General features: G+C 37.4%; 1 protein-coding gene and 1 long non-coding RNA gene across 2 annotated transcripts; one reads left to right on the forward strand and one right to left on the reverse strand.

Moving 5' to 3' along the window:
• Nucleotides 1–4,564: 4,564 nt before the first annotated feature.
• Nucleotides 4,565–108,911, reverse strand: MIA2 (MIA SH3 domain ER export factor 2). Its single transcript, XM_045187890.3, is given in 31 exon segments — nt 4,565–4,862; nt 4,864–5,015; nt 6,088–6,307; nt 6,966–7,024; nt 12,527–12,649; nt 30,568–30,726; nt 34,692–34,820; nt 36,465–36,547; nt 37,825–37,892; nt 40,601–40,636; nt 41,521–41,581; nt 42,752–42,853; nt 45,645–45,783; nt 47,891–47,981; nt 48,947–48,993; nt 50,239–50,356; nt 51,449–51,571; nt 51,755–51,859; nt 52,401–52,472; nt 53,594–53,704; nt 54,275–54,301; nt 56,399–56,464; nt 62,865–62,953; nt 64,074–64,095; nt 66,753–66,884; nt 85,172–85,272; nt 85,377–85,595; nt 92,934–94,149; nt 98,892–98,978; nt 100,997–101,130; nt 108,576–108,911. Coding segments are annotated over 31 exon segments (4,233 nt in total). The 5' UTR covers nt 108,691–108,911; the 3' UTR covers nt 4,565–4,835.
• Nucleotides 69,266–73,649, forward strand: LOC123478710 (uncharacterized). The gene is made up of 3 exons (XR_006654014.2): nt 69,266–69,630; nt 72,588–72,724; nt 73,020–73,649. It is a non-coding gene; the product is annotated as an uncharacterized lncRNA (long non-coding RNA).
• Nucleotides 108,912–111,615: the final 2,704 nt, after the last annotated feature.

The raw sequence follows: 111,615 nt of genomic DNA on the forward strand, positions 1-111,615 counted from the left end.
ATATGGCTGTGTGGAATATCTGAGGTTTTCCTGCCTGTTTTCCTCTAGGACTTTTATCATCTTATGGCTTATATTTAAGTCTTTTATCTACCTTGAATTTATTTTTGTGTATGGTGTAAGTTGGTGATAGAGTTTCATTTTTTTGCATGTAGCTGTCCAGGTTTCAGGACACCATTTGTTGAAGAGGCTACTTTTGCTCTGTTTTATGCTTCTGCTTCTTTTGTCAAATATTAATTGAATAGAGACTTGGGTTTATTTCTGGGCTCTCTATTCTGTTCCTTTGGTCTATGTGTCTGTTCTTATGCCAGTACCAGGCTGTTTTGATTACAGTGACCTTGTAATACAGTTTGATATCAGGTATTGTGATCTTCATACTTTGTTCCTCTTTCTCAAAATTGCTGCAGCTATTCAGGGTCATTTATGGTTCAATATAAATTTTTGCAATGTTTGTTCTATATCTGTGAAATATGTCACTGGTATTTTAATAGGGATTGTGTTGAATCTATAAATTGCTTTGGGTAGTATGGACATTTTGATGAGGTTATTCCTTCTAATCCACGAACACAGTACATGCTTCCATTTGTGTCTTCCTTAATTTCTTTCTTCAGTGTTCTATAATTTTCTGAATACAGGTCGTTTACCTCCTAGGTTAGGTTTATTCCTAGGTACTTCTTGTTTCTACATCAAATGGATGTTTTTTTCCTGATTTCTGTTTCTGATATTTCATTGTTGGTGTACAAAAATGCCTTTGATTTCTGAGTATTGACTTTGTATCCCTCTGTTTTGCCAAATTCACTTATTAGGTCAAGTAGTTTTGTGGTGGAATTATAGGATTTTCTATGTACACTATCATATCATCTGCAAACAATGATAGTTTTGCTTCCTACTTTACAATTTGAATGCCTTTTTTTCTTGTCTGATTGCTGTGGCTACGACTTCCAATACTATGTTGAATAGGAGTAGTGAAAGCAGACATCCTTTCCTTGTTTCTGATCTAAGTGGGAAAGCTTTTGGGTTTTGCCCATTGAATATGATGTTGACTATAGATCTATCATATATGGCCTTCATTATGTCGAGGAATGCTCTCTCTATTCCCACTTTGCTGAGTGTTTGTATCATAAATGGGTACTATACCTTACCAAATGTTTTTTCCAAATCTATTGATATGATCATGTGATTATTGTCTTTCCTTTTGTTTATGTGATGTATTATGTTTATTGACATGTGAATATTGTACCATCCTTGAATCCCTGGGATGAATCACACTTGATCATGGTGAATGATCTTTTTAATGTATTGCTGGATGTGATTTGCCAATATTCTGTAGAGGATTTTAGCATCTATGTTCATCAGCAATATTCACCTGAAGTTTCCTTTCTTTGTTATGTTTTTATCTAGGTATAAATTTAACCAAGGATGAAAAAGATCTGTACTCAGAAAACTGTAGAACACTAAAGAAAGAAACTGAGGAAGATACAAATAAATGGAAGCATAACTGTGTTCATGCATTAGAAGAATTAAGATCATTAAAATGTTCATACTACCCAAAGCAATCTAAAGATTCAATGCAATTTCTATTAAAATATCAAGGGCATTATCACAGATCTAGAACAAATATTCCAGACATTTATTTGGAACCAAAGAAGATCCCGAATAGCATCAGCAATCTTGAGAAAGAAGAACAAAGTTGGAGGAATTACAATGCCTAACATTAAACTATATTACAAAGCCACTGTATTCAAAACACCCTGGTACTGTCACAAGGACACTTAGATTAATGGAACAGAACAGAGAGCTCAGAAATAAACCTATGTCTCTATGGTCAAGTAATATTTGACAAAGGGGGCATGAGCATACAATGGAGTAAAATAGCCTCTTCAGTAAATGGTGTTGAGAGATCTGGACTGGTACATGAAAAGAATGAAACTCGACCACCAACTTACATCATACACCAGAATAAACTCAAAATGGATAAAGGACTTATTATAAGTTGTGATGCCATAAAAAGCCTAATGGAGAACATAGGCAGTAGAATTTCGGACATCCCACATAGTAATATTTTTGCTGATATATCTCCTAGGGAAGGGATATAAAGAAAAAAATAAACAAAAGGGACTGCATCAAATTAAAAAGTTTTTGCATCGCTAAAGAAACCATCATCCAAATGAAACAGGAACCGACTTCCAGCCAAGATGAAAGCATAGGTAGATATACTTTGCCTCCTCACACAACCAAATGAAGGGCAGCAACAAATTTAAAAACAAAAAATAACCAGAACTGCCAGAAAATTGAACTGTATGGACGTCCAATAACCAAGGAGTTAAAGAAGAAACATTCATTCAGACCAGTACGAGAGGTGAAGATAGGCAGATGGGGCAGAGAGGACCTGCAGCAAGGTGTCAGTTGGCCAACTGGGAGGTCCCACGTTTGCGTGTGGGTAACTGGGAAGAACAACTGGGAAGCAAGACAGACCGTGCAACCCAGGGTTCCTGCGTGGGGAAATAAAGCCCCAAAACCTCTGACTGAAAAATCCTTTGAGGGTTGAGGAGACAGGAGAAACTTCCAGCCTCACAGGACAGTTCATTGGAGAGACCAACAGGGTCTTAGAACGTACACACACCCACCCACCTGGGAACCAGCACCAGAAGGGCCCAATTTGCTTGTGGGTAGTAGTGGAAGTGACTGTAAGCTGGCAGAGAGCTGAGTGAGTTTGTTCTCAGACCCCTCCCCCACATACAGCACCACAACAAAGACGTGGGTTGCCCTACCCTGGTGAACACCTAAGGCTCTGTCCCTTACTAGGTAACAGGCATACGGAGACAAAAAAAAAAAAAATGGCCCAAATGAAAGAACAGATCAAAGCTGCAGAAAAAAATACAACGAAGTGATGAAGAGATAGCCAACCTATCAGATGCACAGTTCAAAACACTGGTAATCAGGATGCTCACAGAAATGGTTGAGTATGGTCACAAAATTGGGGAAAAAGTGAAGGCTACATAAAGTGAAATAAAGGAAAATGTATAGGGAACCAACAGTGAAGGGAAGGAAACCGGGATTCAAATCAACAGTTTGGAGCAGAAGGAATAAATAAACATTCAACCAGAACAGAATGAAGAAAAAAGAATTCAAAAAAATGAGGAGAGGCTTAGGAACCTCTTGGACAACTTTAAATATTCCGACATCCAAATCATAGGGGTGCCAGAAGGAAAAGAGAAGAGCAAGAAACTGAAAACTTATTTGAACAAATAATGAAGAACTTCCCCAAGCTGGCCAAGGCATAGACTTTCAGGAAGTCCGGGAAGCTCAGAGAGTCCCAAAGAAGCCGGACCCAAGGAGGAACACACCAAGGCACATCACAATTATATTACCCAAGATTAAAGATGAGAGAATCTTAAAAGCAGCAAGAGAAAAGGAGATAGTTACCTACAAAAGAGTTCCCATAAGGCTACCAGCTGACTTCTCAAAAGAAACTTTATAGGCAAGAAGGGGTTTGAAAGTATCTGAAGTCATGAAAGGCGAGGACCTACATCTAAGATTATTCTATCCAGCAAAGCTTTCATTTAGAATGGAAGGGCAGATAAAGTGCTTTCCAGATAGGATCAAGTTAAAGGAGTTCATCATCACCAAACCCTTATTATATGAAATGTTAAAGGAACTTATCTAAGAAATAGAAGATAAAAAACTATGAATAGTAAAGTGACAACAAACAATTATCAACAACTGAAACTAAAATACAAAAACTAAGCAAACAACTGGAACAGAATCACAGAAGTGGAGATCACATGGAATGTTATTACTGGGGAGAGGGAGGGAAAGAATGGGGGAAAAGGCACATGGAATAAGAAGCATAATAGGTGGGCATAAAATAGACAGGGGTAGGTTAAGAAGAGTTAGGAAATGTAGAAGCCAAAGAACTTATATGTACAACCCATCGACACAAACTAAGTGAGGAGAATGCTGGAAGGTGAGGGAGGCAGTGTAGGGCAGAGGGGTGATAAAGGGGAGAGAAAAATTGGGACAACTGTAATAGCATAATCAATAAAATATACTTAAAAATACACACGTAATGAATGACTCATGGACATGGACAACGGAGAGGGGTGGGCTGGGTGGATGGGGGCAAAAGGGAAAAACAACTGGGACAACTGTAATAGAATAAACAATAAAAAAAGAAATAGGGCACATTTTTGGTAAGAACATTGAAAGGGAAAGGCCCACATAAAGCATTAGTTGTAAGCCTCAAAGCTATTGGGAGAAATAAACTAACTCTTGCAACCACAGTTATGAAAAAACGTCCTGATTTCATTATCATCAATGTCGAACAAGACTTTAAATCAGTTAAAATTTATTTAATTAAGCATAAAGTTACTTTCACATTTGTCTACAACCATAGTAAATACAGTTTTGGCATAAAGACACAGTCTTTGGAGTTTAAAACATCCCCAACTGCAAGATTACATACAGGAAACCCCCATTATTGTTATATAATAGTGGATTTATTAATCAAATTAAAATAATTACACTATGTAGGATAAAATAAAATGGAAATAATTTACTCATAAAATTCATATTTAAATCATCTTTATTTACAAAATAGTATCCTGAGAATGTAATTCCATTAAGCTCTAATTTGAGCATAAGTATAAGCACTTAAGTAACAGCTGTTACTTAAACAGAACATGAGAGAAGGCAAAATTACTTTTGATATATATATATAGATCATGTATCATAGAAATGTACACTTGTAAACTATAATCTTAATGTCACCCCAATTATTTTAATTAAAAGGAAAGAAAAGAAGAATAATTACTTTTGAAGAGAGGCCAAAAATATTGTCAAGTTTCTTGTGGTTCTGGATGCTCACTCAGTAGCCGGCTCATTTGAAGGTGGAATCAACCCTGATGGGACCTCACTTCTACTTTCAGGATGTGAGGGTGGGGCTGGGGGTGGGGGGAAAAATCCAGCTCTTGGGGGAAGATAATGAGGAAAAGCTCTCGGTGGGTAGACATTTCTCACTGTTCAAAAAGATTAATAAAAGACATTTTTTTAACTTCAAACACCTATACTGCAACCCCAATAAATCATGAGCTTATAACGTCTAGTACCTATCTTTACATTCAAAAATTGACACCAGAATAATTACTTGATCTAACAAATGGAATTTTTACAACATTGAGAAAAACATACTTTCTTCAACTACACAAGATTAAAGGGAATATCATAAATTTTAGACCCAATTTTTTACTTATGAAGATCTAACACATTAACGCTTTTTAAAAAGAATTATTTCAAACTATACAAACTTACTTTTAAAAAGTTTCATGTAATATATTTTCACCAGACTTAAAATTCAGACCAATAATCCCCAATTCCAATTTGATATTATCCTAAAACACCTGCAGTTATATCAAACACTGTCCTAAAATTCCCGCAAAAAACTTCATTTTAATTCACACCTTAAAATAAAAGAGGAATGAGGGAAGGAACGACCACATCAAGAAAACAACAGGCTTCTGTCTAGTGTTTGCTAATCATGCATTTACTCTGTAGAAAGCTACAGTTCTAAATGGCGATGTATAAACATAAAAGCAATAAAGTATTTCATTTTTCTGATGTGAGGCTACAAAAGAATTTCAATAAATTCAACAATTAGTCCAAACACATTTTAGATTTAAATAAGTAGGACTACATGAGAACTACTAAAGGAAAAGGACTTTAAAAATACTTTAGCCAGTGATTTTAATGCTAAAATGTAATTGTAATTATTTTTACTAATTGCCATAGTAACCAGTTTCTATCAAATAAGGTACAAATAATTTCAGTCCTAACATAAGACTGCTGCAACAATTCAATGATCTTCTTGACAAACAAAATACAGAAATAACTCCACATTATTGAGATGACTCAAGCTGAATCCTCAGTGAAGTCTGCTGATGGTCGGCTGCCTCCCCTAAGGCAGTGCCCCAACGTAACAGTGCACTCACAGAGTGTGAGACGTCTTCCACCACCGTACTGAATAGGAAGTAGACTTAACTTGTCTGATTTACTCTATAAAACATATATTAAATTTTTTAAAAAAAAGCATACTTGCAAATGGAGGAGGTGGTGGACCAGGAAAGTCCCTCGGAGGAAAATAATCGAGGGGAGCTCCGTACATGCTGCCTGGAGGCGGGGGGAAAGGAGGACCTCTTCTCATGTACGGGCCCCTTACATCCATTGGGAGCAATGGGCCTCTGATCGGAGGAACAAAGCCAGGGCCAGTTGCTTCACTTTTGGTGGGAAGAGATGCATCAGGCACATTTAAATTCTATAACAAATTGACATATGACAGTCACTAAAAATAACAGCAAAATGTGTAACCATTTCCTAGGCAGCCAGGCAGAAAGCAGTCCATGATAGTCTTCAATGGCTCCAGGGAAAGATTCAAACAGTTTTCTACATCAGATGGATTTTGCCATCACAAATATTCTTATTAACTCAAACAGAAAACAGCTTTAACCAACAAAGTAATATTCTGACTCAAGATATAACACACAAATAGTCCAAGAGTACAAAATTATATATATTTTTATCAAGCATATACTGAAAAGAAAATGCTTATGTTTATATTTTCAACACAAAATAAGGCAACCAAAACCAAAACTGTAAACATAGTAACAGAAATATACTTCAAAACATTCAAATAAAAATCCAAGGGGAGAAAATCCAGATTCCTGTTTAACTATAATAAAATAACTCAAGCCTCTAGCTTACAGACACATTACAGTCTGTAAGCAGTATTTTATTACCATCAGGCACAGTCCAGGAAAGAAATAGCTATAATGCTAAGTAGGAAGTGTATTTGTCAAAATAAAAGAAAACAGCTTTATATCAAAAACTAGATTCCCGGCCAAATTTCTGTTCCAGTTAACCAAGAGATTAGAAGGCTCCCAAATAATGGATAAAATTCCACTTTCCATACTTACACCAAGATCGTCTTTGCTGTCATTTCTACTGGATTCCATTTCTGAGGACTTTGGCCCATCTAGACATAAAAGTTAAACGATGAATACATGATTTACCACCCCATTCCCAGAATAGCTCCACATCACAAAGAACACTGATACTTCCCTTGTGAGCACATAAACCAGCTGGACACCAGCAACCTTTATTAGGGCCACAGGGAAGCTTGAGGTCCCAGGGAACCTTGGCAGACTCAAATCAAAGTTCTGCAAAGGCATGTGGCAGCCTGTTCCTAGGCAAGCCTGCTCCAAGCAGCATCGTGAGGAGACTTCTAAGGAGGAGCATTCCTCCCCCTTTCTTTCTTCTCTCCTCCTTCTTTCATTTTCCTACCACCTCACTTTTCTTTTCTCTCTCCTTCCCTCCTTTGTTCCTTCTTTCCTCCCTCTCACCTTTCTTTCTTTATTCCTCCATCAGACAGTACAGACTAGCCTTTGAATTTAGCCAGTTTCTAAGCAATGTTCCTGAACTTTGTTATCAAGAACTACTCCGTCTCTGAGAACATTCCAGCTCTAAATTAGTGCAACTCTGCTTGCACTCTTCTTATACCTGAGCCACGTAGCCCATCTGGGGTAAAATAAACCACGGAGCCACGTAGACTGGCACCACTCCAGGCTGACAGATCCCCCAGCATATTTGCAGCTGCCTACTGCCTAGCTTTCCATCTGTGTCTTCTAAACCAGTTTTCTCCTCAGCAATTTCCAACCCCCATTCTCCTCAAACCTATTCTTCCACTCACTGAGAAACTCCCTTAACTTTTTCTAATCAAACATATAAATATAACAGCATTTATATATTTCTCTGATATTTCCTCCTATTATCATGGAAAAGGATCTTTCTAGACAATCTGTAACTCTGATTCTGTGCTCAGAATCCCTCCCTCCCCTCCAGCTTCCTCAGGGATCTTCCTGTCTGTCGCCTCCCTCTTCTCTTTCTGCAAGTCTCTCCCAACTACTAAGTAAAAATGAGACAGAGAAAGAGAATCCCCCCTACAGCTAGCTACTTCTCTCCTTAAGAGTCTAGAATTGTTCAACACACATTGTTCGGAATTCCTCCCATTTTATTTTCATTTTACTGTAATTTACTTACATCAACTGTTCCACTGAAATAGTTTTCCCCAAGGTCAAAAGCAGTCTCTTTTTTTTTTGCTAAATTAAAACAGACACTTACAGTCCTTATGTTATTTCTCACCATGCTGACCACTCCCTCCCTCTTTAAATCCTCTCACCTTTAATTTCTGCGATGGTACCCTTCCTTCTCTCCATCTCTTCTTTCTAGCTGCTGCTTTCTTCAGTCTCTTTGGGGGTACCACTACCTCTAACCAGCCTTACATGGTGGTCTCTTCAGCGTTCCACCATTGGCCCAATTTTTGTCTCATTCTCTCCTTGAGAAATCCCCTCTACTCTTACAGCTCTAATTTGATGTATACGTACTATTAATGATTCCCAGATGTTTATTCTCATCTAGGTATCTCCCCTAGGACTTGAAAGCTTGAACTGCCGATCTGAATATTCATGCAGGTGTATCAGAGGCACTGCTAATTTTCTACATTGAAAATGTAACTTATAATATTTCTTGTCAAATTTCCTGCAGCTCCTTGTTCCTTGTCTCAGAACAATGAATGGCCCAGATGCCACAGCCAGGCACCTGGGCATCAGCCAAGATTCCTTCTTCTTCCTCACTCCCACATGCCTTCAATTCTAAATCCTCCCAATTCTATTTTCTCTATGTCTGTTCCCATTCATCTATCCCCTCTGCTAAATTACTACTATTAGTCGTGTAGATTCCAATCATAAGTCTCCTAGTACCCTGCCTCCAATCTTAACCACTCCCTCCAATCTATTCACCGTAACGCAATCACAGCAATTCCTCTAAAATGCAGATCTGATTATATATTTCCCTGTTTAAAATATCTTTTAATGCGCTTACCCTGTGAATAAGGTCCAAATTTCTAAACAGGTGTGCAAGGTCTGAAAACTTTTTTTTGTACATTTTATTGATTATGCTATTAGTTTTCCCAATTTTCCCCCTTTACCCCCCCTCCACCCTGCACCCCCCAACCATCCAGCATTCCCCTCCCTTAGTTCATGTCTATGGGTTACACATGTAAGTTCTTCAAGTTCTGTTTTCTATACCATTTTTGACCTCTCCCTGTCTATTTAAAGCCTACCAATTATGGTTCTTCTTCCCTGTACCTTCCCCCGCATTCCTCCCTTTCCCCTCCCCACTGAAAACCCTCCATGTGATATCCATTTCTCTAATTCTCTTCCTGTTCTAGTTGTTTGCTTAATTTTTGTTTTCGTTGTTTTTCTTTTATTTTTTTAGGTTCCTTTGTTGATAGTTGTAAGTTTGTTGTCATTTTACTGTTCACAGTTGTGATCTTCCTTTTCTTAGACAAGTGTCTTTAGCATTTCATATAATAACAGCTTCATGATGATGAACTCCTTTAACTTGACCTTATCTGGAAGCACTTTATCTGCCCTTCCATTTTAAATTATAGCTTTGTTGGATACAGTAATCTTGGATGTAGGTCCTTGCCTTTCATGACTTGCAATACTTCTTTCAAGCTCCTTCTTGCCTGTAAGGTTTCGTTTGAGAAGTCAGCTGATAGTCATGGGAACTCCTTTGTAGGTTAACTCTTTCCTCTTGCTGCTTTTAAGATTCTCTCTTTATATTTAATCTTAGGTAACTTAATGATGATGTGCCTTGGTGTGTTCCTATTTGCGTCCAACTTCTTTGGGACTCTCTGGGCTTCCTGGACGTCCTAGAAGTCTATTTCCTTCACCAGATTGGGGAAGTTCTCCTTCATTAATTGTTCAAATAAGTTTTCAGTTTCTTGCTCTTCCTCTTCTCCTTCTGGCACCCCTATAACTTGGATATTGGAATGTTTCACATTGTCCCAGAGGTTTGTAAGCCTCTCTTCATTTTTTGAATTCTTGTTTCTTCATTCTTTTCTGGTTGGATTTTTATTTCTTCCTTTTGTTCCAAATCACTGATTTGAGTCCTAGTTTCCTTCCTGTCACTGTTGGTTCCCTGAATATTTTGCTTTGTTTCATTTCGGGTATCTTTCATTTGTTCTTTCATTTTTTGACCAAGTTCAATCAGTTCAGGCATTTTGATTACCAGGGCATTAAATTCTCCGTCAGATAGGTTGTGATCTCCTCATCGCTTAGCTCTCTTTCTGAGGTTTTGCTCTGTTCTTTCATTTTGGCCATATTTCTTTGTTCCAGGCCCCTGTTAAGTGTAAGGGGGTGGGGCCTTAGGTATTCCCCCTGGCAGGGCAACCCTCCTTGCTGTGCTGCAGCGCCACCTGTGGTGGAGGGGCCAGAGAGGGAACAGTTTGTTTTCAGCAAACTCCCTCCAGTGAGACTGGGAGTTTCTGTCACCAAGGCAACTGCTGTAGTCCACAGCAAGCTCTGAGTCTCAGTTTACCCTTAAGTCAGCCCCTCCCTCGCAGCCTGCTGCCTCACTGCAGCCAGCCCCGGCAAGGCCCTGAAAATTCTATGCACTACTTACCTCTTCATTATTTGTTTCAATATACCCAGTCTCACACTCCACATTGCAGCCAAAACTTACTGGGCACTCTTAATTCTAAATCTTCTTCTAAAATATTATCACCCTCATTTTGGTCCACCTTATTCCTCCGAGAAGACTTTCTTGACTAGCCCACACACAAATACTAACACCTCATCTGGGTGAGTGCCCCAAATGCTCCCAAAACATTTGTGCTCATTACTCCTGTCATTTTGCTGTGCAACCTCAAGGTATAAGGACTGCTGAGCTCCTGTTCACCACTGAAACGGAGCAATTTCCATAATGCCGTCATACAATGAGCATTCTACAAATATTCAGTGCCTCAGTGACTGGGTCCAACAGGTCCACTACCCTCTTATTTCAAAAAAGAGCAGGGATCAAGGCCATGGCTTCAGTTAGGCAGACATGGGTTCAAATCCTGCCTCAGATACTTTCTATTCTGAGATCATGAACACTTTTTTTGAGTCTCTGTTTCTTTATCTCAAAAATGAAAATACAAGTGTCTACCTTTATAGGTTCATTGTGAAGGTTAAATGAGAAAATTCACTTTCATTCAACAGAATGCTTATTGAGCACTAGTGCTAAGTCAATGTATTTCAACCATCTCTCTCTGCATTCTCTTTCATGTAAATACCAAATAGTAACAAAGCAATAATAATGTATTATATTTATATGAAACTTTTCAATTCACAAAACACTTCCACACACATTAACTCACTTAATCCTCTAAGGCCTTGTCAAGTGGTCAATATCCCAGTTTTACAGTGATTATCCACATGACTCGTGTTATTGCTTTTCTCGTTTTTTGCTTACGCTGTTATTGGCACAGAACCCACCTCCCAACTAATTTTTCAAATTCTCTCAAAAACAACTCATGTGGCACTTCCCTCATGGAGCTTTCCCCAATCCTCCCAATAGACGAGCATTCTCCCTTCCTGTGAACACAGCACACTCTCTAATGAGACTTACTATTCTCGCCAGCATTAAAGATACATGCCTTTCTCCCCCGTTTAATTATTAATATAATTATAATAAACTGTACCTTATTATAATTGTTTGTCTGTAATATTGTGCAGGGCACCTTCTAAACAGTAAACACTTAAACATTATCTGTTTAATTGGATGTTGTTCAATTACCAAAAATAAATAAATAAACATGTAAAAAAATTAAATAGCAGTAGTTTAATTCTACATATATTTTCATTCCATTATGCATGAATGGGGGAAAACAATTTCAAAAGCATAACAAAAAGAATTAATTTAATTATAATTAATAATAGAAATCCAGGCCATAAATCTTTTATTAAATTTTTTAATTAAAAAATTTTTCTAACATAATTAGTTCAATCAAATAATGCCCTCCCTGCAACTATATACCCTTTCCTGAGGAAACTTTTACCAATAAATTTATATTAATTTTCTACTTATGTTTTAATATTTTTATATTCTTAATTTCTTTGTATACTTCTGATTTACATTAGATACATATACTTCCCAACTTGAGTGGGTTGCTTTGTGGTGATTTCAGGAAAAGAGTGCCTGACAAACACTAGGTTCCTCAGTACATGTTACACAAAATGTTTAAATAAGATAACTGATTAAACCAGCAACAGAGCATGCACCCAAATTATTTTTCTGGTGAATTTTCACATATCCATTCACATCAGCCTAATTTCCCTCATGACTAAACAGGATATATGTACGTTTACTGGAAGAATTAGAAAATTAATCATGGAACAGAGTAAAATTTTCCAGCACAGGTTAACAGAGTAAACTCATTACCATGGCGCCCACACCAATCACCAGCATCTACACAGATGCCGTGGGCGTGTGCAACACAACAGGAAACACAAAACCAGGGAAATTTCAGAAAAGAAATTGTGGCCTTCAGAGCTACCACATGTGGCAATTATATGGTCCTTTATTCAGCTTCTAGTTCTTTAGTTTGTCACCATTATTAAAAAAACACAAACATACACAAAGCATGCATTACCTGCTTTATCCTGTGATGGCATATTAAAACTTCTGAGTTCCGCTGGCCCAGACAGTCTACCAGTATGAGGATAAAATCTGTCTTGCCTTTGCAGAGGAAGAGCTGGGTCAGGATAAGGCTGGCCTGAAAAAACAATGTTCAAGTATTTTCATTAGCATAAACATAAATCGAGTTGACTGAAGTTTAATATGTTGAATATAGACATTTCTCTTGTTTTCTAAAAGATTCTAACCATATTCTTGGCAGACCATAGTAAAGAATTTTGGAAAAATTACATATTGCATTAAAGGCAACAACTTTATTTGCTTTTGTAGTAAACACAAGTATAATACGCTACCCTAAATTTTTAAAGTTTGACTGTAATGTATAAGTTAAAATATATGAATATAACTTAGTTATATATATTCACTTAACTTTCAATTTTAGCAACAGTAGAAGGAAGCAGATGACATCAATATGTCAAAAAAAGACTATGAAAAGATAGCTACTAGCAAAGAAAGAAAAAACGGAATATGTTGTCAGCATAGCAAAAAATTTAGCAGAACAGACAATAATAAAACAAATGGTCACCAAAGCAGAAAGAGAATTATTCACAGGTCATTCACTGGTGATCAGATTTTCAGTAACTCCAGTATTTTGGAATTTAGCATCCCTCCAAAACTGAAGAGGAAGATTCTGGCACAATATATGAATGGAAGGTTCACAATGCTCAGATTAAGGACATCTGGACAGATGCGCAATTGGGCACAGGCTCTGACCCAGGTGCTTCTATAGCCACCCTCCTTCGTTCCCAGGGGTTAAGACGACAAATGGTCACTCCTGGGTCCCTATAGAACTCATCATTCTTGAAAAAACATATAGGTAGTCTATCTCACCTCTGACAGATAGGTGATGGCAAACTTTTGATAGATTAGGTTTGCATATGCCCAAGTCCAAAAATATGGGGAAAGCCAAAGGGCATGAATTGTGTGACTCTCTCCTATCCTTATACATATGGACAGATGGCCCCAAACTACCTTCTATAACTGTTCCAGGCAGTGATTCATAATATGAACTCCATACAGTGTTGGGTATGTCGGTCCTCACCCGACTCAGTCACATGGGACCTTACTGATACACCGCTCCCACACAAGCCCAAGAAATCATCTGGCATCAACCAGAGTAGACAGAGTGAATCATCTTTAATGAGCTCCCAAGGGTCAAGGGATGTAACTTAGGAGAGCCAGATCCACAGGGGCTTAAAGGCTCATTTCCTCTCCCTTTCAGAATCTTAGCAGATCTGTCTCAAAGGGTCTGAATTAGCCCAAGGGAAGAAAAGACCAATACCAAGCACCAAGAACTAAACTGAGTTTTCCCTTTCTAATCCAAACATAGGATTAATTAAACGACAGACTTGAACAAGGGGAGAAAATGGGGAAACGGGAAAACCTCACGACTCTTTACTAATCAGGTCTCAGATACCATATCATTATGTTGCATCTAAAATCATCCCCACTCTATCAGCAACTTCAGAAAGATAAAATTTTGCTACAAGCTTACTATTTTATAAATCATATACCCACATTGCCTTCTACTAGCAAAAGTAATCCATTCCTTAAATCTACCCAGGCCTACTATGTGCCAGACACTATGACACATTGATTTTTGACACAGTCCATGCTCTTAGTCTAATGACAGGAACAAACACACAGAATGGAATCAATGCCTTAACATAGGGGCATACAAATAGTATGAGAGGCGGTCTATGGAATTCCATCGAAAGAATCAGAGTGCTGTCAAGGAGAAGATAAAGCTCGCCCTGAAAGTCAGCAAGTAGGAACAAGTAAACAAGGATATTCTGGTCAAACTCAAATATACATATAAATATACACAATGTAACAAGATGAATTATGTGGAAGGCATATCACCAGTGAAAGGTTTAAATACAGAAAATAGGAAATAAATTCCTTTCTTTTTTGCTTTCTTACCTGTCTTCTACCACCCTTGTAAGAAAAGAGTTGATCAGAAAGACTGGGAGAAGGAAAAGGATCAGGTTAAAAAATGGAAAAGGGGTGGGAATAAGTGTACAGTGCATTCTGCAGCAGTTTCATAAACTAAGAATAAGAATAAAATTCAGTATGTCTAGTTTAAACAAAAACACTGTTCATCTCTTTTCATTCCATAACAAGTCTTGGGCTGCTATCGTTCCCTGAGCACCTACTTTAATAATCTGGAGTCCTATCATGTAACAGGAACATCAACACAGTTGAAAAGAGAATTATAAAGACAGATTAAAGGTTAGAATTTCTCTTTAAATTCAATACCACTCATTCACCAAGTAAAATAAGCATCTTCACTTAAAAGAGAAAATGAAAAAATCTAATAATTAAGGAATTTAAATGAAATGAAAAGAAAATTTCCAGAAGTAGTTGCTAAAAGCAATGACATAGATAGGTTATGACTCAGGAAAAAGAGACCAATGGTATAGAAAAAGTGTCTAATAGACTTCCGGCCAAGATGGGGGCCTAGGTAGATACACTGTGCCTCCTCACACATCCAAAGGATGGACAACAAAAAACAAACAAAAAAAACCCCAGAACTGAGAGAAAATTGAACTGTATGGAAGTCTGGAAACCAAGGAGTTGAAGAAGAAACATTCAACCAGCCCTGTAGGAGGGGCGGAGAGGGGCAGTTGGGCAGAGTAGACTCACAGCAAGGCAGAGGCTGGTAGAGTGGCTGGTCCCACACCTGCATGCGGATAAACCTGGGAGGAACAATTGGGGAGCAAGACAGACCATGCCGCCCAGTGTTCCACTGTGGGAAAATAAAGCCTCAAAACCTCTGAATGAAAAAGCCTACAGGGGTTGAGGCCTCAGGACAAACTCCCAGCCTCACAAGAGAGTTCATTGGAGAGACGCACCAGGTCCTAGAAGGTTCACAAAACCACCCCCCTGGAAGGGCCCAACTTGCTTGTGAGTAGCAGAGAAAGTGACTGAAAGCCAGCCAAGAGCTGAGCAAGTGGTACAGTTCCCCCTCAGACTCCAACACACACACAGCACTGCAACGCAGCAATGTGGGTTGTTCAGCCCTGGCAAATACCTGAGGCTCCACCCCTTACTAGGTAATAGAAGTGCCAGTACAAAAAAATATGGCCCAAATGAAAGAACAGATCGAAGTTCCAGAAAAAAATACAACTAATCAATGAAGAGACAGCCAACCTATCAGATGCACAGTTCAAAATACTGGTAATGAGGATGCTCACAGAAATGGTTGAGTATGTTAGCAAAAGAGAGGAAGAAGTGAGGACTATGCAAAGTGAAATAAAGGAAAATGTACAGGGAACCAACACTGAAGGGAAGGAAACTGGGACTCAAATCAACGATTTGGAACAAAAGGAAGAAATAAACAGAACCAGAATAGAATGAAGAAACAAGAATTCAAAAAAATGAGGAGAGGCTTAGGAACCTCCAGGAGAATTTTAAACATTCCAACATCCGAATCATAGGGTTGCCAGAAGGAGAAGAGGAAGAGCAAGAAACTGAAAACTTATTTGAACAAATAATGAAGGAAAACTTTCCCAAGCTGGCAAATGAAATAGACTTCCAGGAAGTCCAGGAAGCTCGGAGAGTCCCAAGAAGCTGGACCCAAGGAAGCACACAGCAGGGCACATCATAATTACATTCCCCAAGATTAAAGATGAGGAGAGAATCTTAAAAGCAGCAAGAAAAAGGAGACAGTTACCCACAAAAGAGTTCCAATAAGACTATCAGTTGATTTCTCAAAAGAAACCTTGCAGGCAAGAAGGGGCTGGAAAGAAGTATTCCAAGTCATGAAAGGCAAGGACCTACATCCAAGATTACTGTATCCAGCAAAGCTATCATTTAGAATGGACGGGCGGATAAAGTGCTTCCCAGATCAGGTCAAGTTAAAGGAGTTCATCATCACCAAGCCCTCATTATACGAAATGTTAAAGGGACTTATTTAAGAAAAGGAAGAAGATCAAAAATATGAACAGTAAAATGACAACAAACTCATAGCTATCAACAACCAAACCTAAAAAAAACCAAAAGCCAAAAAACAAACTAAGCAAACAACTAGAACAGGAAGAGAATGGAGAAATGGAGATCACATGGAGGGTTATCAGCTGGGAGTGGGAGGGGGAGAGAGGGGGGAAAGGTACAGAGAATAAGTAGCATAAATGGTAGGAAGAAAACAGACAGGGGGAGGTTAAGAATAGTATAGGAAATGTAGAAGCCAAAGAACTTATATGTCCGACCCATGGACATGAACTAAGGGGGTAGAATGTGGGTGGGAGGAGGTATGCAGGGTGGAGGGGAATAAAGAGGGGAAATGGGACCACTGTAATAGCATAATAAATAAAATCTATTTTTAAAAGGTGTCTAAGAATCAGACCTATGCAAATATGAAGATTTAATTTAAGGTAAAAAGTGATGTGAAATTGACAAACTAATATATACTATTAAAATAACATCTACTGGGGAAAAAATACCTCCTCACAATAAACATTAAAACAAAAATAAAATCCTGGTTAAAGGCTTACAAATCAAAACAATCTTTTAGATTTTTAGATGAAAACAAAGACTCTCTCTTTGATCTAGGAAGAGGTCTCAAACAAAACATAAACTGTATAAAAATAAAGATCGGTTAGCTTATCTATAACAACATTTGAAACTTACATATAATAATCATATCCATTAATAATGAATTGAAAAATATTTGCAGAATACAAAAGATTAGTATGCAAAATATACTAAAAATCCCTATTAAGAGATAAAATGGATCAGGCAATTTAAAGAAACACATATGATTTATAAAATTAAAACACTCTCAAGCTCACTAATAATCAAAGAACTACAAAGAAAAATGAGATAAAAGTTTTAACTCATATAACTGGAAATATTGAAAGAAGTTTACATCACATTTTGGAGAACCAGCTACTCTCAAATACTTCATTTGTAGCTATTCTTGAGGACAATGACACAACATGTATTAAAACTGAAAATATGTATATCCTGTTACCCAATAATTTCATTTCTCAGAATCATCTATAAAGAACTCATGTGCAGCCCTGGCCAGTGTGGCTCAGTTGAAGCCTTGTCCTGTAAACTGAAAGGTCGTGGGTTCAATTCTCAGTCACAGCACATGCCAGGTTCAGGGATCTTCCCCAACTGGCACATGTGCAGGAGGCAACTGATTGATGTTTCTCCTCACATTAATGTTTCTCTCCCTCTCTCTCTTGCTCCCTCTCCCTCCCTCTAAAATCAACGGGCATGACTTGGGGTGAGGATAAATAAATAAAAATAAAAGAATATTCATGCAAAAAAGTGTTAACTGCATCATTGTTAGTATCAGTAAACATCGGTAACTCTTTCCTACTCACCAAAGGAGCCTAGATGAATATATTGTGGTATATTTATATACTGAAATACTATACAGTGATTAAAGTTTATATATATTGAAATAGGAAGAATTCAGGACCACATTGCTGATAAAGAAACTTGAAAAACAGAAATATACACTTTTTTAAATATCGTATGTAAATTGTAAGTTTACACACATGAAGCTCAGGATTAGCTGCCTCCGTGAAAGCAGGTCAGTAATGGCCCCCAAGATGGAACTAGAAGAGATTTTAGCTTATTTCTACAGATAGTGTGGTATTTTTATGTTTTATTTACACAATCACAAACAGGCTTGTGCAAAACACACGTGCACACACACATCTGAAGCAAATACTAACATGTAAATCCGGGAGGTAATATACAGAACTTTGTTACATTTTCTGTTGTTTTCTTAATCGGTAAAATGTGAATAACACTCTCAAGTGTGTTGGAATGATTAATAAAAAGCACTGAACACAGTATGTGGCACAATGGAAGGACCCCAAAGTAAAAGTAATGATAAAATGTTTTAGTATAAACTATATTAAAAGTACAGTACCGACTGGTCTCATTCAAATTTATGACAATAAGTTTCAAGTGGATACTCAACATTACTCCGATCACACACCTCACTAATGTTTGAGTTCCTTCACTCCCCCAAATGGCTATTGTCTACCTTTTTCTCTCTCTTCAAATCCCTGACAATCCCCCTCCTGTCCCATCTCAAGTTAATGAACTTGCCGTATCAATACCCTCAGTCACCCTCACCCATCTTTAGATCTGTAACCACTTGCTTCTTTCTACAAAGCATAAAAAAGATTCAGCTCTAATTCTCAATTATACTCTGGATCCCATGTGTTTTGTCTACTACTCAGGGTTTCACTGTTATAATAACCTCTCCAATACATCATCAATTTCCCCTATCTTGAATTATTCTCATCAGCAAATAAACATGGTGTAATATTTCCCATCTTTAAAAAACAAAAACACCTCTCCCTTCAGTTACCGTCTCTAGCTTTTATTGAAAACAACATTTTTCAAAACTTTGATTACATTTGTCCCCACACCCTAATCTCTGCTCAATCTACTCTCATCAGAAAGACTGAAAACTTCTACACAGATTTTTCAAGTTTCTGTGAATATACATATAGCACTAAGTTAACCAAATATTAATAATTAGAATTTATACAAAAAGATACAAGTGATACAAAAGCTATACACTATACAAGAGCCCCAAATTGTTGAATCAACATTAAAATAAACAGCATCCTTTAAGAAGATAAAAGCAATGCTGAAGTTTTTAGGACACTATTAAGTTTACAAAGAATCCAAATCTCAACAAGGTGATTGAAAATGAGCCTAACTTAAAACACACTGTAATTCTACCAGATGAATCTAGTCTAGAAAGAATGTTCAAATGGCAGGACAATGCTCTGTATAAATGTGTACAACGCACAGCCAGCGCAGTCAAATCTATGCCTGTGCTGCCAAAGCTGTCTGAATTGCTCTCATCTGCTTTGCCTCCTTTTGTTTCTCAAAGTAAAAACTGTCCTTATCAACTGATGTTTGAAACACCGATGTTTGCCTCCCTCTCTTTCTCCCCCCACCCTTCCCCTCTGTCTATAAATAAATAAATAAAATCTTTTCAAACAAAAAGATCCTTTATTCTTCTCTATTAACTACTTCTCCCTGTTGGAAAAGGAGGTTATAAGGCTAGGAAAAGGAACAGAATGATACCGAAGCTGGATCAGCTGGAGCGCTGAGAGATCAAGAATAGCCCTGACAGATTAAGAACACAAAACAGTGAAAAAAATAATAAAATCTGAAACTTTGTTTCATTAAAGCATCTGTGGTTTTCTTGCTCTTTTTTTAGGTTACAATTCTACTAAAATAAAATATTTACTTGAAGAGAAACATCAGTTAGCCTCCCATACACACCCAGATCAGGGATCCAATCCACAATCTCAGGAGGTGCCTTGACTGGGGATCGAACCTGCAAACTCTCATTGTGCGGAATGAAAGCATAAGATATTTTAATACCCATGTCTCTTAAAATGTATTAGTAACACCAAACATGGGAGTTAAGAGGTCTATTTTAAATTTTTCTAAAAACTTGCTTAAATTATTACTCTTCAAGATTGCTTAATATGCACAGCTTTGTAAAAAAAAAGCAAGTGCAAAGAAAGGCAATTAGCTATTTATTAGAAAAGTTAAACAAAAATATTATATATACCTTTCTTCCAAAGAGTAGCTCTAAAAATCTAAGAAATTATAGTCATAATATACTTTGTTTTATGTTAAAGGGATTTATTTAAGGAAACGATCAAAATTTTGAAGACCAAAATAGCAATAAATACATATCAGCAATTGAATCTAAAAAACAAGCTAAGAAAACAGAGACAGAATCATGGATACAGAGAGTGTTTTGATGGTTGCCAGATGGGACAGGGGTGCAGGGGAAGGAGTAAGGCGTTGAGGGGATTAAGAAGTACAGGTAGGTAGTTACAGAATAGCCATGGGGATGTAAAGCACAGCACAGGAAATGGAGTAGCCAAAAAACTTATACGCGTGACCCGTGGACATGAACAATGGTGTGGGGATTGCCTGAGGAAGTGGGGGTTGCTAAGTGGAGGGGGGCAAAGGGGAAAAAATTGGTACAACTGTAATAGCATAATTAATGAAATATAACCATAGTTATAGAATAAGTAAAAACATATGATAAAAGGAAAATCCGTCGGGTAGACTGCATTCATGACCTCAGTTCTTTACCCCTCCTTGTTTTCTTGTCTTCAAGAGGTGGAATATATTTCCTGCCCACTGATTCTAAATTCAGTCACGGGACTTGCTTTGGTCAATCAGATGGTAGCTGTTGTGATTCAAAGGGAGGCTTTTCTACTGAACCAACAGCAACAAGGATGAGAGACCTGCAGAATAAAGTTCCATTTCTGATGGAATGAGCCTTAAGCAAGGTAAGTCACTTTGGTTAAATTTTTGTTGCAGTTTTTATTAAGAATTTATAATGAGCTAGTTATTTCTAGAACATATTCCTGTTAAAATTCCAACTCTGATTACTGTATGACATGTGATTAACAATTTATTCATCAATAACATTTTTCTGCTAAAATTGTGAAGATTTCTTACTAAACTCATTAGAGGAAACCTGTTTCTTGATCTGAATGGTAGTTATTCGGGAGTACTCAAACTATGAAAAATATCACCAAGGCTCTTAAGAGTACTTGCACTTTCCTACGTGCATTGTACCAAGTAAGGATTTTTTTTTTTACTTTTGATTTTAAAATAAAGATTCTCAGAACAGCAAAAATACTACAGAGAGATCCTGTGAAACCTTTCCACAGTTTTCCCCAATGTTTACATTTTCCATTAACTACAGCGCAATATAATAACCAGGAAAGTAATGCTGGTACAATGCATGCGTAGTTCCAGGCATTTATAAATGTAGATTTGTGTAACCACCCCCACACTCAAGACACACGTGCATTCCATTTCCACTGAGGTCTCCTTCATGCCATCTTTGCTAGTCACGTCTACTCTCTTCTCCCTGCTAAACCTAACCCATGGCAACCAGTAATATTTTCCATTTCTATCATTTTGTCACTTTGAGAGTGTTATATACAGGGATCATACAGTACGACCTTTCAAGATTCTTTTTCCACTCAGCATAATGCCTTTGAGATCTATTCAAATTGTTGCTTGGATCAGTAGTTCCCTAATTCCACTTCGATTCCACTGTGGTCAGAGAACATGCTATGTGATTTCAATTCTAAATTTGTTAAGGTTTGTTTTGGGCCCAGTCTATGACCTTTGGAAACGTTCAGACAGAGCTTGAAAAGCACGTGTATTCTGCTGCTACTGGGTGACATATTCTGTAAGAGTAGATTAGGTGGCACTGGCTGATGGTATCATTCAGTCTTATTTATATTCTTGATGAATGGTCTGTCTAGCTATTCTGCTGAATGCTGAGAAGGGTGCTGAGGTCTCCAACTGTAATCGTACCAACTGTCTATTTCTCCTTTCAGCTGGATCACATTTTGCTTCACGTACTTTGTAGCTCTACTGTTTGGCATATACACATTCAGGATTTGCTTTATCTTCTTGATTCTTTTTATCATTATGTAATGTCTTTCTCTGTTCCTGGTAATTCATTCTGAAATTTACTTTATCTGATATTAATAACAGCCACCACAGCTTTTGTTGGATTAATGTATGCACAGTATACCTTTTTCTATCATTCCACTTCCAACATACCTACCTATACTATTATATTAAAATGAGTTTTGTACAGACAGCAAATAGTTGAGTCATGGTTTGTTTGTATATTTATTTTTATTATTAAATGTATGGGGATGAAAGTGGTTAATAAAATTACATAAATTTCAGGTGTACGATTCTCTAATACATCATCTGTGTATTATATGTTCCCCACCCCAGGTCTAGTCTCCTTCCATAACCATTTATCCCCTCTCTACCCTCTTCTAGCTCCCCTGCCCCCTTCCCTCTGGTAATCACCATACTGTTGTCTGTGTCTAAGAGTTTGTTGTTGTTGTTATTTGCTAACTCCCTTTACCCACTTCACCCAGCCTCCCAAGCCCCTTACCTTCTGACAGCTTTCAGTCTGTTCTCTGTATCTATGAGTCTGTTTCTGTTTTATTTTGTTCATTAGATTCCACATATAAGGGTAATCATGCAGTACTTGTTTTTCTCTGACTGCCTCATTTCACTTAGCATACTGCTCTCCAGGTTCATCCACGCTGTAGTAAAAGGTAAGATTTCCTTCTTTTTTGTATAGCCAAGTAGTATATCGTTGTGAAGGTGTACCACCGCTTTTAAATCTGCTCACCAACTGATGAAAACTCTAAGATTGCTTTCAAAATTTGGCTATTATAAATAATGCTGCAATGAACATAGGAGTTCATATATTCTTTCTAATTACTGTTTCAGATTTCTCTGGATATATTCCCAGCTGTGGAATTGCTGGGTCAAAGGCAGTTCCATTTTTAATTTTTTGAGGTATCTCCATACTGCTTTCCACAGTGGCTGCACCAATTTGCATTCCCACCAACAGTGCACCAGGGTTCCCTTTTCTCTGCATCCTCGCCAACACTTGTTGTTTGTTGATTTATTGATGATAGGCAATTGGACTTGTGGTTTTAATTTGCATTTCTCTGATGGTTAGTGACATTGAGCATCTTCTCATATACCTATTGGCCATCAGTATGTCCTCTTTAAAAAAGTGTCTATTCAGGCCTTTGCTCATTTCTTAATTTGGTACTGAGTTTTATAAGTTCTCTATAAATTCTGAATATTAAGCCCTTATCAATCAGACGTATCACTGGAAAATATGTTCTCACATTCAGTGAGTTGTTTTTTCATTTTTAGTGATAGTCTCCTTTGTTCTACAAAAACCTTATCAGTTTGATGTAGTCTCATGTATTTGTTCTTTTGTTTCCCTTGCCCAAGATGATGTATCAGAAAAAAATACTCCTACAAGAAATGTCCAAGATTTTACTGCCTGTTTTCTTCTAGAATTTTTATGGTTTCGGGTCTAAATTTAAATCTTTAATCCATTTTGAGGTTAATCTTCTTAATGGTGTAAGAAGGTAGTCTAGTTTCGTTTTTTTGCATGTATTGTCCAATTTTACCAACACCATTTATTGAACAGACCGTCTTTACCCCATTGTATGTTCTTGCCTCCTTTGTCAAATATTAATTGACGATAAAGGTGTAGGTTTCTGTCAGGCCTCTCTATTCTGTTCCATTGATCTATGTGTCTGTTTTTATGCCAGTACCATGCTGTTTGGATAACTATGGCCTTGTAGGATAGTCTGATATCAAGTAGTATGATTCCTCCAACTTTGCTCTTCTTTCTCAAGACTGTTGTTGCTCTTTGGGGTCTTTTGTGGCTTCACATAAATTTTCAGAATATTTGTTCTAGTTCTGTAAAATATGCCACTGGTATCTTGATAGGAAATGTGTTGAATCTATAGATTACTTGGGGTAGTATGGGCATTTTAATGATGTTAATCATTATTACCTACACATGACCACAGAATATGCTTCCACTTATTTTATCTCCCTCAATTTCTTTCTTCAGTGTCTTATAATTTTCTGGAAACAGGTATTTTACTTCCTTAGTTAAATTTATTCCTAGGTATTTTTTTTTGTGCAATTGTAAATGGGATTGTTTTCTTAGTTTCTCTTTCTGATAGTTCACTATTGGTGTATAAAAACACAACTGATTTCTGGATATTTATTTTTTATCCTGCTACTTTACTGGACTCATTTATCAGTTCCAGTAAGTTTTTGGTGGAGTCATTAGGGTTTTGTATATGCAGTATCATATTTTCTGCAAATAATGACAGCTTTACTTCTTCCTTCCCAATTTGGACACCTTCTTGTCTGATTGCTATAGCTAGAAATCCAGTGTTATGTCAGATAAGAGTAGCGAAAGCAGCTCTGATGATGTGGCTCAGTGGGTTGGGCATCATCCTGGGAACCAAAATGTTGCCTGTTAGATTCCTGATCAGGGCACATTCCTGGGTTATGGGCCAGGTCCCCATTTGGGGGCATGATAGATGCAACTTACTCTCTCTCACATCGATGTCTCTCCCTCTCCTCCCTCCTTTCTCCTGTAAATATAAATAAAAACTTTTAAAAAAGAGTGGTGAAGCAGACATCCCTGTCTTGTTCCTGATCATAAGGAAAACACTTGTAGATTTTGCCCATTGAGTATGATGTTGGCTGTGGGTTTGTCACAAATGGCCTTTATTTTGTTGAGGTATGATCCTCCCTGTCTCACTTTGTGGAGAGTTATCACAAGTAGGTGCTGGATTTTATCAAATGCTTTTTCTGCATTATAGATATGATTATGTGCTTTTTATCCTTCACTTTGTTTACATGGTGAATCATATTTATTGACTTGCAAATATTGACTAACCTTGCATCTCTGGAATAAATCCCACTTGATAATCATCTTCTTAATGCAGTGCTGGATCTGGTTTGCTAATATTTTGTTGAGAATTTCAGCATCTATTTTCATCAGGGATATTCGCTTATAATTTTCTTTGTAGTTTCTTCACTTGGTTTTGACATTAGAATAATGCTGGCCTTGTAAAATGAGCTTGGGATTCTTCCATCCTCTTAAACATTTTGGAATAGTTTGAGAAGGATAGGTGTTAGTTCTTTGCATGTTTGGTAAAATTCACCCATGAAGCCATCTGGCCCAGGACTTTTGTTTTATGGGAGTTTTAAATTACTGCTTCAATTTTATTAGTTATAATCTGCCTATTTAGAGTCTCTGATTCTTCGTGATTTAGTTTTAGAAGATTGTTATGTGCCCAGGAATTTATCCATTTTGTACAGATTGTCCAATTTGTTGGTGTATAGTTTGGGGGATTATTTTCTACAATCCTTTATTTCTCTGGTGTCAGTGGTCACTTCTCTTTCATTTCTGATTTCACTTATTTGAGCCCTTTCTCATCTTTTCTTCACAAGTCTGTTTAAAGGTTTGTCAATCTTGATTATCGTTTCAAAGAATGAGCTCTTGGTTTCACTGATCTTTTGTATTGCCTTTTTTAGACTCTATTTTGTTTATTTCTTCTCTGTTCTTATTTCCTTTCTTAAACTACATTAAGGGTTTTTGGTGTTCTTTTTATAGTTCCTTTAGGTGTAAAGTTAGATTGTTTATTTGAGATTTTTCTTGTTTCTTGAGGTAGGCCTGTAATGCTATAAATTTCATCTTAGGACTGCTTTCTTTGTGTCCCAAGATTTTGAGTTGTTGTGTTATCATTTTCACTTGTGTCAAGGTATCCTTCCTCTCACTGTGTAGCCCATTCATTGTCTAGTATGTTATTTAGCTTCCACGCCTTCGTATTTTTCAGTTTTCCTCTTGTGATTGATTTCTAGTTTCATGCCATTATGGCCAGAGAAGATGCCTGATATGATTTCAATCTTCTTAAATACACTGAGACTTGTTTTCTGTCCTAACATGTCCTATCCTAGAGATTATTCCATTTGCACTTAAAGAATGTATATTCCACTGCTTTGGGGTGAAATGCTCTCAAGATATCAATTAAATTCATCTGATCTAGTGTGTCACTTAAAGGCCACCATTTTCTTGTTAATTTTCTGTCTGGACGACCTGTCCATTGATGTCAACGGGGTGTTAAAATCCCCTGCTATGGCCCTGGCTGGTGTGGCTCAGTGGATTGAGTGCAGACTGTGAACCAAACTGTCACCAGTTCGATTCCCAGTCAGGGCACATGCCAGGGTTGCAGGCCAGGTCCCCAGTAGGGGGCACACGAGAGGCAATCACACACTGATATTTCTCTCCCTCTCTTTCTCCTTCCCTACTCTCCAAATATAAATAAAATCTTTTTTAAAAATCTCCTACTATGACTGTATAGCTGTCAATCTCTCCCTTTATGTCCTTCATGATTTGCTTACATGTTTAGGTGCTCCTATGTTGGACACATAAATGTTTACAGGGCTGTAACCTCTTGGGTTGTTCCCTTTATCATTAAGTAGTGTCCTTTGTTACAATAGCCTTGTTTTATAGTCTATTTTGTTAGATATAAGTATTGTCACCCTAGCTTTTTTTTCCAATTGGCATGGAATATCTTTTTCCATACCTTTACTTTTAGTTTGTGTGTGTCTTTCTTTCTGAGGTGGGTCTCTTGTGGACAGTATATGTGTGTGTGTGTGTGTGTGTGTGTATATATATATATGTATTGTTTTCTTATCCATTCAACTACCCTCTCTTTTGATTGGAGCATTTAAGCCATTTACATTTAAAATTATTATTGATAGGCATGTATTCATTGCCATTTTTTTTTTTTACTATGTTCCTCTGTTTCTGGTTTCTTTTTCCTTCTTCTTCAAGAAGATCCTTTAACTTTTCTTGCAGTACTCATTTGGTCATAACAAACTGCTTTAGCTTTTTCTTATCTGGGAAGCTCTGTATTTCTCCAATTTTAAATGATTGCCTTCCCGGGTGAATCAGTCTTGGCTGTAGGTCCTTGATTTTCATCGCTTTGAATATTTCGTGCCAATCCCTTTTGACATCTGCCATTTTTTGTTTGTTTTTTCTATTTGTTCCCTCTGTTTATTTTTCTGTTTCTTTCTCCTGTCTTCTTATGAGTTACTTGGACATCTTTTAGAATTCCATTTTAATTTATATGATCTACTGTTTTGAATGTATTTCTTTAAGCAAGTGTTTTACTAGTTGTTCTAGTTTTTACATAGCTAATCACAGCCTACTCATGTCAACATTTTCCAATTTGAGTACATTACTACTTGACCTGGACCAGGAAGCCTCCCAATAAGAAGCTTTTAAAAATTGAAAAAGGTGTATTCCTTAGCTGGGTTTAGAGAAGAGTGACTCACACGCTTTAAGTGCATCAAACAAACCAAAAATCAAATGTCAGTATGGGTCATAGCCTGGAAATGTAGAAGTATGAATATTAGGAAATAAGTTAGTACACTATTGCTAGCAAAAGGAAAAAATAAAACATTGAAATGATAAAGCATTTGACTATTTTCAACCCTTTTGACATGTGTGTGCTTTTTCTGGATCCCAATTACTCCTTGTATTTGTGCACAGCCATAAAAAATATTTTTATTAACTTCTACAGAATTACCATGGCATGTAAGTGCTAAATTATGTCCATTTCCTAGAACGAAACAGTTTTTGCATCTACACATGGAGTCGTATCTGAGAAATCACTGAATCCTAAAGCAAACTTAAAAAAAAGCCAGGACCTATGCAAAACAAAACTCAAATATTTTTCTAAGAAATTCATGCTTACAAAAGCAACTTCTAACAGCACTGTTACATATACCAGGAAGGGGACAGGGAAGACACCACAGTTCAACTGTGGTATTTGCTCCTTTAATATCGCTGCTAACTTTCCTATTTTTGAAGTTCCTATGTAGCTGTAAACTGTAAGGTAATTTTGAATATGCAATTTGTAAATGTATAAAATGCTATTTTGAAAGTAGAAAAGGGCGTGACAGGGTTACTTTAGATTATCATCCCTCCTCTATTTCACAGATGTCCATATTTTAGAGGTGAGAAAACAGTGACAGGCACAATGAAATGCTCAAGGTTACACAAGAAATTTACAGCAATAATAAAATAAATACCTATGTCTTCTTGTTCCCTGTTTCATGCTCTAATTTACCAATTAGCAATTTGTAATACATGACAAAAGAACCAACCCAGAAACCTGCTCACTGACTATTTAGGTGGGACAGAGATGAACCAAGGACAAACAGATGATGCTTTAGGAAGATCGGCAAAACACACGCAGAGACTCTTAGGGCCAATAACTTGTGAATTCTCTGAAGGAAGGTCTACACAGATGTAAAGATATGACATCTGCCACAATCTTATGACCAAGTCCCTTGGGACAGAGGCTGTAATTTATTGATCTTTATTTTTATCACAGCCTAACACTTTTAAATGAGTATTAAATTAAACATCTACAAGGAATCTTTCAAAGATGTTCCATGCCACCCCTTTCTAAATTTGTTAAGTTTGTAAGTAACAGCATATATATTTCTAAATATAAAAACAGTAGGGAAAAATACTCAGCTTTCTCAGATTCAGGTATTCGTTCATTCAACAATATTTCTTAAACAAATACAACATATGTAGCATTGTTCTAGGTGTTGTGAACAAAAGTAACACAAGTCTCCACCTTTATGAATCTAGTATTTTTAGTGATATCAAACAAAGCAGGAGCCACAGAATAAGGACTATCACTTCAGAGAACATACACATACTACCATAACAAAGGTTAATTCCTGAAATTAAAGATTTTTAACCACAATATTCTTCCTTCTCCAGCTTCTCAGGGAGAAATACGAAATAGTATATTGTTTTAAATGTAACTAATTTATACAATGCAGACATAGCTAACTTTCAATAACAATGACTGAAATACTGGGCATAAGTAAAAGTTCAGTAAACTAAGTAATTTGAAATACATTCAAATTAGGGGTTACTGGAACAACAGTAATTACCTTTTTTCAGGATATTCTGCTATAAGTCTTCTGCTGAATATATATATTTTAGCAAGACATCTGAGATACATTATTCAGTTAAAAAAAAGACAAGTAGCTCTGTCTCATATGGCTCAATTGGTTAAGAGTGTCCTCCCACAGACCAGAAGGTCATGGGTTCAATGTCAGGGCACATACCCAGGATGTGGCTTTGAACCCCAGTTCAGGGTGCCAACAAAAACGCAACCAATTGATGTTTCTCATTTCAATGTTCCTCTCTCTTTCTCTTTTCCTCTCTCTCTAAAAGCAATGAAAAACTGCTCTTTGATGGAGGGAGGGAAGGAGGGAGGAAAGGAAAGGAAGGAAGGAAGGAAGAAACAGACAATTATGCCCTGGCCAGGTAGCTCCCTTGGTTAGAGTATCTCCCAATATGCTAGGGTTATGAATTTGATCTCTGCTCAGGGCAAATACAAGAAGCAACCAATGAAGGCATAAATAAGTTAAAAAATCAATGTCTCTCTCTCCATTCCTCTAAAAATCAATCAATCAATCAAGACAATTACAAGAGTGTGGTTACTGTAAGTGCAACTTAAGTAATGCAGAAATTTGTATACCTATGTTCATGAATGCATACCCTCCCCCCAAAAATCCCTAAAAGATGTATGAAGTCTGTCTAGAAAAAGTCCAACCACTGTTAATATAACGAGAACAGTTTGTTCAACATCAGCGTAACCTGCCAACCAAGGAGACTGGACTGGAATGTGCGTGTGTGAACAATGTTGACTTCACTGTACTGGTCAGTGGGGGCAGTAAACGCCATTGAGTGAACATGTGTACTATGTGGCCTTCACATTCAAAATGACTGAGCTAGTAGAGAAATGAATCTGCATCAAATTTTGCGTTAAGCTTGAAATTCCTGCATGGAAAATATGCAGATGACTCAGAAGGCCACAGCTACTGGCAACTGGTGATTGGCAGCTTCATCACGACACTGCACAGCTCATGCATCAAGTCTGGTCAGAGATTTTTGGCGAGATGTCAAATCACCCAGGTGACTCAGCCCCCCCTACAGCCCAGATTTGGCATCCTGTGGCTTCTGGCTTTTCTGAAAACTAAAATCACCTTTGAAAGGGAAGAGATTTCAGATGATTGATGAGATTCAGGAAAATACCAGTGGGCAGTTGATGGTGACAGGGAGAACTGTGTGAGGTCCCAAGGTGGCTACTTTGAAGGGGACTGAGCAATCATTGTCCAAACACAATGCTTCTTGTATCTTGTATCTTCTGCAATAAATGCCTCTATTTTTCATATTATATGACTAGATACTTTCTGGACAGACCCTGTCATATAACTAAGTTCTGGGACAGGCATGCTAAGATAAATAGCAGTATTTTTCAACTTTCCTAATTTCACATTTCTGCATTGTTCAGGTTTTCTAAAACAAACATGTATTACTCCCACAAGCAACAAAAACAATAAAGATGTTCCACGGGGTCAGGGGTATAAAATAGCTTTCAGTAATGTCAATAATTATACCCAATTATTTTGTGAGGAACTTTCTGTTACTGTTGTGTTCTAATACATATCATGGCTTTTCTTAAGACAGGGCACGTTCCTGTACATTACATACTCTTTCCATACCTGATGGAGGAATCATCATCCTACGATCCTGATCCCACGGAGGTGAAAGGGACCCGGTGTCAGAAGGTTCCCTGTGGGGATCAGTTAACTTATCACAGCTCGATTTTCTTCTTTCGTTAGTAATTGGATGGTCCTGAGGATTCCCTGGGCCTTCTGAGCCTAATTAAAGAAAAAAAATACAATTCTGTTTTATCTAAAAAAGTATTTTAAAACCTCTGATCAAATAAATTCCAGACACTTTTTTAAAATGGAAAACAATCAGATTCTAATAATTATGACACATTAGACTACAAACTCCCTCCTACCAAAGCCATTTCTAGGACAATTTTGCCATGTGCATAAACAAGAACTTGCTTATAAAATTTGTTTTTAAATGTTATCATCACAGTATTTTAACATATAAAATGGGTGGTTAAATTTTAAATTATATTGAATATTGAATAACAATAAAATTAGAAGAGAAAAATTTTAAATTATAAATAATGTCTGAAAAATAAAAGTAGAAAGTAAATTTCAAAATAAAGATTCCTATAGGAGACAATAAAATAATTATGAAGTTTTTATTGCTTAACTAATCTACCAATAGTCAAAGAACATGATTTCTTAGCTCCAATATACATACGTATTTCAATAATTCTGCAACTACTCAAAGTATTTCTTAGAAAAGCGTTTTTGGAAATATAATCGTATTAACTTTAGAGCCACTCAAGAAATCGCATCACAGTGCTGGAACAATGACTCTGTGCTTCTCCCCAAAATGACTTTAACCCGTCTGATTACAAACTTTAAACCAGCAGATGAATTTGGATGTAAAATGGCTTGTAGCAATATCTACAATAAGTGTCACATTTACCTTCAAAAAGAGCTCATAGCCCTGAAGGCAAGTCTAAAAGAAGAGTTTCAGAAACAGCAGCACTTGTTGGGACAAACACTTCAAGCGAAATAATATTCATTTGGATTAAAAAAATCTGTCATGCCTACATTAATAAAAGAGGGGTACCTTGACTAATAACCCATATTCAATTAAAATAGAAAAACAAATGTAAAAATTATTTTAAACACTAAATAATAAAATATATCAATACCTCATTTGTCCATCCCTGAGGGGTGAATGAGGTCTTCTCAAAATTATATTGCCCAGAAAATAGAAACTTATTCCCTTTCAAGGAACAGTTTTAAAAAGTAAAAACATTTTGAAATAGAAGTCTTTCTAAAATGTTTCCCACATTTCAGAACCTCCTTTAAGAGGAAACAAAAATTAATTTGACCTTCTCTTGATAACTTGCACAAATCAGTATAAGCTTTCTCTTTTTTTAAATATATAGTAATCTTGTAAAAAAATTTTTATCTACTCTCTTTTGTAGAGTTAAGAGGTAAACTGCCATTCATGTAAGAAGATTAACTATCTCTTTTCCTTATAGGTGTACATTTTATTAAATTCCCCAAATCTTTCCTTCTAGCTTGTACATCCTTCTAAGCATCAATCAGTTCATTAGAAGAAAAATGCTAGGAAAGAAGAAAGCTATCTCGTAAGAAATGTGCAAGAGTCAATTAGGCTAAATTCATCTAGAGCGAAGCACAGATCTGTGAGGCAGTCAAAGGCTTTCTTCTGATTGTTTACTGCCAGAGGGCCAAGTACAGGCCCACTGACTTACTAACGGGAGAAAATCACAAACTTAAACTTCTCAAGGGTAAAATTTTTCACTCAGACCCAATGTTATATACAAATTACTCTAAAAACAAATTATTTTCCTTACACTCAATCTTATTCAAACATATATCTCATCCAAACTTTCAAATTTTAAAAGGTAATAAAAGGAAAAAGGAAGGGCACTGGTCATCCTTCTTTGGTGGGTCATAGAAACTTAGTCCAAAGCAACTCTTTCAAGACCTGTTGATTACTTACCTAAAACCTCTATAGCTTGCTTGCTTGTTTGTTTTTTTTAATTTATTTTAAATTGTTGTTTGTTTATGCGGGTAACCAGGATATATGCTGTAACACTGCACTTTCTTTTCAATTCTTCTGTGGCTTTTCTAACAAATAGTAAAACACCCTTGCAAATAATGCAAATACATCACATCTTGAAAGTAATTAAAAAAGAGAGGAAAGTAATTTAAATAGGAGAGGAGAAATCAAAGGTAGTTTTTTTACTCTTATTCCAAATATTCAATTGACTACAAGCAATCCTTGACTTATATCATCCAACTTAAAGTGATGCACGTTTGCATCTAGCCAATTACACCCTTATTTCTAGGGCACTGCTTTTGAGACTGCTGGCTGCAACCCGTTTTGGTGCATGAAATTAACTTAGTCTTAACCACTATTCTTTTTTAATGAAATGGAATAGAACTGAATAGAAAGTATCAGAAAGCATGGAAAATAGCAATAAGTACTATTTCATGGAACTGGTTTCAATTACATTTATATTGGTGAATAATGTAACATGATATAAAATGTATTTCTTACTCTAGGTCAAGGCAAAAAATTGGGGGAAAATAGATTCAGGGCCCTTACAGCACACACATGAATTTCAAAATTAGTCCCTGCCTCAGAGTGCTTAAAGCAAAGCTCTCTTCGGGCTCCAAGTGTCAAACTGCAGCTCAATCTCTTTCCACAGGAGCTCTCAGTTCAATACCAATACAAGTAAAGGCTATGGGCCCAATCTGCGGTGGGACTAGGAAGCAGGAAGGACCAATGCTAAGTGTAGCAAACTGAGGATGGGGAAAGAGGATGTAAATAATAAATGGGCCAAGAGAGAATATCCCATGAACATAAAGAAATAATCTTTTCATATTCTTGAAGGCAATTCCAAAACAGCAATCCAAATATACTTACAAGCTTCAGCAGGGAAGTACATAGACTCTCTGAGATGCTACTCTCTTTTGATGACTAGTATCCATGTGAATATTAGAGCTTTCCTATGGTGGGTTTAGTCTGTTTTTATTTGGTCTCAGTATTTTCTGGGCCCACCTCACATTCAGTATGCTAAAGTCACTGATAAAAAGTGGGGAACGGGGACACGACACTGGTGAAGGATGCTATTAGCTCCAATAAAACAGAGACTTGGGGCTAAAAACCTAAGAGTTTTGATTTTGGAAGAGAGAGGGGTCTAATCTTTCAAATTTTCCAAAATTCGAGGGAAATTTTTAAAGCAACTTGACAAAGAGAACAAACTATGATGAGAGATCAAAAGAGAGATCGAAAGATCACTCCACCCCTGACTGGCGTGGCTCAGTTGGTTGGGTATTGCCCCACAAAGCAAAAGGTCAGCAGTTCGATTCCCAGTCAGGGCACATGTCTGAGTTGTAGGTTCAGTCCCAGGACAGGGCAGTTTGAGAGGCACATACCCGTGTTTCTAATATTGATGTTTCTCTCCCTCTCTTTCTCCCTCCCATTCCTTCTTCTAAAAATAATAAATAAAATCTGTAAAAATTAAAAGAGGAATATTCCAGGTACATCGGTAACACCTGAGTGAGTGTTGATGATGTAAATGCAGAAAGACCAAAAACTAATACTTAGGGGCTTGAAGTAGCTCCAGAAATTCTCAAAAATACATAAAAGAGTAATAAGGCAGAGAATCTTAGGTTGGTTTTTCAAAGTATTAACAAATGATTTAGGTCTCTTTTAAGGTTCCCATTAAAACTCTGAGTACAAAAGAGCAATTTTAAATCCCTCAACACTAAAATAAAGGTTCTTTCACTTTGATTTTCTACAATAAAAAGATCATGATAATGAAGTAAAAAAAATTTTTTTAATTCTACATTCTAATGTTTCATTAAAATACAATTTTATGCTAGGTTATATTGTTATTTATGTATCCTTTTGAAGTTTTATATTATGTAATATAAAATATAGTTTTTAAGATGTTAAAAATGATTTTAAAAGATATGCATCAATTGCTTGACCAAAATGTATTGTATTATAACACAGTTTCTAAGAGAAAAATATATTAAATTTAGATGTCATAGAGCTCCTTTTCCAAACAAAAGTAACCCACAAATAAGTGCAAGGAATGCCTGCATTTTCCAAAGAATTATTTTAAAGATTGTTTTTAAAGAAAAGTTGAGATGAAAATATAAAGTAAGGAAGAATCTAGAGTAATAAAGATGTTTAAACAATATACCTCTTCCTCCTCCCCCTGGAAGCAAAGGTGAGAATCTGAGTGGACCCTCCAACAAAGGTGGAGGGGAGAGAAAAGCTCTCGTTTCAGATGAAGGTCGACCCAATGGTGAGGGGCCATATGGGGAATGCTCTGGAATAATTAAAACAGCATGTTTAAATTCATAGTTTCAGTTAGCTACCCTACAGATTAGAATCCCATCAATAATTATCATCAGGTCAAACTCTTGCCAATTTAAGTTTAATCCATGTCCTGAACACTGACTATGCCTTGGGTTTTGTTAACATGGGTTAGAATTAAATAATGGAACTCTGTATTTCATAAGATCTGTTTACCAAATATACACTGTAGTCAACAAAAACATTATCCTCCTGATAATTAATACACATAAATAAAATAACCGTACAATATTAAGCAAAGAATAGCGGTGATGTTTTGGAGTCACAAAAGACTTGGGGAGCGTGAAGTTTGTTTTGTTGTCGTTTTTAATGGCGGTATGCTCCTCACTGTTTCAGCTGGTAAGGCTTGTAACGTGGAAGGGCTCAATTTAAATCAGGCCAGGAAGCCTGGGTTGGGCCATGAATTATTTGAGTAAAGTTTCAAATTTTGAAAAGTAGGAGAAATAAGCACAAAATATTCTAAAGCATCAGAAATTACTTGGTTCATTACCAGTGAAAAGCCAATTTACATATACTAATTCATTAAAAAATTGTCACTTTACCTATAAACCATATAACCAAGAGCCCTATCATTTTACAAACTTTACCATTTTCAAATAATGGGTATGTTTCAAGAGATCAAAAATCAATAGCAACAAACAAACTTAAATACCACCAAATAATACTTTTTAAACATGTTAAATTTTATTACATGGTTTACATAATATACAAATGTATACATCAAAGTTAGAGTTACAACAAAAGATCAAAGAATTATTTACTCTCCCGTGAAACTGTTGCACTAATTTCAGACAAAAATTCTTTCTGTGTAATTCCTCCTACTCCTGACTTTGTTACTATTTGAAATTCATAATAATCTGCTACCTTCAAAATGTAGAAATAGACTTTCATTTTAATGAAACTGGACTCTCAAAATGATTTTATAACTTTTCAAAGATTGTAACAGGATTCTATCTAAAGATGGTTTATTTTTATTGCCTCAGAAACTTAATTCCATGTCAACCAAAAGTATTTTGAAAATTTTAAGCTATTTGGAATAGTATGAGATCATTAAAGATGCTAACTCATTACTGAATGGACAGAAATAATAAATACATCTTCCAAAAAACTGGTCCTCTCTTAAGGGTATTAATGCAATCAAAATTCAGATTACACAGATTTTCCCACCTTTTAATTAATATTTTAAGTAATTAAAAACTGTTTTAATTCCATTTTTATAACTCACACACATAACAAAAAAATAGTTAATATGTGAACAGTCGCAACGCTATTCTACTTAAGCAATCCTTACCCATTCATTCTCCCCCAAAATAATTAATGAATACCGCACTTTGCCTTTCAAAGAGCTCAAGGTACTAAATATACATCATTGTATAAAATCCCACTGAGAAGGAGAGGCAGCAAGTATTTATATTATTGCTAGGAAAACAAAATTCAGAAACTTAGAAAATTTTGAGAAAAACTAGATTAGAACCCTAGCTCCAAAATCTCAAATACTTACAAATAATAGTATTAAATTTACACTAACATAAATTGTATGTACTATATATATATATAAATATATATGTATTTTTAAATAAGGGGTTAAAAAAACTACCTCTGCCAAATGCTGTATTTGGAACATCAAGTGCATAAGGATCTTTTTCTAAAAGTTCATATTTAAGCTCTGTTTCAGTTAATCTGCAAATAAAAGAACAAACATCTCTAAGTTACTCATCCAAGAGAAGCACCCACATTTCAAGAAAAATGCCAGTATCAAATATAAGCTACTATTCACTTTATCAATATATGCATAAAAGAAACAGATCCTTCAAAATCATTTTGACCAAAATACCTTTCTATATCCCTCACTACTATTTTGGGGTAACAGGGCTTTTTTGTCAAGTGATAACGATGTTTTGCTGAGGTTTGAAATTGTTTTGCTTTTTCTTCAAAATCAGACTATAGAAGAGTACAGTATCACAAAATCCAAATTTTAGAAATAGAAGGGTCCTCCGAGGTCAACCAGTTCAAGACTATTGTTTTTCCAATGGTAAGGGAAAAAGTACAATAAAAAATGAACTACTTAAATTTTTTAAAACATTTTCTTAAAAGACTACCATTTTTCAACTAAAGAAACTAAGGCTAGGAGTTCGAATGATTTATTCAAAATTAAATTGCCAGAATTCACACAAAGGGCTCCTGGCTTTGGGTCGTGAATGCTTTCCATTGTAATGTCACCCATAGGATTCCAACCGCAACATAAAATTGGAATCCAATTAACTCATCCTATTCTTTTACTCCTAAATTCTTTATCTTATAAATGTGACATTTTAAAGAATCCTATTTCTACTTCTTGACAATCAGATCTGAAATAAAACATTTATTCATTTGGTTTTAATTTCTGAGTATAAAAGGCAAGCAAGAAGACTAAAACTAATATTGGAAAATGTTAACAGTACATTCTGGCAAGAAATTATAACACTCTGGGAAGACTGCTATAATCCTCACAGAAAAACTCTTACCTTTGACTGTACAATGTACACTTTTATTCTCCTTTCCATTTTTGTATTGTAACGTAATGCTACCCGATACATTAAAACCAAAGGATAAGAGAAATAATAAACATTTATTCCATCCATGTATCCATTAAAAGATCCTGATACTCTGAGAAATACTATTTCACAGACAGTCATCCTTTCTCTTTCCATCCCACGTAATCTCCCTCTACCTACCCCATTTAAGTTTTGTTACATGTTCTTAGTAAAAGAATCTATGAACAGTTTCTTTCTGTTAGTGACCTAAGACAAAAGTTTCAAACAAAAATCTAGTAACTCCTAGTAAAACTAATAAATTTCACCATTAGATATGATGAATTCACTGCAAGTTTTCTTGTTTATCCTTATCAAAGTATTAACTAATTCATAAAATAACAATTAAGAATAAAGTTTTTAAAGTACTCTCACTAAGATACTTACTTCTGTCTGAGGTAAGAATTTTCTTTCCTTAAATCATTGAGGTTTCTTTCAGCGGTCCGAGCTGCCAACTTAAAGAAAACAATACATGTTAAACATATGTTTATACAAACTTAACATGAAAGATACATTATATGAATATCTCAGTAATGGCATACAAACATCATACAAATACCACAATCACTTAAGTATCTATTTCAGTAAATTCAATGTGAAAAGTTTTAATTTCAGGAATAATTTTAAGAGGGAATGAGGTTCATGTGACCAGAAGGCCTGAGGCTAAGGCTGCGGTTCAATCATGCACTTGCCAATAGATGCTGTTATCTAGAACAGAGTCAAGGACTAGCACTATCTGGTGCTAAAATATCCAAAGACGTGACAAGAGCAAGGCAGGAGGCTCCAAGCTTAGGGTGATGGGAATGGAGATTCAGGATGATTACGCAGGGCAGCACTGGCCATGGAACAAGGTGAGCATCTCTGGAAAATCACTGTAATTGTGTGAAACCATAAAGGTCTGAAATAATTTCAGAGCATACAGGCACAGGCCATTTTGTTAAACTTACAAAACGATCGTAGCATACTGCATATCTATTAAGTACACAGCACTGTACACATAATATTCTCAGAGTCTCTTACATTTGTTTAGTGATGCTTTTACTTAACAAAAGGTTAGAAAATCAGAATTTATATTGTAAAAAACAAAGCTACACTGATAACAAATAGAAGAACATGTACTATTCCCGAAAGCGTGGTCAGAGGTTAAACTGGAATGGGCTGCGGCATGTTTCCCAGTCCCCCGTGGGCTCTGCAGACGGGAGGCAGCAGTGTAAGGAACACCACGGCTGCCGAACCAGTCCAATCCCAGGGTAAATACGTCTATCATACAAAGGTGGGCAAGTTAACTCAGTCTACAACCGTAATTTTGTACAAGTAAAAGAACATAATTATCAATGTCTTCACTTAAAATTGTGACGTACATGTGAGAATTGACTTTCACTGGTCAAAGAATAAACTATGTAAATATTCACAGAAAACATAGCTTAATCATATTTACCACTATCAAAAAGATTCCATGGGTAAATCTTTTTCTAATATATAACTATACAATCAATTTATACTAACAAAAAAGAATATTATACCATAACAATTTTAGTTAATAAAATACCAATTCATTTAACTTTTAACAATGCAGAACCAAAATTACTTCTAAGTATTTTCTACAATGGAACATATTTACCCTTAAGATTCCATTTTTTAAAACACATTGGTGTTTTTATGTGTAGATGCATTCAAAACAGTATGGAATAAATGAAAGTAATACTGCGGATTACTTCTTTTTACGTTTCTATGTAGTCTTCACTTTTGAGTATGTATTTTTATAAAACCTGAAATATATCTTCATTTTCAGACAATTATTTTCTGAATATTTTAGCTTAAGTCAATGTGGTTATTTACTAAGAAATTCAATGTAAAGTAACAGAAAAGGCACAAGATTTAGAATCTAAAAGGTCAAATTTTCAATCTCCCATTTGACTCCTGACTCTCCAATCAATGTGACATTATGCTGTTTCCTTATTTGTAAAACTTGAATTATAATACCCAGTTACAGAGTTATTTTACGGATTAACTGAGGAAACAGCATTTTATATGTATTTGCATGTAAAATGTCTTTATGTACAGTGCCTAAATGTGACAGCATTAATGAACATCAATTCCTATCTGTCTTTAAAAAATAATTAGCATCTGAATATTTAGAATTTGTTGAGGAATGGTGAAAACCAAAGTCCAGCTTAACTTAGTAACAAATTTTCACTTAAACTCTCAATACAGAGCATACAAAATCTTAGGGCTGAGAAGGACATTAACATTCAACATAACTAATTTCCTACCAATTAAGCTGGAATCTCCACTCGAAGACACATCCATGCCTAAGAAGTATCTCGGCCAGCTTCAGTGTAACACCAGTGGTAACAGCAGTTAACATATACCAAGTGCTTGCTTACTATGCGTCAGGCACGTGGCTAACAGCCTTGCATGAATTATCTTATCTAATCATTACGATGACTCTGAAATAAGTACTAATGATATCTCTATCTTACAGGTAAAGAAAGTGGCAGTAGGTGAGGGAACCAGGATGCCCACCGAAACAGATGAGTCCAAACCCCGTGTGTTCACCCACTGTGCAAACTGCCTCCCCTTGAAGACTCCTAGGGACAAGTCCTCCAAAGGCTGCCTCTTACAACAATTCTCCATGTTACGCAGATTGCTCTTATTACTAGTCAAAATCTGCATCCTTACGATTTCCTCACACAGTTCCTCTGGAGGACTGACATGACATTTCTCATGATGGTTTTTTCTTAATGTGCACCCTGTAATTCAACGCTGAGAATCAGATACCAGAATTTTCCGATTCTTAGAACTAGAAAAGGCTTTAGATATCATTCAGTCCAATCCCATTGTTGTACAGATGAGTAAACAGGCCCAGAGAATGTTAATTAATGGCAATCTAGTGTCCTGAAACAACACAGCCATGAAGATTACATCACCTCCCCCCGAGAGAGTAGAAACTCCTTGCAAAGAAGCAGTGAGTTCCAAGTACAGAAGGAAAAATCAGATTTTGTGAGTAACTGTGCCATAACAAAGTACTTAGTTCATACGGAACTTAGTAAAAGAAAATGATTTTTTTAAATGCTACCTTTATTTTCCGTACCTTTTACACTTCTCTTTTAAATTAGGAAAAAGAACAATTGGATAAAGAACCTAAGAGGATTTAACTTACCCAATTATCATGTGCTTTCTTCTCATGAGAAATAATCTGAAAAAGAAAATCATTACAGTATTATTTATAACTACTTTTCTTATGTAAAAAACATTCACATCTACCACTATGATTCAGTATATAACTCATAAACCCAAAATAACTCAAGCATCTCTGAAAGTAACATTTTAAAGCAAATTTTCATATACATATGATCTACTCTATTATACTTTTAAACAAAACTGAATGTAAAGACAACTAAACTTCATGTCTAGTAAATTTCTATTTTATACAATAATCAGTTATAATATGAGTTGCTAATTAAGAGACACTAGCCGGACTGAATGTAAGACCCCAAAGCTGACATGCAAGGTGAAGCAGAAGCAGCAGTTGTGAGTACGCAAAACACAGAGTTAAGCCCCAGCCGATGTGGCTCAGTTGGTTAGACATCATCCTGCAAACCTGAAAGGTCACCAGTTCAATTTCTGGTGGGGGCACATGCCTGGGTTGCAGGTTTGCCCACCCCCGACCCCCGTCAGGGTGCATACAGAAGGTAGCCAATTGATGTTTCTCTAGCACATCAATGTTTCTCTCCCTCATCTTCTCCCTCCCTTCCTCTCTAAAAAAAATAAAAAATACAAAACAAAAATAAAATTTAAAAGAAAATACAGTTAATGAAGGTGTTGTAATAATCACAATCTGCATGTCTTTTCCCATAACAACTGTAAACCTACTTTCGTCCCACCCTGTATGTGGAAGACATGGCAACTTTAAGATCTCTTACCCCAGAATTTCTGGTTCCCTAGAAAGGTCCCACACCCATATGCAAAACCTCAATAAAGGTGCACAAGTAGTCAGGTAACTACATTCCTGCATCAAAACAGATGCCAGTTCAAACAAATCAAAATTACTTTAAGTTATAAATACATACACACACATACCTGCCCTTGGTAAGAATGAATGGTTCTCTCCAGTTCTTCTTCAAGATCTTTGGCTCGTTTTCTACAGGGAAGAAATAATCATTCTACTATTAATATATACTAAGAAATGATAGAAAGCACTCTCTTTACTGAAAATATGAAACCATCTAGAATGCTTTGTTTCATGTAAAAAAAAAAAGTTCAGAACTCCTTATGTTAATCACCTTTAAGAGATTCTAAAGTATAATTTTTCCTAATACTATTTTAAAACAAAGCTTTAAATTACTGCTACTTGGGTTTACCCAAACCAAAGGTCATGCAAAGATTTATATGGTACATTGGTTCATTTTTATTTTTAAGAAGCATGATCTTAGAAGACTTACTCAGATGTCTATAATCTTAACAGAATTCTAGGAAATTATGACCTGGGCAAAATAAAATGTTACTTGTTACCTTATAAGACTAACAAGGTAATTCCTTCTTTCCAATAAACTCAAGTTTACACTTCCTAATATAAAATGAAGTATCACAACTATCTGGTATACTGCTGGTAGACTTACTGTCTTATAAACATTTCTTCCGGACTTTAACTGTGGCTCACTCTTCTTTCTGTGCCATAATTCTTGAATTCATTAATACTGTATACATTCTTCCCCATTTGTACCAGAGAGAAAATACTTTGAAATTAATGGCTACTCATAATTTTCTTGACATTAAAATAAAGTAGGATTGCCCACATTCAAATACAACTAATTTGACAGATTTAAAATCTCACATACTGCCCTGGCTGGGTGGCTCAGTTGGTTAGGGCATCGTACCATACACCACAAAGGTTGCAGGTTCAATTCTCAGTCAGGGCACATACCAGGTTTGGGTTCAATCCCAGGTCAGAGAGGGTACAGGAGGCAACCCAATCGATGCCTTGATGTCCGTCTATCTCTCTCTGTCTCTCTATCTCAGTTTCTGTCTCTCTCTCTTTTCCTCTCTCTAAAACCAATAAACATCCTCAGCTGAGGATTAAAAAAACTTAAAAAAATGAAATAAAATCTCATATACTGAAAGAAAAAGACATTTTCCCTTTTTATAAATTCTGTATAGTTGCATAACAGCAAGACATTTAAATGAAAATAAGGAAACAAAACTATATTGTTTTCTTTTTTATTGTTACTGCTATATTATTTTTTCTGGTATTGGGCTTTTGGATACTTTCCCCACCTCAAAAAGAAAGGGGTAAAATACATTTAATACCTACTTATAGGTCTCCAGCTCTTCAGCTGCATGGCTGATCTTTTCATCTGCTTTAGAAAGTTTTTCCTCTTTCTCTAACCGGTAGTTTTCTTCTACTGTTAATTTCCTTAAAACAAAAATGTTTTATTTCTTTCACTCTATGTCATAAAATAATCAATTATATCTCTTTAATTATATTACAACTGGTGCTTTCCATAAAGCAATTTGCATAATCCCACTAAAAACATCGCATACAAGAAAAACGAAGTACTTGTGTAAATATTCCTAGCAAGAAATTTATTACACATTCAAATTATAAAGCATCTTGACTAATAACAGTACTACTAACAAAAAGTTTCAAGAGTTTTCCATAAGAATTCATCATAAAAATAAGAGTATCATGGTAAATATTAATAAAAATTATTATGACTATTATTTACCAAGACTTCTCACATAAAGAAGCATTACATTTAGTCACCAACTAATGAATTGTTTCAGTAATTTTTAAGTTAATTGTTAACTTGTAAAATAGTGATTAGTCTTCTAGGCCAGCTCACAAAAAAAAGAACCCAAAGTAAATGAAAGCAGTAGTAGTTCTGCTTACTACTTTTAGTTTTTTTAATAGTAATACCTAACTTACTAAGCTATTAGTATGTGCCAGAAACTGTTCTTGGACCTTTTACATGTATTATTTTATTTAATTATAACAACAACTCTATTTGGTTACCATTAAAAAAAGTGAAGCACGGAGAAACTAAGTAACTGAACCAAGGCACAGAGCTAACAAGCCATGACTCCAGTATACTATGTTCTCAAGTTGCTTCACATAGTATCACTAATAACACTGGTCCCTCAGGAAATACTGACCATCACAGGAGCTCACATTTGGAGTCCTACCTATGGGTGTCTCCTCTTCAAGGACTTTGGGAATAAACATGATAAACAAGTGAAATTCCACAAGGAAACTGGAAATGTTTTATATGCTACACAGTACATGACCTATTGCTTATTAAGCAGCAACCCCCACGTCAACTGTTTCATAGGTGTTGTAAGAGAAGTCACTGTCTTAGGAAAAGCATAAAAAGTTAACTGGTTTAAAGATGAAAGAAAAGTGTTTTTATAGACTGCAAATTAAAAATGGCCAGAAATTCTTTGACACCCCTCTTTGGACATTCAGTAAGGATGGTGGTGTAGGTAAACACAGCTCACCTCCTCGTAAATCATACTATGCAGGCAAATATTTTAATTTAACATTTTATTAGTATCATCAACTCGGTATTGACTCTGAAGAACAACCCGTGTCATAATTCATTGAATTTGAGTAGTGAATATTTTAATTTAAATGTAAGAATGGACTATAAAATATTTTGGAAATTCAAAGGCCCTGGTCTCTGTGGCTCAGTTGGTTGGAGCACTGTCCCATAAACCAGAGAGTCATGGGCTCGATTCCCAGTCAGGGCCCATGCCTGGGTTACAGGTTCAATCCCTGGTCAGGGTGCATATGAGAGGCAACCAACCTATGCTTCTCTCTTGCATCAGTGTTTCTCAATCTCGGTCTCTCTCCCCACCCCTTCCCCTCTCTCTAAATTCAGTAAGCATGTTCTCAGGTGAGGATAACAACACACTTATAGCTAGGACTTTATTCAGCTGCTCATCCTTGCTTTGAGTATCACAGAAATTTTTCTTTGAAATGTTAAAACATTACTCCTTAAAATTCTACAACATAATCAATCACATTTTTGCCTAAAAGATGCACTCAAAAGTATTTCTTCCACCTGAAACAATCCCTTTTATGTTCAAAAGGCCCTGAGGTACAAATGTGCTTAGCATGCTAAAGATCATCAAGAAGGCCAGTGTGGCTATAATACAGTGAGAGAAAAAGAAAACAAATAAGCTGAAATTAAAGAGGCAACCAGGGGCCAGAGCTTGTAGGTCATGATAAAGCTTTGGATTAAATTCTGAGTGTGATATGAAGGCCCCTGGAGGTTCTAAGGGAGAGAGTAACAATACTCATTACTTGTTTTGGAATGGTCATGCTGCGGCAATCAGAGCAGAAATTTAGAGTATGAAAGAGATACCACTCACGATGCCACTGCACCAAACCAGATCCGAGTGTGTGATGGTCTGGACCAGAGCAGTACGGGAGTGGTAAGAGTAGTCAGAGTCAGGCTACAGAAAAGCTGATAGAATCTGAAGAGTGTGTGAATATGGGATATAAAAAAGAGAAGTCAAGGACAGCTTGATCAGCTGCCATGAGCAACTCAGCAAATAACACTACCACTCACTGCGACAAGGAAGAGTTTGCCAGGAGAAACTTACACAGGAAAAAGGGATCAGTTTTACATATATCAGAGATGGAGTTAACAGGTACAGTGTAATTATGATGATGTCCACCAAGATTCCCCGACCTAGCTTGCAATATTAGGAAGTTTAATGAGAGATAATTTGCTGATTACCTATAAGAAGTTAAAAAGGATTTTGTGAACTAGTTTGCAAGGTCCAATATCATTTATGACATTTCATCCTTGAAGAAAAAGTGTTTCAAGATCAAATAACTTTTTAAAAAATAAATTGATGAACCCCAGCTGAGGTGGCTCAGTTGGTTGGGCATCATCCAGCAAATCAAAAAGTTGCAGTTTTGATTCCCAGTGAGGACAACACGCCTGGGCTGAAGGTTCTGTCCCCTGCGGTGCATACAGAATGCAACCAACCAAGGTTTCTCTCTCACGCGGCTGTTTCTCATCCTCTCTTCTCCCTCCCTTCCCCTCTCTCTAAATAAAAACTTTTTTTTAAATGAATTGATGAAATGTAACTCAATCATAAACTAAGAACTTTGGATAATCACATAAACTTTATATGCAACATTTTAAGTTATTTCACTTGCTATTCAGTAGCGGTATCAACATAAATTTCATTACCTATGAAGTATCATTTCATTTTCTTGATACAGTTCAGTCATGACTTTAAGTTTGTGCTGAAGCTTTTGATTATCATTTTCAAGATGATCATTTTCTGGCTGCAAAGATGCTTGTTCAGTCTGGAGATTTTTAATACACTCTACAGAAAAATTTTAAAAGTCACAATTAAAGGAGTAAATATTTCAATTTACATATTAACATTTCATAGAGAGAAAAATTACTAAAAATAATAAATTATTGAACAGTGGTATGGGGATTTCCTGAAGGAGTGAGGGATGCTGGGTGGAGGAGAGTAAAGGGGGAAAAACTGGGACAACTGTAATAGCATAATCAATAAAATATTGATTTTATTTTAATAAAATAATAAATTATTGTAATAAACAATAATGAATTATTAATAAACTAAATTCTTTCTGACAGAAAACCTGTAAGTTACTTTAAAATTTACACCTGTTAACTTAAACGTTAGCCACTGCCAAGAACATCCCTTTACAGACATTAACATTGGATATTACCTTTATTAAAACCGGATCATCCCTATTTAAAAAAACACAATAAACTAACACTTAAATCTTCATTATATCTTGGTAATTCTATTGTTAACGATTTTGTTTCAAATCCTCTGTATCTTAAAATAGCACTGTAAGTGATGACCAAAGAGGGAAAGCAGTTTAGAAAAAAACTTCCATGTTATGAATAAAAAAAAAAATCAATTGTAGGAATTTCTCTTTCATGATCCATTTAAAAAGAAAGTTAGATTTGGAAGGAGGGTACAGGCATAGGCATAGTCTCCAAATATCAGTTTTAGAATATTTTCCAAGCAATTGTATTAAAGGGATGGGGTTAGTGGTGAGCAAATGCCTTGCTTGGTATTCTGGCAGTTACTGAATATTTAGTTCATACACTGAAATGCAGCTTCCTTGAAAGCAGACTTCACTCCCTACCTTTTCCTCCAGTGACTCCCCCATGGCTTTCAGTGTTATGTATTACATATAGTAAAACTTTATTTTTCAGTTAATACTATTTTTCAAAACCTAAAAATAATCTAATTACTAATACTATGTGAATAAGGCTATCTATTCTTTAATAATCTGTATCTTTGGCTGTTCAACCTTTACAAAAAATGCTTCATTATAAGTACAGTTCACTTATTGTAGAAATTTTTGAAAATACAGATAAATAAAAAGAAATCTATCTATAATCCTATATTCAAAGTTAATCATTATTGGCATTTGAATATGTCCTTTCACCTTTTTTTTATACAAATGGTTATGGTGAAATTCTTCTTTTCTTAAGATTTTACTTATTTTTAGAGGGAGGCAGAAGGAGGGAAAAAGAGGGAGATAAACATTGATTGCACGGCCCCAACTGGGGACCTAGCCTGCAAACCAGGCATGCGCCCTGACTGGGAATCGAACCAGTGATCTTTTGGTTCACAAGCCGGGGCTGAATCCACTGAGCCACACCAGCCAGGGCTCCTTTTTTTAAAAAAAAATGAAAAACACCAAAATGGGATGTTGGTCATATCAACTACATCAAAAAAGTAAATTAAAATATTTCAATGAAAAAAATTCTGTTCTATAGGTCGAATATCATTCCTGCATGTGCTAAGATATTATGCACGTACATTAAAAAAGAAAACTATATAGTAAACAGATCGGTAAAATATTATCACTACTGAAGGTCAATTCTGCAATTAACAAAGATTTTGAAAATTTAGCAATTTTAATTTGCTACTGTTTAATATCACAAACCATCCCACACATATAATACTGAAATAAGTATGGTCTTAAGATGTTTTTTAAAATAATTCATTATTTTAATTTCATCTAAATATGGAGAAAACTGACAAGTTATTACCAACAACAAAAAACTCAGGGCTAATTTTTCACAAATACGAAACAGAAGTTAAAAAAACATCAAACTGGAACGTTCCATAATTGATCCAATTCATGGTACCATTGTATATAAGAAGATGTATTTATTAGAAGTACTTCATTTTTACCTGATGATATGTTTATTGACTTTAGAAAAGGGGAAGGAAGAGAGAGAAACATCGATGTGGAAGAGAAACACTGATCTGCTGCCTCCTGTACCCACCCCAATCAGGGACTGAATCCAAAACCTAGGTATGTACCTTGACAGGGAATCGAACCCCTCACCCTTTGGTTTATGGGATGATGCTCCAAATAACTGAACCACCCAGCCAAGGCTAGAAAAACTTTAAAAGTATGTAGATTACCTACCTGTAAGCTCTTCCTTTGTTTTATCTACTTCAGTTAATTGAGTATATATTTGGTTTCTTTCTCCTTCTAGGGTTTTTAAAGAAGCTTTTAACTTCAAAGAATGAGAGAAGGAAAAAAGTAATATTAATCATGAAAAATTCATGAGATTTTACATGAAAAAAATCTCAATATACCATCTCAACTTCTGAAGCTCTGTTATCAATTTGATGAAATTATTGCCTAGAATGTACGAATTAACAACATAGCTTTCATCTTAGAAAGGTAGCAAAGTCATCAATAGTTGTAAATTTCAGAACAGGGATGGAGAACATCAGTGATGGATGCTTAAACTGTGGTTACTTTCACTGTTTACTTCCAACACCTAAGTTTTGATTAAAGTAATCTTCAAATTATATTACCAAGCTTTCTCACAGATCAGTGAAGATTAGGATACCACTACTAGGATGGAAAAGGGAAGGGATAAATCAGAAGAAAATGAACCTAGTATTTACTTCTCAAAATAGACTATCAGGCAATAGAGACAGGAAAATACTGAGACCAGAGGAAGAAAAATGCTCAAAGAGAGAATTATGTAAGAAAATACTGTATTTTTCAGACCATAAGATGCACCTAGGTTTTAGAGGAAAATAGGAAAAAATATTTTGAAGCAAAAAATGTAGTAAAATATTTAATAAAATAAATAACATAATATTTCACCAATGTAAATGTAAGCTACATTTGGACTATAAAAGCACCCCTATTTCCTCCCCAAATTTGGGGGGAAAAGTGCATCTTATAATCTGAAAAATTCAGTAAACATTTTTAATATGTTCCTTACCCAAAAGAAATGTGTACCTTTTGAAATTTTTGTTACAATAAATTCTAAAAATTAACAATGTGAATTTCTGAAGTTATTATAAAAAGGAAATCAATTGAAGATAATTCTGACACTACTAAAAATTCTGATCACTTATGAATAACTATAAAATGGACTTTTAAAATAGTTACTAAAGTTATATGGGTTTAATCCACATTCTATTTCTTTATTTTTTTTTATATTTATGCAGTAACGCAAACCTTAGCAGCATGAATCAGCTTCTTCAAAGCTCCTTTTGGTTGATTATCTATTGTAAAAACAAAAATATAACAATCAGTTAGGAAAGAAACTGCAATGCCGTAAGACACATCCAAATAATTTTATTAACTGACTCAACTAGAGCCTTATAATCCCTCTTCTTGCTACAATAATGAATTTGATATAACACAGAATGGCCCTAAACTTGCTCCTAAAAAGTTAAACATTAAGAGCACTGGTAGAACCAGAATATCAATTAACAAGGTTCTTCACCATTAATTCCAAGAGCAGAATTACAACAAGGATTTCGTATTCACCTAAATACAGTCCCACAGTCTTGACTATTCTTGGATTCCTTCACCATACAAAATAAGAGTGAAATTATACTCCAAATTAAGATAACATTAAACAAGTAATAAGTTTTCTCATTAGAAAAAGAATCATTTCTGAAAAAATAAAGCAGAAGTGAAAAAGTACAAACAGAACTGTATGGATTTACTTTGGAAATGTAATTATCCTCCAATGCACTAATACTATCATCAAAGAAATGTGTTTTTTTTTTTAAATCATCCATTCTCCTTAAAAAATATGTTCATTATGCAGGAGTGAGGGGAGAGAAAAGAGGACACAAAAGTCAGGAGAACTATCATTAGTGGGACTAGGTGAAAGATACACAAGATCTCTCTGCACTCCTCTGCAACTTCCTATGAATCTATAATTATATCAAAATCCAAAAAAACAATTTAAGTCAAAAGAGGCAGCTGAGAATACAGTGGGTAGTTGTAGTGACCCCAACTTTTTCCTGAATTTACAGACTACAAACAACACTAGCAATAACAATTTGGGTTGGCCAAGAATAAAGTACTATAACCATGTGAAATCTAAATAAAGCACAAAAGTGTATCCTGAGGTATTCATTTACATAACACTCATTCTTCAAACTACTCACCCAACATTTGATTAGCTTACAGTATAGGAGAAAACAGGCATGGAAATGATTATGAAACCATGCAGAAATTGCTGTAATGATAACACATACAATACAATACATTAAAAGAACAGAGAGGAAGGAAGCTGTAGGTCTGTCGGAGGAGTTGGAGAAAGGTTCGGTGAAAAGGCGGTATTCTAGCAGAAGGTCAAATGTAAGGGATGGTGAGAAAGGGGCAGAGTATTAGAGAAAGAGGGACAAGATGGACCGGAGCACAAGTGCACGAAGAGCATGGTGCACAGGGGTAACTATAAGCAAATTCAAGAGGTGGTCATCATTTCTAGAAAGAAGTAAGTCATTTAATACCTAAGAGTGCACCATTTTCTGAATCGCTCTTCACTTCCAATTCCAAGTTATCACCCGTTAAGTCTTCTCCAAGAACAGCAGCCCAATTTTGCATCTTTAGCAAGCGCTCAGTCAGAGACTTGACATTTAGCAAAGGGAGAAAAAAAAGAAAATGTGATGCTTCATGCTAATGGTTTACAACATCTGAATGTATACTTAACAGTTTAAAAATCAATGCACATAAATAACAGTACATGAGCTTTTTATTCTCTACCTGGTATTACATATGTAAATACTGTATTTTGCCATATACACTGTGCACCCACATTTCTGGCCCAAACTTTCAGGAAAAAATTCTTTCATTTAAAAATTTTTAAAAGATTTTATTTATTTATTTTTAGAGAGGGGAAGGGAGGGAGAAAGAGAGGGACAAAAACATCAATGTGTGGTTGCCTCTCACGTGCCCCCTACAGGGGGACCTGGCCCACAACCCAGGCATGTGCCCTGACTGGGAATTGAACCAGCAACCCTTTGGTTCAGAGGCTGGCACTCAATCCACTAAGCCACACCAGCCAGGGCAATAATTGTTCTAATTTTTTAATTCAATTTTTTATTTATTTATATTTAGAAACAAACCAATTATCATATTCCAGGGTATTATTTTGCATACAGATATCATTATTGCTTTCTAAAGTTACACTTTTAATGCATAAGCATAAATAAAAGAATTAAACACATTGATATACATATGGAATTAATACTGCCCATGTATAATGCACATCCTTATTTTTCACTCAAAAATTTGGGCAAAAATGTGCACATTTTACATGGCAAACTATGCACAAATAACACCCCTTTTTTATTACAAAATCTGAAGCATGTAATTCTGTAACATAACAATATCACACTCAAGCACAGCATGTAATATTTTAGCTGAAATGTTCAAGTTAAAACTATAAATTATTACACCCACATTATTACCCTACCAACCCCACCCAAGCAGGCGTCTCTTCTGCTGGACCCTGTATTTTGTCATCCTTGCTGCCAAAAAGGAGCACTTGGCAGCAAGGATGGAAATACTGGTAAGACTTGGAACGTGCCCCCAAAAAGTACACATTCTCAAAGTGGCCAAATGATGAAAACAAAAACTGCTAAAATAAAAACTTCCAAATTTCAGAATCAGTATAAAATTCTAGTTGATTCAGTCACTAAAACCTGCAGGGCTATTTACCTTGATCTGCTTTTCTTTATCACACAGAACTTGTTCTGCATATTCTTTGGAGTCTTCAAATGTTATTTTCTGTTTATTAAGCTCACTCACTTGTTCTTTCCATTCTTCAGCTTCTTGCAAAAGCTAAAAATCAAACACCAAAAAAGGGAAAACTCGTATTATCTTATCACGCTTATTTATGTATTTGAATTTATCCTGCCCAAAAGAGCCACAAAAGGTGTGCCCTGTGCTACCCAGGAAAAGCCAGCCATCACACGCACAGAAGATTTATAAATACAAGCTGAAGAGTCCCTACACGGTACTAACCTGTTTCTGGCTTTCCTGAAGCTGGGAATTTTCACTCAAAGCATCTTTTATAGCTATCTTAAGTCGTTCTTCATTCATTTGAAATATTTTGAAGGTTGTTTTGGCCTGAGTAAAATACAACACACCAAGTTTGTAACAATTAGATTAACACAACAGTTCTGTTTTACACATCTTCCCTAAAACATGGAATTTATGTCAAAAACATGACAATATTAATAGGAGAGGCAGCACAGCGCAGCAGAAGCAAAGGCTGGCCTGGAATGAGGATCTAGTCGTGGCTCTGGCACTAACCTGCCGGTATGACTTTGGATCTTGGTTTGACCTCTTGCACCCTTCTATGTACTATGTAGCAAGTTTAGTTAACTTTTTTATCTGTCTCTCTCTTACCAGAAATTAAACTCCAAGAGAGCTTTTCTGTCTATTTTGTCTAGTGATGTTAAGTGCCAATCACCTTCAACAGTGACCAGTACACAGGAATAGCCCAATAAATACTAGTCCAATAAAAAAAATGAACTCTTCTGGAGTATACTGTATAAATATATATATACATATATATACTTCAAATTATAATATTATTCTTGAATCAAAATAGTAAAAGTAAAATGATTTTCAAAAGCAACAAACCTATTAGACTAATACAACTTACTTCAGCTACTTGTGATTTGAGTGATTTTGATTCATCTTCTAAGGACTGTATCCTTTTTGAAATATCCACCATCTGAAAAGATAGCATCAGTCAATATTTACTAAACTCCTTTAGTTTCCAAGATGCCATATACATTAAAAATATTGTTAACCTAATGAGTTTTCCTCAAAAAGCTAAGGGCTCAAATTAAGAAACCTACTCAGCCATTCGCTCAAAGGGATTTTACATGAAAGTTACAAAACAGTATTTTATCTCATCCTTAATATTTCATGATATTTACGTTATATAGGCTCCAGAAAAGTCCACTAACATCATATGTTACTAAATAATTTCACACACATCAAGATATTCCTTAAGAGAGATTTTAAAATAGGATGACAAAGTTACAATGTTCTTAACATACCTCCAGTGATAAAATAAAATCCACTATGTGATTATTCAAATCACATAGGTGATTGAATAGGTTTTGAATTAGGAAGCTCACACATGTGTATAGAAAACTTCTATAAAAATATGCAAGGCCCTGGTTGGTGTGGCTGAGTAGACTGAGTGCCGGCATGCGGACTCAAGGATCACAGGTTCGATTCCTGGTCAAGGCACATGCCTGCCGGGGTTGCGGGCCACGGGCCAGGTCCTAGTTAAGGGTTTGTGAGAGGCAACCATCAGTGTTTCTCTCCCTTTCTTTCTTTCTTCCCCCGCTCTAAAAATGAGTAAGAAATGTGCAAGAAACTCAACATGATAATGGTAACCTCTAGCAAATGAAAAGAGTTAGTGGATTCAAAAATTTTAACTCTCCATTTTACAGCCTTCTGTATGCTTTAAACTCTTTACTGTGTATGCAACACTTCAAACCGGTGATTTTCTACTGGTGTGATGTAAGAATTTTTACAACATGCAGTATCTGACTATTTGTTCAGGGGCACTGACCTCTTTTTCCTTAGATTGTCAAATAAAAAAATTACAACAGCCAACACAACAATAGCTGTCTGGTGTGAATGAATCAAAATTATACATATTTTTTGTCAGATCAGCAAAATATATGTCTTTTTTTATTGTGCCACAGAATTTTAGTAATTAGTTTCCATGTACCATGCGAGGAAAGATTGAAAACTGCTGCTTTAAATGATATCATAATTTTTTAAAATGCAGTAACTTTCTTTTACCTACAGTCTCCTCAAACACAGAAGCCTTACCAATTCATCTTGTTCAGAATGTTTAGATTTCTCTTCCTCTAACTCTTTTTCTAGAAAGAGTATTTCATCCTCAAATTCAGATTTGGAACTGTTCAGCTTTTCACAGATTGCCTGAAAGAGGAATCCAACTTTGTAAGACACACCTAGGAAATTTTGGTCAGAGTAAATCAGTTAAGTATAATAAAATATAGACTATAAGTTAAGTAAGTTTTAGTTTACATATTTGTTCATGTTATAACATTGAAATAATTGCAATTCTAGCAGGGGTCAGCAAACTTTTTCTATAAAGAGCCAGAAAATAAATATTTTAGGCTTGCAGGCCATGCAGTCTCTGTCTCATCTACTCAACTCCATGTATGCAGTGAGAAAGCAAAGACAGTATGTAAATGAATGAGCATGGCTGTGTTCCAGTAAAGTTTTACGCACAAAAAATAGGTGGAAGGCCCAGGGTCTGGTTTGCCAACCTCTGCTCTAAAGCAATATACAAGCAAAAATGAGGAAAAAAATCTAATTTAATAAAATTAAAGACATAATAAAATAAAAAATAAATTCAAAAACCAATCAAAATTATTTCATAATAATCTACACTGAATCAAGACACATTTTCTGTGATCTTTTGAATATAAAATGATTAGTTATTTGATTATTCTAATTGGATACTGAGTGCCATAATAAACATACCTCTGATATTTGTGATCCTTCAACAAACTTGATAAAAAAAATAAACCAAAAATTTAAAGAATTTAACATAGGACAAAATAAAAGTAGAACAAGTACATATTATACTATAGTGGTTAAAAAACTCATTTCTATATATTTCCCCAACTTTGACCATTGCATATGTGAAATCTCTTACTTGAATCAAAATTGCTCTATTGGTTTTGATTTTATCTACAGGTTCAACCAACCATCACAGTTTTTAAGTTGCAAATTAGTTTATATTCAATTGTACTTACCAATCTTGAAAATAAACATTTAAAAAAAATTCTAAAACTAAATGAAAACCTCTAAGATTTTCATTTTAAAGTAAAAATTGAGTTGATCTTACTGTTAGCTTAAGTAAATTCAGCATCATGAAAATAAATTGGTGTTTCACTTTATCCACAATTTCACCAAGCTTAAGTAAAATGCCTTTACCCTCCATTTTTTGCTCTTCTTTTAGCATGCTAAACGCCTTAAAAAATGTTTTAATTGAACTAATAAATTACTACTAGAACAATAGTTAAAAGAGAGGGTCAACATATAAAATACAACAATCTCAACAGTTCTTAAGGATTTTAACAGTTAACAAATGAAGAAGAAAAAGATTGAGAATTCATTTAGAATTCAATTTCTAACCTACTTGAGACTTTAGTTGGAAATTCTGAATCATTCCACATAGACTTTCTGATGATTACAGACATCGGTGATTGAGAACGGCCAAGATGGACTGACTGAATACACGTACACCACAGGCAGAAAGCCTACTGTTTTCTCCTTTAATATCAGTAAGCATTTTATAACACTTCCGTCTCAAACAGCAGTAAGGCACTCCCACTATCTGTCGGAGTTCAGCCAAGTGACAAATTATGATACCTTCTTCTCTCCTTCCTATTAACCGAATCATACCTGGCTCCGAGGGCCAGTTATGCCTATCTCCTCCGAAGTCTACATTCAGTGATACCGGGTTGACATGCTGAAACTGGTCACGGTCAGAGTGTTTACACAACAGAACCCGGCAAATGTTACAAATAACAGCCCCTGTTTTTCACACAGCCAGTTGTTAAATATTGGGCTGGCCAAAAAGTCCATTTAGTTTTCCTGTAAAATAAAAGATACATTTTTCATTTTCACCAATAACTTTATTGATTTAGACATTTTGAGTATGTCGGCTATCTCCTGCTATTTGCTTCTACTGGGTAGAGGCCATGGGTGCTGCTAAATATCTTCCAATGCATAAGACAGCCCCACAAGAAAGAGTTCTTTGGCCAAAATGTCAACAGTACCAAGAACCTTGCAAACCGTTTTTGACATGTTCAAAAATGGTTTTGACACAGCACCTTCTCCATACACTGCACAAATCTATTTTTGCATTTCGTTGTGTTTTTACCTTTCCTGAAATAATACAATGTAATATGCCAAAATGTTGCATATTTTCTTTCATCTTCAATATCAAAATGGCTGCACAAAAATTCACCAATTTTGCTGTTTTTTTTAAATGTACGCTGATATGACAGCTGTAGCAATACAATCTAACAAAATTGTTTCAAATGAAGTTACAGACAACTAAGCTCTACTAGAGCCATTGTACAGAAAAAAACCAAACAAACTTGTCGGCCAACCCAATATTTATCAGTACACCACTGCTCATATTCATCCCTGGTCTAATTCTAGTCAGCTGCTAATTTACTGGGGATGAAGGAAAGGCGAGCACTGCTACAATTACATACTTTACTGTCACCAGCTATTCCTATATTGATGAAAATCAATCCTATTTTTTTTTTTCTGGAGCAAAGTAAAAAAAAAAAAAAATCACCCTAGTATATTTCCCAGGAATGAAGAATAAAAATATATATTGCCTTAGATTCCAATACTCAACACTGCACTCAGAACAAGTTAGCAACAATAGCTCAATTATTTAAAGTATTTTATGCTACTTACTAATGTTCTATTTCCTATATTTCACTTTTTTTTAAGTTTAACATCCAGAGATGCTCTTTTACATTTCCTGTGAAATAGTTTTGAGAAGCTATATTACTTTTTAAAGTTTATACTATCTAGTAAGAATATTCTCCCAGCTTTCATAATTATACTATTTATTTTTACCTCCAAATTTTGACCTTTTGTTGACTCCTCAAAGCTGGAATCCTTTAATGACTCTAAGCCTTGATACTGAAAGAAAGCAACACTGTAAGTAAACACTCTACCACTTTTATTCCAAATTGTATCTGGATAGGCGTCTAAGAAGCAGATAGGATCTGCCTCCACAGGTATGGCGAATTTATTTGGATTTACGTAAGTCCTTCAAGTGTGACCACTATAATAAACCAAGCCAGTGCAGCCAACACATCACAGCCAATTAGCTTGGGCAGCAAAGGGCAGAAATGAACACTTGAGAGCTGTCCGAAGCCTATCTACTCATTAAAGAGGAATTTGTACTAAGTCGCCATCAGACATTTTCACTTCTCATTCAAATTAAACAACAAATAAAGCAAATAGGGAATATAAAGTATTTTAAAAATAGAACCACCAAGAACAATATAAAATAAAGATAATGAAAAATACAATGCTATAGGATTTAGTAAAATGCAATGATACTTGAATGCTTTTTTAAAAAGTGAGTAAATGGAAGACCAGGTTGTTTTGGATCAAACTTCTCACTAAGAACAAGAAAAAGAGCTGGACAAAAATACCAAAAGACAGGATACGTCTGAAGGCATCAGAGAGTTAACAAAAGAAAGAATGTTGCCCTGACTGGTGTGGCTCAGTGGACTGAGCGCCCACCTGCAAACCAAAAAGTCACCAGTTTGATTCCCAGCCAGCGCACATGCCTGGGTCACAGGCTAGGTTCCCAGTTGGGGGAGTGGGAGAGGCAACTGAATGATGTTTCTCTCCCACATCAATGTTTCACTCTCTCTTTTGCTCCTTCTCTTCCCCTCTATCTAAAAATAAATAAATAAAATCTTTTTTTAAAAAAAGAATGTGTGACAGAAACAAAATACTGAGAAGGGCAAGTCCGGCATTTGAGAGTGCCGCCCCCAGCGCCCCCCCCCCCCCCATGCACACACAAATAAAGAACAGGCTAAGAAACTGAGCCAAGATTTTAGTAGAAATGGGAGCTGAGAAGACAAAATTTGGAGTTCAGGAGCTGATGACTGGGAAGAGCCATGAAGCTCAGATTTTAGAAAGGGACCCTGTGGCAGGCTGAATAACGACCTCTCTAAATTCCACCCTCATCCCCTAATTTTTCAGATGTGATTAAGTTAAGGATTTCGAGCTGGAGTGAATATATGGGATTATATTGGTGGGCTCAATATAATCCCAAAAGGTCTTACAGAAGGAAGACAAGAGGATCGAAGTTAGGAGATAAGATGATGTGAAGACAGAAGCAGAAAATGGGGTGGTGCAACTTTGAGCCCAGAAATGTGGGCAGCCTGCAGAAGGCGGAAGAGTCAAGAAACAGTGTCTCTCCTGGCACGCCCACGAGGAAACAGACTTAATTTTAGTCCTAGAAGGCTGATTGTAGATTTCTGACCTCCAGAACTACAGCTGAATAAATCTGAGTTGCCTTATGTCACTAAGTTTGTGGTCATTTTTGCAGCAGCAAGAGGAAACTAATACCAACCTACACAGGCCACCTTATAAACAAGTTGAAACCAGAAAGTTTCCCTTGAACTCAGGCCAAGTTTCCAAACATCTCAATCTGTGATTAGAGTAATCTAAGATTTCAAATGTCCCTAGCCCACCTGCCTATGAGAGGCAATAGTAAATCCTCACCAGAGAAAGGCAGTATTACCCTCTTCAAAATTATCTGTATAATATTTGCTATACTATCACTGATACTCAACATGAAATAACCTGGTATTCAAGAAGACAAGACCTGACTGAGAACCAAGGGGAAAAGTGAGCGAGAGAACAGAGTCCCAGAGGACGAATAATGGAGATTTTAGTCAGACGCCGGCTATCATCGAGAAGACACATTTAACAAGTGTCGGGAAGGATGCGGAGAAGATGCGCTCTCCCAAACTGCTGCTGGGAATATAGTCTGGCATAGTCACTGTGGAAAACAATTTGGTAGTTCTTTCAAAAGTTAAATATAGATATAGCAATTCCACCTCTAGGTATTATATATGCCCAAAAGAACTGAAAATATACATCCACACAGAAACTTGTACATTAATGTCCATGGCAGCATCATTTATAGTAGCCAAAAAGGAGAATAACCCAAATGTCCATCAACTGACAAATGCGATTACAAAATATTATTTGGCCAGAAAAAAATTAAATATTGATACATACTATAGCATAGCTCAACCTTCAAAACATTATGTAAGTGAAAAAAAAAGCAAGGCACAAAGGACCACATATTATGATTCCATTTATATGAAATGTCCAGACCAGGCAAATCTATACATAACATAAATGAACCCTGAAAATGAACCCAAGTTCATTTTGCTAAATTTTTTCAAAGCCAGTCAAAAATGACATGTTAAATGATTCCAGTTATGTGAAATGGAATCCAGAATAGACAAATTTGTAGAAATAAAAAGTAGATTGTCTTGGACTTGGGAATGGGAGAGAGTGGGTGAAGGGCGGTAGCTAAGGGGTACGGTGTTTCTTTCGGGAGTAATAAAAATGTCTAAAATTTTTTGTGGTAATAGATTCACAACTCTGTGAATATACTAAAAGCCACTCACCTGTATACTTTAAATGGGTGGATTGTATAATATGTGAATAATTTCCCAACAAAGCTGTTAAAAAAAACATTATTTATAATAGTTTTTAAAATCATCAGATACCAGGAATAAATTTAAGAAGAGAGAATAAATTTAAGAAAAGATACGCAAACAGAAGGAGCAGAACTTTGAACGGCTCTGGGGCCTCAACAGCTCTGGACTTCTGGTCAAGACAGAGGTGGAGGTAAACACAACTCACCTCCTCGCAAAACCACAGCAAAAATTGTACGTAAACTACAAAACAACTATCGCCCAGGATCTCAGAAAATCAAGCTGTATGGAAGTCTGATAATATGAATTGAGTTCATATTATTTTCTGTGCATCATTAGCCAGGTCACAGAATGTCACATTTTTCAGAATCACAGTCTTGCACTGGTAAGTGTGAAGTATGAATGCATCTGCAGATCAACAATGAATTATAGGATAAGGGATTAATACCAGTTATTTGAGAAATAAGTTCATTTAAAATTGAACATAATTGGGCCGGAGGCAAGTACACTACTGTCACTGGAGGTGAAAATTCAAGCAAAGCAGTGAAAAAGGTCTCCCTGGATGAAACAGGGATAGCTTCCTGGAGGAGCAGAAAATTTTGGAACGGCCGGAATGACAGAAGTGATGTTTGGCGAGCCCCACACTAGGGAATACAATCAGGTCTTATTTCTTAGCAGTGCCAAAGAAAGCATTCATCTAATGTCCACATTCTATTAAAACCAGCAACAGTGTAATTTCAAACTAAATTTCCAGACCCATTGGCCTTTACTCAGTCCTCATGCTTCATGGCTTCATTGCCATAATTAATTCATGTGTCTTCTCAAAAGTATTCATTGGTCTTAGGAAAGCTGTGCCATTCTAGCTTTCTTTCTGCTTTTTAGAAAATGTTCCTTCTGTATCCTTCCTTGTCTCTTTCCCCCATATTTTCTGTATTCATTCTCAGGTAAGACTATTAATTTTTTAGGTTACAGGTATATAGTCTCTTGTCATAGGTTCAGAAAGTAGATAGGTGATCTATCAATATAGTTTAACATCCCAAGTAGCCAAGGGAAGAGCCCACTGGAAGGTGTTTTTCCAGGTTTATTCTCAATCACGTCTCAGTGTATTGAGTACTTTTTGCTTCTCAGTGCGATGGCTGCTTAACTAAATTATCGAATCCCTAACAAGCCCTAGGAGCTCTGATTTGTGAGTATTTGAATGGGTTTAGTGAATGAAAATATATATAAAGGAAACTTAATTCCGGTCAAGATAGAGTCAAAGTTAGAGTCACTTTGCCTCCTCACATAATCATAAAAAGAATTACAACTAAATCTCAAAACAACACCCAGAACTGTCAAAAAAAATCTAACTATATGGAAGTCCAACAACCAAGGATCTAAGGAAGCCACAATCACCCAGATGGGTGAAGTAAAACCAGCTCTACCTCATACTCAGAAATAAATACAGGGAGGCTGCCAAATTGAGGAGACAAAGGAATATGTCACAAATGAAAGAACAGAACAAAACTCCACAAAAAGAACTAAAAGAAATGGAGATAGGCAACCTATCAGATGCAGAGTTCAAAACACTGGTGATCAGGCTGCTCAAAGAACTCAGTGAGTACGGCACCAACATAAAGGAGGAAACAGAATTTACACTAAGTGAAATAAAGAAAAATCTACAGGGAACCAATAGTGAAGCAAAGAAAGCCGAGATTCAAATCAACAATTTGGAACATAAGGAAGAAATAAACATTCAACCAGAAAAGAATGAAGAAACAAGAATTAAAAAAAAAAACGAGGACAGTATAAGAAGACTCTGGGACATCTCCAAATGTGCCAACACCTGAATGATAGGGGGTTCCAGAAGAAGAAGAGAATGAGCAAGAAATTGAAAATTTATTTGAAAAAATGAAAGAAAACTTCCCTAACTTGGCAAAGGAAATAGACATACAAGTCCAGGAGGCACAGAGTCCCAAACAAGTTGGACCCAAAGAGGACCACACCAAGACATATCATAATTAAAATGCCAAAGGTTAAAAGATAAAGAGAGAATCTTAAAAGCAACAAGAGAAAGTCAGACAGTTACCTACAAAGGAGTTCCCATAAGACTGTCAGCTGATTTCTTACTTTGCAGGTAAGAAGGGGCTGGAAAGAAGTTTTCAAAGTGATGAAAAGCAAGGGCCTCTAACCTAGACTACTCTATCCAGGAAAGCTATCATTTAGAATGGAAGGACAGATAAAGTGCTTCCCAGATAAGGTAAAGCTAAAGGAGTTCATCATCAGAAAGCCATTATAACATGAAAGGCTAAAGGGACTTATTTAGGAAAAAGGAGATAAAACTATGAACATTAAAAAGGCAACAAATTCATAACTACCAACAACTAAATCTTAAAAAAAAAAAAAAAAAAGCAAACCAGAATAGCAACAGAATCACAGGCTTGGAGATCATTTGGAGGGTCATCAGTGAGGAGGGTCATCAGTGAGGAGGGTCATCAGTGAGGAGGGTTAGGGAGGAGAATGGGGGAATCATTATCAGGAATAAGCAGCATAATTGGTAGATACAAAATAGACAGGGGGCGGTTAAAAATAGTATAGGAAATGGAGAAGCCAAACAACTTATATGCATGACCCATGGACATGACCTAAAACAGGGAGGATTGCTAGAGGGATGGTGGTGCCAGGGAGAGGGGGGCAAAAGGAGAAAAACTGGGACAACTATAATAACATAATCAAAAAATATACTTTAAAAAAAGGAAAAGATGATCTTTTCAATAAATAATACGGGTTAACTCAATATCTATGTGAAAAACATTAAATCTGGACCTCCAAATTATACCATAACAAATTCAATTCCAGACAGATTAAGGACTGATTAAATTTGGGCTGAACTGTTCTCTCCACCCCCAAATTCAAATGTTGAAGCTCCAATCCCTGGTATGAATTTGACTGTGTATGTAGAGATAAGCCCTTTCAAAGAGGTGATTAAGTTAAAATTGGGCCTTTAGGGTGGGCCGTAATCCAGTCTGACTCCTTATAAGAAGAAGAAACTCAGACACACAGAGAAATACCAGTCACAGGCACCCGCACAGAGGAAAGACCATTCAAGCTGCCGTCTGCAAGCCTCGGCGAGAGGCCTCAGAAGAAACCAAACCTGTCAACACCCTGGTCCGGCACTTGTAGCCTCCAAAAATGTGAAGAAAATTAATTCCTGTTGTGTAAGCCACCCAATCTGTATGTTATGATAGAGCTAGCAAACTAACATAAAAACTAAAAGGAAAAGTAAAACAATAAAGTTTCTAAAAGATAACATGGAGCCATATCTTCATATCCTTGGGTAGACAAAAATTTCTTAAGTAGAAAACAACAGTCGTCATAAGGAAAAGATTCACAAATTAGACTATGTTAAAATTAAGAACTTCTGCTTACGAAGATGCCATTTGATATAAGAAGGCAAACAGAGAGTGGAAGATACTTGCAATATATATATCTGGCAATGGAATCTTACCCAAAATAATAGAAAAAGTCCTACATATCAAAAAAGGAAAAAACAAAAAACAAAAAACAAAAAAACAAATACCTATTCCATTAAAAAGAGTTTAAAAAAAAGAAAAGAAAAAAAGAAGGGCAACTTCACAAAAATGATATCCAAATCACAAAAAAACATATAAAAAAGTGCTTAAGCTCATTAGTCAGGAAAAGACAAACTGAAACCTAGTAATATGAAGAACAACTGAATTCTTATGCTTTGCAAAAAAAAGCATTAATAATCTTAAACTTACAAAGATAGAAGTACCTGTACTGAGAAGTATTGATATAAAATTCTGACTCTAACATGAATGTTAATATTTTCAAAAATGTCTTACCTCTTTTTCTACGAGGCTGAATTTTTCCAGTAGTTTACATTTTTCTTCAATTAGTGTAGAAAGTTCTACAGCAAGCTTCTTCTCCCTTTCTAAACCAAAGTTAAAATATGAAAACATTTATTCGTAACAATACATGTTCCCCTATATTCAGTGCAACATTATTTACAATACCCAACCTAAGTATCCACTGACAGATGACGGTTAAAGAATATGTGATGTGCATTTACACAGCATAAAATATATATAGTAGAATACTACTTAGCCATAACAAAGATGAAATATTGTCCTGGCCAGGTGGCTCAGTTGGAGCATCGGCTTCTACACCAAAAGGTTGCAGGTTTGATTCCCGGTCAGGGCGCATACCTGGGTTGCTGGTTCAATCCTCGTTCAGGGCACGTACAGCAGGCAAACCAACTAATGTTTGTTTCTCATTCTCTTTGTCTGTCTCCTTCTCTCTCCCCCCCCCTCCCCAGCCCATTTCTTCTCTCTCTAAAATCAATAAACATATCCTCGTGTGAGGATTTAAAGAAAAACATGAAATACTGCCATAGGTGACAACATCAATCTATCTTAAAGTATTATGCAAAGTGAAACAAATGAGACAAAAGAGGACAAAAGCCATGTGATGTCATTCATATGTGTAATGTAAAAAATAAGTAACAAAAAAACCAAACTCACAGATACAGCCAACAGCATGGTGGTTACCAGTGAGGAAAGTGGGTAGAGAGAGGGCAAAGTGGGTGAAGAGGGTCAAATATATGGTGATGGAAGGAAACTAGACCTCAGGTGGTAGCACCCTAAATAGAGTACACGTATGTGGGATTATAATCTCATATACCTAAAAATTATATAATATTATTAACCAATGTTACACCAATAAAATTATTTTAAAGATTTTATTTATTTCTCTATTTTTAGAGAGAGGGGAAGGAAGGGAAAATGAGAGGGAGAGAAACACTGATGTGTGAGAGGTACATCAACCAGTTGCCTCTAGCACACCTCCAACCAGGGAGCTGGCCCACAACCCAGGCACGTGCCCTGACCAGGAATCGAGCCAGTGACCGTTCTGTTCACAGCCTGTCACTCATTCTACCAAGGCACACCAGCCAGGGTCCCAATAAATTTTTAAAAAGTTAGCAATATCAGGTGTAAATTTTTTTGTTTAAAATTAGAAACATGGTGAGGTCTAAAGTAGAAAAAAGAGCTTACCCACATAAAGCCGGCTTCTAATCTGAAACAAATTTTAAACAAAATTACATTAAAACAAATACACATTCAAGTAAATACAGATTTATTTAATTTATACTGCCAACTTAAAGTAACACTTTTCTTATTGCCTTAGTATGGATTTAAGTTAGCCAAAAGAAGGGCAACTTCACAAAAATGATATCCAAATCAATGATATGTGCAATGGGAAAAATGCTACATATTAATAATACCTATTAAAATTTCACATTGTATATTAGCATATCAAAGGCTCTGAAATAACTGTATCTTAAAAATACCTGTTTAACGTCATTTAGACCACTGTTCCTAAAACAGATTTGACCCTGAAACAAACTACTTCAAGAAGTCCCTATTATCATCTCCCCTAGTGCTAATATACAAAATAACACAATTTGAGAAATGTACCACTAGGTCATGGATTGAAACTGACTATAAAACAGTAAACACAACCTTTTTATTCTTTAACCTCTCACTCAAATAATGAAGGAAAAATTCCATTTGTAGAGAGATCAGATTTAGGGTTGAGGAAATAAAAGCAAGTGTAAAAAACAATGGGGACTTAAATCATCTACAGAAGAGTAGAGAGATAAAATTAAGAGACAAAATTTAAAAGTGAAGTTACAGCCCTGGCAGTGGACTGAGTGCCAGCCTGCGAACCAAGGAGTCACAGTTCGATTCCCAATCAGGGCACATGCCTGGGTTGCGGGCCAGGTCCCCAGTTGAGGGAGTGCAACAGGCAACCAGACACTGATGTTTTTCTCCCTCTCTTTCTCTCTCCCTTCCGCTCTCTCTAAAAATAAATAAATAAAATCTTTTAAAAAAATACAACCTAAAAGCAAAGTTACAATAGAATGGGTAAGTATGAGGGATAAATTAGTGAACTGATCAGATTGAGGGATTACCTCAAAAGGTAACAGGAAACTACAAAAAAAAAAATTTTTTTAAGTTAAAAGATAAGTCTTAAGTATAAAACCTAATATCTAAAACATAGTAGTTCCAAAAAAGAGAAATAAAAATGTAAAATGCAGCCCTGACTGGTGTGGCTCAGTGGATTCAGTGCCAGCCTGAAAACCAAAGGGTGACCAGTTCGATTCCCAGTCAGGGCACATGCCTAGGTTGCAGGCTAGATCTCCAGAAGGGGGTACACGAGGAGCAACCACACACTGATATTTCTGTCCCTCTCTTTCTCCCTCTCCTCCCCTCTAAAAATAAATAAACAAAATCTTTTAAAAAATATAAAATGCATAAGAAATTTCCCGCAATTAAAAAATGATAAAAGATCTCAGAAAGATCTGAGAATAGAAATTTAGACTGCAAAAAAGGTGTACATCTGTGTGAAACTCTAATATATGGCGTAGCAGATAAGTAGGGGAAAGAGGGACTATTCAGTACATGAAGCTGGAAAAAATGGTATATCTTGTGGAGGAAAAATTACACTGAAGCCCTATCCCACATCAGACAAAAAACTGGATTCAAGATGAATCAAGGACTTACATGTTAAAAGCAAAATTTTAAAATTCAGAATATCTGCCCACCAGAAAACATCTGAAGGAAGTTGAAAAGCTGTTTCATACTGGGACATTTACCACACACATAAGCAACAAGGAGAGCATCAAGAACATAGAGAGAATGCCTACAAATAAAAAATAACTACTTAATAAAAACATGGGTGAAAGCCATAAAAAACAATTATTTCCCAAAATTACAAATGCATATGGCTGGTAAATTCAGTAAGAGATTTCAATCTCATTAGTGATTAAGGAAATCAAATCAAGCCCATGATAAGATACAATTTTATACCCAGTCAAGTGACAAAAGAACAGTGTTGGAAAGGACAGAAATCAAATGGGTCTCTAGACCTCATATATATCGCTGGTAGGGTGTAAACTGGTACAATATGGAAAACAATTGGCATTACCTTTTAAAAATAGAACCTCCATATACTCTATAACCCAGTAATCTCACACCTATGTATATTGTCAAGAGAAACTTTAATAGAAAAAAAGCTGAAAACAACCCAAATGTCCAAGACCATAAAATCTATATACTTTAGTCTATTCTTACAATACTTCTAGAGCAATCAAAATGGAAAAAAAAAAAATTAAAGCCTCATCCAACACTATGGATGACTCTTAGCAATATAGGATGGAAGAAAAAAGTTCCAAAACGTGGGATGCAGTGTGACACCAAGTAAAATCACACACTACACTTGGGAGAAATGTATGTAGACAGCACCAAAACAAATGTAAGGCATGGGAATAATCAACAGGGGATCCCAGCCAGCGTTACCTCTAGGACAGACACGCGGGGGATAAAATGAGGGAGGATCTCTGAAATATAAGTGATAGTCAATGTTTTTGTTTCCAAGCTGAGTGGTATATTCACAGATGTCTAGTATTCTATTAAAAACAAGCACAGACCATAAATAAATAGTAAAGGTAGGGGTTTAGTATCAGTTCTACAAAGAACTTCTCTAAAATTTTTACACTTCAAAAATTCCTCTAAACCTATATTCAATCTCTAGTAGCCACACATTAACATGAGTGACACACATAACTACAACCTAATTTGTTTTCTTAAAATAAAAAAAGTTTCTCATGTTATTTGTTCATGGGAAGACAAAAGTGAACATTCCCTTAGTATATAGCACTGGTTACTTACCGATCGAAAACTTCTCCACAGAAACAAGAAAACAGCAAAAAATCCAACAACAGCTGCACATATCAGCAATTCCCAAGGAAAACCATAGGGGTTAGAGCTTTTTCTCATATCTTCGGGCAATGCTGCCACAACCTTTAAAACAGAAAATTATCACTATGATGATAACTCACAAAATCTGTGTCTCCAACTTTGAGTTTTATAATACCAGTTTATGGGACACATCTTCTCGGACATCTGGAGGGGTCACTGCAGAGGACGACACTCTGCTGGTCTGTGCTAATTGAAATGGGAAACTTCCTGCAAATGGTTATGGTCTATCACTCCTGATATAGAATGGAGAGTGGTCTTTCCCAAGCCCAACCATGCAGATCAAGGAAGAGGACCTCGAAGAGGAAACCAGTATTTGATCTTAAAACCCTTATTTCCATTGCAGTCATTGGCTTTTGGACACAGACTTTGAAAACGCAGAGTTCGGTGCTAAAACGGTGCCTAGCACATAAAAACATGCCAGGTCCTAAAATGACACAGAGACTAGGAGCCAAGAGGAAGGTATATTGTGTCGGCTGAATTTTCTGTATCTTATTCTCTGTGGTTTCTTTCTTTCATTTCTTCTTCTTCTTCTTCTTTTGGTATACATTTAGTAAAGGTTTAGTTATATGTTTCAGTCTTGCTTCAGCTATGTAATGAAAAATTAGGCTTCACCTAAAGTGCTAAGCAAAAGCACAATGGCTCTCCAGCACCTACATTATTACCTGGAACCTATTTATGTCTCCAGCAAACTTCACTGCACATCACTCCCTGAGCCCACTCGACACTTCTGGTAACACAGCTCCTCCCGCACTGCACATACCATGTTGCTTCGGGCCTCTTGTGGTATTCCCCCAGCCTGTAAAGGCTTTCCTAGAGACTCCAGAAAATGTAATCTCTCCCACCCTTCAATTTCACTAGCGCTTTCTCTATGCTTCAGTAAACACTTCATCAGTTTCTACTTCGTACTATTTTTTTTTTTGTCTTGTCTGTCTTAACGGACAGCCTGACACCAGTAGCCCAAATTATGACATAGTTCACATAGAATCCTCATAGAACTGTCATTTACGAGTATATATCAGTATCATGGCAAATGTAACTGCCCCAATATTTAATAGGGTTTTGTAGGTTTTTTGTGCAGATGGTTTTAAACACGGCCTCATAAATGTCTCTAAACATGTCACCTATAAATAGAAAAATCCTTGCAACATGATTATAAACTGAACCTAATAATTTTGAACACTTGGAGTTTAGTATCTCCAGGTTTTACATTTATGAGCTTTTATATTAACAAGACAACAGAAAGAAGGGAACAATCTCACTTATGGTAAAGCATCTCAAAGGAACATCTTAAAAGAAAACGTAGATTTAGCACGCCTACTCCTCGTCCAGGCTTAGGTATCCTTTCAGGACAAGAAGTTTCATCACTAAAAGGAACTCATCTCAGAGGAGCAGTCCTTAAGTTTCTTACAGTCGGGGGAACTACGTGTCACTGACCCCTGTTCGAAATCAATAAAATTAGGGAGAGGATCATTTGTTTTAGGAATCAGGAAACATTTCACACACCTTTGTAAAGTCCCACTAAGCAAATGCTCTTTTCACCTTCCTCATCTCCAGGTCCCCTTCCACCACACACACAAAAAAACGGCCCAAGCATCCCACGAACCTGGCTACTGCCTCGGACACAAGCGGGCCCGGTGGCAGATGAAGACTGGCTTTGGGACCTCCCACCACTGCCGCTCAGACCCGAAGCCACAGTCTGCTGCTTCCTCCCCTGGGCGGCTTCCGCGACCCCTGGGCCTGATCGCGCCCGACCTTACCCAGCGTAGCTTTTCCAGGACCAGCCCCAAGTAAGGCTGAGGGGCAGTCCTGGGCTCCTCCATGGCGCCAGGGCTGCCCTGGATACGGCTGCCGCAGCCAGGGCCTGCCTGAGCAACAATCAGCCGCACACAACACGCTGCGTTCAACCCAGAACCCAAACCCGCACCCGACAACCGGACCACTCCACTGTGGAGCCGGCTGTAGGGGGGTTCACAGAGGGGGAACGGCGCACAGGCCTCAGGTGTCCACGATGCCTACTGACAAGCCTCGGCCCCTACGTTACGCCTTGTATCCAGGTGATGAGAAAGTCCAAACACATCCCGCAAGAGCCTGAGACTCGCCCTCTACTCGCCACCCCACCCCTCGGTTTGGTTTCGGCCAGCCCTTGGTAGGGAGGCTGGGAGGCTGAACACGGTAAATTTCCCCTCCTTCTTTGCGCGAGGTTGGTAGACGTGTCCTGGGTGCCTGCTCTTAAAGGGGCAGGCGCTCTACCTGGCAAAACCACCCACCTTTGGGATTCCAGAGACTGGGGTTGAGAAAATTTCGGCCTTGAGCTCAGCGATGTGTTGTGTGCAGCTCAGCCGAGGGGACTAGAGCTTTGGCCCAGGGCCCCTCCCACGCCCATCCACCGGCAGGTGACTGCAGAGGAAGTGAGGCCTCCCTGGAGGCCCCTCCGCGCAGCCCCGTGGGTTGAGCTTGGCGGGCACGCCCCCTGGGCCCTGGAGCGGCACCGGACCAGCCCCTCTCCGCAGTGCTTTCCTCTCTCAGACCCTCGAGAGCTTTCTCTCTACACCCCACAGAACCCTGTCTGTGTCGTGCCCCACGGGACCCCGCGGAATTAGGAAAACCGGCCGCCGCCTTCATCCCAGTTAGGAAATGACCTGCAGAGCCCTCGCCTGTATGTCCTGCCAACTGTTTCCGGACTTTCGACTTTGGACAGGAAGGCATCTCGGGTCACCTGTTGTCTGGACAAAGTTTAACCTCCCCCACGCAGGAGAACATCGATTGGGTCTCCTCTGAAGAGTGGAGGGTTCGTAAGGGTTACTCACTTTTACCTGAGTTACCTGGGCGCTTGCTAGGCAAAACTGCCCTAAACTTCCTGAGCGCCTACTTACCTAAATGCTGCATCATCAAACCCGTGTGCACCTTTCCTGGACTGGTGCTGTTCTCCTGAGAAGGGAAGCTAAAAGTAGCGCCTTGTCCTCTAAATTTAGGTCTCTATTTTTAGGTCTGTTGAATAAAGTAAGGGGGCTGGATTTGCTCTTGGGAAATGGTTTTAGCTGACATAGGTGTAAAGAATAAACCACCTCTAAAACTCCCGTGCCAGCACAATCTCACCAAATTCAGCCTTCAAACTGAAGTCCTCAGTGAAGCAACTCAAAAAGGAACAGATAGTTCTTCCTTAAACAAATCACCCAAGGGAAATCAATAGTTAAAATCTAAAATCCATAGGAAGTTTCTCTAATGTAAACTCTGGCAGCAACAGAAGTATTGTGCCAAAAAGAATCAAAAAGTGCCCCGAGTTCACATGTGGTTTTCAGGACTAAAATGAGGCCTAGTTTTTTGGAACTCAAAGTGTTCTCTCTCGTTTGCCACACCAGCCTATGGAGTTTCAGGAACTATCATTATCAGAGAGTAGCAGGAATTACTTAATAAAGCTCCATATTTAAGGTACTACACAGCCTTCACAGGGGTTGGACAATGTGTGTTGAAATTATGTGAACAGCTATCAAAGTCAAGACAGAAGCATAACCAAAATTTTATCTTCAGAATTTCAGAGAATTTTAGAACAATTTGTACCTCTATTAGAACATTGTATTATTCAATAAAAAATTATTTACTAAGTCTGAACTTTTTCAAAGAACTCCTGAATCACTTTCCGCTTTTAGGACTTACTTATAACCCAAAACATCTTTTTAATCCCTTTGCCTCTCCCTAAGGCAGTCTGAGCCCTTTTCCAATTTTTCAATAATTACCGATCCAAATACTAAAAACATATATTAGGGACAAAAGAATAAATTAAAACTTTTTTAAAAGAAAAATCTAAAAGCTTCGTCTCACCTATAGCAAAAACACAGTACAACTCAAACTCTGCCTGATTCAAACCTAATTTCTATATAATTCACAGTCATATAGAAACTTACCTCTTCCTCTAGATCGTTCAAGTCCATGTTTTAAATTCACGTTAAAATACCCTAACATATAAATAAAGTTTTGCAAAGCACCTCATATCCTTGAGAAAGACTTCAGATTTTAACTCATCCTGCACTCCTGTTTCAGCGCTGCCTGGGATCCTGTTGTGACACTTGAGGGTGAAGGGGTGCTATAGGTGGAGTCGTGACTACCAACTCACAATTCAGTTTCATGGACAACACTCCTGGTCAAATATGTTACGTACTAAATATCATACGTATTAACACCCTCTTAAAATCTGTAACTGCAAAGAGAAATCCTGAATTTGGTAACTGATAAAAATTAAATTGCATGATTTATTCTATAGTCTGTTCACATAGAGTACATAATTTTTACCATGTAAAAAATATTCAAAGATAGTTCTTAAGGAGACATGGGATTTTGCTGACTTTAATAGGTCTGCTTTAAAGGAAATGGAGAATAAATGCTGTTAGTATTTATTAACACTAATAAATGCTGTTAGTATTTAGTAGTTAGTAGTGACAACTACTCGAAAGCATCCAAGAACATTGGAAACATGCTAGCCGGTAAACTTTGTCCACAACCTAGAAACTGATTTCCCTTATGAAGGGCGGGGTTACAAAGCTTTAAGTTCTACAATAGTGAGTCCCATTTCATTAACCAGGCAATGTCACAGTCTATGAGATCTAGCCCTTTGTAAGAAGATTAAACATTTTCCTTCTCTGAACTGTTTAATTTCAGTTGCTCTCAGAACATATCGAATCAGGAACAACCTGTTGAACAAGAGCTAGGTAACTTCCACTGTTTACTCCACATGTAAATGAGGCATTGTAGTTAAGAACATATCAATGTAGAACTCAAAGAGTTTCCTCAATTATAAAATAAAGTAGATAAAAAGTGGTATTGATTTTTGTTAATTAAACAATTCAAAGAAAGTATGTTGTGTACAAAATCTGATATTACCAGTAAACAGAAACAATTACCTGAAACACTTAGGCAAGAAGAAAAGAAGTCCTTTCACCTAAATCTAACTGGAAAATTCCTCAAATTTTCCCTTTACGACAGCTGTTCAAAACTATAATGTGGGTGCTTACTAAGTGCACTAAGATTGTTAGAATTCTAGATCTAGCAGGAACTCTTCAGAACATTTAGTCCGTACATTATAAACTTAAAGCCCTGTGGAGGTCAAACAGTGGAAGTAAATGTAGGGAAATGAAGAATGCAACCCTATTCGATGCAAGCACCGTTCAGCCGGAGCTTCTTGTTGCCATAGGAGAATGCAAGGCTACGTATTACTCTCTTATGCTTTTCTCAAGAGAATCCAGAAATCCAGATTTTTATGTAAACTCACCTTTTAAATGTTGGCAACTGGTTCCTATTTCTAAACATTGTGCAAGCTAGTTGTGATGAACAGCCTGTCCACTAGTCTTAGCTTCTGATAGTAGTTTTAAACCTGAGACTTCCCTAGAGAATTAGTGACTTCCCAAGGTCACAAGATAATTAACATAATTTACATTCAATATTTTCTTATCTAAAGAATTTCAACCCAAATTGTTTAAGTGAAATGTGTCTGATTATGTTTACTAAATCCATACAAACAAGCATACCTAGCATAGACTGTATAAATAAACACTTTATATGAAGGGTGGATATCATGTACTGATTAATAAATTATTTTATTAATTTAGTAACTTCTCAGGTCTAATTTTCGAGGGAGGGGGATGAGGGTGAGAGATATGTCAGTTCTTCTATGCTTGAGTAGATTGCTAAATAAAGTTTTTAATCAACGACTGCATGACCAAATCATACATAGCAAATTAATCACTTCTCCAGGCGTATCTATCAGGTGATGGCAACTCTCTGGAACGTAGCAAAGAGACAAAGTATGGAGGGAGCCTCTGCAAGCAGAGCTCTTCCCACAGGCAGTGGCACTACCATCTACCTACGTGGTCACCCTCGCTAGAAACCTGGTAAGTTATCCTCACTTTTCCATTTTCTTCTCCTTGTTACATTCAACCAATCATCAAATCCAATGAATTCTATGTACAAAAGATCTATCTGTCCTTCCAATCATTTTAATAGTGCCATCAGATATTAGGCCAAAGATTTTTAAATGTGGCCAATGGGCCAAACCCAACCAACAGAAGGCTTTGTCTGACCTGCATGTTTTTTTTATCTGAATTATTTGGCAGTATTAAAAATTGGAAGATTTTACATACACACACACACACATAACCAGATTTCCAACTTTTTTTGAAATATTAGGAGATCTGGAAAACCCAAGCTGAAGATAAGTAACAGCCACATGCTCGGGAGAAGGCACACACTCTCCAGGTGGTTATAGTTCTCACTTTTACCTGTGTTTCATTCATTTTGTGAGTTTGTAAACTCTGATTTAGACCTTCACCATTTACTTCCTGAACTAATGCGATAACTTCTTGACTGTATTCCCTGCCTCTGTTTCTAACCCATTCAATTCTTATTTGACAATATTGATGAAGAGACTTATTAAGCTTAAAATAAACTTATCAATAAAGTTTCATTATTGATAAATGAAACTTTTTCATTTTACTCCTTGATTAAAATCCTTCAAATGCACCCCATTATCTATGAGTTCAACTTCCTATCAAAACATGCAAAACATTCGTGATTTAATCCCATATATGTACATCTTCAGTCAGCGTTCGTTCAGATGAGACACACAGAAAAGGCTCTGTGGGAAGTCGAGGTAGAGACTACACTGAGGTGGCCTTAAGTGAAAGAATGTCTGGAGCCACCAAAAACGGGAAGAGTCAAGGAAGAATTCTGCCCTAGAGCCTCTGGAGGGAATGCGCCCCAGCTGATACCTCGATTTCAGACTTCCAGCCTCCAGAGCTGTGAAAGAATACATGTATGTTGTTTTAAGTCACACACACACACACACACACACAAATTTAGCTCAAATGTGATCTCCTGTGAGACACTTTCAAGGCTTCTCCTCCCCACCCACACGACATCCCATTTCCGCTCAGTCTCCCCGGCCACTCCTGTACAGCAGTAGCATCCTGTGGCCATTACAGCATTGTACTATAATTAATCCTTTCCTTGCCTCTGTCCTCCAACTAGAGTGAGCTCCTTGAAGTAACCACTATCAAATTTCATTTTAAAATGTAAATGAGAAGATAAGTGTTTCCTCAACTATTTATTTATGTGGTAACTGCACATAAGAAAAAGAACTGACATTTGTAAAAGGCCTCCTATGTGCCTGGTACTACAGCTAGGTCCTTGGCAATATCTCACAATTAATGAGGTAGGATTTGATAGGATTTATAATAAATGGAAAAGTGTCAAATTTTGAAATTTTAGTTATGTCTTGGTTAAATTTTGAGATATTATTTGCTTTTGTAAGGGTCTCAGATTACACCATTTTGAGGTCACAGCTTTCATTCACGCACAGTCCTCCATCTAGAGTCCTCCCTCGGCGTCTGTGGGGGACGAGTTCCAGGACCCCAGAGCATAACAAGACCTGCAGATGCTCAAGTTCCTTATATAAAATGGCATGGTATCTGCACATGTCTGCTCACATCCTTCCATATACTTTAAATCTTCTCTAGATTACATCTAATACCTAATACAATGTAAATGCTATGTAATTAGTTGTTATGCTGTATTTATTGTTTAGGGAATAACGACAAGAAAAAAAGTCTGTACATCTTCAGGACACACCCAACCACCATAGGCCTAACTACGCAGTACACATAAGCAACAGCCCAACATTTTTTTCAAATATTTTTCATCAGCAGTTGGTTGAATCTGCAAATGCAGACCCACAGATACAGAGGGTTGACTGTGCTAACAATTTGCTTCAGATTCATTTTTAGTTTATATTAGTTTTGAGTTAACTCATTTAGTATAATTTTCCCTGACTTGGGAAAAAAAACCAATGTTCAAGATCAACAAAGCTTAATGAAAGTTTAAAAAGAAATCCTTGGGACCCAAGATAGCGGCGGGGTAGGTGGAAGTTACACTCAGCTCCTCCCAGGACCAGACTGGAATTACAACTTAAATATAGAGCAATTAATGAGGTAATCAGCCTGAATAACCAACTGAAGACTAGCTAAAGAGAGTCTTCTAACTAAGGATTTACAGAAGCAGCCACATAGAGACTGATAAGAAGGGCAGAGATTCAAAAAAAAAAAAAAAAGGCTGGTTTCACTCTTACAGGCAGTGCCTATGATTCTGGAGGTATATCTCAGTCCAAAACACCAGAGCCAGGAAAAGGCATGCACGTAACATCTGACTTGTGTAAATCATCGGGGATTCTGTCCGCCGGGGAGAGACAGGAGTTTGCTAGAAACACAGACACCCTCTTAAAGGGCCAATGCACAAAATCTTGTTCATTGCCACTCAACCTAGGCTCTGGTGGAAGGAAGGCAGAGCGGACGAGGGTTGGGTGAGGAGTGTGTGAGGTTTGTGGTTCTTGGAAGAGAGCTGAAAAGAGAGCCACCAGGATCCCTGGGCTGAGTCCTCTCCCACACCACTAAAGTCATCTTTCTTGTGTGGAGAACTCCACTCCATACAGCATCAGACTAGGAAAAGCAACAGTCCCAACCTGTGGACTCCCCGTTGCCCCACCATGCAGAGGTTGGACCCTGCTGAGGAGTCAGCTGCCCGGGTAGGGTTGAAGAGTTCTGGGCAGACTCAGGGGGTGTCAGTGACTGAATTGTGTGGCTTTGGTGTAGGGGTCATTCCCTTATTTCTCTGTAAAACTGACTGGTGCCTGCCCCTCACAGGAGATCTACTGGCCCCACCCTCCAGACTCCCAGCAGACCCTCTGCGCTGAGATCTTGCTCTGGGCAGAATCTGGGACAGAGAGTTCTGTGGCTCTAGGACAAGTGACATTTTTCCCTGGCATACCCCAGCAGAGCCCTCCCTTCACACGGCCAAGTCTTGGTCTGTTTGGGCCTGCTAAACTCTGCCGGCCTCACCCTGACAACTTCATAAGACCCCACGCCTACCAGAAAGGGAGGCACCCAGCAGGTGGCAGCTAGACTTAATACACCCCGGAACATTTGCTGAGTGGCCGCAGCCCCAGAACTGCCACTAAGTTTAAGCCTGTATCACGCTGGGACACATTCTTTTTTTATTTTAATTTTTATTTATCAATTTTGAGAGAGAGAGAGAGAGAGAGGACAGGAGAAAGAGAAACATCAATTGTTTGACTTTTTTTTTTTAGCCTCACCCAATGACATGCTCCTTGATTTCAGAGAGAGGGAAAGGGAGGGAGAGAGATTGGAAGAGAAACATCAATGTGAGAGAGAAACATCGAAGTGAGAGAGAAACATCTATCAGTTGCCCCTCACATGTGCCCTGACCAGGGGCTGAACCTACAACCTAGGCCTGTGCCCTGACTGACAATTGAGCCCACAAACTTTCAGTTAATGGGACAACATTCCAACTAACTGACAGGGTGATTGGCTGACTCTTACATGTGTACCAATCAGGAACCAAAGCCACAATCCTGGTACACTGCAGGACGTTCCAACCAGCTGAGTTACCTGGCCAAGGCTCAATTCAAAAGACTGAGTGGTATGGCTCTAGGATGTGACTAGTCCCCACACCTTCCCCCAAGCTTAACTGCCACCTCCACTTATGGGAGATACAATAGCCCACCCTCATAAATCCCAGTGGCCCAGACCTGTTGATCTGAGCTTCTGGCAGATTCTTGGAAAGACTAAATTGTAGCTCTAGGACAGTGGCCATTTTTCCCTCACACACCTGAGCAGTGTGGAGCCCTCGCTTTGGGCAGCAAAATCTTGGTCTGTTTGTGCCTAATAAACTCTGCTGGCCTCACTCTGATGCCTCCTTCAGACCTAACCCCACCACAAAGATATGTGAGTACCTGGCAGGGGGCAGCTAGAATTGGTATACCCTGCGGCATTTGCTGAGTAGTCTCAGACCTAGCATCTGCACTGAGTCTGAACCTGCATCAATCTATGAACACCATGTGCTCCTACCTGGTGACTCACTGAGAACATCCCTCATGCAACTTGAGTATCACCAGAGGCCCTTTCAGTGACTGAGCCGACCAGGCAGATAACAGGTGGAGTCAGGCAGAGGTGGATCTTGGGGTGCCTTGGGACTTTTGCTGACCTGACCCAGGGTCTGGTACTAAAAGCCAGCCTTGGAGCACAGCTTGGTCCTTCCCATGCACACCCAGGCCCAGCAGAGGCATCCACAAACTGGATAACTTTGTAGCTCCAAACAGGTTGTAGGGCCAGTCACGGGCACTGTCTGACAGAGACCCCAAAACAAACACACCTAGTGCCCAGCTTCAGACAATATCAGAGCAGGATCCAATTATATCCTCAAGTAGCATAACCAAAGGGAGATCTCGGTAGGCACCAGATCCTGCTGAGACAAATGCCGCTTCATGTGGTCAGCACCAGCACAGCAGCTTATACAGTGTGGTCAGGGTTGATCCTCACAGTCAGCAGCCTGACGGTGGACCCCACATACAAGTGGGTTAATGGCAATCAAGACTCAATTACAACAGGAGGGCCAAAATAACCCATACACGGGGCATTCCTAGAGCACCATATTCATGTGATCAAGGGGACTGTGCCACTGGGTCCCACAGGACACCTACTACATAAGGCCACTATACTAAGGCTGGGAGTCACAGCTTATCTACCTAATACATAGAAACAAACACAAAGAAGCAGCCAAAATGGGGAGACAGAGAAACATGTCCTATATGAAAGAGCAGGACAAATCTCCAGAAAAAGAGCCAAATGAAATGGAGGCAAGCAATTTATTAGATACAGAGTTCAAAATATGGTTATAAGAATGCTTAAGAAATTTTGTAAGAGCTTCAACAAATAGATAGCAAGCATAAAAAAGGAAATAGAGCCCTTGCCAGGTGGCTCAGTTGATTGAAGCATTGTCCCATACAACAAATGATTGCAGGTTCAATTCCCAGACAGGGCACATACCCAAGCTATGGGTTTGATACCTGGTTGGACACATAGGGGAGGAAACCAATTGTGTTTCTCTCTCACATCCATGTTTCTGTCTCTCCCTCTCTCCTCCCTTCCTCGTTCTCTTAAATCAATAAACATATCCTTGGGTGATGATTAAAATAATAAAAAGAAAATAGAAACCATAACAAAAGATCCAGTCAGAAATGAGGAATACAATATCTGAAATAAAGAATTCACTAGAAAGAATAAGCAGTAAGTTGGATGAAGCAGAGGACTGAGCCAGAAATTTGGAAGACAAGGTAGCAGAAAACACCCAATCAGAGCAGAAAAAAAACAAAAGAATTTTTTAAAATGAGGATAGTTTAAGGCACCTTTAAGACAACATGAAGTGAAAGAACATAAGCACCATAGGTGTGCCAGAAGGAAAATAGAGAGAGCAAAGAATCAAGAACCTATTTGAAGAAATTATGACCAAAAACTTCTTTAATCAGGCAAATGAAAAAGACACACAAGCCCAGGAAGCACAGAGAGTCCCAAACAAGATGAACCCAAAGAGGCCCACACCATGATACATCAAAATAAAAATGGCAAAATTAAAGACAAAGAATAATTTTAAAAGCAGCAAGAGAAAGAGACAGTTTTGTTACCTATAAGAAAGCTTCCATAAGATTGTCAGTGAATTTTCAGCAGAAACATTTCAGGCTGGAAGAGATTGGCATAAAACATTCAAAGTGATGAAAAGCAAGGACCTATGACCAAGACTACTTTACCCAGCAGGGCTATCATTTAAATTGAAGGAGAAATAAAGAGCTTTCCAGACAAGAAAAAGCTAAAAGAGTTCTTTACTGTCAAACCAGTATTACAAGAAATGTTAAAGAGTTTTCTTTAAGAAGAAGAAGGAGAATGAGAAAGAGAAGGGGGGGAAAAAACCCACAGAGAAACATAGTTAAAAGAATGAAATGGCAATAAATACCTATCTATCAATAACCACTTTAAATGTGAATGGCTTAAATACTCCAAACAAAAGACATAGGGTAGCTGAGTAGATAAGAAAATAAGACACAGATATATAACGTCTACTACAAGAGACCCATGTCAGAAAGAAAGACACAGACTAAGAGTAGAGGAATGGAAAAATTATTTCATACCGATGGGGGGAAAAAAGCTGGGGTAACAATACTTACATGTGACATATATTTCTTTCTTTCTTATATCTTTTTTACTATACCCTTGTTTCTTACTATATCCTATGTAATAAGGGTATAGTAAGATAGAAAAACATTACATAATGACAAAGGAAGCAATCCAACAGGTGACATAACCCTTATAAACATTTATGCATCCACAATAGGAGCACCTACTTTGTAAAGCACATCCTCATGGACATAAAGGGAGAGATTAACAGTAATATAGTCATAGTAGAGGATTGCAACACCCCATTGACATTGATGGATAGATCTTCCAGACAGAATATCAATAAGGAAAGAGCAGCCTTAAATGACACACTAGATCAAATGCATTTAATTCACATCTTTATGGCATGTCACCTAAAACCAGCAGGATATACATTCTTTTCGAGTGCATATGACACATTTTCTGGTATTAACTGCCTTTTGACCCAGCAATTCCACTGCTGGGATTATACCCTAAGAATCCTGAAATGCCAATTCAAAAGAACATATGCACCCCAATGTTCATAGCAGCATTATTTACAATAGCCAAATGCTGGTAACAACCTAGGTGCCAATTAGTAAATAAGTGGTTCAAAAAACTGTGGTACATTTACACAATGGAATTCTACCCAGCAGAAAGAAAGAAGAAAATCCTACCCTTTGCAACAGCATGGATGGAACTGGAGAGCATTATGCTGAGTGAGATAAGCCAGGTGGTGAAAGACAAATACTATATGATCTCACCTATAAGTGGGACCTAATCAACAAAACAAACAAGCAAGCAAAATGGAACCAGAGACATGGAAATAAAGAACAAACTGACAGTGACCAGAGGGGAGGTAGGAGGGGGTTAATGGGGGAAAGAAGGGGAAGGATTGTCAAGAAACATGTATAAAGGACCCATGGACAAAGACAACGGTGGGCAAGGAGGATTGAATGTGGCAGAGAGGGTGGGTAGGGCAGTGGGGAGTAATGGGAGGATATAGGGAACCATTTCACATAGTATGGGGAATGTAGCCCAGCCCCTGACTCAGAAAATCCAGTGGGGAGCGAGTCACCACACAGGACCCAAACCCACAGATCAGCTTTCCCGTGGGGAATGAGGCCTGCATTGTACCTAGGCTGCTATGAGGCTTGCTTTTGCTAAAACTCCCTCACCCTGAATTGAGGCAGCAAATGTTTACTGCATATCTCTAAAGTAACTTCCTAAAACCTGTGCTAAACCTCCCAAGTATGGAGTGTAACCGGTTCAACCACTTTTCCCCTTGATCTGCAACATCCTTCTCTTTGAAGTAATTAGCAACATTCTTTCCTTTGTTATCTGTAAAAGGTAATCACCTGCAGGAACCTGTGCATAGTAAATGAGGACCATCTTGACGTAATGTACCCAGAAAAGCAATAAAAGCCTGTCCAGGCAAGGGTCCTGGCTCTCTCTGGCCCTCTCACCCTCTCTCACTTAGAGAGTGGTCATGCTGTCCCTTTTTCTCCACAGGACTTCTGTAGTCCGTGTGAATTTGTTCATCGCAGCCACAACACGCAGACCCCGCAGACTGGAGTCGCATCAGGAGGAAAATGGGGACAATTGTAATTGAACAACAATAAAAAAGTTTTTAAGTATTTCCTGGGATAGACAATATGTTAGAACATAAAACAAGTCTCAGTAAATTTAGCAATATTGAAATAATGTCAAGCATCTTCTATGACCATAATGCTATGAAACAAGAAGTCAATCACAGGAAAAAACCTGGAAAACACACAAAGATATGAAGGCTAAGAAATATGTTACTAAATAATAAGTGGGTTAACTATGAGATCAGGAAAAAAATCAAAAGATACATTGAAACAAATGAAAATTAGAACACAGCAACACAAAATCCATGGGGCACAGCAAAAGCAGTGTTCACAAGGAAATTTATAGCATTACAGGCCTATCTCAAGAAGCAAGAGCCCTGGATGGTGTGGCTCAGTGGATTGAGTGCCAGCCTGAGAACCAAAGGGTCAACAGTTCAATTCCCAGACAGGGCACATGCCTGGGTTTCAAACCAGGTCCCCAGTTGGGGGTGTGTGAGAGGCAAGCACACACTGATGTTTCTCTCCCTTTCTCCCTCCCTTCCCCTCTCTCTAAAAATAAATAAATCAAATATTAAAAAAGAAAAATCCCAAATAAACAATCTACAACTTAACGGAAATTTTTAAAAACCCCCCAAAACCCCAAAGTGTGTAGAAGAAAGAAAATAATAAAGATAAAAACAGAAATAAATGGAATAGAGTCCTAAAAAATACAAATGGTAAATGAAACCAAGAAATGGTTCTCTGAAAAGATAGACAAGATTAACAAACCTTTAAACAGACTCATAAAGAAAAAATGAGAGAGAACCCAAATAAATAAAATCAAAAATGAAAGAGAAGTAACAACTGACACCAAAGAAACACAAAGGATGGCAAGCAAATAAAATGAACAACTATATACCAACTAATTGAACAATATAGATGGGATGGATAAATTCCTAGAAGCATACAATCTTCCAAAATCAGGAAGAATCAAAAAATTGAAATAGATTACAACTAATGAAATTAAAGCAGTAATCTAAAAACTCCCAGCAAACCAACTGGACCCAGCAATACATTAAAAAGATCATACACGATAACTAAGTGGAATTTATTCCCAGGATGCAAGGTGGGTACAATTTTCCCAAATCATAAATGTTATACATCATATAAAAGAACTGAAGGATAAAAATCACATGATCATATCAATAGATGCAGAAAAAGCATTTGATAAAAATCCAGCACCCATTTACAATAAAAACTCTCAGCAAAGTGGGAATGGAGAGATCATACCTAAACACAATAAAGTCCATATATGAAAAACCTACAGCCAACATCATATTCAATGGGCAAAAACTAAAAGTGTTTCTCCTAGGATCAGGAACAAGACAGGGATGTCTACTTTCACCTCTCTTATTCAACATAGTACTAGAAGTCCTGGCCGCAGCAATCAGACAAGATGGAATAAAGGGCATCCAAATTGGAAAGGAGCAAGTAAAACTGTCATTATTTGCAGATGACATGATATTGTACATAGAAAACCATAAAGACTCCACCAAAAAAAAAACCCTACTAGATTTAATAAATGAATTCAGCAAAGTAGCAGGATACAAAATTAATATCCAGAAATTGGTGACAATTTTATACACCAATAATGAACACTCAGTAAACCAAGAAAAAAATCCCATTTACCACTGCAACAAAAATAATGAGGTACCTAGGACTAAACTTAACCAAGGATGTAAAAGACATATACTCAGAAAACTATAGGACATTAAAGAAAGAAATAGAAGAAGTCACAAACAAGTGGAAGCTCACACCGCATTTATGGACTGGAAGAATTAGCATCACTAAAGTGTCCATACTACCCAAAGCAATCTATAGATTAAACACAATTCCTATTAAAATACCAATGGCATATTTTACAGATCTACAACAAATATTCCAAAAATTTGTATGGAACCATAAAAGACCCCAAATAGCCTCAGCAATCTTAAGAAAGAAGAACACAGTTGGAGGGATCACAGTACCAGATACCTACAAAACTATACTACAATACAAAGCTATTGCAATCAAAACAGCCTGCCACTGGCACAAGAACAGATCAAAGGAACAGAACAGAGACCTTGGAAATCAACCCCTCCTTCATGGTCAGTTAATATTTGACAAAGCAAGCAAGAGTATACGATGGAGTGAAAACAGTCTCTTCAATAAATGATACTAGGAAAATTGGACTTGTACATACAAAAAAATGAAAACAGACCACCAACTTACACGAGGTACAACAATAAACTCAAAATGAATAAAAGACTTAAATGTAAGTAATGAAAGCATAAAACTCCTAGAAGAAAACAGAGGCAGTAAAATCTTGGATATCTTGCATAGCAATATTTTTTTGCCAATACATCTCCTAGGGCTAGGGAAACAGAGGAAAAAATAAACAAAGAGGACTACATCAAACTAAAAAGTTTCTGCACAGCAAAAAACCCCCCGACAAAATGAAAAGAGAACCCATTGTATGGGAGAATACATTTGCCAATGATACATCTAATAAGGGTTTAATTTCCAAAATATATAAGGAACTTGTACAGCTCAACACCAGTAAGACAAACAATCCAATTAAAAAATGGGATGAGGACCTGAATAGATACTTCTTTAAAGAGGATATCCAGATGTCCAACAGACATGAAAAAGTGCTCAACATCAGTAATCATCAGAGAGATGCAAATTAAAACCACAATGAAATACTACCTCATGCCTGCCAGATAGGCTACCATTAATAAATCAACAAACAACAAGTGCTGGCGAGGATGTGGAGGAAAGGGGAGCCTCATGCACTGTTGGAGGGGATGCAGACTGGTGTAGCCACTGTGGAAAACAGAAAACAGTATGGAGTGTCCTCAAAAAAATAAAAATGAAACTGCCATTTTACCCAGTGACCCCACTTCTGGGAATAGATCCTAAGAATCCTGAAACAGCAGTCAGAAAGCATTTACACACCACTATGTTCATAGCATGTTATTTACATACAACAGCCAAGACCTGGAAACAGCCCAAGTGCCCATCAGTAGATAAGCGGATAAAAACAGATGTGGCACATTTACACAATGGAATACTATGTGGGTATAAAACAGGAACTCAACTTTTTGTGACGGTATGAATGGACTTGGAATATTATGTTAAGCAAAATAAGTCAGCCAGTGAAAGACAAAAATACTGTATGATCTCACTCATATGTAGAATCTAATGAACAAAGTAAACTGATGAAATAAAACCAAAGGCATGGAAACATGAGGCAGACTGACATCTCAGAGGGGAGGCGGAGTGGGAAGTACTGGAAGAAATTAGCCAAAGAACATATATGCTCAATGCGTAGCCCATGGGCATAAACAATGTGGCAAAGGCCTATGGTGGGGGGGAGCAGGGGGAGGGTGTTCTCTAGGTAGAGTGGGATAAAGGGTGGGGGAACTGGGGAATATCTGTAACAGTGTCAACAGTTTTAAAAAAAAACAACATCTAGTATCAGTTTGGGGAACATCACCCCTGACGTCAGCTCCAGAGGGGAGGCACACAACTCCTACCCACTGGCCCTGGTGAGAGTGTGTCTGCACAGTTACTACTGAAGATGGGTGTGCTTCTTCAGGGCCAGCAATTTCTTTCAGAAATTGGTGTTCAGTTGTCAACCTTTCAATATGATAAAAATTGCAGGTGAAGAGCAACCCCAGAAAGGAGATCTGGATATCAGATGAGTCCACTGATGCACGCAGCCCTGTGTGTTCTCACTGCACCATCCATGACGGTGGCAGGGAGGAGGGCACCTCATCCGCATTCTCAGCAGCAGTGTCTTTCCTTGGTCAGACAACCAACTGATGTTTCTCTCCCTCTCTTTCTTTCTTTCTTACCCTCTCACTAAAAAATAAATAAAATCTTAAAAAAAAAAAGAACATGTGGAAGCAGCCCCAGTGCCCACCAGTAGATGAGTGGATAAAAAAGCCTCTAGTACATTTACACAATGGAATACTACTTGGCCGTAAAAAATAAAGAAATCTTACCTTTTGCAACAGCATGGATGGACCTCGAGAGTGTTATGCTAAGTGAAATAAGCCAGTCAGAGAAAGACAGGTAAAACACCATATGATTTCACTAATATGTGGAATCTAATGAAGAAAATTAACTAATAGACAAAATGGAAACAGATTCATAGAGACAGAGAACTGGCTGGCATCTGTCAGGGGGGAGTGGGTTTAGGGGGCTAGGTGAAAAAGGTGAAGGGATAAGCAAGGAAAAGAAAAACTCATAGACACAGAAATAGAATGGTGATTACCAGAGGGAAAGGAGAGAGGGGGAGGTAGAAGAGGTATGGGGGAATGAATGGTAATGGAAGGAGACTTGACTGGGGGTGGTGAACACATGATACACAGGTGATGTGTTATAGAATTGTACACCTGAAACCTATATAATTTTATTAACCAATGTCACCCTGATAAATTCAATTTAAAAAAAAAAACGGCACAACCACATCAACATTTGCCCCCAAAAGACAAAAAGAAATCTTAAAAATGTCAATGCAACATCCTGTTCATGTAAGGAGAAATCTTACCTGTATCACTTTATGGAAAAAGAAATATTATCTAGTAATTACATAGGGAAGATTCACTGAAACATAATTTCCAGCTGCTCCTATATTTAGCCGAATCAGTAAAATTATTGCAAAAGGTTTAAAAGGTCAACTTACCACTTCTGTAAGAATTACTATTGATGAAAATGCAGAATTCATGAAATCATAAACACCAATTTGAAATAAAAATTTCAGAAAATGACCCTTGGAAGCATCTTCTGTGGATTTATAAATAAAAATAAGTTAATACTTTATATGATGTAACTTTTGAATCTCATTTCTCCTTAATCGCTCTATTAAAAACTAACAACTTGTTTCTTACCTCTTTGAGCAATGTGATTTTGAGAAGACAAAGAGTAATCAGTTGAAAACATCTCACTGTTGGGCAGGGTATTTCCCACCCATCTGTCTATTTCCTCCTGAATAAGCTCTTCAATATCTAGTGATGTTTTTGCTTTCTCATCATTATTTTTAGAAGATAGAGTTTCGAAGTGTAAATCTTCATCGATTCTCATAGGTAACTCCATTTTAGAGATCATTTCTGTAAATAAATGAGAATTTTTAAAATTCATCCTTTGTTTTGGGCTTCCCTTTTGTTTTCGAGGAACTCTGTGATCATTTTGATACTTCATTATGGAAAAAAACATTACTACAGCATACAGGTTAGCCTATATTAGTCCCTCCCACACGCTTACTGGCTTACACAATACAAACACATTCTCTTAAAGTTCCAGAGATCAGAAGTCCCAAAGTCAAGTTGTTGGGAGGGCTGCACCTTCTGGAGGCTCTAGGAGAGAATCCATTTCCTTGTCTTTTCTAGTTTATGGAGGCCCCCATCACCCCGTGTCTCATGGCCCCATCTTTCATCTTCAAAGCCAGCAGTGCAGCGTCTTCTAACCTCTCAGTCTGGCTCTCCTGCCTTCCTGCTATAAGAAACCCGATCATATGGGGCCCGCGGGGATAATCTCTACATGTCAGGATGTTTATTTTAATTACATCTGCAAGGTCCCTTTTGCCTCGTAAGCATATTTCCAGAATCTGGGGATTAAGACAAGGACATCTTTCAAGGACCATTTATTCAGGCTGCAATAGAGACTTTTCCCAATTCCTTGACCAGTGAAGATTTTTTAAAAACTGTATGTATCTATTGTCTCTATTGTCTTTTTGTCCTAAAAACTATTAAAAAAGAAAAAACAACTAACATAACTGTCAACAACTCTGTAGTACAATACACTATAAACTTTTAAAGAACAAACAGTACATAGATTCTTATAGGATTTTATTCCTCTTAGATACATTTATTATCCCAAAAGAGGTAATATTTAAATGCCATTGTAAAAATATGTATCCCTGCCATTCAAGGAAATTGTGAAATAATTTTTCTTTATCTGTTAGAGAACCAGAAAGAGAGTCAAAATAACCAAAATTATTTACAATATTTTTAGCCTACTTGATATTAATAGTTAATTCTATTTAATACATAGAACAAACTGAGCTAGTTGCACAAAGAAAGGTAATATTAGAATTTACAGTTTTGAAATCTAGTCCACTGGATCATGCATATCTATAATTGTAATATGTACTATTACATATAAAAGCTTTTATTACTCAAACTTTTAGTGAGGTTGTTCCAAAGGCAGAACCACCCACTACTAAAGAAATTATACTATCCATTTGCACATAAAGCTACCCACATTCTTAGGATATTTGGAAGAAATTTGAAAATGATAAAGTACCAATCAAATGTCAGCTACTATACTTTTTCTACTCTCTTGCAGCTTCATTAATTTCAAAGTCCAACTTTTGTTTCCCCTGCACCCCATATCCAGTATATTATTATATATCATATATTATATCATGTCATCCAGTGAGGCTTTAAAAAAAAACAACAATGAATAAACAGAGGCTTTTTAAGCCCCCAAATCAAATGCATCCTTTATATCAAGTTAAAATTTTGGAGGAAGATGATTGAGAGAAATCCTTATTGGCAGCACTTATGGGATGTTTTATATTTTAAAGTAAATTATATTATTTACTACTTTACTGGAATGTGTTGTGTAAAACTAATATAGACAACATAAGTCCAAAATATATTGTTGACATCATTATTTTAGTTAGGAATTATCACTTATTTTAGAAATTAACAAGAAAATATTAACAGCATTAAAACAATATTTTGGCCCTGGCTGGTGTGGCTCAGTGGTTGGAGCTTCGTCCCATGCACTGAAATGTTGTGAGTTTGATTCCAGGTCAGGGCACATGCCTAGGCTGTGGGTTCCATCCCCAGTCAGTATTGAGATGAGAGGCAACCCATTGATGTGTGTGTGTCTCTCTCTCTCATTCTCTTTCTCTCTCCATCTTCCCCTCTCTCTAAAATCAATGAATATATCCTTGGGTGAAGATTAATAAAAATGAAAATTTTTTAAAAACAGTATTTTGCATATTTGGGTTGGCCAGTAGAGAGAAAATATTGATATTATAGAATGTAAAAATAATGAGATATTCTCATTTAACCATTTGTGAAATACATGCTTCCATGAGTGTACACTGTACATGCTTGTTTTCTCTTTCAGACCCAATAACAGCAAAAGGCAGCGCTGAGAAATTAAGTTAAAATCAATAATTATATTTTGAATTTCATTAATATGATATGAATGTGTCTGGCAAAGGCAAAACTTCACATGAGATTGATGTTACCTTAATTCGGTGATCTCATGAAATTCACATATTGCTTCCATAAGATGAGACTATCATAAATTTTTAAATGGAGCTCAAGAAATTATAAATCTTACCATTTTTTATGCAAGTTAGATAAATCTGTATTGTTAGATAAAGATGCATATTATCCAACTAGTAATATTTTAATTACTATAAGGAAAGTATTTTACACTTCAATAAAACAAAGCTGATAGAAGCTTAAGTAAAATATTCCTAATTTTTCCAATTAATATTAAATGTTTAAATGATTTATATCTTTGAATGATAATATAAGTTCAAATTTAGAATGAAACTATGTAGGCACATCTCCTGAGAATCTTCATTTAAAAAGGATTTTCTTTCCCAAAAATTAATTTGAAATTTAAAATTTGAAACATGTCAAAATCTGCCATATTTTTAATGTTGCATCATATATTTATGTATATGCCTTGTCAAAGAGTCATCAGTTTATTTTAAGACAATTCAATTTTCAAACATAGTTTAAATTCACTGGTCGGCTGAGCTAACTAATCCAACAGAATTAAAGAAACAAAATGTTCTAACTAGGTGTAGCCTGAATTAGGGTATTCAAGTAAACTCTGGGATTTATTTCTCAGTGACTTGTCAACCCAAGGAAAGAAATGTATCAGCGCAGTCCTGTGAAACAATATCAAAGCCTTTGTGAGTGAATTACTCAGTCTAATTTTGCTCTTTGAGTTACAATTTAACACAGCACTTTGATGCTCTCACTTTGCATGGTTTAAAAGATGAAAGTCCCAAGTAAGCAAACACTTATCAGTAATTTACTTATACTTCTGTGGACATTGAAGTTAAAAACGAGCAACAAATCAGGAGTCGGAATGCAACGGGACTGCCGTAAGTACAGGACTCGAACAGAGACCTGCCATGTCATTAAACGGCAGTGGGTGAAGAAAAGGCTCACTCAACAATTAATTACACTCAAATTTGTATGTGGCTACAAATTTTTAAAAATATTGTCTTAAGCTGCATTGAAATAAATACATATGTTAAGAAAAATGAATATTCCTATAATATTTTTATATTTAATTACAGTGAAATATTTTTACTCGACTTAAACCTAAGCTTTCTGATTTACATTAGTCCTAGATATGCCTTTCTTATAATTGTTTATAAACAACATTTTAAGTCAAATAAAATAATAAATGGCTTTTCATATTTAACTGTACTTGGGAAAGTCACTGTTTAAATATGCTCAGTTGGAATCCTTTTGTAAAATAGTTACTAAATAAGTGTTCCCTAATTTATCTATTTTGTCAATCTTTTTATCAGCATACTCGTTATTCTGTAAATGTGTTATCACAAGTCTAACCCTTTCACAGGTATTGATTCAAAATCAGTGATTCATTTTTCTCATGCACTCTTTCTAACTAGGGCAAGTTTTCACTTGTTATTCCCTAAGACGTTTATTGAAATTATCTGAAAGTATTGGCTGTTTTAACAATTTCTCCAACATCCAGAAAACACAGCCTATGGCTTAATCTGAATCCCTCTTTTAGTATTCTTTTTTAATACCTGTTTTGTCTTCTGGCCAAGATGGAGGCATAGGTAGGTACACTGTGCATCCTTGCAGAACCAAAAGAAGGACACCAACAAATTTAAAAACAAAAACCAACCAGAAATGCTAGAAAATCGAACTGTATGGAAGTCTGACAACCAAGGAGTTAAAGAAGAAACATTCATCCTGACCAATAGGAGGGGCAGAGATGGGCAGCCAGGACACAGAGGTCTCACAACAAGGCAATGGCTAGAGGACCAGGGTGGGTGAGGCGGAGGCTGGTGGAGCAGGTGGTCCCACACTCAATAAACTGGGAGGAACAACTGGGAAATGAGACAGACCACACAATCCAGGGATCCAGTGTGGGGAAAGAGAGCCTCAAAGCCTCTAACTGAAAAAACCTGTGGGGGTTGAGGTGGTGGGAGAAACCTTCAGCCTCACGGGAGAATTTGTTGGAGAGACCCACAGGATCCTAGAAGGAACAAAAAACCACCCACCTGGGTATCAGCACTGGAAGGGCCCAATTTGCTTGTGGATAGCAGCAGAGGGGACTGGAAGCTGGCAGAGAGCTGAGTGGTCCTCACTGTTCCCTCTCGAACCCCTCCCTCTCATACAGCAGCACCACAGCGCAGTGACACAGGGTGCCCCGCCCTGGTGAATACCTGAGGCTCCACCCCTTATACGTATCAGGTGCGCCCTAACCAAAAAAATTGGCACAATTGAAAGAACAGATCAAAGCACCAGGAAAAGTACAACTAAGTGATGAAGAGATAGCCAATATATCAGATGCACAGTTCAAAACACTAGTAATCAGATGCTCACAGAATTGGGTGAATATGGTCTCAAAGTATAGGAAAAAGTGAAGGCTATGCAAAGTGAAATAAAGAAAAACGTACAAAGAACCAACAGTGAAGGGAAGGAAACTGGGACTCAAATCAACAGTTTGGAGCAGAAGGAAGAAATAAACAGTCGACCAGAACAGAATGAAGAAACTAGTATAAAAAAAAAAAATGAGGTGAGGCTTAGGAACCTCTGAGACAACTTTAAACATTCCAACATCTGAATCATAGAGGTGCCAGAAGGAGAAGAGGAAGAGCAAGAAATTGAAAGTGTATTTAAAAACATAATGAAGGAGAACATCCTCAGTCTGGCAAAGGAAATAGACTTCCAGGAAGTCCAGGAAGCTCAGAGAGTCCCAAAGAAGTTGGACCCAAGGAAGCACACACCAAGGCACATCATAATTACATTCCCCAAGATTAAAGATAAGGAGAGAATCCTAAAAGCAGCAAGAAAAAAGGACACAGTTACCTTCAAAGGAGTTCCCATTAGACTGTCAGCTGATTTCTCAAAAGAAACCTTGTAGGAAAGAAGGGGCTGCAAAAAAGTATTTGAGGTCATGAAAGGCAAGGACCTACAGCCAAGATTACTCTATCCAGCAAAGCTATCATTTAGGATGGAAGGACAGATAAAGTGCTTCCCAGATAGGGTCAAGTTAGAGTTCATCATCACCAAGCCCTTATTATATGAAATGTTAAAGGGATTTATCTAAGAAAAACAAAAAGATAAAAAAGACGAACAGTAAAATGACAACAAACTCACAACTATTAACAACCAAACCTAAAAAAACCCAAAAAATAAAATAAAATAAACCCAAAAACAAACTAAGCAGACAACTAGAACAGGAAGAGAATCACAGAAATGGAGATCACATGGAGGGTTATTAGCGGGGAAGGGGAGAGGAGAATGGGGAGAAAGGTACAGGGAATAAGTAGCATAATAGACAGGGAGTAGTTAAGATTAGTATAGGAAATGTAGAAGCCAAAGAACTTATATGTATGATCCATGGACATGAACTAATAAGGGGGAGAATGTGGGTAGAAGGGGGTGTGCAGGGCAGAGGGAAATAAAGGGGGGGAAATGGGACAATTAATAGCATAATCAATAAAATACACTTTAAAAAATACCAATTTTGCATGACCCCAGGCTAGTTTTTATTTAATTAATATTGTAATGTTTTGGAATAATCCACTTTGTTTAAATAGTATAACATATCTTTTTTCTGAAATTTAAAGATTCTCTGAATATTTTAATAAAAGTCCCTCAATACTAATTATAATTGCATGAATGCCCTATTCTCATTTGACTACTCACCAACTTTTTCATATTTAGAAATTCTCCCAGCATCACTATATGAAATTATAAATAAATTCTATTCAAATGATATTCAGGATGTGCTGGAGTTTCTATAAATATATTCTGAAATATTTTAGATATTATATTTTGAATCTTCTATGTTTCTGGACCTGATTTTGTTTTGCTTTCTTTCAGTCTTCTTTCCAATTACTCTTAGTATTTTTCACAATATTTCTTTAGGATCTAACAAGTTTAGAACAAAATAATTTCCTCTTTAGCCCTTCACAATTTCGTTCTCTAATGTTTTAGTCATGAAACACATCACGCCTACATCTTTCTCATTTAGAAAGGAGTTATAACCTAAAGGAAGGCAAGAGCTCACATTTTGAAGAATATTTAGAAATGACATAATTCTGGAAGTTCAAGAAAATCAACTAGTTTTCATGGAAATGTGTTTCCTTCTGAGTTTGCACCGTTGTTGAACTCTTCTTGTGAAAGGTTTTCTGTCATTCTAGGGTTCAGTTGTTTCTGTACTTACTGGAAAATATTTTTAGAGTTTCTAACCGTCCATCACAAAGACATCAGAATGGAAATGTGGGAAAGTCGTGTTACATAATTCTTTACTTGAAAACAGTCCACATGTTTTTAATCATAGGAATTGCTAGATACCTGGATATCTAGATCTAGAAGTATCCTATGATATCCTGCTCTCTTCTGCTGCCCTCTGGGAGCCCAGAACTGACAGATTTGAGTGAGAAGATTGAAAACTTGAGTTTCCTTACTATGCTATACACTTAAAACCCTTTTAACATAGTTCTTCTTGTTGGGGATGATGGGGTGGGGCAGTGTGGAATACAGACCTAGAATAAAGTATCATTTAGTAATCAAGACTTTTAAACTATTGAAGTTTCCCTTAGCTTACTTAAGTTTCTTAAAAAAAAAAAAAACCTAAACCATAGTCATATCAGGGAGGTGTAAATGAGCTAAAAAGTGCCAATGAGCAAAAGTCCTCATCTATCAGAATAGGAATTCAATGAAGATCAAGATTTTATTGCAAAAGTAAGTACTAAAAATTTTGCTTTAAAAAAAGAAAGAAATTATTGTCCCCGGGACAGACATGGGAATAGAAATAAATGAACAGAAGGAACAAAATTTCCTTTGATTTTTTTTTTAAAAAGGCTTAGCACTATTTATGTTTTTAAACCTGCTTTCGTATACTACTTTAATACAAATAAAGGTATTGTAAAACACCTTAAGGTTTCCCCGGAACGTTCATGTAATTCCAATCATTCTTTTCCCTTGGAATTTTAATTTATAATATTAAGATCTAAGTCCCAGAATAAATCAGAAATTGATAAAAGGGTATTAATAATGTTGTTGATTATTTAGTATTTTGAGAATATGGATTCCTAGACATTTGTAATTATAAAAGTACATGTCTTATTTGTACTTATAAATAAGTATTGCATTATGTTTTAAAAATATATATATTATAGGTATTTTTATACCAACCTGACTGGCTGTATCTGCTTTTTAACATAAGAACTTTTGTATTAGCTGTGGGATAATTTTCAATGGGAAGTTCTTTTGTTTCATCATTTTGAAATACGTTCTTTTCATCCGTTATCTTTTCAGGAACTGGCAATTCTGTTTCCTTCTGAAAGTTCCAAGGGTTGTCAAAATTATGCAAGAATTTTGTAAAATATGGTAAGGTGTCAGAATCATCTGTTTTCTCTAAGACTTCATCCTTGCCTAGTTGATCTTCAGTTTCTGTAGTTTTTATTATTTTGTTTTTTTCTTCCTCAGCAAGGTCAAATTCGTGTGTTGGAAGCTGTTCATGTTTATCTCCTTTATCTCCTTCTTCATTTTTTCCATTATATGTTATAATTTTATCTCCACTGGTATATGCAAAGCCTAGCATACTAAAACCAAAATCAAACCAACCTGGTTTGAGAATTGAGCTATCATTAATGATTGTGTCTTCTTTTTCTGACGATATTTCTGTACATGGATATGTGTGTTCTTCGTCAGATGATATGGAATTAGGAACATCTTGTAGTGGTGGATTGTTTTCTTTGGATGATAATTCAAGCCCTGTATCCTCACCTCCAAAACCTAAATAACTTCTAAGTCCACCGCCAAACCAACCAGTAGCTTGAGGATTGAGAACGTGCTCTGACTCAGACGCTGCAGACTGTTTCTCTGGCACGGCACTGAATTCCGATTCAGGTTCTTGCTTACGTTCTGTTTGGGGCTCACCGTGATTTAATTCCTCTAGGTCATCCTCATCTTCTACTGCTATTTTTCTACTTTGAAATGAGCTTTCTTGTTCAATAACTGGTTCAGAAGTGCTTTCTTCACCTTGCGCACTTCCGAATCCAAACCATCCCTGCACATCAGGCCCATGTGAGGATGGGAGGACTCGATGCACCGCCGGAGCAGGATCCTGTCTCACGCTTCCAGCTTCTACTCCTTCCCAATTTTTTGAGCCACTAGTTTTTCTGATATCATCAGGAGCCTCTGATGATGTAAATTGGTCTTCATTCCAAATATTTTCAGAAGCTGAATAAAATTCAGATTCTAACTGAAAATCACTTCCATATCCACTAGATTTTTGGTCTTTATCTTCTTCATATGGATATATATTTTCACCATCATCACTGCTTAACTCACTATCTTCATTTTCAAATGTATAGCTTACTCCAAGAAGACAAAGAAAATCAGATTCCTAAAGGGAAAAAAAATAGGATTGACATAGATATACTAAAACTTTTTGTTTCTCCCTAAATCATTTAAGATGGATGACGATACCATACAACTAGCTCAACAGCACAGCTAAACCTAAAATCAGATCTCCTAATCTCAGACACTGTCGGTTGTATCAAAACTGACTTCTCAGGTTAATGATATAAACGTAAATGAAAATCATTTTACAAGCCCTGGCCAGCTGGCTCATTTGGTTGGGAGCATCATCCCATGCACCAAAGGGTTGCAGGTTTGCTCCCCAGTCAGCACACGTACCTAGGTTGCAGGTACAACCCCCAGTTGGGGTGCATATGGGAGAAAACTGATTAATGTTTCTTCCCCACCTCTCTAAAATCAATCTTAAAAAAACATCCTCAGGTGAACATTAGAAAAAGAAATCATTTTACCCTAGGATTTATTTGTTATCAACAGTTGAATTTGAGAAGAAACAAGTCTGAGTATATTCTGCAGATAAACTCTGATGAATAGGCATAAACGGCCATCGATCTTGGTCCTCCTAAGAGCGCACTGAATGGACACATGCAGCTCTGTGGTGGTTCGAGGGAAGGGGATCTCACAGCACACGGTCACAACTGAGACACACCAGAGACTCCGAAGCATGGACACCTGGATACAAGTTGCACTAAGACATTTAGACTTCTTTTATTGAGATAATACATATAGCCAATAGAGGTAGGGATACCCTTCCTCAGCTCACAGAACAACCAAACCATCAAGAAGAAAAATGATAAAGATACTTTTTTTTTAAATTTGAAGGTATTTGACTGATATACACTGTTCTTTGGATATCACCATTATGAAGTAAGAATAATGTTCAGAATTTTTAAAAATAAACTTCAGAATTGTAATTTTACACTATGTTTTTGGCACTGCAATATAGTCATTAAAAACAGACTCCAGAGCCAAACCCTCTGGGTTCAAATCCTGACTCTCTCATTTACTGGCTCTGTGACCTTGAGTGAATTATATGACTTTTCTATGCCTCAGTCCTGTCATCTATAAAATGAAAATAAAGGCAGTACCTACCACAGAAGGATGTTTTGAGGATTAAATGAATCAGGTGCTGAGAATAGTAAGCACTATACGCTAGCCTGATTAGATCAAGGTTACAGCACCCCAGATGAGCCAGCAATGCAAGTGTATAAAGGCAACCCCTTGCCTCTATTCAGAACAACTCTGAAAGGACCTCCGAGCTTCAGAGTTTCTTTCTTTTTTTTTTTTTTTTAATTTATTTTTACAGAGAGGGGAAGGAAGGAGAGACGATGTTTCTCTCCGTGTGTGGTTGCCTCTCGCACTTCCCCTACTGGGGACTTGGTTTGCAACCTAGGCATGTGCCCTGACTGGGAATCGAACCAGCGACCCTTTAGTTCCCAGGCCAGTACTCAGTCCACTGAGCCACACCAGCCAGGGCCAGAGTTTATTATCGAGTCAGCTGAGACCTTTGTTGCAACTGCATCACAGTTCAGCTTCTCTGTCCAGTCCTCTCTTTGCGTTTGTTCCCTCACAGGTGCTATTATTCCTAAGATTCCCCAGTAAACTTCTTGGATGCAAAGGTCCACCTCAGAGTCTGTTTCTCAGGGAATTTGACTTAAAATTCGAGGTCTCTGTATATTTACTCTATAATCTGCACTGCGCTAGGTGCTTGAATTTTACAGTAATCAATAGGAAACAAGTAATTATAAATTGTGATAAGTACTATAACAGGGTGCTGAGCTGGAAGTACCTCAAAATGGAGAAAACCCCCACAGCTACTGCTTGGGGGATGAGGGAAGCAGAGCAGGGCCGTGGAGAGCTACTTTGCACATTTAAAGAACTTGGCAAGTGTTTTAATGTTTAAAAGTCGTGCCTGCTCACAGGACTCTAACCCTGTGAAGCAATGTAGCCGGAGGCACTTCCTGTGCCTGCGCAGGAGGCTTGCAGGCTTGGAGGAGGCTTCTGCGTCATGGGGACACACTTGCCCAGACTAGCAACGGCAGTGGGGGAAGGCAGAAGAAACCAGACTGCTGGCAGATGTAACCCAGTGTGAGAGGAGTCAGAAATGAGGAAGATCCACACCACGATTTAAACCCAGGTGCGGCAGCCATGCTGGGGCTTACCCATGTGGTTTGGAAATGGTTGACCACACAGCTTAGAAAGAAGCAGAAAAGCAGGATATAGCAGCCGTGCAGGGCTCCTGAGCATGCTGCTGGGGAAGGAGAAGCCTCTTGACCGAGTAGCAGCAGTGCAGGGTCAGGCCACGTGGTTTGAAAGAATGCAGGAATCCCACTGGCCTGCCAGGAGGAAGTGCCACGCAGTGTTGGATTAAGAACAGGAGCCTAACCAAGCTAGGACTTCTATTTTCTTTTCCTGAGATACAGTACCCCTGACTGGCCTGGTTTGACAAGGGGAGATAGAACTGTGTGTGTGTGTGTTTATGGGTGTTTTTTTTTTCTAAAGGGAATAAGATTTAACGGCAGGATTCTGCCATTATTCTAAACCTGTATAACTTTTGAATAAAAAGCTCCTTTCCTTTTTACCAAACTCTGGTATCGAGAGCCACAGTTCTTATTGGCAGCAGGCAAAAAGAACCCAGAGTAACAAAAGACCCACGGGTGTGTATGTGTGTGTGTTGGGAGGGAGGGGTGGGGGGGGGTGTTCTGTTACAGTACTATGAAGGAAATAAAAGGAAGCTGTGATTAAGAAGCAGAAATTCTGTAAGAATCATCATGGAAGGCCTCTCTGAGCCACTGATGTTTGAGCTGTGACCTAAGGGATAAAAAGGAAGTGAGAAAGTGAAGAACTTGGGGAAAGCATTCCAACCAGAGGGAATAGCCTGTTTGCGCCTGTGAGCTGGGAAGAAGCTTGGCATATTGTAAGAACCATCAATGGGCCAGTGTGGCCAGGAGCAGAATGAGTGAGGGGAGAGTGAGGTAAGACTAAGTTAGCAAGGGGGGCAAGAGAGGCCATGTAAAACCAGGGTAAGAGGTCAGGGCTTGATTTCAGGTTCAGTGAAAAGCCATAAAGGGCTGTAAACAAAAGGAATTATGTGACCTGATTTTTGTTTTTCATTTTTCATTTTTGTAATGTTCTTTGCTGTTTGAAGAATGGTTTGGGAAAGGGCAAAAGGAGAGGAAAGGTCAGTTAGAGGCTATTGTATTCTAATTAGGAGAAGATGATGCCTCCTTGGATTAGGGCAATGGGGAGAGTAAAAATGATGAGAAGACAATATACTCCAGATGTATTTTGTAGATAGAACTAACAGGATTAGTAATTATACAGTAAATGGACAGTTAATCCCAGAATTTGTGCTGAGAAAGAGGTAGACAATAGATAGACAATAGACAGTTTGCTTGACTAGTCAGGCTTATTTCACACTGATCTAATGAAGGTAAATTGGCTTAACCTGGACTTAAATGGGCTAATCAAATTCACATTCTAAAAAGTAACTTTCTAATGCCCTATCTCATTATGAAGCCCAATATTATCAAGCTTATTTAAAACTCCAACAGAAAAAAAGATTGCACCTATGAAACCTAGAGTGTTAACCTAAAAATAAAAGGCCTTTAAAGTAAGAGTCAAAAAGCATTTATTTGAGATAAAAAAGAATAGCTATTCAGGAATCACTTATTCAGGCAGTAACCCAAACAGTGCTCTGATTAAGAGAAAAAAGGCAAGGGACCTTTATGAGAAAGGGAAGAGGAATAGTCGATACAAGGAAGACATTTCATTGGTACAGATGAGCTAACATAGTGATGCTGATACAGAGAGATCTGATTAAGTCAGATCACTGGGGAGCAGCAGGGAGAGGCCATAGGAGTTTGCCAGGCAACTGTGGGTTGTCTAGGACAGAACTGGCTGAGAAGGTGAAAGCCTCCAGAGCCAATGGAAATATAAAAAGGGCTGGCTCTCTGACTCAGGGAAAGCTCTCTGGCTCCCCGAACGGTTCTCCCTCGGGCTCAGGCTCTGTCTCTCAGGCTCACTCTCAGGCTCTCCTTCCTTGAAGAATCCAGGATGATCAGTTACAGCTGCTTGTATTTCCCAACAGACGGTATTTTGGATGGGAAGGGACTCCAGGCAAAGCCTGGGGTCAGGCGGCCTGGCAGAGGGTGGCAGGTTTATTCTTTGGATGTTCTAGAGGGGGATGAGCTTTGAGGCATAAATCTGCCATTGGTCCAAAATTGTGTAGCTTTTGTGTCTTATGTTGTTTTAGTTTGTAAACTAATTTTGTAGAAGCACGATAACGAAACACTAACAGGGAAAAAGATAGGAGAACTCTGGCATTAGAGTTGAGCCTGCTTTTGAATAAAAACTCCTTTATCGACAAACCTTTGCCTCTGGAGTTTTTGCCTCTAGGGCTGTGGCAGGCAGCAGACCCCCAAGGACTGTGCCATTACAATGCTAATTCTAAACAATGTATCTAATTTTTAGTCCTGTAGTCATAATATCTGCTCTCTTGTTATCCTTATTATCTTTGTTAATTTTCTTGTCTGTTTATTTTTATCCTTGTCTGTTAATTTTTCAGAAAGCAAAAGCTTTGCCTGTCATCACATTTGTTTTACCTAATTTTATTTACATAATCAAACTATTCCTAAAGTGAGTTTTGAGACCAACTATTTTGTGTATTCACTATACAAAATATATAATCAATGGGCACTTACACTGCAGAAAACTACGTGAGCTAAGAAATTTTAAATTCAATTAATAAGCATAATGAGTTATACTCACCTTAGTTGGTATTTGAATTTCCTCAGATATAAACACCTCTTCAATCTGGACTGCGTCTCTGGGAAAATATCCAAAATCCTTTCCTTTCTATCAAAATGAAGAACAAAGCTTAGCAAGGAAGAGTAATGAAAGCAATAATTACTATCAAACGTAATTTTACTCCATGTCTTTGGCTCTCATCTATTTCAAATCACAAATATTAATTGATTTTCATTTGCCATCTAAAAGTGAGTGAAATCATAGTCCTTTTGTTATTCAAAACAACAACATTAAATTGAGGGAACAAAGAGTCAAGCTGTAAAATGCCATTGTTTCCAAACTTCAGAGGGAAAACCAACCCATAAACTCATTTGCTTCCTTTTTGTGTTCCTAATGACCTTCCCTGCCCAGATGGACCACAGATTTACAAAAGGCAAGGGGATGGTGGGAGTAGCCAGGGTAGATAGAGCTATGACATATTCAGCATTTTCAGAATGTCAGAATCAGGTAAAAGGTTTAAACTCTGAAGGACCAAGAGAGATTCATTAAGATAGTAAATACCTGTGAGTCCTCCAGGGAGGATTTGGTTCCATTCAACTTTTCTGGGACTCCTTGGTAACAGAGACCCTCTTAATCCAGTTTAAGTACATGTAGGATGTGCCCTGAGAGTGAAGGCTTCACACAACCAGTCTTAGCCCATTTCCTATCCCTAACAAAGTGTAAAGACCATATTTCTTTTGGTCGTTTGATCCAGCACTATTACACCTCTGCTGTGATTCTTCCACTCAGTGGTTCCTGCAACTATTTGGAAAATGACAGCCTGTGGATGAATGCTATAGTTTGGCTCCTTAAATCAAAGTTATCTGCCTTAACTAAACACCTAATGCACAAAACTAAGTGTGCTTGAAACTTCACCCTGGCTCCACACATGACACACTGCTTTTGTGTGGAACTATCCTTTTCACACATGATAAACAAGAAAGACTGCTTTCTTATCCTATTCTGATATCTTACTGTGCCATTTTTCTTAGAGCTGCATTGGGTGCCTCCAATACTTTCCAAATATAGACTGGCATGTTCAAGGGACCATAGCGGTAAGGAACCCTGGGAGCTGCAGAAGCTGGACAAATGATTCTGACTAGCGACATTTAGAGTTTCAGTCATATGGCCCCTAATGGTAAAAAGTAGGACAGATCCAAATAGAATTTGCTTCTTCAAGTAGTGATCACAGAAGCCATACCAGGGAGAGATCTGATGCATGTGCAATATGGAAATGATGTACGGGAGTAAAACTGCTTATCATAGCACTGTTTCTTATTTATCTATTCAAGTATTTAATTTGAGAAAGAGATTTGTTGTTCCACTCACTTATGCATTCACTGGTTGCTTCTTGTATGTGCCTTGACCAGAGATCAGACCTGCAACCTTGGCGTATCAGGTCAACACTCTAACCCACTTACCTACCCAGCCAGGGCCTGGCACCCTTTCATTATAAAGCATAATGATACAGTCAAAGATACAAACCTATTTTCAACTGAAAATATTAACCATTAATTTTTTCAATGTTATATATTCAGAGAGATGATTCTGGCTTCTAGGAATTTCGGTGTAATAACACTCTGGGCCAAATAAAAGGCTCTCCTAGTTCCTTTTTTCATGAAAATTCTTCCCCAGGCCATCTGAGGATCATTTCGATCACAACTCAGCCCTTTATTTGCTCAGAAAGGTAATGTCTTTTAATCCATTTGACTAAAACTTCCCAGTGTCTCTTAAACCTGGCCGTGGACAGCACCAAGGGATGTCTGGTGTTGCCTAGTCATCCCATAATCTCCACTGGCACTTCTAAAGTCTCCCCACATAAATACAAAATTTAAATTCAAAAACTATACATGCCATATAAAAATAATTTCAAAGCAATCTTAGACTTCCATCCCAACCAGACTGACTTCCCAAAAGCTACTTTATAGAAATTCTGGAACCAACACTAAACATAACCATTTTTTTGTTTGTTTAAATATGTTAAGGGTCAAGTATACATACATATATTCCTTTAGAGATAAACAGCAGGCATCCTTGAGTAAGCTGGACATTTATTCTACATTGAAATTTTAAGATTAGATACTTACACTTCCTGCCCACAAATCTTCCCTTTGTCCTGCAAGTTTAACGTAAACAGATATTTCTTCTCCCTTAGTGAAGTTTAGGTATCTGCAGTCAGGTCCTCTGTAATCTCTCATGGCTAAGACTCTGCTTATTAAAGCTACGTAGACATGTAAAGAGAAACACAAAATTTAAATTACAATGTTTTTTCTCTCCCTCCCATCTTGCCCTCCTCCAATTCACCCTATGTATACCAGTGCTAATTTCTTCATGTCATTTATGGCCTCAAAAACCTACATAGACTTCCACCTGCACACAGAATCAATTCAAAACTGCCTTGGTATCAAAGGCTGTCCATAACCTGGTCTTCCTTCCTCATTTAAAATGACTTCCTTTTATTCCTTTACAGTCAATCTCCTCTGTACATTGTCCCTGGAATGTGGCATTGTCATTCTCCAGTGAACAGGGAAAGGATAAGGAAAGATAATTAGTGTTTTTCTTGGTACATATATATTGTATTCCAGGCATCTTGATAAACTTTTTATTTTATTAAATCCTCAAAATAGATCTATGAGGTAAATAATCTCATTTCAGTCTAATAAATGAAACTTTATTTAAGTCTCAGAGTTAGTCACACAGCTGATAAACCGTGGAGCTAGATTTCCTGGAAGTTCTTATCACTGAAACATCCACCATCCATATTCTGAGTTTTCTTTCCTCTATTTCCGAAGCCTAGAAACCCTTCAGGTTTTCCTTCATGGTGAACTCATAACTACTTCCTCTTTGAGACATCCTTAATCATTCTAGCTTACTCTGGCCCTTCTCTAAACTTTAATTTTAACCTATTATCCTTATGTTGTATCAGTATTTACTGTTTGATATTGACCTGTTTTTAATTGATTATGCTACTACATTTGTCCAAACTTTTCCCCCTTTTCCTCCCTCCACTTAACAACCCCTCACTCCCTCTGGTGATCCCACCTCCTTTGTTCATGCCCATGGGTCATGCATGTAAGTTCTTTGGCAACTCCATTTCCTAAACTTGCTCTTAACATCCCCCTGCCTCTTCTTTAACTACCAATTTGTACTTATTAATCCCTTCACCTTTTCCCCCATTCCTCCAAACCCCCTCCCCACTGGCCACCATCCCAATGTTCTCCATATCTATGATCCTGTTTCTGTTCTGCTTGTTTGCTTAGTTTGTTTTTTAGATTCAACTGTTGATGTTTATGTATTTATTGCCAATTTAATGATCATAGTTTTGATCTTCTTTTTCTTAAATAAGTCTCTTTAACATTTCATATAACGATGGTTTGGTGAGGATGAACTCCTTTAGCTTTACCTTATCTGGGAAGCACTTTATCTGTCCTTCCATTCTAAATGATAGCTTTCATGGATAGAGTAGTCTAGTTTATAGGTCTTTGCTTTTCATCACTTTGAATACTTCTTGCCAATCCCTTCTACCCTGCAAAGTTTCTTTTGAGAAATCAGCTGACAGTCTTATGAGAATTCCTTTGTAGATAAATCTCTGCTTTTCTTGTGCTGCTTTTATGATTCTCTCTTTATCTTTAACCTTTGGCATTTTAAGTATCATGTGTGTTGTAGTGGGTCTCTTTGTCTCCATCGTGTTTGAGATTCTCTGTGCTTCCTGGACTTGTATAATTCACCAAATTAGGGAAGTTTTCTTTCATTAGTTTTTCAAATAAGTTTCCAAATTCTTCCTCTTTATCTTCTCCTTCTGGCACCCCATGATGTAAATGTTGGCACGCTTGAAGTTGTCCCAGAGGCTCCTTACACTCAATTTTTATAAATTCATTTTTCTTCTTGCTGTGCTGATTGGAAGTCTTTTGCTTCTTTATATTCCAAATCATCAATTCTATTCTTGGCTTCATCCACTCTGCTGTTGATTACCTGTGAATTGGTCTTTATTTCAATTACTGTCTCCCTCATTTCTGATTGGATCTTTTTCATGCTGTTGAAGTACCCACTGAATTTCATCAGCATCCTTATAACCAGTGTTTTCAACTCTGCTTCTGATAGATTGCTTATCTCCATTTTGGTTAGCTCTTTTTCTGAAGTTTTGATCTATTCTTTCATTTGGGCCATGTTTCCTTGTCTCCTCATTTTGGCGGCCTCCCCGTGTCTGTTTCTGTGTATTAGGTAGAGCTGCTGTGACTCCATGTTTTGGTAGTGAGGCCTAATGTACTAGGTGTCCTGTAGGGTCCAGCAGTACAGCCTCCCCTATCACCCAAGCTGGGTACCCTTCATGTAGGCCGAATACTACCTCCTCTTGTAAATGAGTCTTGATGTCTGTCAGCACTTTGGGAGGTCACTGAAAGGGATTTATGCAGTCCAGACAGCTGGTAGGACTGGCTGTGACCCCCTAGCCGGCAATCAATCACCTCCCTCCATGGCGTGTGGAGGTGGTTCGGTTGGTGGTACACCAACATAGACTGTACTTTCCACTGAGTGCGCAGGCTCTGGGGTTTTCCAGGTGGTGCAGGCTAAGGTAAGCCTCCACCTGTGTTCTGTCTGGGGCCCCTTGACTTAAACTGTAAAGCGACCTGCAGATGGCTGCTGCTAGTGCTGGGCCTGGGGTCACTCAGTGAGAGGTATGGGTCTGGGCTCAGCTGTTGCTTGTTTGAGCAGATTTAGGAAGGTCTGAAGCCTGCACTTGCCAGCTCTTCATAAGGAAAAGCCACTGTTACCAACTCAGATGGGCCTGTAAGTTGGATGGGGCAGAACCTTGGGTAATCATCAGGGTGGGGCTTACCAGGTAAGCCTGACTGATGGAGACTCATATATAGTGCTGCTCCACTGGCTTTATGTGGGAGAGGGTTCACAGAAGGTACAATGGTCTCTGCAGTTCTGTCTGGGAGGGAGCTGTCCCTCAGCTCTTGCCCTGATGCCAGACACTTCAGTTTCTCCCTGTATACCACTGGGGCCCCTGAAAGTGCTGCCCCGGTGCTAGAGCCCAGAGGGAGTGAGTGTGAGTAAGCCTGTGTGTGGGATGCTAAAAAGGAGATGCCTCAGCTCCCACAGTTTCTTCCACTGACCCAACCCCCACTGGTTTTTATAGCCAGAAGTTATGGGGAGTTATCTTCCTGGCCCTGGAACCCTGGGCTGCATGGTCTGGTGTGGAGCCAGGATCCCTCACTCCTGAGATATCCCCTGTTTTATAGCCACAACACATGGGTTTGAAACCAGCCTGCTCCATATATCTGAATCTCCACCTGTCTGCCCTGGCTACCCATCTGGATGAATGTGGTTTCTTTAATTCCTTAGTTGTCAGACTTCCATACAGCTTGATATTGTGATGGTTATGAGTAATATTTGTTCTGTAGTTCGCCTGTAATTTTGCTATGGTTGTGAGAGGACATGAGCTGCATTTACCTACACCTCCATCTTGACCAGAAGTTGTTCTGTCACATAATTAATATTGACATGTTTTGTCACTATTCACTAGAATGAAAATTCCTGGAGGTCAAGAACTTATCTCACATTTAATTTTATTCCTCTTAGGTACAACTGCCCCACCACACTCAGCGCCTACTGGGCCCTCAAAAACTATGAATGATCATAACCATATATACTGTATTTAACACATAAAATAATATATATGACCAAATTAACCATCATAACTATACTAACATATGTAAAACATTTTAATTAACTTATGCAATCAAAGTTAAAATAGCATTATAAATTACTGTAAATTTCAATATTTCCTTCTCATATTCTGTGTCTGGCCCCAAAGGACACTAAAAATAATGTTGAAAAAAGGGAAAGAGCCCTGGCTGACGTAGGTCAGTGGACAGAGGGCTGGCCTGGAACCCAAAAGGTCACCATACTGATTCCCAGTCAGCACATGCCTCAGTTGTGGGCCAGGTTCCTGGTTGGGGGTGCGTAAGAGGCAACCGATTGATGCATCTCTCACACATCGATGTTTCTCTCCCTCACTTTCTCCCTTTCTTCCCCTCTCTCTAAAAATAAATTAATAAATATTTAAAAAACGAATAGAGTATTACTGTTATAAAACATCATTTAGTAAACCTTCTCTATACATTAAATTATAAATCCAAATTGTTAATAAAAATGTTTATTCATAAAAAATTTACTTGTAAATTACCTGTTTAAACTAATATTTTCTACTTTTAATTTACAAATTGTATATCAGAACTAATGTTCACATACTGGAGAAACAGAACTTATTTAAAGAAATTATGATACATTGAGATGGAAATCATTTTGCAGAATGCTAATAACAGGACAAATTAAGCTCTTATGCAATTAAATAAAATTAACTTTGTAAGAGATAAAGTATAATATTAAAAAATATAAATAAAATTATATAATTCTAACACTGATTTCAATATTTTTATGAAATAAGTGAACACAAATTATTGTTTGATAAAGTTCTGAGAGTAAATCCTGATAATTTGAAATAAAAACTTTTTTTAAAGCTCATGAGAGGACTTCCAGTCAAGGTGGCAACATAGGTAAACACAGCTCACCTCCTTGCACAACCCCATATAAATTACAAATAAATTGTAGAACAATCATCACTCAGAAGGGGCAGAAATTGAGTTGAATCGAAGTCTGACAACAATGGAATTAAACCACATCCATCCAGACTGGTAGGACGGGCAGAGATGCATGGCGGCTGGTCCCACAACCATGTGTGGTGGATAAAAATTCAAGAGGGATATCTCGGGAGTGAGGAGTCTCAGCCCCACACCAGGACCCCCAGCCCAGGGTACCAGTGCCAGGAAGATAAGTACCTGTAACTCTGGCTGTAAAAACCAGCGGGGATTGAGTTAGTGGGAGAAACTTCTGGAGTCCCAAGCAGTTCCTCTTAAAGAAGCAACACACAAACTTACTCAGACTAACTCTCTCTGAGCTCCAGCACTGGGGTAGCAGCTTGATAGGCACCAGTGGCATACAGAGAGGAACCAAAGTGGCTGGCCATCAAGGCAAAAGATGGGGGACAGCTTTTTCCCAGACAGAAAGGTGGGCAGAGTCACAGAGCCAAGAGATGGGAGCCATATCTGAGACTCCATCAACCTGGCTAAAACTGTTTGCCCTGCCCTGGAGATCCCCTGAGGCTCCATCACACTCATCTTATAGCTGTTAACAGTGGCTTTTCCATATGAATGGAGGGCCTTGGCTGAAGCTTCACAAGTTCCTATCTCCTTGCAACAAGCAACAGCTGACCTCAGTGAGCTGCCAGCCCCTATACCTCTTGTGAGGTGGCCCCATGAACTGCCTTAGCAGCAGCCAGCCTAGGTTCACAGCTTGGCTTCACCTGGGAATTTCCAAGCCCAGCGTAAGAATCAGCCATCTCAGATTGCTCAATATCTCAGGCAGGGTGGCCCAAGGCAAAACACATGATCTGGGCACCCAGTGGACAGCTACAGACCACATTGGAGCACACTACCCTGCCCCTGACCTCCACTGAGAGCGGAGGTTGGTAGTCAGTGGTCACAGCCAATCCTTGTGACTGACTGGCCTGGGTAAATTCCTCCCATTGACCTGCCAAAAGCAAACAAGTTTCAACTACAAGAGGAGGATGTACTCAGCCCACACGAAGATTGCACCTCAAGTACTCAGCTAGGGTGATAGGGGAGGCTGTGCCACTGGACCCTATAGAACACCTACTATATTAGGCCATGCTACCAAGACATGGAGTCAAAGCAGCTCTGCCTAATACATAGAAACAAACACAGGGAGGCTGCCAAAATGAGGAGACAAGGAAACATGGCCCAAATGAAAGAACAGATCAAAACTTCAGAAAAAGAGCTAACCAGAATGGAGATAAGCAATCTATCAAATGCAAAGTTGAAAACACTGGTTATAAGGATGCTCAAGGAACTTAGTGAGGACATCAACAGCACAAAAAAGACCCAGTCAGAAACAAAGGATACACTAATTGAAATAAAAAATAATTTACAGGGAAACAACAGTAGAGAATGAATCCGAGAATCAAATCAATGATTTGGAACACAAAGAAGCAAAAAACAACCAATCAGAATAACAAGAAGAAAAAAGAACCCCCCAAAATGGGGATAGTATAAGTGGGTTCTGGGACAACTTTAAGCATTTCAACATTTACATCATGGGGTGCCAGAAGGAGAAGATAAAGAGCAAGAAATGTATTTGAAAAAATAATGAAAGAAAAATTCCCTAATTTGGTGAAGGAAATGGACATGCAAGTCCAGAGAGTCCTAAAGCACAGAGAGTCCCAAACAAGACAGATGCAAAGAGGCCCCACTCCAACACACATGGTAATTAAAATGCTAAAGGTTAAAGATAAAGAGAGAATCTTAAAAGCAGCAAGAGCAAAGAAGATAGTTGCCTCAGGGGAGTTCCCACAAGACTGTCAGCTGATTTGTCTAAAGGAACTTTGCAGGCTAGAAGGGATTGGCAAGAAATATTCAAAGTCATGAAAAGCAGGGACCTACAGCCAACATTGTTCTACCCAGCAAAGATGTCATTTAGGATTGACGGTCAGATAAAGAGTTTCCCAGACAAGAAAAAACTAAAGGAATTCATCATCACCAAACCATTATTACATGAAATGTTAAAAGGACTTATTTAAGAAAACAAGATCAAAACTATGAACAATAAAATGGCAATAAATACATACCTGTCACAATTGAACCTAAAAAACAAACTAAGAAAACAAATAGAACAGAGACCAAATCAGGGATACTGACAGTGTTTTGTTGGTTGCCAGATGGGAGGGGGGTGAGTAAGGAGGTGAGGGGATTAAGAAGTACAAATGGGTAGTTAAAGAAGAGGCAGGGGGATGTTAAGACCAAGTACAGGAAATGGAGTTGCCAAAGCACTTACATGCATGACCCATGGACATGAACAAGGGTGTGGGGATTGCCTGAGGGAAAGAGGTGTGCTGGGTGGAATAGGGGCAAAGGGGTAAAAATTGGGACCACTGTAAAAGCATAATCAATGAAATACAATAAAAAAATAAAACTTATGAGAATCAGAAATTCTAATTATGAAATAAAAACTAAAATACGTAAGGACCTCCTGGCTCAGTTGGTTAGAGCCTCATCCCAATACTCCAAGGGTGTGGGTTTAACTCTGGTCATGGCACGTACAAAAATCAACCAATGGATGCATAAATAAGTGGAACAACAAATCGATGTCTCTCTGTCTCCCCCACTCCTCTCTCTCTCTAAAATAAATAAAAAATTAAAAAAAACATAAGGGCTTCATAAATCAAGGACTATCTATCCATCTAATGGCTTGATATCTTTTTAAATATAAGTCAATTACACTTATCTTAAAAAATACTAAAACTGCTGATTAGTTTATTTTTGAGGTCTAGATAAGGTCTTTATAATTTCTGATATACTTATATATCAGGCTGATCTTTTCCCCTGTATATATTTACACTAAAAGCTATCACAAAATACTTTTTCTCCAGCCTTTCCTTTTTATACCGAAGTACACTTTATAACTGCAAATATTCTCCAATAGTATTAATAATGCTCACTTTTGTAATTCATGTCTACAATAACATTTTATGCCATTTCAGAGCCTCAGTTTAAGAGAAAGAGAAGGAAAACAAGAAAACAAACTTACTTTCACATTCCAAGTCAGCACATTTTTTAAAGTCTGCCAGCAGTTTTTTGCCTTCCAGAAACTTTGTCAGAAAAATAGCCAAAAGGAAGATCCTGTGAGCTCCAATCTCCGCCATGCTACAACAAGCAGGAATCCCAAACGAGGTTAAACCGACTCTTTAGGCTGTCATAGGCCTGCTGAAACAGGAGACAGCCCCCACTCTCTCTACTAAATCCCAGAGAAGAAAGGTTTAGGATTTTTAACACCTTGATAACTACATTTTTCTGTCGGTCTTTAGGCTTAACTTGAGAGACAGCCACTCTCTGTTCTCAATCTGCAGCGTCACGTACCTACATGGTACATAGGGGGTTAATAATTAACAGGGATTTTTAGTTGGACTCCTGTCTTACAAAGCTGGCCCATGTCAAACTGTCTATCTTAAAGGCACCTTGCATTCACCATTTCTTAAACAGGCCTCCACAAAAAGGCGATTAACTTGTTTCTGTTAGTCTCAGATAAGTCAGTAAATAAGTACAAACAGCGTTTGTCGTGTGCAAATGTCAGCATCAACGGGAAAGCATATATTACATGTAAGAGCAGTAATAATGTTAAAAATGGTTTTGAAAAATCATGATGAAATTTATTTGAAAAACTATTCCACTTTCATATTTAAAAAAAAACTTCAGTGTTAACTGTGAAGTTGGAACTTGTATTTCGTTAAGAATAATAGTTAAAATGTAGTAAGTACTTATTATGTTTTAGGTATTGTCTTCAACACTTAAACATATCTGCTTTAACACTCACAGCAACTTTCTAAGATAAGTAATATTATCATCCCCATTTTTGTATATGAAGAAACTTTGGTACTTAAAGAAGGGTTAATTCACTTGCCCAATATCACGTAGTGAGTAGAGAAGAAATTTAAACCTAGGAATTATGACTTCCCCTACTCATAGTGACTAGGCTTTCCTAGCAAGAATCAAGTCATCTGCCACAGAAGGATGGCCACTTCATCGGCAACAGTACTATTTCAGAAACAACAGGTACGGTATTTGTCCATGAATTTAAAATTGTAAGCATGTTTCTATATGTGGAAAGAGAATGAGAGAAATGTCTGAAAGAACCCTCCCTCATACAGTTAGAGTATATAATTCAGGTTGTATTCACTTTCTTCTTTCTACTCTTCTATATTCTTTTACTTTTTAAAAAATTCAGTAAGCATAGATTTTTTTTGTACAATACCAACAAAGCTATGAAATCAACTTTTTTGAATGTTATTGTTGCTTTAACAGAATCAAGGCCCTATGTTTGGAATTTTTGCGTAAAACACTAGATCTCAGGAGGTTTTTGGAAACCACAGTTGTCCTACTTCAATCTCGAGAAAATACGTTTCCAAGCGCGTCTCTGCTGTGCATTCCCTGCATTTGGGCGTGCCAAGGTGCACGTGGTTTGCAGAATGCTGCATTTGTATGGCATTTGCATCCGCTCTGGTGCCTGACATGAGGCAAATATCCAGCACATGAGCCAGCTGGAGAGAAGGATTTTGCTTTCAGAGTCCTAAAAAAAGGAAATGTGTTTTCTGTTTGTTTTCCGAAATCAGTAATCACAAGGAAACCTCTCTCAGATCAAAGATTTTACATCCTTCGAAAGAATCTAACGGAGCATTAACGTGAGGATTGTTTGGCCTGTAGCCAGGGCGCTGCATAGCTGTACGCATGCACACTCTACAGGTGTAGGGTGTTTTCCTGAGACCATTTGAAAATCTATAAACTATGTCACCAACAACATTTAAAGAAAGATTAGCAATTCAGCTGTAAAATTTGGCACAGAATTATTTGCGTAATTTATCATATCAAATTGGGAATATCTTATAATGTAGTTTACCCTTTTTTGTATTCAATATTACAGCTGTTACAGCAAAATTCTGAACTAATTAATTTAATTGTATTCTAAGTTAGGAGAGAAAAGAACGCAGACAAACTTAAATTTATCTGTTGACTGGCCTAAAGAAGATTTAAGTCAAGAAAAAGAAGAGAAAAATCCTTGCCTAAGCTACCAGCCTGGAGAGATTTGCTCCTACTAGAAATGCTCCCACTTTCTTGGCACCAATACACTCAGATGATCTCATTTTATCTTCAAACCATTATTTAAATATAATTTAATAAGATATCTTAAAATGTGGTAGTGCAATGTTAATTGTCTCTAACAGAACTGATTTTGGAAAACAAACAGAAAATGAACAGGTACTGCCTGAAAGAGATAAGAGCTTTTAATTTTAAAACAACCAAAGCATCAATTTTTGCTATAAAAATAGTTATATTCACTTAACCAGATATTATCTAATTACTGATGAATTGTGCAGATCAAGAGTTGTGTCAATGTTAAAATGTAATACTTCTGCAGAGGAAGACTTCATAGTAACACTCAGTCAGAAATACTGATTTGGAAGGCTTATGGCATTCTTCAGAAACCATAGAGGAGGTAAGACTACCTCCTACATAAAGCTAAAGGAGGAACTGTCAAAGCCACACATGCACAGTACCTTAGAGATAAGAATACAGAGCAACCCTTTCCATGAGAATATAATGACGTAATCATGAATAACGCTCTTCTGCTTGGTGAGGTCATCTCTGATGCCTATACATGACTACCTTCTCTCTTAATACCTCAGGTTTCCTAAAGTGGAAACACATTTCCTTCAACCAGCTGGCAATTATAAAATAGAGAAATTGAATTAGAAGGTACTTGGGATAAATTGAACTGATTAAGCAAGGATTTTTTTTTTAAAGCTAGGGTGGGGGCACTAAAAAAGAGCCCTTGGAAATAGTTCCCAGAGTAGCCATGTGCACAGTAAGAGATAAGGCCCTGGAGAGACTGAGATTCAAACTGGTGTGAAAGACAAAGAGAATGGCTCTCAACAACCCCTCTTCAAGGTAAGACTTTCTGCTCAGCCTCAGGGAATGCAATTAGCCGATAGCCTCTGGCTGGCAGCTACTTCAAGGTCTACCTCTGCTGCAGAGAGCCTCCTTGCCCAAGATCACCCCTTCCTGGTTGATCTAGT

This window comes from Desmodus rotundus, chromosome 7, assembly GCF_022682495.2.
Source record: "Desmodus rotundus isolate HL8 chromosome 7, HLdesRot8A.1, whole genome shotgun sequence".
Classification (NCBI taxonomy): Eukaryota; Metazoa; Chordata; class Mammalia; order Chiroptera; family Phyllostomidae; genus Desmodus; species Desmodus rotundus.